We start from the raw sequence: 144179 nt of genomic DNA, 5'->3' as shown, positions 1-144179 counted from the left end.
TGTTTAAAGCAGCTCTTTCTGTTTTTAACCTGAGAGCATTGAGCAGCAAAGTAAAGCCTGAGGGTGTTAGTTTTCCATATCAGAGTTACATTAGCATTGAAACTACATCCTCCCCACATGAGCTTCACTGACAGCTACTTTGGTCTCCCACCAAGGTTGCATTGTCTAGCATGGTCTTTTGAATATTCTCAGGAAAGTAGCTCACAAGCCTAACTGTGAGATGTGACAGAATAGGAATATGTTATAGTCAGCAAGAGGAGCGAGACAGGGGAGGGCCTGCCCTGCACAGCAGCTGTCTAGGTGTTACCACAGTGGGTAGTTGTGGCTGGAAGGTGCTGCGTCTGTCTGTGATCATTCCCCCCTGTTTAATACAAGGTAGTTCCTCATCTACAAAAGATTTATAAACACAAACAAGAGGCCCAAGTAAGAACCAATTGTCAATGGATTAACATATGGGCAGTAAGCACAACTCAGCTTATACACAACATTGAAACTGTTACTTCATTCAGATATGAGTATTAGAAATTCCACTTGTTTTTCAAGAATACAGCAGTTAGTGCCATACCAATTGAGTGATTCTCGAAAAGGTGTACACTCTCTGTGTTCAGCTTTAGAACCCAGTTATCTGGTAACATTATTTCTTCATCATCCTCCATTTCTGTCGTCATATTTCTCACCTTTGGTTGGTCCACTGTGAGAAAAGTAGAAAGATGGACAGGCTGTGAAATGAATTCAAGCTGTGCATTTATGTGTCTTTGTTGAGACTTTGCCAGTTGTATGAGTTTGAATGTCCTCGAAGGCCTTTTTTGACTCTTCCGCTGAAAATGTCCATTTGGCTGCAATGTTTTCCAAAATGTTACGCATTAGCTCACCACACCGTTGACATAGCAACAGACGTTAACAGCTTATCGAATCATAATGTGACGCATGGGGGTACACGAATTGGCAGGCAGAGAGTATTTGGCATGACAGGCCCCATTTACAAGGACACCTACTGCGCAGGTCCCGTCATCAGCTTATTACCATTGCATGACCTTAAAATTAACAAATGTTAAAACAAGACAGATAAAGCCAGATAAGAAGAGTGGAATAGAACAAATCAAATGGTATTTGTTACATGCGCCGAATACAACAGGTGTAGGTAGACCTTACAGTGAAATGCTTGCTTACAAGCCCTTAACCAACAATGCAGTTTTAAGAAAAATACGTGTCAAGTAAAAAATAAAGAGCAGCAGTAAAATAACAATAGCGAGGCTATATACTGGGGGTACTGGTACAGAGTCAATGTGCGGGGGGGCACCGGTTAGTCAAGGTAATTGAGGTAGTATGTACATGTAGGTAGGGTTAAAGTGATATGCAAAGATAATAAACAGAGAATAGCAGCAGCGTAAAAGTGTGTGTGTGTGTGGGGGGGGGGGGGTGCAAATAGTCTGGGTAGCCATTTGATTAGCTGTTCAGAAGTCTTATGGCTTGGGGATAGAAGCTGTTGAGAAGCCTTTTGGACCCAGACTTGACGCTCCGGTAGCAGAGAGAACAGTCTATGACTAGGGTGGCTGGAGTGACAATTCTTAGGGCCTTCCTCTGACAAGGGTTACTTTGAATGTTAATATACTCAAACATTTTGTAAAAAGGTACATGTGTACTATACTGAAAAGTATATTAATGCATAGCAAAATTCTGTTGTTGCACTTTATAGTACTATAATGATTATGGAGTCTAAATGGACATCTTGTCACGCCCTGACCTTAGTATTCTATGTTTTCTGTATTATTTTGGTCAGGTCAGGGTGTGACGAGGGTGAATATGATTGTTTTGTATTGTCTAGGGTTTTTGTATGTCTAGGTGTGTGTGTGTAGTCTAGGCATATGTAGGTCTATGGTGGCCTAGATTGGTTCCCAATCAGAGGCAGCTGTTTATCGTTGTCTCTGATTGGGGATCCTATTTAGGTTGCCATTTTCCAGTTTGGTTTGTGGGTTATTGTCTATGTGATGTTGCATGTCTGCACTCGTGTCATTTAGCGTTCACGTGCGTTTTGTTATTTTGTATAGTTTGTTCAGTCTTCTTCGTTATTAAAAATATGTATTATCATCCCGCTGCGCCTTGGTCTCCTCACTACGACGAGCGTGACACATCATATTAGGCCTTTTCACCAAATAATCCCAAATTACTTCTGAGAGCTTTTAATCTACATAATATTGTATTTAGAATATTAGGAGTTAATTAAAAAAGGGAAAACATTGCACTGAGAATTAATCTAAATTGAAGGATCAGAGGGCATTAGCACCAACCATTGCCCAAATCTATTTCTCATTATGGAAGAGGACACAAGCTGCAATTTGAACACACATTTCCATTTTCGACTTGCGTTTATACTTTAATGAATGTGTCCCAAACTGACTGATTTCCTTTAAAGCAGGGATGCTCTACGACCTATACCCAGCGTCTCCTTTTCACAGCATTCACATTCTCGGCTTTTAACCCATCTCAGTTGATCATTACAACTGTATACAGAGAAAGCACATCATTAAAATGATAGGACTACATCCATATTGATGGATTCAATAGTCATTCATTTAAATAGTACTCCATGAAAGAACTATGCTAAATTAGCTTACAAAAGCTTAAAGGCTTTAGAAACAGTGAATAGAGTTTTATTAATATAAGATCCTGTCTTTGTGTTCAAAAAGGTGAATAAATGGCATTAAGATTCACCATACATAGAAAACCATTTTCAATGACACTAAAATGACCAATGTACTTCTCTTTCCTCCGTGTCTCTTTTTATCATCTTTGACAAAGGTTTCGCCACAGGCTCACAGCACAGATACTGATCTTCATTCAGTTAAAAATTACAGAAACAGGAAGGAGGGCTTTTCATACCACCCACCAAGTCTTGTGTCCATCTTATCATGATGATGCGTTGGACCTCAAAGAACTGAATGAAAGACCCCAATAAATCTGACTGTCATTTCCATGAAAGGAAAGAGATTGAAATCAGGCCTACTCAATAGATTTTCTGTCTGAGCTCACGAACATGCATTGATATCTACCTGTATGAACAAGGCAATGGGTGCACAATTTTGTCATCAGATTTCCTTAGTTGGGAAGGATTTATTTCTAAGCAAATACTGCGCTCTAGTGAGAAGATAAAGTATCACATCAATCAGACGTAGTGTGTGATTCTCACCTGCGTCTGTGCTTTGGGATTTCTCCAGGAGGAAAGTGCGAGTGTTAGTGCACAAATTGTCTGTGCTTCATGTAGCGAGTGATAATTAAATCCACTTACACAAACATGTAGAGCTCCTCAAGACTATTGAACAGGGCCATTTTATCAGGACCTCACAACCATGCTTCACTACAGGAGGAAGAACACAGAATACAATGATTCAGATGTTGGTCTTAATAACAAGCATGTTTTATTTTATGCATGTTTATCTGAGGTAGTGTAAGTGTACTGTAAAACCAACATAGACTTACTTTATCTGTTAGACAGGTGCTGCATTAGGGTAATCATGTGGGAGAATGATATAATTATGGAAATGGTACTTGAGTAATTATTGTCATACACTGCTCTGAAAACTGTTATACAACACTTTAATGAAACAATTTCCTTGTAAATATGCTTTCAGTTTTAGGTGGTCTACATCAGTAATTTTTTTATACAAAATATTATTGCTGCTTCATCAATAACACACTATTTGTTACCATACAGTCGTGGCCAAAGGTTGAGAATGACACAAATACTAATTTCCACAAAGTTTGCTTCTTCAGTGTCTTTGTCAGATGTTACTATGGAATACTGAAGTATAATTACAAGCATTTCATACGTGTCAAAGGCTTTTATTGACAATTACATGAAGTTAATGCAAAGAGTCAATATTTGCAGTGTTGACCCTTCTTTTTCAAGACCTCTGCAATCTGCCCTGGCATGCTGTCAATTAACTTCTGGGCCACATCCTGACTGATGGCAGCCCATTCTTGCATAATCAATGCTTGGAGTTTGACAGAATTTGTGGGGTTTTGTTTGTCCACCCGACTCGAGGATTGACCACAAGTTCTCAATGGGATTAAAGGTCTAGGGAGTTTCCTGGCCCTGGACCAAAAATATCGATGTTTTGTTCCCCGAGCCACTTAGTTATCACTTTTGCCTTATGGCAAGGTGCTCCATGCTGGAAAAGGCATTGTTCATCACCAAACTGTTCCTGGATGGTTGGGAGAAGTTGAGTTGGTACCATTCTTTATTCATGGCTGTGTTCTTAGGCAGCATTGTGAGAGTGAGCCCACTGCCTTGGCTGAGAAGCAACCCCACACATGACTGGTCTCAGGATGCTTTACTGTTGGCATGACACAGGACTGATGGTAGCGCTCACCTTGTCTTCTCCGGACAAGCTTTTTTCCGGATGTCCCAAACAATCGGAAAGGGGATTCATCAGAGAAAATGACTGCCCCAGTCCTCATCAGTCCAATCCCTGTACCTTTTGCAGAATATCAGTCTGTCCCTGATGTTTTTCCTGGAGAGAAGTGGCTTCTTTGCTGCCCTTCTTTACACCAGGCCATCTTCCAAAAGTCTTCGCCTCACTGTGCGTGCAGATGCACTCACACCTGCCTGCTGCCATTCCTGAGCAAGCTCTGTACTGGTGGTGCCCGGATCCCGCAGCTGAATCAACTTTAGGAGACGGTCCTGGCGCTTGCTGGACTTTCTTGGGCGCCCTGAAGCCTTCTTCACAACAATTGAACCGCTCTCCTTGAAGTTCTTGATGATGCGATAAATGGTTGATTTAGGTGCAATCTTACTGGCAGCAACATCCTTGCCTGTGAAGCCCTTTTTGTGCAAAGCAATGATGATGGCACGTGTTTCCTTGCAGGTAACCATGGTTGACAGAGGAAGAACAATGATTCCAAGCACCACCCTCCTTTTGAAGCTTCCAGTCTGTTATTCGAACTCAATCAGCATGACAGAGTGATCTCGAGCCTTGCCCTCGTCAACACTCACACCTGTGTTAACGAGAGAATCACTGACATGATGTCAGCTGGTCCTTTTGTGGCAGGGCTGAAATACAGTGGAAATGTTGTTTGGGGATTCAGTTAATTTGCATGGCAAAGAGGAACTTTGCAATTAATTGCAATTCATCTGATCACTCTTCATAACATTTTGGAGTATATACAAATTGCCATCAAACAAACTGAGGCAGCAGACTTTGTGAAAATTAATATGTGTGTCATTCTCGAAACATTTGGCCACAACTGTATATGGAGGAAAGTGCCTAGACCTTTGCAATTTGAAGAAAATAGTGTAATATTCTGTTATAGTAATAATAATGTATTAATCTACAGTAAAAGCAAATTATCTTTAAGCTTTCACTCACTTTTGATATTTGAGTCAAATATATAAAAGTATGAGTCACTCACTGGGGAGCCAGGCCCAGCCAATCAGAATGAGTTTTTCCTGAGAAAAAGGGCTTTATTACAGACAGAAATACTCCTGTTTCATCAGCTGCCCGGGTGGCTGTTCTCAGACAATCCCGAAGCCGGATGTGGAGATCCTGGGCTGGCATGGTTACACGTGGTCTGCGGTTGTGAGGCCGGTTGGACGTACTGCCCAATTCTCTAAAACGACGTTGGAGGTGGCTTATGGTAGAGAAATGAACATTACATTCTCTGGCAACAGCTCTGGTGGACATTCCTGCAGTCAACATGCCAAATTACACATTCCCCTCAAAACTTGAGATATCTGTGGTCTTTTAGAGTGGCATTTTATTGTCCCCAGCACAAGGTGCAACTCGGTAATAATCTTGCTGTTTAATCAGCTTCTTGATATGCCACACCTATCAATTGGAAGGATTATCTTGGAAAAGGAGAAATGCTCACTAACTGGGGTGTAAACAAATTTGTGCACAAAATTGTAGAGAAATAAACTTTGTGCATGGGACCAACACTTTACATGTTGCGTTTGTTCAGTATATTCGCTTCTTTAAAATGGTAAAAGTCACCCTCTCTGTGCCATGTTTTAGTGAGATAGATGTCAAAGTCATTGTCAGAGACAAACAGAAGAGGAGACTTATTCGTTAAGGATTGTAGAGTGCAAAACGTGTGGATGCATTGGTTGGAAACAGATTCATGGCATTTTGGTTGGTCCACTCCGCTTTGTATGGACTGTATTGGCTAGGAGTGGGTGACGTTATATGCCTGAGGATCAGCCTGCAGAACTGGCAAGTGATCTTTATTGTCCAACTCTAGGGTGCATGTTGTACTGCTCGCATTGCGCGTGCACAATAGACTTTCATTTGCTGATCAATTTCCTACTTTCATTCGCTGTCTGCATGTTTTCCGTTGGATACCATATTGCATTAGGCAGCTATTGAGCGCTTCTTCTACTTCTTTGAATTTTTATTGGCAGACTCTAAAAGGTGTATTGCTGCCACCTACTGGGTGGGGTGAAAACTGAGAAACTTTAACACAAAAAAAAAAAGGAAAGGGTGAAAAACATACTCAGTATGTATTCCTTCATTCAGTTTCAAATGTCAACTCAGATCCCTACACAGGCTCTGAAGCCTGAGAGGGGGAGTATCTTCCGACAGTATTCCCTGCAATGTTTCAGCCGTGAAGTCCTGAAGATCCAATAACCTTTTTGCTGCTTTCACGGTGATATCCAGTGTCTTAATTTATTTGTTTGTCCTGTACAATTAATCACCAGCACAATGAATGTATTTTAAAAAAAATTAAAAAATTAACCTTCACCCTTAGTATTTCGTCTGATGAACAACATCAACAGGCTGCTACTCATCCACTGCCATAGCATCATCTACTCTCTTAATTTTTACTGCCTCCGTATAGGAGACCTGCTCGGCAGCCCTGATCCTCACTACTTTGACCTCCTTCAACCTAACAGTGAACTCTGGAACATGATTCCCATCACAGTTGCAGCATCGTGCATCCTCAGACTCTTCAACACTGATATTCCATCTGCAAATACTTGACACTTGGCCAACGTTTTACATTTATGACAGTGTAGCGGTTTTTGTACATACGCTCAGACCACATATCGTTATATGGGTCGGGAGAGACTTTTTACCAAACATCAATAGTACAGAAATGTCTTTCCTCCTTTCCATTCACTGTATGGGTTAATCGACATGACCCAACTATTCCCGTCATGTTGTCTCAATAAAAAGAAGCCTCTATCCAGCGAGACGCCAGAGATGACACATTTCCTCGGTGCCCTACTCTGAAAATCATAACTCTACACTTCATAAGTTGAATGTTTATAGAGCTTTCTCTTTTTGCTCTTTCGATACACATGAAATCACTATCATACCGCTCTTGGTCACCCTGACCGACTCCACTTTTCCCAATTCGTCCTTCACCATCTTCATAACGGGTCTCCCAAATAAACATGCTTATTCATGGAGCGTACTCCAACCAGAAACTGCTGTTCATTTCCAACTTTAGTTTTAGCTCCATTCTTCTTTATTACCGTCGTCCAGTCATAATTACCAACTTCACTCACGTCAACAAAGTCAAACATTGCATCAGCTGCCGCCATTACAATACCTGCCACCATCGGACCAGATTCAAGTTTGTCCATCCACCTTCCATATTCCTACACTCCGGAACTCTTTATTCTTCTTGTCCTCTGGTTGTAGCTAGCTCGGGTCTCCATTCTGTACGACATTGTTCCCAATCGGCGCCGACTTTAATCCCAGTTGATAGGCCGGCTAAAGCAAACCCCTCTGTTCTTGAGTTTCTTGCACATTTAATTTGTTCTTTTTTTACGGCTAAACCCGCCCAGTTCTACACATTATTTTCTTAAAATCAGATTTTAAACCTGAACTCTAACCTTAAATTTACACTGCTAACCTTATGCCTAACCCTATTTTTTTGTAGCCAATTTTGACTTTGTGGCTGTGTTATACAGGGGATACCCTGTGGCCACGGATTGCGGTTTCAGCTAGATACCACAACGTCAGATTCCACAGCCAGAAATCAAATCAAATTTTATTTGTCACATGCTTACTTACAAGCCCTTATCAATGCAGTTAAGAAAAACAATTGTTGGTTAAGTAAAAAAATTGATTAGATACGGCCTTGTGAATGTTGATCTGTTTAAAGGTCTTACTCACATCGGCTACGGAGAGCGTGATCGCACAGTCATCCGGAACAGTTGATGCTCTCATGCATGCTTCAGTGTTGCTTGCCTCGAAGCGAGCTTAGAAGTAATTTAGCTCGTCTGGTAGGCTTGTGTCACTGGACAGCTCGCGGCTGTGCTTCTCTTTGTAGTCTAGAATACTTTGCAAGCCCTGCCACATCCGACGAGCGTCAGAGCTGGTATAGTATGATTCAATCTTAGTCCTGTATTGACTAAATAGATTTGTCGTAATTTAAGGTTAGGCATACGGTTAAGGTTAGGTTTAAAGCAGATTTTAATGAGATACATTTTAGAAATAGGCAGGGTTAAGCCATAATTATGACTTTGTGACTGGTTATAGTTTACCACAAAATAATATTGTGTATTATTTATTTGATGAAAGTACCGACACAACACCGGTGCATTAGTCATTCGCATCAGCTTGTCGTTGTGCATCCTGAGGGCAGTGAGGTTAGCTAATTGTCATGTCACATCCATATAAATCCTAGCTAGCTGTCATCAAAGATGACGAAACAAATTGTATGTTTAAAAATAATATTTTTTGTAATCGCGGAGGGACTCTAGCTAGCTTACTACTAAACTAACCTACCTCGAGGTAGCTATTGCCATAGCAACGAAAAACGGCAAGTTGCTGTCTAGCTTCAAAAACGTCCAAACACAGATAGTTATAAAAATCTTTGGTCCAAACTATCATGGTATTTCTATGGTAAATCTCATCTTTAGCAGCATTGAATCTAGTCACGACAGGGATGTAGCTGGGGAGAAAGTTAATTTACTAGGATCCCAGTTAGCTACGTGCAAAATAAGGTTTTAATTTGACGTGTAAAATAACAAAATTATATTTGAGAATGTTGTGTATGCTGAATTTCCAAGAGCAAGCCAAGCGCTACCACTAGGGTCAGTAGGGCTGTCAATTTTGTTTAAAAATAAAACACTGCAAACAAGCTGGTCATAATACACCATTATTTGTACGACCAATGGGAAAACATCTGAGTACTTGAAATAAGAGCAGGATCAAAAATGATAGCTAGGTAGGCTTGTCCAACATTCTCCCTGCCATGCAACCATCCCAGAGGCAGGGGAGAAAGGATGATGATCCTGCTGCCTTCTTGCCAGCCGGACATATCCCAAGTAGTTACACCTCATTCATCCTAGAGTCAAAATCAATTGGGATTTCTTGCATTGGAATTATGCTTATATCACACAATACCAAAAATAAACTAAGTTAAAATGCAGAGACTTCGAGAACATTGAATGCTTTTGAAGTGACAGGTTGGCACAAAATCTCCGCTGCACTGTGTCAGCATCCTACACAGTAAACCAAGGCTGTTTTGGTAATGAATATAGGCTACAAGATACACTGAACAAAAATATAAAATGCAACATGTAAAGTGTTGGACCCATGTTTCATGAGCTGAAATAAAAGATCCCAGAAATTGTCCATACTCACAAAAAGCTTATTTCTCTCCAATTTTGTGCACTAATTTGTTTACATCCCTGTTAGTGAGCATTCCTCCTTTGCCAAGATAATCCATCCATCTGACATGTGTGGCATATGTGCATCTCACCAATAATGCAAACAAAAAATTCTGAAAGTAGTAAGTAGCCTAGTTATTCATGCATGCAAACAAAAATACTGACTAGCAGTTTGGCTTACAATACTGACAACTGCGAATGCGACCAAAGGAATGCGAACAGAACACACAAGTAGTTGGCCTAGGAAACAAAATATCACCTCGATAAAGGCATTATACAACCTATATTTAGGCTAGTTACATTAAGCGTAAACAAACGCAGTAAACAAGAGGCGAATGGAGATCCAAATAGCCTAATACAGTAAGATGCAGCCATGAACAGCTGTCTTACCAAATAAATAGGCATATAGGCCCGCGTAAACAACATGTTGTGATGTGGCACAATACACAAATTTAACCCACGTAAATTTTTTTAGTAATGCCAGCCTACCATAAACATGTTTCTAAAACATACAGTTTCATTTAAAACCACGAAAACCAATAGGCTCACCGTCATTTGGATTGTTGCATTGGAATTATATTGAATTCTATTCATATAATGCTATACCACAATAAACAGAAGTTCAATTCGCACAAAATCTCTGCTGAGTTCTGTCAACATGGACAGTGCCCTACACACTAAAGCAAGATTTTGATAAAAACCAAACAGCTTTTCAGAAGGAGTTGGAGCATCCTTGATGCTCTGTAGAACTTGAGTAATTGACAATTCCATTCTCCCGAAATCTTCTTATAGATCCCCCTCAAATGCCAATTGGATTAGTTGAGCTTTCCTTGGGTGTAGCATACTTCTTCTGTGCAGACTAAACACATTTGTCACGTTCAATGTCCCCCTCAGTGGTTGCTGGTTTGAAACAAGGAACTCAATAATGTCCACAATTGCTGACACATACATGGGATTTCTTGCCAGCTGCCCATCATTAACAAGATCTCAGTATAGCACTTCAAACTTGTTTCTCTTTCCACAGTGCAGTGCATTTCAAATGCTCTGTGTGTCACGAACGTCAGAGAGGAGACCAAGGCGCAGCGTGATTATAATACATACTTCTTTAAATAAAGAAATATACTGAACAAACTAATACAAAACGAACATGACCGCTATAAACAATGAGTGCAGACATGCAACATCACATAGACAATAACCCACAAACCAAACTGGAAAATGGCAACCTAAATAGGATCCAATCTAGGCCACCATAGACCTACATATGCCTAGACCACACACACACACACACACACACACACACCTAGACATACAAAACCCCTAGACAATACAAACAATCATATCCACCCTCGTCACACCCTGACCTGACCAAAATAATACAGAAAACATAGAATACTAAGGTCAGGGCATGACAGTACCCCCCCCAAAGGTGCGGACTCCCGACCGCAAACCTGAACTTATAGGGGAGGGTCCGGGTGGGCATCTACCCTCGGTGTCCTCAATTGTAGCACTGACCCGTGGATCGTCGCCGGAGGCTCTGGACTGTGGATCCTCGCCACAGGCCCCGGGCTGGGGACCCTCACTGCGTGGATCATCGCCGGATGTTCTGGGCTGGGGACCGTCGCTGGAGGCCCCGGACTGGGGACCGTCGCTGGCGGCTGCCGGACAGGAGGGCGACTCTGGCGTCGCTGCCTGCCGGGCGACTCTGGCGTCGCTGCCTGCCGGGCAACTCTGGCGTCGCTGGCGGCTGCCGGACGTCGCTGGAGGCTCCGGACTGGAGGGCGTCGCTGGAGGCTCCGGACTGGAGAACGTCTCTGGAGGCTCCAGAGCAGGAACAGGGCGTACTGGACCCTGGAGGCGCACTGGAGGCCTGGTGCTGGAACTGGTGGTACCGGGCTGAGGACACACACTTCAGGGCGAGTGTGGGGAGGAGGAACAGGACACAATGGACCGTGGAGATGCATTGGAGATCCAGAACATAGAGCTGGCTCAATATGTCCTGGCTGGATGCCCATTCTATCCCGGTAAACACGAGGAGCTGGAATAGAGCGCACCGGGCTAAGAATGCGAACTGGAGACACCGTGCGCATCTCTGCATAACACGGTGCCTGACCAGTTACACGCTCCCCTCAAGGATGATCACTGGAAACAGGATGCACCTGGGCACAATTTCAAGTCTAATAGCAAAGTGTCAACACCTATGTAAATCAGTTATATTTTAATGCATTTGCAAAAATGTCCAAAAACTTTTCACTAAAGATTTTTTTTACATTTAATCCATTTTAGAATAAGGCTGTAACATAACAAAATGTGGAAAACGTCAAGGGTCTGAATACTTTCCACTGTATATTGCAATATATTACTTTTCTATATGGGTTGCTTTCCCCAGCCCCCTTACACATACCGTAGCACGCTCTGTCCATTGTGCTGACAGAGCAGTGGAGATACACATTTTGTGGCAACCTCTCACTCAATCATTACATTTTATTTTTTATTTTTTTTAAATATAGTGACAAAACTAATACTGCGGGGCACAAGTGAATAATAGGGCTAAGCCCCCTTGTGGAACCGGGCCGGTCAAAATACAGAATAATAATCAAGTATTTTGTCAACAGTGATAACAGCTTGTTAACTGGATGTAAAGCGGTCTACCTACTATGTTGACTTCAGTTTGCAGAATAACAAAGTCACTCACAAATAGCTTTGATTCCGATGTTTTAGCAACTTCTGGGGTGGCTAGCTAGTTACCTAGCTAGCGTCAATGGAACCAGCCTGAAAACAATGACCAGAAACTGCAATAATTTTATATTCTTAGCAATAAGCTTCCCAGCTACCTAGCCCTGTTGCCCCGAGATACACTTATAAGCATGGCTTGACCAGACCAGGTCTAACAATCTTCAATCAAATACAAAAACTGTCTTACAAAATTAGGGGTTCTTTAGATGATGACACCTAGCTAGACAGTTATGGTGCTTTCAAGACAACTGGGAACTCTGGAAATAAACGAGGTCAAATCATGACATCATTGATCTTAAGGTCAGAAAGTTCTAAACGCCCCACAGAGTTGCCAGTCGTCCCGAACAAACTGTAGTTTGAAGTCAGATTCCCGAGATCCCTGTTGTTTTTAACGCGGCATTTGCATTCACATGCTAGTCTGAACTAGGAAACGTTCTATTTGCTCATTCGTTCAACTCGGCACATGTACAACTACAACCAGTTAGCAAGTCGTACATTTTTGAGTTTCCTAGTTCTGACTAGCATGTGAACGTGGGGCATAACTATCGCTAATGCAACAGATGAGGTCATTTTGCTAGGAAGTGTGCATCTCCCTTGTGCGGCAATGGCAGTTGTGCAACAACTTTACCAGCACATTGCATCACTGACATGAAATATGAGTGCTAGTGTAATAAATGATAGGACTACATCCATATTGATGGATTCAATAGTCATTCATTTAAATAGTACTCCATGAAAGAACTATGCTAAATTAGCTTACAAAAGCTTAAAGGCTTTAGAAACAGTGAATAGAGTTTTATTAATATAAGATCCTGTCTTTGTGTTCAAAAAGGTGAATAAATGGCATTAAGATTCACCATACATAGAAAACCATTTTCAATGACACTAAAATGACCAATGTACTTCTCTTTCCTCCGTGTCTCTTTTTATCATCTTTGACAAAGGTTTCGCCACAGGCTCACAGCACAGATACTGATCTTCATTCAGTTAAAAATTACAGAAACAGGAAGGAGGGCTTTTCATACCACCCACCAAGTCTTGTGTCCATCTTATCATGATGATGCGTTGGACCTCAAAGAACTGAATGAAAGACCCCAATAAATCTGACTGTCATTTCCATGAAAGGAAAGAGATTGAAATCAGGCCTACTCAATAGATTTTCTGTCTGAGCTCACGAACATGCATTGATATCTACCTGTATGAACAAGGCAATGGGTGCACAATTTTGTCATCAGATTTCCTTAGTTGGGAAGGATTTATTTCTAAGCAAATACTGCGCTCTAGTGAGAAGATAAAGTATCACATCAATCAGACGTAGTGTGTGATTCTCACCTGCGTCTGTGCTTTGGGATTTCTCCAGGAGGAAAGTGCGAGTGTTAGTGCACAAATTGTCTGTGCTTCATGTAGCGAGTGATAATTAAATCCACTTACACAAACATGTAGAGCTCCTCAAGACTATTGAACAGGGCCATTTTATCAGGACCTCACAACCATGCTTCACTACAGGAGGAAGAACACAGAATACAATGATTCAGATGTTGGTCTTAATAACAAGCATGTTTTATTTTATGCATGTTTATCTGAGGTAGTGTAAGTGTACTGTAAAACCAACATAGACTTACTTTATCTGTTAGACAGGTGCTGCATTAGGGTAATCATGTGGGAGAATGATATAATTATGGAAATGGTACTTGAGTAATTATTGTCATACACTGCTCTGAAAACTGTTATACAACACTTTAATGAAACAATTTCCTTGTAAATATGCTTTCAGTTTTAGGTGGTCTACATCAGTAATTTTTTTATACAAAATATTATTGCTGCTTCATCAATAACACACTATTTGTTACCATACAGTCGTGGCCAAAGGTTGAGAATGACACAAATACTAATTTCCACAAAGTTTGCTTCTTCAGTGTCTTTGTCAGATGTTACTATCGAATACTGAAGTATAATTACAAGCATTTCATACGTGTCAAAGGCTTTTATTGACAATTACATGAAGTTAATGCAAAGAGTCAATATTTGCAGTGTTGACCCTTCTTTTTCAAGACCTCTGCAATCTGCCCTGGCATGCTGTCAATTAACTTCTGGGCCACATCCTGACTGATGGCAGCCCATTCTTGCATAATCAATGCTTGGAGTTTGACAGAATTTGTGGGGTTTTGTTTGTCCACCCGACTCGAGGATTGACCACAAGTTCTCAATGGGATTAAAGGTCTAGGGAGTTTCCTGGCCCTGGACCAAAAATATCGATGTTTTGTTCCCCGAGCCACTTAGTTATCACTTTTGCCTTATGGCAAGGTGCTCCATGCTGGAAAAGGCATTGTTCATCACCAAACTGTTCCTGGATGGTTGGGAGAAGTTGAGTTGGTACCATTCTTTATTCATGGCTGTGTTCTTAGGCAGCATTGTGAGAGTGAGCCCACTGCCTTGGCTGAGAAGCAACCCCACACATGACTGGTCTCAGGATGCTTTACTGTTGGCATGACACAGGACTGATGGTAGCGCTCACCTTGTCTTCTCCGGACAAGCTTTTTTCCGGATGTCCCAAACAATCGGAAAGGGGATTCATCAGAGAAAATGACTGCCCCAGTCCTCATCAGTCCAATCCCTGTACCTTTTGCAGAATATCAGTCTGTCCCTGATGTTTTTCCTGGAGAGAAGTGGCTTCTTTGCTGCCCTTCTTTACACCAGGCCATCTTCCAAAAGTCTTCGCCTCACTGTGCGTGCAGATGCACTCACACCTGCCTGCTGCCATTCCTGAGCAAGCTCTGTACTGGTGGTGCCCGGATCCCGCAGCTGAATCAACTTTAGGAGACGGTCCTGGCGCTTGCTGGACTTTCTTGGGCGCCCTGAAGCCTTCTTCACAACAATTGAACCGCTCTCCTTGAAGTTCTTGATGATGCGATAAATGGTTGATTTAGGTGCAATCTTACTGGCAGCAACATCCTTGCCTGTGAAGCCCTTTTTGTGCAAAGCAATGATGATGGCACGTGTTTCCTTGCAGGTAACCATGGTTGACAGAGGAAGAACAATGATTCCAAGCACCACCCTCCTTTTGAAGCTTCCAGTCTGTTATTCGAACTCAATCAGCATGACAGAGTGATCTCGAGCCTTGCCCTCGTCAACACTCACACCTGTGTTAACGAGAGAATCACTGACATGATGTCAGCTGGTCCTTTTGTGGCAGGGCTGAAATACAGTGGAAATGTTGTTTGGGGATTCAGTTAATTTGCATGGCAAAGAGGAACTTTGCAATTAATTGCAATTCATCTGATCACTCTTCATAACATTTTGGAGTATATACAAATTGCCATCAAACAAACTGAGGCAGCAGACTTTGTGAAAATTAATATGTGTGTCATTCTCGAAACATTTGGCCACAACTGTATATGGAGGAAAGTGCCTAGACCTTTGCAATTTGAAGAAAATAGTGTAATATTCTGTTATAGTAATAATAATGTATTAATCTACAGTAAAAGCAAATTATCTTTAAGCTTTCACTCACTTTTGATATTTGAGTCAAATATATAAAAGTATGAGTCACTCACTGGGGAGCCAGGCCCAGCCAATCAGAATGAGTTTTTCCTGAGAAAAAGGGCTTTATTACAGACAGAAATACTCCTGTTTCATCAGCTGCCCGGGTGGCTGTTCTCAGACAATCCCGAAGCCGGATGTGGAGATCCTGGGCTGGCATGGTTACACGTGGTCTGCGGTTGTGAGGCCGGTTGGACGTACTGCCCAATTCTCTAAAACGACGTTGGAGGTGGCTTATGGTAGAGAAATGAACATTACATTCTCTGGCAACAGCTCTGGTGGACATTCCTGCAGTCAACATGCCAAATTACACATTCCCCTCAAAACTTGAGATATCTGTGGTCTTTTAGAGTGGCATTTTATTGTCCCCAGCACAAGGTGCAACTCGGTAATAATCTTGCTGTTTAATCAGCTTCTTGATATGCCACACCTATCAATTGGAAGGATTATCTTGGAAAAGGAGAAATGCTCACTAACTGGGGTGTAAACAAATTTGTGCACAAAATTGTAGAGAAATAAACTTTGTGCATGGGACCAACACTTTACATGTTGCGTTTGTTCAGTATATTCGCTTCTTTAAAATGGTAAAAGTCACCCTCTCTGTGCCATGTTTTAGTGAGATAGATGTCAAAGTCATTGTCAGAGACAAACAGAAGAGGAGACTTATTCGTTAAGGATTGTAGAGTGCAAAACGTGTGGATGCATTGGTTGGAAACAGATTCATGGCATTTTGGTTGGTCCACTCCGCTTTGTATGGACTGTATTGGCTAGGAGTGGGTGACGTTATATGCCTGAGGATCAGCCTGCAGAACTGGCAAGTGATCTTTATTGTCCAACTCTAGGGTGCATGTTGTACTGCTCGCATTGCGCGTGCACAATAGACTTTCATTTGCTGATCAATTTCCTACTTTCATTCGCTGTCTGCATGTTTTCCGTTGGATACCATATTGCATTAGGCAGCTATTGAGCGCTTCTTCTACTTCTTTGAATTTTTATTGGCAGACTCTAAAAGGTGTATTGCTGCCACCTACTGGGTGGGGTGAAAACTGAGAAACTTTAACACAAAAAAAAAAAGGAAAGGGTGAAAAACATACTCAGTATGTATTCCTTCATTCAGTTTCAAATGTCAACTCAGATCCCTACACAGGCTCTGAAGCCTGAGAGGGGGAGTATCTTCCGACAGTATTCCCTGCAATGTTTCAGCCGTGAAGTCCTGAAGATCCAATAACCTTTTTGCTGCTTTCACGGTGATATCCAGTGTCTTAATTTATTTGTTTGTCCTGTACAATTAATCACCAGCACAATGAATGTATTTAAAAAAAAAAAAAAAAATTAACCTTCACCCTTAGTATTTCGTCTGATGAACAACATCAACAGGCTGCTACTCATCCACTGCCATAGCATCATCTACTCTCTTAATTTTTACTGCCTCCGTATAGGAGACCTGCTCGGCAGCCCTGATCCTCACTACTTTGACCTCCTTCAACCTAACAGTGAACTCTGGAACATGATTCCCATCACAGTTGCAGCATCGTGCATCCTCAGACTCTTCAACACTGATATTCCATCTGCAAATACTTGACACTTGGCCAACGTTTTACATTTATGACAGTGTAGCGGTTTTTGTACATACGCTCAGACCACATATCGTTACATGGGTCGGGAGAGACTTTTTACCAAACATCAATAGTACAGAAATGTCTTTCCTCCTTTCCATTCACTGTATGGGTTAATCGACATGACCCAACTATTCCCGTCATGTTGTCTCAATAAAAAGAAGCCTCTATCCAGCGAGACGCCAGAGATGACACATTTCCTCGGTGCCCTACTCTGAAAATCATAACTCTACACTTCATAAGTTGAATGTTTATAGAGCTTTCTCTTTTTGCTCTTTCGATACACATGAAATCACTATCATACCGCTCTTGGTCACCCTGACCGACTCCACTTTTCCCAATTCGTCCTTCACCATCTTCATAACGGGTCTCCCAAATAAACATGCTTATTCATGGAGCGTACTCCAACCAGAAACTGCTGTTCATTTCCAACTTTAGTTTTAGCTCCATTCTTCTTTATTACCGTCGTCCAGTCATAATTACCAACTTCACTCACGTCAACAAAGTCAAACATTGCATCAGCTGCCGCCATTACAATACCTGCCACCATCGGACCAGATTCAAGTTTGTCCATCCACCTTCCATATTCCTACACTCCGGAACTCTTTATTCTTCTTGTCCTCTGGTTGTAGCTAGCTCGGGTCTCCATTCTGTACGACATTGTTCCCAATCGGCGCCGACTTTAATCCCAGTTGATAGGCCGGCTAAAGCAAACCCCTCTGTTCTTGAGTTTCTTGCACATTTAATTTGTTCTTTTTTTACGGCTAAACCCGCCCAGTTCTACACATTATTTTCTTAAAATCAGATTTTAAACCTGAACTCTAACCTTAAATTTACACTGCTAACCTTATGCCTAACCCTATTTTTTTGTAGCCAATTTTGACTTTGTGGCTGTGTTATACAGGGGATACCCTGTGGCCACGGATTGCGGTTTCAGCTAGATACCACAACGTCAGATTCCACAGCCAGAAATCAAATCAAATTTTATTTGTCACATGCTTACTTACAAGCCCTTATCAATGCAGTTAAGAAAAACAATTGTTGGTTAAGTAAAAAAATTGATTAGATACGGCCTTGTGAATGTTGATCTGTTTAAAGGTCTTACTCACATCGGCTACGGAGAGCGTGATCGCACAGTCATCCGGAACAGTTGATGCTCTCATGCATGCTTCAGTGTTGCTTGCCTCGAAGCGAGCTTAGAAGTAATTTAGCTCGTCTGGTAGGCTTGTGTCACTGGACAGCTCGCGGCTGTGCTTCTCTTTGTAGTCTAGAATACTTTGCAAGCCCTGCCACATCCGACGAGCGTCAGAGCTGGTATAGTATGATTCAATCTTAGTCCTGTATTGACTAAATAGATTTGTCGTAATTTAAGGTTAGGCATACGGTTAAGGTTAGGTTTAAAGCAGATTTTAATGAGATACATTTTAGAAATAGGCAGGGTTAAGCCATAATTATGACTTTGTGACTGGTTATAGTTTACCACAAAATAATATTGTGTATTATTTATTTGATGAAAGTACCGACACAACACCGGTGCATTAGTCATTCGCATCAGCTTGTCGTTGTGCATCCTGAGGGCAGTGAGGTTAGCTAATTGTCATGTCACATCCATATAAATCCTAGCTAGCTGTCATCAAAGATGACGAAACAAATTGTATGTTTTAAAATAATATTTTTTGTAATCGCGGAGGGACTCTAGCTAGCTTACTACTAAACTAACCTACCTCGAGGTAGCTATTGCCATAGCAACGAAAAACGGCAAGTTGCTGTCTAGCTTCAAAAACGTCCAAACACAGATAGTTATAAAAATCTTTGGTCCAAACTATCATGGTATTTCTATGGTAAATCTCATCTTTAGCAGCATTGAATCTAGTCACGACAGGGATGTAGCTGGGGAGAAAGTTAATTTACTAGGATCCCAGTTAGCTACGTGCAAAATAAGGTTTTAATTTGACGTGTAAAATAACAAAATTATATTTGAGAATGTTGTGTATGCTGAATTTCCAAGAGCAAGCCAAGCGCTACCACTAGGGTCAGTAGGGCTGTCAATTTTGTTTAAAAATAAAACACTGCAAACAAGCTGGTCATAATACACCATTATTTGTACGACCAATGGGAAAACATCTGAGTACTTGAAATAAGAGCAGGATCAAAAATGATAGCTAGGTAGGCTTGTCCAACATTCTCCCTGCCATGCAACCATCCCAGAGGCAGGGGAGAAAGGATGATGATCCTGCTGCCTTCTTGCCAGCCGGACATATCCCAAGTAGTTACACCTCATTCATCCTAGAGTCAAAATCAATTGGGATTTCTTGCATTGGAATTATGCTTATATCACACAATACCAAAAATAAACTAAGTTAAAATGCAGAGACTTCGAGAACATTGAATGCTTTTGAAGTGACAGGTTGGCACAAAATCTCCGCTGCACTGTGTCAGCATCCTACACAGTAAACCAAGGCTGTTTTGGTAATGAATATAGGCTACAAGATACACTGAACAAAAATATAAAATGCAACATGTAAAGTGTTGGACCCATGTTTCATGAGCTGAAATAAAAGATCCCAGAAATTGTCCATACTCACAAAAAGCTTATTTCTCTCCAATTTTGTGCACTAATTTGTTTACATCCCTGTTAGTGAGCATTCCTCCTTTGCCAAGATAATCCATCCATCTGACATGTGTGGCATATGTGCATCTCACCAATAATGCAAACAAAAAATTCTGAAAGTAGTAAGTAGCCTAGTTATTCATGCATGCAAACAAAAATACTGACTAGCAGTTTGGCTTACAATACTGACAACTGCGAATGCGACCAAAGGAATGCGAACAGAACACACAAGTAGTTGGCCTAGGAAACAAAATATCACCTCGATAAAGGCATTATACAACCTATATTTAGGCTAGTTACATTAAGCGTAAACAAACGCAGTAAACAAGAGGCGAATGGAGATCCAAATAGCCTAATACAGTAAGATGCAGCCATGAACAGCTGTCTTACCAAATAAATAGGCATATAGGCCCGCGTAAACAACATGTTGTGATTTGGCACAATACACAAATTTAACCCACGTAAATTTTTTTAGTAATGCCAGCCTACCATAAACATGTTTCTAAAACATACAGTTTCATTTAAAACCACGAAAACCAATAGGCTCACCGTCATTTGGATTGTTGCATTGGAATTATATTGAATTCTATTCATATAATGCTATACCACAATAAACAGAAGTTCAATTCGCACAAAATCTCTGCTGAGTTCTGTCAACATGGACAGTGCCCTACACACTAAAGCAAGATTTTGATAAAAACCAAACAGCTTTTCAGAAGGAGTTGGAGCATCCTTGATGCTCTGTAGAACTTGAGTAATTGACAATTCCATTCTCCCGAAATCTTCTTATAGATCCCCCTCAAATGCCAATTGGATTAGTTGAGCTTTCCTTGGGTGTAGCATACTTCTTCTGTGCAGACTAAACACATTTGTCACGTTCAATGTCCCCCTCAGTGGTTGCTGGTTTGAAACAAGGAACTCAATAATGTCCACAATTGCTGACACATACATGGGATTTCTTGCCAGCTGCCCATCATTAACAAGATCTCAGTATAGCACTTCAAACTTGTTTCTCTTTCCACAGTGCAGTGCATTTCAAATGCTCTGTGTGTCACGAACGTCAGAGAGGAGACCAAGGCGCAGCGTGATTATAATACATACTTCTTTAAATAAAGAAATATACTGAACAAACTAATACAAAACGAACATGACCGCTATAAACAATGAGTGCAGACATGCAACATCACATAGACAATAACCCACAAACCAAACTGGAAAATGGCAACCTAAATAGGATCCAATCTAGGCCACCATAGACCTACATATGCCTAGACCACACACACACACACACACACCTAGACATACAAAACCCCTAGACAATACAAACAATCATATCCACCCTCGTCACACCCTGACCTGACCAAAATAATACAGAAAACATAGAATACTAAGGTCAGGGCATGACAGTACCCCCCCCAAAGGTGCGGACTCCCGACCGCAAACCTGAACTTATAGGGGAGGGTCCGGGTGGGCATCTACCCTCGGTGTCCTCAATTGTAGCACTGACCCGTGGATCGTCGCCGGAGGCTCTGGACTGTGGATCCTCGCCACAGGCCCCGGGCTGGGGACCCTCACTGCGTGGATCATCGCCGGATGTTCTGGGCTGGGGACCGTCGCTGGAGGCCCCGGACTGGGGACCGTCGCTGGCGGCTGCCGGACAGGAGGGCGACTCTGGCGTCGCTGCCTGCCGGGCGACTCTGGCGTCGCTGCCTGCCGGGCAACTCTGGCGTCGCTGGCGGCTGCCGGACGTCGCTGGAGGCTCCGGACTGGAGGGCGTCGCTGGAGGCTCCGGACTGGAGAACGTCTCTGGAGGCTCCAGAGCAGGAACAGGGCGTACTGGACCCTGGAGGCGCACTGGAGGCCTGGTGCTGGAACTGGTGGTACCGGGCTGAGGACACACACTTCAGGGCGAGTGTGGGGAGGAGGAACAGGACACAATGGACCGTGGAGATGCATTGGAGATCCAGAACATAGAGCTGGCTCAATATGTCCTGGCTGGATGCCCATTCTATCCCGGTAAACACGAGGAGCTGGAATAGAGCGCACCGGGCTAAGAATGCGAACTGGAGACACCGTGCGCATCTCTGCATAACACGGTGCCTGACCAGTTACACGCTCCCCTCAAGGATGATCACTGGAAACAGGATGCACCTGGGCACAATTTCAAGTCTAATAGCAAAGTGTCAACACCTATGTAAATCAGTTATATTTTAATGCATTTGCAAAAATGTCCAAAAACTTTTCACTAAAGATTTTTTTTACATTTAATCCATTTTAGAATAAGGCTGTAACATAACAAAATGTGGAAAACGTCAAGGGTCTGAATACTTTCCACTGTATATTGCAATATATTACTTTTCTATATGGGTTGCTTTCCCCAGCCCCCTTACACATACCGTAGCACGCTCTGTCCATTGTGCTGACAGAGCAGTGGAGATACACATTTTGTGGCAACCTCTCACTCAATCATTACATTTTTTTTTTTTTTTTTTTTTTATATAGTGACAAAACTAATACTGCGGGGCACAAGTGAATAATAGGGCTAAGCCCCCTTGTGGAACCGGGCCGGTCAAAATACAGAATAATAATCAAGTATTTTGTCAACAGTGATAACAGCTTGTTAACTGGATGTAAAGCGGTCTACCTACTATGTTGACTTCAGTTTGCAGAATAACAAAGTCACTCACAAATAGCTTTGATTCCGATGTTTTAGCAACTTCTGGGGTGGCTAGCTAGTTACCTAGCTAGCGTCAATGGAACCAGCCTGAAAACAATGACCAGAAACTGCAATAATTTTATATTCTTAGCAATAAGCTTCCCAGCTACCTAGCCCTGTTGCCCCGAGATACACTTATAAGCATGGCTTGACCAGACCTGGGGCCTGTTGCACAAAACTAGGATAAGGGATTAAGCCAGGATATCTTGGTGATCCTGGCTCAATTGATCCGTAATCCGGTTGCACTAAAGATGGATAGGGGGCAGGAGGATATGTTATGGTATAAATTACCATGGAGATTTATTCTGTGGAGCTAGCCTGCTCCAGACCAGGCTAAATTCCAGGATCTATTTAATCTCATCCCTAATGTCAGTCAGCAGTCACCACAAATGGAAACCAATAGTTATTTCACTGCTCACTATACATTGTTATCACATATAACTAGACCCACTGTTATTATTTAAACGTTTGTGATCATTAATTTCAATGATTTTGGATAAAAAATGATTTTTAGATGATGTTGCTATCATTAGATAATTTACAGTTTCCCATAGACTATAAGGCTATATATAAAATGATAGAATATTAGGGCCACAGAGGGGAAAAAAACACAAGTCATAATATTGTAACCAGTTGTTTTAAAGGAGGACAGTTGTTAAAATGACAGATGTGGGGCATTTCGTGAAATTGTACTTCAGTATGGTTTCATAAACAAAGACATGCTGATGTGCCAGAATATTAAGTATCACATTGTCATAAGTATCAAAACTGTAAAAACAATATGTAGCTTTTCTGCAGAAAGAACCAGCCTCATAAATTTATGACTTTATCCTTTTTCTTCAGTGTGGCCCTAGTACTCTGTCATATAAACAAATACACATTCCATATGAATATAAAAACACAATGTGTAACATTATGTTCCTTTATTGAATAAGGACAAAACAAAGCAGGTAAACCATCAGCTCCTTTCGAAACTGAAGTCACAGTGACTCTACAAGATGGAAAGCACAGAATCCAAGCATATTATACAAAATGATACATACACATTCAAAGGTCTGTATATAACACACCCTGCATGTCTGCACACTAAAATAAATGCAGGACAAATCCATACACATCAACTGAACAGACAAATGAATGGATGCAGTAGCCTCCCTGCAGCCTTGTATTACACACAGTATAACGCACAAACATCATAAGAGGCCAAATTCGTCAAAAAACGAACCCAAAAAAACCCAAATTCCTCTGCCACCGCAGGACATATTTAACCAAAATTGAAAGCACACATACTAACTAAAATAATTCAACACATATTGGTCCCTCAGCAGCCGACCACTGTCGTCATCAGGGAAGATTGCCGGATTGTCCCAGTCCATGGCTGGTGGCACTCTGGGGGCCCTCTCCTTCCTCAGGCAGGCCACATTGTGGAGGACAGCACAAGCCACAGTAATATCACATGCCCTAACAGGGCTGACCCTTAATTTGTGAAGGCAGTGAAAGCGTGCCTTCAGGAGGCCAAAGGTCATTTCAACTCTGGCCCTGGTCCTGGCATGGGCATGGTTGTAGGCCTGCTGTGCTTCCTGGGGGTCTGTGAAAGGTGTCAGGAGAAAAGGCTGGCAGCCATACCCCCTGTCTCCCAGCAACACACCAGAGAATTCACCTGTCAACACAAAATCTCATCATTACTACCTCATAAACACAGTGATATTCTTGACACAGCCATGATGGTTATAAATAGGGGTTGTGTGGCTTACCTTGTGATAGGCACTGATAGATTTCAGAGGCCCGAAAGATTCTGGAGTCATGGACTGAGCCAGGCCATTTTGCCACAACATTGCTGATCACACAGTCAGCATTGCAGACCATCTGAAATCATAAGATGAGGAATATTACACCAATCAATGCACATCACTGGCAATGCAGAGTGTTCGTCAATGGACAATATCAAAAAGTTATGTTCACCTGAACATTAATGCTGTGAAAGGATTTCCTATTCACAAAATCGGCCTCATGGGCACCTGAGGGGGCTTTTATCCTTATGTGTGTGCAGTCCACTGCACCAATGACATTGGGGAAACCTGTCACACAAAGTAATGAGTATCCTACTATGTGTTAACAGTTGTCCTGTAATTTGTAGATCCTCTTACCTGCAATCCTATAGAACTCCTCTTTGATGTCACAGAGTCTTCTGTGGCCAGGGAAGGAGATGAAGACATCTGCTAATGCTTTGATAGCCAGACACACACTCCTTATTGTGCGGCAAATTGTGGCCTTGTTCAGCTGTTCTGCATCCCCCACTGAGTACAGGAAGGCTCCACTAGCAAAAAAGTGCAAGGCCACACAAACCATTTGCTCCACACTCAGTGCATGGCTCCGTGCAGTGCGGTGCTTAATCCTGGGACCCAGTAGTCTGCATAGATACCTGATGCCATCTGCAGAAAACCTGTATCTTTCATATAGATGGTCATCAGGGAAGGCCAGTGGGTCCAACCGGTCCCTGAAGACCCTTTCTCGCCTGAAGGCTCTCCTCAGCACAAGTGCTTCTTCATCCACCACATCTCGCACGAATGGGCATGCCATTGTCAGAGCAGAAAGGAACACACAATTTTGGGTCTTCATATAGGCTAGTGGCCACACCTGGTGCTGGGGGGGTGGGCAAAAGAGGGCGATGCCTTATAACGATGACTTGGTTGTACTGATTGCTGGGAAAATAAAAAAAACCTTAGAAAGATGCCACCGTCCTGTGTGCTCACAATAAGAGCTCATATGTCATGGCTCACTTGACTTTACGAGAATATACCAAATTTTTATTTTGAGCTGTGTCATCTTCTTGGAGCTGGGGGAGGAAAGAAAAATAATGATTAATACATTTGTGTTACAGTTAGCATACAGTGTACATTGAAGGCATATCTCACCTCCCTCTCAAGTTTTTTTATTTCAAGGTCCAGTTTCCTAATTGTCCTCTTTTTTATTTCGGACTCCAGTGCAAGATTTTCCATCTTTTTCTTCTTGTACTGAATGTCTATGTCTGCCAGTTCTATTTGGCGCCGGAGGTGGTTGCCATACAACTTTCTGATAGCTTGTGAGCTCTGTGAACACAATACAATTAGCGCAGCTGGAATTTGGCAGGATGTGGTGTCCTTTTATTAATACGCACTATGTTGCCAGGCTGGTTTTCCCACTGTATAGCATCTGGGTCCTGTAAAAGAAATTAGATTTTTTGATTTTGATGAGGACTCCTCACCATTGTAGAGTAAATAGTACTTTCACAGTCTTAACATGATACCTCATGCCTTCTGGAATCCAGAGAGATGGTCTCCTCCTCATCATCGTCTCCATCATGTGCTGTTGCTGCTGCACTGGGGCCTTCACCCTATCACATTTAATCGGATTCATATTGAAGCTAGTAGACAAGACATGCCAGGCCTACAGTATGCCTTTGATGGAGTACTCACTGGATCAGCATCGTCTGGTGCTTGTGCTGGTGGCTCTAACAGGAACACAGTGCTGCCAGACACTGCAAGGCAATAGGTAAACCAAAGTCAGACAGTCCAAATTGATTCAATATGAATGTGGTTGTATCCCATGTAGAGATGGAAGGACATACCTTGAATGAAGCGGGTGGCATCTTGGGAGGAACCTATGCTCGTCTCTTTCCCCCCAGGGATCCCCTCTAAGACGGGCCTGCCTTTATTTAGCTCCAAGGCCATGTCCTCTGCTGGGGTAAGGTCAGCCTTTGGTGACCCACCACCCGTGCCTTGTCTGTGGGTATTCTTTTTCACTGCTAAAACAGTACAGACAATGTGTGAGCAGGCACCTTCTGGGTACAATATATGCTTGTGCTTTGTTAAATATTAGTCAGGGACCATACCATTCTGCAGAATGTTCTTGTATTTGATTTTGACCTGCTGCCATGTCCGTTTTGGCCCGTTCATGTTTAATCTACACACACACACACACACACACACACATTTAATGGAGTCACACTGCAAAAAATTACTTGGTATTTTTGTCTTGTTTTCAGTAAAAATATCAAAAAATGTATCATAGCTTTATACAGTGTGATGGAGTTACTTTACACAATTTCACTCATATCTGCAGTGCATTTCAATTAAAAATTTAACCGTTTCATAATTACAGTACAACTGCATTTTTGGAGATGTGAATTAAATATTTGAATTGTAATTGTGATGTTTCAGCGGAGCGGTGAGTGTGTAATTGTGCACTATTTACGCATTCAGGCGGTCTGCAATACTTTGCCACGCTTTTTCTCTTTGCTTTATCACTGTGGCGGTGTTGCCTTTCTTCTTAATTATATCTTTTACCTCCTCGTATGCCTCCATGAGGATTTGTGCTTCCGACGGGGAAAAGTACGCGGCTCTAGTTGCCATGGTAAATCAGTTAATCTGTGATCTGTGGCGGGGTCTATTTGAGTGAGCCGTGAGCGCGCACCTATCCAGGATTGGTTTCACCTGGCTTAATGAATCCGTGTCTGCTCATCCTGGCTTGGTCTTTGTGCAACCAATTAAGCCTGGACGCACATGTTTTGGCTTCATTGAGCTCAGCTGAGTCATTTATCCCGGATGTCTTAATTCTACTTTTGTGCAACAGGCCCCAGGTCTAACAATCTTCAATCAAATACAAAAACTGTCTTACAAAATTAGGGGTTCTTTAGATGATGACACCTAGCTAGACAGTTATGGTGCTTTCAAGACAACTGGGAACTCTGGAAATAAACGAGGTCAAATCATGACATCATTGATCTTAAGGTCAGAAAGTTCTAAACGCCCCACAGAGTTGCCAGTCGTCCCGAACAAACTGTAGTTTGAAGTCAGATTCCCGAGATCCCTGTTGTTTTTAACGCGGCATTTGCATTCACATGCTAGTCTGAACTAGGAAACGTTCTATTTGCTCATTCGTTCAACTCGGCACATGTACAACTACAACCAGTTAGCAAGTCGTACATTTTTGAGTTTCCTAGTTCTGACTAGCATGTGAACGTGGGGCATAACTATCGCTAATGCAACAGATGAGGTCATTTTGCTAGGAAGTGTGCATCTCCCTTGTGCGGCAATGGCAGTTGTGCAACAACTTTACCAGCACATTGCATCACTGACATGAAATATGAGTGCTAGTGTAATAAATGTGTAAAGACGATGTAAAAAAAGTATTGTGACGTGCAGTCATATACAGATCATGATTGGTCAACAAGCGTTTTGACATGTATCCTTTTTGACACGCAAAGATCTAAACCGCATTCCACACATGCAGCAGCTACTCTTCCTGGGGTCCACAAAGGATGTGGGACAGTAGACGCAAGACCATAGAGATAGACAGAGGACTTATCTTTGCATCTGTGCCATATTAGCGTTTGACAGCATGTGTGACCTGTTTCAAGAAGCTAGGTCTATGTTGCACATCACTACTTCACAGGAGAGGCATTTGAAATTTTCCCCCACGTTAATACAAATACAATTGTTAAGGTACAAGGCTATTTGATTTAGCCAGGGAAAAATACAGGAACCTTATCGCTAGCCATGATTTGATTAGCAAATGGATGGGCTGGACATGCCAAGAAAGGAGTGCGGGTTAGTATCAGTCTATAACATGAGCTGCTCAGTATGTGTGGATAATCCTTTCTACCACTGCTTTTTTTTTTTAAGATATGAGGAACTGAAAAAGTTTTGCTGTACTTTGAGGATGATCGTGCCATGCTGACTCCGATTCTGAAAATGAATCAGACAATGATTAAATCCCAGATTTAGGTAAAAATATTTTAATTGAACCAGAGATTGTAGTCTTCTGATAACAGTGGCGAAAAAGAAACAGTGTCGTTATGAATGAAGTTGACCGAGTTTTTAAATCAGTGGAATGCCCGGTGGAAGCAGAGAGATGATTGCCAAATGCGGAGAGATTTCAAAAGAGAACAAAAGGCTGTTGTATAAAAAAACCTGTCTCCGGATTACATCTTCAAACTAAGGGCAACCATGGCATCGATGACAGAGGGAGAAGTGTTCATCCATGTATACGGACGGGTAAACGTCTAGCAACATTTTCAGATATACGTTTCTAATTTTGTCAGAAAGTAATTTTCATTGCAAGTTAAAGCAAATTGTTGCCAACGCTGCAATACTACCATGCATGACTCTGCAGGTAGCTAAAGCTAAACAACTAGGTTCAACATTAGACAGCTAGCAACGCAAATGACTAGCTGGTTCGCAAGCTAACATTGTGTATGATCTGTCTAGTCTCAGAAAGCCATCTGCGTTGCTAGCTAAAATGTAACCTAGTTGTTTAGCTTTAGCTACTTGCAGATTCATGCATGGTAGTATTGCAGCATTGAAAACAACTGGGAACTTGGAAAAATGCAAAGTCAAATCATGACGTCATTGATCTTCAGATCAGAACGTCAGAGCTCTAGAACGTTTCCCCGAGTTGGAATTCTGAGTTGGATGACCATTCAAGTACATTTTTCCCCCCAGTCGGAGCCATTTTCCCCCCCGAGTTCCCAGTTGTTTTCAACACAGCGTTAGAGTTGGGATTATGGTTCATTGTTTGGCTAGCTAGCTACATGTCTAAACAAAAGACTTCACTATGAAAGTAAGAATTTAACTATACCGTTTACACTTTCTCGATCCTGTGCATATGACAAGTAAACCTTGATTCTATTTGATATAGCGTGTGTTTACCAGAGACTGTAATGTTAAGAACATAGCCTGCAACAAAGTCAGATTAGGATATAGGTCAAGGATTAGATAGTGTATTTTTACTACTATCACCACTTAGTCTTGAAATCTTTGGTTGTTGACTACACTGTGAATCCTTAAAGAGACTAGTGGGGCTAAGGCTTAAGAGGGTGTGAACGATGCTGAATGGGTGTAGACAAAGAGCTCGCCAGTAGGTGTACCAAAACATTCCCAGGCCAATTTCTCAAACTTTTAGCAACTTTCAAAGCAGAATTACTTTCCCATTAATATACAATTTTCTAGTTCTGAGTTTACTTTTATCCAATGTGAAAAACACCATTTCAAATGCTGCTATATAGGACCCAATAAAGGTGGTGGGTCACATTTTGAAGTACTAAATGTTCTTCACAATTGGCTGATCACTCCTGATGAACCGGTTGGATATGACTCCAACAGGGTCACCAGGAGTCCCACCCAGTGGACTACATATAAAAAACAATGGTGGAAGCCCTTAATGGCGCTGCCCATGCCAAAGCGGACTTTTGGCCACTAGAGGCCTCTATCATTCTCTATGGACGAGACAGACTTTGCAGCCGTCACATTAATAGGGACATAATTACTTCCACGTAATGGTAGAGATCATCTTTGATCACATAATCACACAGCCTGGATGTTTTGTGTAACGGACACAAGACCTGCCTGTAAAAGGAAATATTTATGGTTTGGGAAGGGTTTACGGGAATAGCGAACTAGCCACCTTGCTGGCTACTTTGTATGACATTTGGCAAGGATGCTACTACGGTGGATACGGCAACAGCTGGTAAGTAAAGTATCCTCGTTAACTAGCTAGAAATACTCGTTAACTAGCTAGAAATATCCGCTAGCAAGTAGACTTTGCTATTGAGAAAGACGTTGATGCACATGATTTTATTTTATTTAGTTACCTAGTTGCTTTGAAGAGTTAAGAATTGACCAACTGGCTGCCTGTGTAAATTCGCCGCTGAGCTAGCTGGCTTGTTTATTTACCAAAGATGAGCAGGGCTAGCAGCTAGCTACTGCATTAATCCAACCAGGGCTCACTTATACATTCTAACGTAACTCAAATTTATCTAGCAAGTTGGCTGTTCTGTTATGCACGATGAGCTAAGCTGTTGGCCAGTTAGTTATACTAAACTAGCTAACTATAATTAGCTACATTTGAGTCATTTAGCAGACGTTATCGAGAGTTAGTTAATGTTACTTACAATTAGTGTATTCATCTTAAAGTGGAACTGACAGCATTTTAGCAACATGAACTCTTATTAAATCTGTTCATAATACACCCCAAGCCCAGGAAGAATGACACGTTTTGTACATTCGACACGCAAGCACTTATGGGCATTCATAAATTCATAGAATGTTTGGGAATGACAAAGGCATTTGAAAATTCTATTGCAATACAGAGTGTGAACGCAGCCGTGCATTTGGACAATTAGACGCTAGTGGGATATTAACAAATTATGAGGATGTGAGACCCACGTATAGGTGCGGACCACACAGACGACAAAGCGTGTTTCACTTTTGTTACCTAAAGAATAACAAATATTTATATTACAATATTATGGGGAATGAGATGGCTACTTAGTGTTGGGACGGGATTACAACAGTGATTGAATGAGGGAATGAGGCATGAGTTGAGGTGTTCAGATTCTTGACTTTAGTTGAGGTGTTTATACTGTAGGCTTCAGTGCAGGACAGGCTCATCGTGGATGGTGTTGGAGAAGAGCTCAACTCTTCTACTGAGGGCAGGACAGGATTTGACTGGGAAGACAACAATAACACACATTTAGACCAGGGCTAATAATGAGTTAGTCCAAGCAAGAAGTAAAATAATTTGTAATGTGATTGACTCTACATACAGTAATGAGAGAATTGACAGGCCTACTCAGTGCTTGGAGAGGAAACAGTTAATGTGCCAGTGGATGAGAGAACACATGTGACCTTAAGTTCTTGTCAGGAGAGAATTGACAATGGTAGTGGATTGGAGGGGTAATCACCTCTTTAAAAAAAATAATCAGGGAACAGGAGGGGACTTAAATACAAATCGCAGACATTCCATTACAGCAGCGCCATGCTAGGTTTGGGCAGCAACTTTCCATGAAGTTAAACTCAGACATCTCAGAATTAATAAAGTTTAACAGGCTGCGCATCGCTACCCACTTGACACAAAGTAGCCCAAGAAACCTTCCTGGGTAAATCCCTGATCATCCACATAGTGCATTCGGAAAGTATTCAGACCCTTTTCCCTTGCTGCGTTGCTGCACAGCAAAAACCGTTGCTGCACAGCTTTTTTCAGGTCTCTCCAGAGATGTTCAATCGGGTTCAAGTCCGTGCTCTGGCTGGGCCTCTCAAAGACATTGATACTTGCCCCGAAGCCACTCCTGCGTTGTCTTGGCTGTGTGCTTAGGGTCGTTGTCTTGTTGGAAGGTGAACCTTGGCCCCAGTCTGAGGTCATGAGGGCTCTGGTTGGGTGGTATTAAGGATCTCTACTTTGCTCCAGTCATCGTTCCCTTGAGCCTGACCAGTCTCCCAGTCTCTGCCGCTGATAAACATCTCCACAGCATGATGCTGCCACCACCACCATGCTTCACCGTAGGGATGGTGCCAGGTTTCCTCCAGACGTGACGCTTGGCATTCAGGCCAAAGAGTTCAATCTTAGTTTCATCAGATCAGAGAATCTTGTTTCTCATGGTCTGAGAGTCTTTAGGTGCCTTTTGGCAAACTCCAAGCGGGCTGTCATGTGCCTTTTGAGTGGCTTCCGTCTGGCCGTTCTACCGTGAAGGCCTGATTGGTGGAGTGCTGCAGAGATGGTTGTCCTTCTGGAAGGTTCACCCATCTCCACAGAGGAACTCTGGAGCTCTGTCAGAGTGACCATCAGGTTCTTGGTCACCTCCCTGACCAAGGCCCATCTCTCCTGATTGCTCAGCTTTAGGAAGAGTCTTGGTGATTCTAATTGTCTTCCATTTAAGAATGATGGAGGCCACTGTGTTCTTGGGGACCTTCAATGCTGCAGAAATGTTTTGGTAACCTTCCACAGATCTGTGCCTCAACACAATCCTGTCTCTGAGCACTACATACAATTCCTTCAACCTCATGGCTTTGTTTTTGCTCAGACATGCACTGTCAACTGTGGGACGTTTATATAGACAGGTGTGTACCTTTCCAAATCATGTCCAATCAATTGAATTTACCACAAGTGGACTCCAATCAAGTTGTAGAAACGTCTCAAGTATGATCAATGGAAACAGCATGCACCTGAGCTCAATTTCAAGTCTCATAGCAAAGGGTCTGAGCATTAAAAACCTGTTTTCACTTTGTCATTATGGGGTATTGTGTGTCGGTTGATGAGGAAAACAATTAATTTAATCCATTTTAGAATAAGGCTGTAACATAACAAAATGTGGTAAAAGTCAAGGGGTCTGAATACTTTCCGAATGCGCTGTGCCTGACGATTACTGACAACTGCGAGCAGACTGGTGGCACCATAGGTCCCAGAGTGATGGGGCAATTCCCCCCCCCTGGGGCCCGGAGTTTTTCCCTATCTTGTAACCTAACCAGGAAAAGGAAAATGCCGGACCCTGTAGGGTATGACAATGATTAATCAGTTCTAATAAGGTTTTATACGGCTATGATGGGACCAGTTTTTCTAATTATGTCACATGGTTTAAAAAAAACTCCTGGTCCTGGGGAGGATAAACCCTGTCAAACTGCGGCAACCTTATACTTGTTCAAATTAATTATATTTATACTCAGAGGTGTGAACTCGAGTCACATGACTTGGACTCGAATCAGACTCGAGTCACAAATATGATGACTTGCAACTCGACTTTGACTTTAACACCAATGACTCGTAACATGACTTGGACTTGCCTTATGACTCGACCTGACTTGATACCCTCCCCAAGCCCAAATATAAAAAATTATGCTATTAAAAAAAAGTGTGCAGCGCATCAACTCTTCATTTAACGGATTACAGTTTGAATCGGACTGCAGCCAATCAAATTGTGCCAGCTGAGAAAAAGTTGTGCGTGGCAGTGCATAGGAAGGTCGGCGGGTGAATTCAGATGGAGCCCTTGGAAAGATGATACCCTAACTTATTATTTTCGGATATAAAGACGACGCTGTATAAACAAAAAACGGATTGCAAATTGCAAAAAATGCGGGAAGAAAATTACAGACAGAGGCGCAACAATTTCCAACTTTGTTCGACATTTGAAGCTGCACAAAAAACTAAGTCGTGGCTAATATAGCCGACAGCTATATATTTTATTACTTTACTAGTGTATCATGTAGGCTAATGTAACGTTTAATCAATGAGCCTCCACACGGTCAGTCAGTGCGGGAACGTTATCATTGCACCCAAGATTGAGCTACAACTGGCTAGGCAGTTGGTAGCTTAAATCTTGCCTGATGTTACTGCTGTTCCTAAAACCATTGACATACGTTAGCCTGCTGTAGCCACAGAGAGAGAGTGTGTGTAAGGCTGGGCGATTGTGTACAAGCCTACATCGCCCGATTGCGCCCCATAGCGATCCTCGATAGTCGATCACTATGGGGGGTGTGTGTATGCGTCTCTCTTTCTCATGGCTACCCATGTATTTCCATGTAAATATATAATGTTTATTTGGAAAGTAATAAATATATAGATATTTTTAAAAAGCATTCATGATTTGCGTAAATGTAATATGCTAACTATTACTCTTGTTCAAAATATGAAATGGTATTACATTTGGTGAAGAGCACATTATGACTTGTTTAGGACTCGAAACTCAAAGTTTTGGACTTGAGACTTGACTTGATACTTGACGGTCTTGACTTGAGACTTGACTCGGACTTGTCTGTCTTGACTTGTGACTTGACTTGGGACTTGAGTGCTAAGACTTGAGATTTACTCGTGACTTGTAAAACAATGACTTGGTCCCTCTGTTTTATACTAGACTAACAGGGTTTATTCCACACAGAGACCACAACTGATGGACAATAGAACTTACAGGGCTGAATTTGCTTTATGCATGTTTGCGTCATACAGGCCTATGTCACTGTAGGTCTAATTAAAAATTCATTCAGTTTGTCATCACTATGTTGATTGATTCATTCCAGTTAATAATTTTGGATTGAAAAGGTATAGGCAGCTTAGTCAGCCCAAGTTTGAATATAAACCAATTTTTTTCACATTCACATTTCCTCCTGACAAACAAATGGACTATAAATACATAACGTTACCAATTTGTTTACCCTAGCCAGATGGACATGGCGCATAGGCTGTATGCAGCTGTTATTATTAGTAGCCTACAGTTGATAAGACTGAAAAATCATCTTGATTTCATCCCATACAGCATGTCAGATCTCTAATGTTTAGGTGTAGTCTAGGCTGCTGCAACATTTATGTAAAGAGTGCAAAGAGAGTGGAGGAAAGTGGAAAGCCTACTTGAGCAAAAAAATGCGCTGCGTCAACCTTTTAAATCTCACTTTTAATGGAAGTGATCAAATCTTTCTGAATTGATTTCGAAAACCTAGAGAAGACTGTAGGGGCTTCCATATGCTCAGAAAGTAAAGCATCGTAATGTGCAATTACCTCTGCAAGCTCCTTGTAGTTCCCCTTGTTAGCTGAACTTTTCCTCTCCTCTTGCCGATAAGCTGCTTGTGACCCTGACATGCTGACCACACCGCGCGCTCGCACAAAATACACCTGAATGGATTTCTTCAAATATGTTACATTGGGAACTTTACAGTCCTATTGATCAAACAACCTTGAAAAGGTAGGCTCTCGCTCCCTCAGTTATGCACATCAACAACTAATGCTATCCAGAGCGAGATGAGCTAAAATCTAACAAGGGAACATTAGATAAACCCTCTCAAACTTTTTCAGCTAGTTGGCTGTCAAAATTGCACTTATAAACGATGGGGAATAGTAGCCTGCTCGTCTTTCTGCCGCTTGCCTGCCAATGCATGCTTGTCCCAACCCACGTTTTGACAACTGAATGGGAACTTGCCTGCCTGCCCATTTGATCGATGACAAGTACATTTGATTGACAACTAAGGATCCATTTGTAAATTGCCTCCTATGTGTTAGTGTGCCCTGCATTCGTGAGTTCAGAGTGTTGTCACATTGTCTGTTCATAAATTCAGAGTGTACACTGCAGTATTGACACTGGACGCTCTGGTTGAGGAGTATGGTTGAGCCAAGTGTTCCTAAAACAGAAATCAAGGACCAAGCTAACTGGCTAAAGTTGGCTAGATTGCTAGCTTATTCCAGACTCAAATGAGAGAGAACCTCACTGACCATTTTACTCGCCCTAGCAAAGCCAGTTTACATGTTATCTAGAGCTTTAGTGACTAACTGTGCTGCAGGCAACAACTTTTTGTATAACTTTTTTGCTGAAGTTCACTGACACCGGTCATATTCAGCGTGTGTTCGTAAATTCATCAGTTATTCTGCGCTCATGCACAATCAGATGAGAGTGCTCAGAAATCTGAGTAGATAGCTAGTGAATTTACGAGTGCAAGAGATGTGCTAACTGGATAACAGTCATTCAAGTTCAGCATAGCTAGCTAGCAAAGCGATTCACATTTCTTGCCAGCTAACCAAATAACACCTGCATCTCTAGCAGTAGCCACTAAAAAACGATATGAGGGGAAAATTTGGTCAGACACCCACTCCTCCAATGACATGACATCCTCCCAGCAGATAGCTAGCTGGCTAATGTTAGGCTCTGTGTTTTTAGCTTGCTACATAAATAGATATTCTAGCCTATTAGCCACGTTATGACTGACTTATTATGATCATTGCCCTTGCTAGTTTGATTGTATTGACATTCCCAGCCTTAGTTACATTTGTCTGTTTTTGTCAAAAATATTGAGTAATTGAAACGGTGCATCCCGAATGGGTGGAGGCAGCAAACAATGTACCAGGCCAGCTGTAATTTACAACCTGATAGCAATTTTTCTGGACTACCAAGAAATGTATTGGTGAATTATATTAATCATACATTGAACTGCATCCATTTATTCTGCAAATAATGCCTTACTGTACATCATGGAATTTTGTCAAATATTACCTTTTTTTGTGGGGGGGTTTTGATATTTTTGACGGGTTATGATTGTTTAATATCTTCAAAGTAGTTAAAATGCTGTCAATTCCACTTAAAGATCGATAGCTAGCTGGTAGTTATTAAATACATGCTATGGAACTTTGGCGACTACTAAGTATTTTTTTTAAATCCCCCGCTTTGGGCTGGATGTGTCAATGTGTAGTTCATAGATGCATAATCTATTAGCAGAATTACTGTTTTACCTCAATTAGCGAGTGTTTTTTCTGGAAGCTGTACAGCGCCACTTTTTAAAAAAATGTCCCCCACGTGGGCGCAGCCCCCCACCAATTCATGTTCAACTATTGAGCTTCAGCTCCTTGCTATTTGAGTGACAGCTAGCAAGAGGCACACCATGCACCCTTTAAAAAAATATATCATAATTATAAAATAAAAATATTAACAAATATCAACAAACAAGAGGAATAGTCACATGCAAACAAGCATACATACAAACTATTTACATTGCCAGGAATCCTAAACAAACAAATCATATTCATTAATAATACAAGTTTTAATTGCCTTTTTTGTTTTTCATTTTAGTTAAAGTAATGCAATATTGTTTAAATTCATTTATAAAATTTAAAAAAGTTAGGTTTTGAATTAGACCATTTGCTTTGTGAATATGAAATTTACCTAGTATTATTAGCAGTTGAATTAAATATACTACATTTTTATGTCAACATTTCTGAAATAAAGCATTATATCAAAACCATTAAATAGTACCGCCGGTCCTATTTTTTTCAGTCTAAACAATTCTACTATAAATACAGGCAAAAAAATATGCAAAATGGTCTCCTTCCACAGAAATCACATTTATAGTCAATATTCAACTTGAATCTTTCCAAAACATGTTTCACAAAATGTATCCTATGTAACATTTTAAATTACATTTCCTTTACCTTGTTACTGATACAATATTTGTTAGCATTTTTCCATGCTTTCCCCCATTGTGTATCACCATAGATATTTGACCAAAATAATCTTGCTGTGGGAATTGTATTATCTGAAACAATATTCCTAATCTGTTTATTACTACATTTATCTTTTTTTTTTTTTTTTTTTTTTTTTATCCCCTTTTCTCCCCAATTTTTCGTGGTATCCAATCGCTAGTAATTACTATCTTGTCTCATCGCTACAACTCCCGTACGGTCTCGGGAGAGACGAAGGTCGAAAGTCATGCGTCCTCCGAAGCACAACCCAACCTAGCCGCACTGCTTCTTAACACAGCGCGCCTCCAACCCGGAAGCCAGCCGCACCAATGTGTCGGAGGAAACACCGTGCACCCGCCCCCTCGGTTAGCGCGCACTGCGCCCGGCCCGCCACAGGAGTCGCTGGAGCGCGACGAGACAAGGATATCCCTACCGGCCAAACCCTCCCTAACCCGGACGACGCTAAGCCAATTGTGCGTCGCCCCACGGACCTCCCGGTCGCGGCCGGCTGCGACAGAGCCTGGGCGCGAACCCAGACTCTGGTGGCGCAGCATAGCACTGCGATGCAGTGCTCTAGACCACTGCGCCACCCGGGAGGACTACATTTATCTTTGATGTTAATATTGCCAATGAATATATTTTCATGTAAATCTATGTTACTTACATCAACCACAGAGGAATTTAAAAGAGATACAACCCCCCTTGGAATCGCATCAAAAACAATTGCATATTCTTTCGGGGTTATTGGAATAAAAAATTTATCAAGAAATTCCCCATATGAGAGTTGAAATCCATCCTCATTCAGTAACTGACCAACCAACATTTATTTTATTCTCAAACCAGTTATGAAAAAAAAGATAATTATTTTTAAATCGTATATCTTTGTTGTTCCATATAAAGTATCTGTGAGGGGGAAATCGTGTTTAAAATTGCCTGCTTATGGAATTTGGCCAACTTTACTGGGATTTTATCAAAATTACATCGAAGCAAAAATTCTAAACCACTAACAGAGTCAAATAAATACTTAGGGAAGACATTACAAATACTGTGCTGGTTCTTAACATACTTCAGAATCCAATTTATTTTAAAAGTATTATTTAGAGTATTGAAATCTAAAACCTCAAGACCTCCTTGTTCTTGGGTATTAGTGAGAATATCTTTTCATAGATAGTGAGGCTTGTTCCTCCAAATAAAATTATAAAGAATCTTATCTAAGTCTTTTACAATTTTAGGGGATAATTCAAGTGATAATGAGAGACAAACCGATCTGGATAACCCTTCAGCTTTGGACAATAAAACCCAACCGTATAACGAAATATCTTTCAGCAACCAGGGGTTCAATTTCTTCTTTGTTTTCTCAATAGTGGGGTTAAAGTTTAATTCACTCATTTGTTTTTCATCCTTGCATATAACAATTCCAAGATAAGTAACCTTATCTTTAGTTGGGATACCATATACTTCCTGTAAAACACAATCCTTGAGTGGAAATAAGACTGACTTATTGATATTAATTTTCAAACCCGAAACTAAGGAGGAGTCTTCAATACAGGAAACTGCTTTAGAAACCTCATTCCTGTTACTTAAAACTTCTTATGGCTGCAGGGCCGGTACTGAGTAGCTTGGATGAAAAGGTGCCCAGAGTAAACTGCCTGCTCCTCAGTCCCAGTTGCTAATATATGCATATTATTATTAGTATTGGATAGAAAACACTCTGAAGTTTCTAAAACTGTTTGAATGATGTCTGTGAGTATAACAGAACTCATATGGCAGGGAAAAAACCTGAGAAAAAAATCCAACCAGGAAGTGGGAAATCTGAGGTTTCAACTCATCGCCTATCGAATACACAGTGGGATATGGGTCAGTTTGCACTTCCTACGGCTTCCACTAGATGTCAACAGTCTGTAGAACCTTGTCTGATGCTTCTACTGTGAAGTGGGGCCGAAGAAGAGAGGAATGAGTCAGGTCTATCATGACCTGAACATGCTCTGACCATGTACGTTCACATGAGGGAGCTCTGTTCCATCGCACTTCTGAAGACAATGGAATTCTCCGGTTGGAACCTAAAGATTGATTCAATACATCGTTTGACATGTTTCTACTGAATGTTACGGAACTTTTTGACATTTTTTCTGCTTTTAGTGAACACGCTTCCTGACTTTGGATTTGTTTACCAAACACGCTAACAAAAATAGCTATTTGGACATAAATGATGGACATTACCGAACAAAACGAAAATTTCTTGTGGGAGTCCTGGGAGTACATTCCGACGAAGATCAGCAAAGGTAAGTGAAGATTTATAATGCTATTTATGACATTTGTTGACTCCACAATTTGGCGGGTAACTGTATGGCTTCCTTTTGTGGCTGAATGCTGTTCTCAGATTATTGAATATTGTGCTTTTGCCGTAAAGCTTTTTTGAAATCTGACACAGCAGTTAGATTAAGAACAAGTGTATCTTTAATTCTATGTAAAACATGTATCTTTCATCAAAGTTTATGATGAGTATTTCTGTTGTTTGATGTGGCTTTGCAATTTCTCTGGATATTTTGGAGGCATTTCTGAACATGGCGCCAATGTAAACTGAGGTTTTTGGATATAAATATGAACTTTATCGAACAAAACATATATGTATTGTATAACATGAAGTCCTATGAGTGTCATCTGATGAAGATCATCAAAGGTTAGTGATTAATTTTATCTCTATTCCTGCTTCTTGTGACTCCTGTCTTTGGCTGGAAAAATGGCTCTGTTTTTCTGTGATTTTGCGGTGACCTAACATAATCGTTTGTGGTGCTTTCGCTGTAAAGCCTTTTTGAAATCGGACACTGTGGTGGGATTAACAAGAATTGTATATTTTAAAATGGTGTGAAATACTTGTATGCTTGAGGAATTTTAATTATGAGATTTCTGTTGTTTGAATTTGGCGCCCTGCACTTTCACTGGCTGTTGTCATATCGATCCCGTTAACGGGATTGCAGCCATAAGAAGAATATGGTGGTATCATCAGCCAGTTGACATAGTTTAAATTCATTGCCAAGTGCTGAAACACCTTGAAAATTCCCTTTCTTGATATGAAGAGCCATAATTTGAGTAACCAATAAAAAAAATTGGGCAGCCCTGCCTAATGCCACGGCCAATATCAAATCTTTGGGATGTCCTATGAGCTAATTTACAGAGCTAGTACAACCACTGTATAAAGTTTGGACTGCTTTCAAAAAAAAGTTACCAAACGCAAAAAACTATTGCTTTGAACATAAAATCATGTTCAACAGTGTCAAAAGCTTTATAAAAATCAACAAACATAAGAAAACTATCATCAAGGATGAGGTCATTATAGTCAATCATATCTAAGATCAACCTGATGTTATTATTAACGTGTCGACCATGCATAAAACCAGATTGTTCTTCATCAATTATATGATGCATGCCTTGTTTCAACCTCTTAGCAAATACAAGGGCAAATAATTTCCCATCATTATTCAACAGGCTAATGGGTCTCCAGTTGTCTATATAAAGAGTATCCTTATTAGTTTTGGGAATCAAAGTAATTACACCTTGCTTTAAGGAAGCCGGTAACTCCCCTTTTTCTATTGATTCCTGAAACATAGCAAGAATGAAAGGAATCAATGTATCATTGAATGGTTTATAAAACTTGCTTAGAAACCATCATTTCGAAGGGGACCTATTGTCCTTAAGGCTTTTAATACAGTCTTTTATCTCAATTTCAGATAACTCCTCATCAAAAACATCCCCGAAATCATTATCTATCTTCTTGGCAATGTTTGCTACATTGTCTAAGAAAAGATCCATATTGGAAGTTGATGTATACAGATTCTGATAGAACTGGGCAACATGCTGAGAGATTTTCATTGGGAGTATTATTAATCATTAATTTACATCTGGATGTCTTTTTGCCAAATTAAAGAAATATTTTGTATTTTTCTCTCCCTCTTCCATCCATTTTTGTCTTGATCTTACCAACGCTCCCCGGGCCTTTTCCTCGTAGATACAGTAACTGCATTTGCATTGATGATAGCTCCAGTAATTCATGATTAGTTAGTTCAGTTTTTTAGTATAATCCATTATTCCCTTTATGATGTCATATTCTTTCTCTTTCTTGGCACGAGCAATTTCTTTCCCTATTGAAATAGCCAAAAGCCTTATATAAAATTTCATTAGCTCCCAGTAACTTCCAAACGCATTCATAACACAGGCACAATTCCAGTATTTATCAATAATTCCAGTATTTATCAATAATTCCTGCTACTTCCTTCTTAAATACTTCATTCTCTAGTAAAGTCTTGCTCATTTTCCAGTAACCTTTACTAACTTTTTTGTTGACAAACCATGCATATTTATCTTTATTGAGATCCCTTTGCGGTCTGTTAAAATCGATGGTTCAATCGAGACCGTATGAACCTTGTCAGCCATATCGTCAGATATCAGCCAGAAATCAATACGGGATTGTATAGATACATCTTTGGTGTAAATCAGACTGAAGCAGGTTTTCCTCTAGGATTTTGCCTGTGGTTAGCTATGTTCTGTTTCTTTTTATCCTGAAAAACTCCAGTATTTGCTGATGTCAAGCATATCCATACTGTACCATGATGCAGCCACCAGAATTGAAAATATGGAGCCAGTTACTCAGTGATGTGTTGGATTTGCCCCAAACAAGGCTTTGCATTTAGGCTAAAAAGGGTATTCCTTTGCTGTGTTTTTTTTCTTCAGTGCCTTGTATGTTTAAAAAAAAAAATCAGTAGATTTGTATTTCTTTTCACTCTGTCATTTAGGTCAATATTGTGGAGTCACTATAATGTTGTTGATCCATCCTTAGTTTTCTCCAGTCACAGCCATTGAACTCTATAGTTTTTTTAACCCCCAAGAGTCGATTGATGCACCAAATCTAAGTAACATAATCAAACAATCCCCAGCAAAATCCGTCAGTTTAAGCTAGAGATGTTTTTTTGCATCCACCGATGTCGCACTTCTGCATCTGTGGTGAAAAGGTGGCAGAGCTAGAGTGGTGTTTGTTAGACTGGTCTTCTCACGAAAATGTCTAACATCCGAATGGTTTGACCTACAAACTATTATGACCACTATGGAAAGGGGACACTCCGTTTTGCTCTATGACCCCCACAAGTGTCACAGGACTCGTCTGAAGGTAACCGGTTTTTAAAAAATTTATGAAGGTAGTTTTGTGCCTACTCCAAAAGGGGTTAAATGTGTTTATAAAAAAAAATATATATATATATACACACACACACACACACACACACACACACAGAGCTCTGGAAAAAACAGTTTTACTGTTTATAGGTATGTGTTTGGGTAAAACATTTTTTTTGTTTTATTCTATAAACTACTGACAATATTTCTCACAAATTCCAAATAAAAATATTGTAATTTAGAGCATTTATTTGCAGAAAATAACAACTGGTCAAAATAGCAAAAAAGATGCAGTGTTGTCAGACCTCGGTTAATGCACAGAAAATAAGTTCATATTAATTTTTAAACAACATAATACTAATGTTTTAACTTTGGAAGAGTTGAAATCAATATTTGGTGATTTTCAATCACAGCTTTCATGCGTCTTGGCATGCTCTCCACCAGTCTTACACATTTATGTTGGGTGACTTTATTCCACTCCTGGCGCACAAATTCAAGCAGCTCGTTTGATGGCAGCTTTGTTTGATGGCTTGTGAGCATCCATCTTCCTCTTGATCACATTCCAGAGGTTTTCAATGTGGTTCAGGTCTGGAGATTTTGGCTGGCCATGACAGGGTCTTTATCTGGTGGTCCTCCATCCACACCTTGATTGACCTGGCAGTGTGGCATGGAGCATTGTCCTGCTGGAAAAACCAATCCTCAGAGTTGGGGAACATTGTCAGAACAGAAGGAAACACGTTTTCTTCCAGGACAACCTTGTACGTGGCTTGATTCATGCGTCCTTCACAAAGACAAATCTGCCTGATTCCAGCCTTGCTGAAGCACCCCCAAATCATCACCGATCCTCCACCAAATTTCACAGTGGATGCGAGACACTGTGGCTTGTAGGCCTCTCCAGGTCTCGCACCCACTGTGAAATCTGGTGTAGGATCGATGATGATCTGGGGGTGCTTCGACAAGGCTGGAATCGAGCAGATTTGTCTTTGTGAAGGACGCATGAATCAAGCCACGTACAAGGTTGTCCTGGAAGAAACTGATCATTTTGCAGTGGTCTCTTAATTTTTTTCCAGAGCTGTATTTCCTGAGCTTTAAAAAAAAATGTATAGGACAAACACTTCAAAACCTTGTTTCCTATGATTTATTTTTTTACATTATTGTTTTTGCCATTTTATGAATGTTATTCAATGGGTCTCTCTGGGCTATAGTAGTAGAGGCCAAATGTATTTATTTTTATACCTAAATGGGTCCTAAAATACTAAATCAAATAGCTAAATGATCCATAGTTTGATCATCTTAACAATTCCATATGTCCCTTCACTGGAACTAAGGGGCCTAGCCTGAACCATGAAAACCAGCCCCAGGCCATTATTCCTCCTCTACCAAACTTTACATTTGGCACTATGCATTCGGGCAAGTAGCGTTCTCCTGGAATCCACCAAACCCAGATTAGTCCGTTGGACTGCTAGATGGTGAGGTGTGATTCATCACTCCAAAGAACTTGTTTCCACTGCTCCGGAGTCCAATGGCGGTTAGCTTTACACCACTCGGGCTGACGCTTGGCATTGCTCATGGTGACCTTAGGCTTGTGTGCAGCTGCTCGGCCATGGAAACCCATTTCTTGAAGCTCCCAACGAACAGGTATTGTGCTGACGTTGCTTCCAGAGGCAGTTTGGAATTCGGTAGTGAGTGTTGCAACCGAGGGCAGACGATTCTTACGCGCTTCATTTCTCAGCAGTCCCGTTCTGTGAGCTTGTGTGGCCTACCACTTCGCGGCAGAGCCGTTGTTGCTCCTCTACGTTTCCACTTCACAATAACAGCACTTACAGTTGAGCGGAGCAACTCTAGCAAGGCATAAATGTGACAAACTGACTTGTTGGAAAGGTGGCATCTTATGACGGAAGACACTGAGCTCTTCTGTAAAGCCATTCTACTGCCGATGTTTCTTTGTCTATGGATATTGCATGACTGTGTGCTTAAATTTAAGCAACCGGGGTGTCTGAAATAGCCAAATCCACTCATTTTAAGGGGTGTCCACATACTTTTGTATACAGTGCATTCTGAAAGTATTCAGACCCCTTCCCGTTTTCCACATTTTGTTACGTTACAGCCTTATTCTAAAATGGATTAAATACAATTTCAAATCCTCAATCTACACACAATACCCCATAATGACTCAGCGAAAACAGGTTTTTAGATTCGTTTTTGCCTATATATAAAAAATGAACAGAACTACCTTAACATAAGTATTCATACCCTTTGCTATGAGACTTGAAATTGATGTTTCTACATCTTGATTTGGAGTTCACCTGTGGTAAATTTAATTGATTGGACATAATTTGGAAAGGCGCACACCTGTCTTTATAAGGTTCCACAGTTGACAGTGGAAGTCAGAGCAAAAGCCAAGTCAGAGCAAAAGCCAAGCCATGAGGTCGAAGGAATTCTCCGTAGAGTGCTGAGACAGGATTGTGTCGAGGCACAGATCTGGGAAGGATACCAAAACATTTCTGCAGCATTGAAGGTCCCCAAGAACACAGTGGCCTCCATCATTCTTAAATGGAATAAGTTTGGAACCACTAAGACTCTTCCTAGAGCTGGCTGCCCGGCCAAACTGAGCAATTGGGGGAGAAGGGCCTTGGCCAGGGACCCGATGGTCACTCTGACAGAGCTCCAGAGTTCCTCTGTGGAGATGGTTATTCTTCTGGAAGGTTCTACCATCTCTGCAGCACTCCACCAATCAGGACTTTTTGGTAGTGGCCAGACGAAAGCCGCTCCTCAGAAGGCAGATGAAAGCTTGCTTGGAGTTTGCCAAAAGGCACTTAAAGGACTCTCAGACCATGAGAAACAAGATTTTCTGGTCTGATGAAACCAAGATTGAACTCTATGGCCTGATTGCCAAGCGTCACGTCTGGGAGGAAACTTGGCACCATTCCTACGGTAGAGCATGTTGGTGCATCGTGCTGCGGGGATGTTTTTCAGCTGCTGGGACTGGGAGGCTAGTCAGGGTCAAAGGAAAGATGAACGAAGAAACGTACAGACATAACCTTGATGAAAACCTGCTCCAGAGCACTCAGGATCTCAGACTGGGGCGACGGTTCACCTTCCAACAGGACAAAACCCCTAAGCGCACAGCCAAGACAATGCAGGAGTGGCTTCAGGACAAGTCTCAATGTCCTTGAATGGCCTAGCCAGAGCACGGACTTGAACCCGATCTAACATCTCTGGCGAGACCTGAAAATAGCTGTGCAGCAACGCTCCCCATCCAACCTGATAGAGCCTGAGAGGATCTGCAGAGAAGGGAAGAAACTCTCCAAATACAGGTGTGCTAAGCTTTTATCATACCCAAGAAGACTCAAGCCTGTAATCGCTGCCAAAGGTGCATTAACAAAGTACTGAGTAAAGGGTTTGAATACTTATGTAAATGTGATATTTCCGTTTTTTTCCCTTATACATTTGCAAAAATTATGGGGTATTGTGTGTAGATTGAGGGAGGGGGAAAAACAATGTAATCCATTATAGAATGAGGCTGTTACGTAACAAAATGTGGAAAAGTCAAGGGGTCTGCATACTTTCTGAATGCACTTAATATACAGAATATTATATCAAATCCTGACCTAAATCATACCTTCAATAAGATTGACAGACTTAGTATTAAAACAGGCACATTTAGAGAGCGTCCAAAGAGGCTGAAAATGTCATCTCTACAAATAATTTACAGGACACCTGGATTACTATTCCCAACTACAAAATACTATGCTTTTTTTCTCAAAGTAAGAAAAGCTATTCAAGAATTAACTATATATTTTTTTCCTAAAATGGATGTAACAATTTTTGGGATTAAAAATGCATGCTTTATTACTGTATCATTCTTAATTACAGCAATAGAAAATATACTTAGTGACAGAATTTGGAGAAGGTACAGAACCAAAATGTCTTTTGGACCGAGAAAAGCCGACCCCTGGTGAATATCTTGCAGCTCTCGCAAAACAAATCCACACTAAGCCAGTTATAATTTTAAAAGATACAAATGCGGTAATTAGAACCAACGCAATTAATAACAATTGTAAAAGATTAATGAAAAATGTATGTAAATCAGAATTAAACAGAAGGACGGATCCTATAGCCTTCTTAGACTCAACAACCCTGAAGCAATTATCAGTAGACAAAGACTCACTAAAAACCAAGATCACCCCCCCCCCCCCAAAAGAAAAATATATTATATACTGTTAAAACATTCACACGGAGAAAAGCACCAGGAATGGATGACTTTTCGATTAGAATTCTATTCAACATTTTGGAACAAAGCCCCTATTTACACATAACATCAAGCAGTTTATTTCAGTTATATTAAAACCAGTCCCCTGCTGATTATAGACCTACATTTTAATACATTGTGACAAAATAATGAAAAAACTTATAAGCAATAAGATGGCTGAAGTCTTACCAGACTTGATACATATCAAACAAGCTTTATTAAAACTAGACACTTACAAACAAATACAATAACATGTTTCAGTTTAATACAATACGCAAAGAAACTGGATATAGATCAATGTCTGATGCCGAAAATAATTTTGACCGTCTTGAATTACCTTTGTTTTATTCAAAACTTTGGACAGCTTTCAACTTTCCAGTGGAAATAATAGATTTTATAAAAATTATTATAAATGTCCTTAAGCAAAAACATACACAAATAATGTATTCTGATGAAATTGCTTTAGAAAGGGGCACAAGACAGGGGTGTGCCCTCTCCCCCTTCCTGTTTGCACTGGCCATTGAACCGGTTGCAGAAATAATTAGACAGGACAAACAAGTAACAGGTATCAGTATTGGTAAACATGAAAATAAACTAAACTTATTTGCAGATGATCTCTGGATTTATACCTGACCAATATTTTCTGAATACTCTCTAAAATCTCATTTAATTTTTTTTTAACCTTTTTATTTAACTAGGCAAGTCATTTAAGAACAAATTCTTATTTACAATGACGACCTAGGAAAGGTGGGTTAACTGCCTTGTTCAGGGGTAGAACAACAGATTTTTACCTTGTCAGCTCAGGAATTCAATTTAGCTAACTTTTGGTTACTGGCCCAACACTCTAACCACTAGGCTATCTGCCTCCCCTCTCAATTTTATTTTATTTTATTTTAAATATAAAATATATGTGGGGGAGAAAAAACTAATGGCAATAGGGAAAAAACCTCACAATCTACAGCAATCCTTAAAGTGGTGATACGTTCCCCAGCAAGAAAGGAAGGGGGAACTAACAAAGTCACTGACAACAACCAAAACGAAACAGGTGGGGTTTTAGGACGGGTTCTGAAAGACACTCATGGGGGGTGTCCACTGAACGTTGACGAGCAACAAGTGGGACTGAAGACACCATGAGCGCCCACAAACCTTTCCCAAGAACAGGCAAACAAAAAAAACACACCAAACTTAAAGACAGGAAGCAAAGCAAAAACTCGAGCACAAAAATACCAGTGAAGACATTTAAAAAAAAAAAAGTATGATTGGTCATAACAGATTTTATGGGCATATAGAATAAAAAATAAAGTTTCACATCTACCTAATCTGAGGGTGGTTTTAACCTTCCAGACTTGAAATTGTATCAACTTGCTTCCCAAGGCTTTTACATGGGACATATAGTTAAATGCACTAAAGAGGAACAATGGGTACATATTGAAGAATGAATGCTCATCCCCAGAATATTTGTACGTGTCCATTTTCAAAGGGTAAAGCTAAGAACATTAACAACTTCATAGTTAAGCGCTAACAATATGGAAGAAAATTTAACATATTCTACAATAATCAATATCACTCCCTAAAAACACAACCCTATGGAACAATCCTTGGATATCTTTTCAGAATTCACAGATAAATTGGTCCACATGGAAAACTAAAGGCATAGAAACCGTAAATTACTTGGTAACAGGAAATAAATGTATTTCCATGACACAATTAAAAAGCAATTTTGGATTGACAAATGTAGATACAAAATACATATACAAATACATGCAACTTAAGCTACATATCACAAGCATCCTTAACCTGTCTAGGATTGGGGTGCCGCTAGCGGCACGTTTCAGAAAAAAAAAAAAAAAAATGGCGAAATGTCATAATTATAAATATTTAGCTTCAATTAAATCAGAAGTGTTATTCGCCATATCAAAGCTATACCTCTTGTTAATCTAGCCAATATGTCCGATTTCGAAAAGCTTTACTGCAAAAGCGATTATCGATCAGTAAACAACACATTAGGTACAGTTACAACAAAGTACATTAGTCACGAAAGTCTGAAATAGCAATAAAAGTCATCAATTACCTTAGGAAATTTTCTTCTTTTGGCAATCCTAAAGGTCACGATGAAACAATGAAGTGGCGTTTTGTTCGATATAATCCATTTTTATAGCCTAACACGAAACATTTTGTAAACGGCTTGTGTGGAAAATTCAGCTCCTTCAGCTTTGGACGTAACATTCATTGTAATTACTCACTCTAAACGGGCGTTTATCAAGTCATGTTCAGTCTCATTGCAATCCTCGGCTTGTTAGTAAAACAACCAAACATCGTGGTTCTTTTCCCGGGACATATTGACCGAAGAAATTTGATTTGAACACACCTAACAACGACGTCATTACGCGCCAATCGATTGACCTGTTCTTCGTTGATTGACTGTATTTCGGACCAATGACCACTGATCTTCTTGAAATCTAGCTGGATAGATAGCCAATGAGCAGAGGTACATGGGGACATCAAATGGTTCTACCCGGAAATAATAGGCTTCGTTGTAAAGCCATGCGTACACGCAGCTATTCCCCATTGAAAATCAGACAAGAAGGAGCTCGCCGTTTTACGCGCCGCAAAAGTTTTTTTTTGAGCATTTTCAAGGCACAATTATGGCAAATAAATCAGCCAAATCAAAGACCAAGACCAAGTACACAGATGTGCACGATATAATTGGTGAAATAGACCGTGAAAGTGAAAATGAACATCTAATTGATTCCAGTGAGATTGAATCCGTTGATTCAGAATTTGAAGACATGTTTCTACACGGTGAAGACCCAGTTTTGGATCGGTGAGTAACGTTGTTTGGAATTAGTAATATCAAATATAATTCATTTGAGTTGTTTGAGATATTTGTATTTTATTTGCCTTATATAAAAATATGACTAGGACATGAAATATAAAGTCACAAATTGTGCTTCTATAATAGGTAATAATTATACAGACACATAATGCAATGGACAAAACCTCACCATGGTCACAAATTGTGCTTCTATAATAGGTAATAATTATACAGACACATAATGCAATGGACAAAACCTCACCATGGTCACAAATTGTGCTTCTATAATAGGTAATAATTATACAGACACATAATGCAATGGACAAAACCTCACCATGGTCACAAATTGTGCTTCTATAATAGGTAATAATTATACAGACACATAATGCAATGGACAAAACCTCACCATGGTCACAAATTGTGCTTCTATAATAGGTAATAATTATACAGACACATAATGCAATGGACAAAACCTCACCATGGTCACAAATTGTGCTTCTATAATAGGTAATAATTATACAGACACATAATGCAATGGACAAAACCTCACCATGGTCACAAATTGTGTATATATAATATGTGTCTGTCTTTATTTCACAGTCCCAGCGATTCTGATTGGGAGCCAAGGTGCAAATCCCCCACTGAAGCTGGTCCATCCAGCTGGACCCCTGCTGTATCCGGCACCACACCTACCCCCGCCCGGCCATCAAGGGGTGGTAAGCCGGCGGCAAGGAAGCGGAGGAAGGGCAGCGTGGAACCGTCCAGCGTGGAACCTGCCAGAGCGGAGGAGGACCGTTGGCACTCTGTTCTTGAGGAGGATGTGGCCCCACCACCTCCACTTTTCCGCCCAAAACGCCCAGTAGGCCCTCAATTGGACCCAACTTCTAAATACAGCCCCATGCAACTTTTCCAGTTGTTCTTCACCTCGGCAGTTGTTGATACCCTGGTGATGAACACTAATAAATATGGGGCTAAGAAGCAGGAAGGCAAGACAGAGGCATGGAAGGACATTTCCATTTCAGATCTGTTTTGCTACCTGTCTATGGTCATTTACATGGGGCTGGTGAAGTTGAAAACCCTGAAAGACTACTGGAAAACTGCACCCCTCTATCAACTGCCTTTCCCCTCAACGGTCATGTCTTGTACTAGGTTTCTGACAATTTCACGGGCACTTCACATTAGTGACCCAGAGGTTGATAAGGACAACGAGGCGAAACGAGGCACAGCAGGGTTTGATAAGCTCTGCAAGATCAAACCTCTCTACCACGATATCGTTGAGGCATGCAAGACCTATTTTCAGCCCGCCCAGAACCTTTCCATAGATGAGAGAATGGTAGCCTCAAAGGCCAGAATTGGCCTAAAACAGTACATGCGCAACAAACCGACAAAATGGGGATACAAGCTGTTTGTTTTGGCCGATTCTGCGTGTGCATACACATGCAATTTTTTTGTCTATGAGGGGAAGAACACTTGTGCGAGCGGTAAGGGACTCAGTTATGATTCTGTGATGCAGTTATTAGATTTCCAGCTGCTGGGGAAGGGCTACAAACTATTTGTAGACAACTTCTACACAAGCCCTACCCTGTTCACAGACCTGAGGAAGCTGGAGATGTGGGCCTGTGGCACCATTCGGACCAACCGAGTGGGTTTTCCAAAAACCAGGGTAAACGACATGCCTAAGCGGGCTGAGCGGGGTACCATGAGATGGATCCGTGAAGATGGTTTGCTGTTTGTGAAGTGGATGGACACTCGAGAGGTAGTCATGTGTTCCACTATTCACAAGTCGTTCGGTGGGGATCACGTTGTTCGACGTTTGAAAGGTCCTACAGGCGCTTGGACTGCCAGAAATGTCCCCATTCCAGATGCTGTGAGGGATTACAACAAGAGCATGGGGGGTGTAGACCTATCGGATGCGCTGATAGGATATTATAATGTCCTTCACAAGACCATGAAATGGTACAAAACGCTGTTCTATCATTTTATTGACATTGCTGTGGTGAATTCCTTCATCCTCCAGAAGGAAATGGCCAAGAACTGTGGACAGCCCCCCATCTCACAGCTACCCTTTAGGGAGCAGCTCATCCAGGAGCTTGCTAACTACAGCAAGAACACTGTAGCACCTTCTGTCCCCTCTACCTCTGTCCCTTCTGCTCCAACCAGCGGTACGCACATGCTGAAGTTCATCATTGCAGGCAGGGATGTGCCTCGGGGAAAAAGGGGCACAGTAGGGCGGCTTCGTTGTGCCCTGTGCCACAAGAAGTCCCCTGTCACCTGCACCACCTGTGCTGTGACCCTCTGTTTCACACCAGAGAGAGACTGCTATGGGATATGGCATCAGGAGCGCAACATTGTTTAGAGGACAGAGAGTCTTCACATGATTGAACATTTGAAGTGTAAATAGTTCCCCTTGTTATTTTTTTTTTTTTTTGAAATATTCATTTTTTTTTCTTGAATTTTTCAAATATATATTTTTTGGGGTATGTTAGAATAATTGTTTTGTATTTTGTATATAGGTTTTGTATCATTGTATCATTGTACCAATTCGGCCACTTGGGTACATTTGGGAAACTTGTGAGGGACACCTGGTTGACCTCATGCTCAATGGCATGTACCTCACTCATTCCTGAATGTATCCATCTGAAACTTTGGTAAAATACTGTTGCCTACCTATGTTCTCATTTGAAATGATCCCCAGTATCATAACTGAATGTTTGGCCTTTCTTGTTGATTTTTAAAGATGCAACAACAGTAAAAGAACAAAAAACGTCTGTTGATTTCCTTGTATTTTCTTCTACCAGATCTATTGTGTTATATTCTCCTACATTCAATTCACATTTACACAAACTTCAGAATGTTTCCTTTCAAATGATACCAAGAATATGCATATCCTTCCTTCTAGGCCTGAGCTACAAGCAGTTAGATTAGGGTATGTTTTCAGGCGGAAATTGAGAAAAAGGGGGGCAATCCCAAAGAGGTTTTAAGGGAGTGTTATTTAAGTCAGAAAATGCTTTTCATATGATGGGTAAGAATGTGTAAATCTGCAATTTAACACAATGGAAAAATCTAATGATTTATTATGCACATATTGAAATAGCATGGGCAACCAAAGAAAAACAAATTAGGACAATTTAAGTTCATGTGGTAAAATATATTGCAGGCACTAGGGATGGGGGTGTGAGCATGCAGTTCTGGGCAGATGAGACGTAGTCGCTGTTTGTGTTAATCTGTAAATTGATGTTCTTGTTTGTATCTTGGGTAAAAAAAATGAAACGTGTATAAAACATTTATAAATTAAATGTTCACCTTTTAATTACTACAACAAATATGGCTGCTGGTCCACCCACGTTGAATGTCAACTTTATATGGTCATGTCTATTCTATTATTTATATGATTTCAATAGGTTTCCTATGGAGGATTGACAGTATATTTTAAAAAACAACAGGTATTCCCATTCAAGTCATCATTCTCTGATGTGTAGACCTCCATCTTTTTGGTACTATTTTTTAAATTCGATATTTGTATTTTGCTTCAATTTTAGTACATTTATTAGCCAAAACATGACACCCACCCTCTATTCAAGAACATGTTGTGTCTCAACCGATGGCGGGCACAACCCAAAAACCTTAGATGTAAAATGGGCAAATATGTATGGAAGGTTTCATTCTGTACAGCACTTTGAGATATCAGCTGATGTACGAAGGGCTATATAAATAAATTTGATTTGATTCAAATCGAAAGGGGTGCTGTCAAAAAGTGATTGAATTCAAATGGATTTACCCTGTTTGATTTATTACAGCTCCTCATTCATTATCCCCTCTATGTAGCTGGGCTCTGGGGGTTCCCTCAAGATATCATGGGAGTTGTAGGCTTTGTTAGAGCATGAAATAACTTGACAGTTATTTGGCGAATGAGGGGCACAACAGACCAGGTGACAAGCAATTTTGTTCAAGTAAGTAGTAGTTTGTCAAAGGTAGTAGGCCAAACCTAACAATAGAACATAATTATCTCAGAACAAGGAGTTACCGTATGCAGATGTCTATCAATGAATTAACCGTGTTGATGAGTCACTCATTCCCTGGCCCAGACAGCCATATTGACACTGATACTGGTTACACAAGAACTTCCAGAAACTCTGTCAACATGCCTGCCTGGTGAAAATATAACTGTACTCTTTGTAACATTGTCGGCTCCTCCCCTCTGACATTCCCCACTGCAGCACATTCTGTACACATAGCCTATGATTCAAACTAGTGACCACAGATGATGATGTTTGATCACCTAGGAGGACTAAGACTGTGCTTGGGGCTTAGCAGCACAGGCAGATCATAAGATGAGAGATTTTGCCTGGGTGCAGTGAACATGGCCAAGATGGGGAGTGCGATGTGTGAGAGTGTTGTGCAAACACAAAAGCTCATTGAGGAGGGCGGGCTGGGACAGTAATTGAATGCATGTGTTGATGTCTGGCATCGGTGACGTGGCCCACTCATTCTCAATACTCATGAGCAATGGACACACACAGTCTGTCTTCATTATTGTTCCCCATCATGTGACCGGGATTCATTTACTCTTTTGAAAATTGCGTACAGAAATGTAATTTTAAGATACGGCTAGCCTATAGCATTCTAGGATTAGACTTCTGGGATTTTTTTTCAGTTCCCTGCAATAAGGAAGTTATTGACCAGCCCACGAGAGAAGTGTCATTGACTTGAATAGGCTCATTTCAAATCAATTCATATTGTATTTGTCACATGCTTCGTAAGCAACAGGTGTAGACAAACAGTGAAATCCTTTTCCAACAGTATGCGTGTGTGTCAGTATGCGTGTGTGTGTGTGGTTGTAAGTCGTGTGTGTGTGTGTGTGTATGTGTGTTGGGATGTAAGTGTAAGTGCATGGTGCATGGGTAGAGTCCAGTGTGTGTGCAAGATAGTTAGTGCAAAAAAGGGTGAAAGCAGGGAGTCCAGGTGGCCATTTGATTGCTAAATAGCGAGTCTTCTTTAGGTGTCTTAGAAGCTGTTCAGGGTCCTGTTGGTTCCCGACTTGGTGCACAGGTACCGCTTGCTGTGCGGTAGCAGAGCGGTAGCATGGCTGGGGTGGCTGGAGTCTTTGACAATTTTTGGGCCTTCCTCTGACACCGCCTGGTGTAGAGGTCTTGGATGGCAGCTCGGCCCGAGTGATGTACTGGTCCGTACTCACCACCCTCTGTAGCACCTTGTGGTTGGGTGCCTTGCAGTTGATGCAGCCAGTCAAGACGCTCTCGATGGTGCAGCTGTAGAATTATGCTAATTCTGAGATATTTTGTTCAGTACAATGCTTGATCACTGGCTACAGACTATAATCAGGATATAATCTAGCCTGTGTGTTTCTGACAGATAATCAGAGTGCAAAGTAGTGTTTGCATTCAACATGTCTTAAATATAGACTTAGACACAGTGCTCTTCAAAAATGGGCTGTAATTTTTCTGACCAGGCAGTCTCTAGGTAAAAGTTGTCCATATTGGTTCTGAGTAAGTTGTATAAGTTTGACCTGTTGCTTAACCTCTCTTCTCTCTCTCTCTCCTCCAGGGCTTTGACCCTCCCCATCAAAGTGATACCAGAACGGTTTACATCGCAAACCGCTTCCCTCAACATGGCCATTATGTCCCTCAGCGGTTTGCAGACAACAGAATCATATCATCCAAGGTAAGGCAGAGGTGTTGAATCCCTAGCTTTTGTGTCAAAAGTGTCAACAAATGTTCAAGTTACTCAACCACTTAATTTCAGTGTCAAACAACTCACACTCTGACGTTTCTGTTCTCCCCTCCCCCCTCTTTAGTACACCGTTTGGAATTTTGTTCCCAAGAATCTGTTTGAACAGTTCAGAAGAATAGCCAATTTTTATTTTCTCATCATATTCCTGGTCCAGGTAAGGGCTTTCCTGAGCACCCAGTCGACCATGTTTCAAATTGTTGCTGGCCTGTGTGACGTGACTCAGTTCTATTCAGTGGGCATTAACCAACAATTGCTGTGTGCTGTTGAGCATACTGTGCCTGGAGGTCCCAAGCAGCTAACCTTCAGTATGTATCAGGCTACAGAGAGACCACACGGTTTCTTCAGATATTCTGAAGCTTTCTATGGCCACTACTGTGTCCAATTCTACATGTGTTAATTCGTTATACTTATTCATGATGCATTTTCTGCGATAGATGGCCAGAGTGTTTTCAGGTTATATGAGGAAACCACATTATTGCCAGCTGTTGTTTCCTTTGACATAATCTCTTTATTTTCCAGCTAATGATAGATACCCCCACTTCCCCTGTCACCAGCGGACTTCCTCTGTTCTTTGTCATCACAGTAACTGCCATCAAACAGGTGAGAGTATTAACATGTTTAATTCCTCTTTTTTTCTAAAACAACAACCGTATATTCAGCAAATTAAATATGGCTGCTTATCATATATACTTTGTCTAGATGTCAGAATGTCTAGATCAGGGCTGCCCAACCCTCTTCCTGGAGATCTACTGTCCTGTAGGTTTTCAGCCCAACCCTCATTTAGCATATCAGATTCAGCTAGTTAAGGTCTTGTTGAGCAGCTAATATATGTAGAATCAGGTGTGTTAAATTAGGGTTGGACTGAAAACCCACAGGACGGTAGATCTCCAGGAAGAGGGTTGGGCAGCCCTAGTCTAATCTCATCCCTTCTTTCCTTCCCTCCCCCCACCACTCAGGGCTATGAGGACTGGCTGAGGCACAAGGCGGACAACGAGGTGAACGGGGCGCCTGTGTTTGTGGTTCGCAGTGGCAGCCTTGTGCAGACTCGCTCAAAGAACATACGAGTGAGTCACCTCACTGTCATAATGAGTCCTGTCTTGTACAGCACACCATCCTAACACTTATCAAACCTTACAGCCACATACGGATGTCGCACAAATGGTTATATTTCATATAACTCCCACCTTTGGCTGGTGCTTTGTACCACTGTGTTAACAATTTGTCAGTAAACCAATTGGCCAGGCCAGGAATGTGAAAACAAGGTACCCCCCCACAGACAAGTCTCAGTTGCTACATTATTTGCCTAAATGTTGGTTATCTACTCACCAGATAGTTATTGAATAAGAGGATTTGTTCCCAATTAATGTTAGCCAGATGTAGCTAGCCAACTATACGCATAGTTCCCCGATTTCAAATGTTTAAGATGCAAGTGCATCGGTCCGCGGATTCCAAAATTAGTCAGAAAATAGATTCAAACTGTACGAAATTGCTGGGTTACACTTTTTCTTCTCATTACATTTTCTACCTCATCTTTTGTGACAACTGATGCGTCCACTCCTCTTCATTGTCGAATTGCATGTAACTGTGTTGACAGTAATTGATCTACAAGTCATTTTACGTGACGAACAACCCCAGGCAATATCAGCAGCCTAGTCAAACTGCTCACTGTGCCCAGCTTTGCGCGCTTACCAATGCAAGGTACACATGATATCAGGCTTTATTGATTGAGTGACAACCTTTCTAATTTTCTAGGTTATTGTTATCTGTGCGCTGTTGAAAATGGTGTTTTACCGGAATAAAAGTAAGCTACCGGAGACATAACTCATCTGGCTATACTGTACCTGCTGAACGGGGCTTAAAATAGATTTTATTTTGATTGTCCAGGTTCACAATCAGCAAATAGTTTTGGTAGTTTTGCTTTAAACAATCAATGTATATGGTCATTTTTAGATATACAGGGTGAAGTTGATCATTTCATAACTAGGACACCAATCTCTTTTGCGAGGCACACTGCATGGCCGACGCGAGAGGAGAAAATCACTCCATTAAAGACTTCCAAACTTCAAGACCATTCGATTTTGAGAGAGGGGGTGTAATCCAAAGTTGTGCTATATATTCATTGGCAGTACCATAGCTATTTTGTAAACAATATATATTGATACATTACTAGCTAAAACACTTAATGTGCAAAAATGACAAGTTAATTAGTGGGTGACGGTGATTTCAGAACCAAACTGTGGGTACAAAGGCTACATTGCCCCCTGTAATCTGATAGTGGTAGTGGGGTGGTAGATGCCTAGTCTCCCTTCAGCTTCGGTGCCTACATAGTGCATGCACCATAGACATACATAATTTACACACGCGCACACACACACACACACACACACACACACACACACACACACACACACACACAGTTAGAGAAGTCGGCTCAGACAGATCCAGTTCATGAGTTTCAACAGCAACAGATTTTAATTTAGAATGGAAAATGAATGTGTTTTGCAACAAATGTTAGTGTATCGCATCGATTCATTCTCTAATCAAACCAAATTGAATTGTTTCAAACTAAAACGCATTGTTCCTGTATCGTATCAGAGCGCATGTATCTAGATGCATATCGAATCATCTTGAAAGGGAAAGATTAGCACTAATCTTTTGTTTATTTTGATAATCCATTTTGAAGGTAAAATAAATCGTACATTAAACTGCCAGAAGATTCCAGAAGTGTATTCAAGGGCTGTTTTAGTTTATTGTTTTAACAGTTCTGCAGCTGGAATGTATCAGTTTTCACATGGGAAAAACTGTACTATTTTTTTTTTAAACAGTGTATGGTGGCATTCACTATTGAACTACACTGTCCTTGTCTTCAGAAAAGATTGGATTCTGAGGTCGTGGATTTCATGGGGGAGTTTTGCTTATCATTCATCTGTTGTGACGTGTCTTTCTGTGCTGTCTGCTCAGGTGGGGGATATAGTCCGTGTGGCCAAAGATGAGACATTCCCAGTGGACTTGGTCCTCTTATCATCGGACCGAGCCGAGGGGACGTGTCACATCACCACAACCAGCCTGGACGGAGAGACTAATCTGAAGGTTGGGCTTTTAATCTTCTTTCCCCGCTCTCGCTTTCGTTCTCTCTGAGCCCTAAAAGGATGAGCCCTAAAAGGATTAGCTTTCCCCTCTCATAGAGGGAGGACAAACTGTTCTTTTCATGGCCCGTCTCCTTCCTTTCATTTCCCTGAACTAGTACTTATGCATTCTATCGATATCGTGTTTTTGCCTGAGGCAATATCTAATTATCTGCTTCTAATCAAAATGCTTCTGCCATATAACTTATTTATCTATTTTTTTTATTTTAATAAATTGGTCATATTATTAAAAGTATCAGGGAGCCCACTCTGGAAATTTGACATTTGAAGAGTATATTGCCACAAACAGAAGATTTTTTGGACAACTGCAATGTATTCTTTCTTGTGCAATCTCAGGAGTGCAGCCTATGTCATCTTTCTGTGCCAGCTACTTGTCTTTTATGGCTGTTTGTGTTGCAGTAATGACATTAGAATCCAATGGGGGATGGACTAGCTTTCTCACTGAGGGGGTTAGAGCAACGAAAGGTTGCACATGGGTAAAGGCGTCAGCATGCTTCTGTTCGCCTGGCGCCTAGTCGACCTCTGCTAAGCGAACGAGTGTGCTCGCATACTCCCTTAAAAGACCTTCGCTTAAAAACAAAAAAGCGTAAATAATACTGTTTGTCAATCTTGAGACGCCGTAGCCAGTCCCTGCCACAAAATAGTCTATATTAATCTTAGACATTTTAAGAAATCTGTCATTGATGTTGATATTTTTGCAGATTACATCATAGTCACGCAATTTTACATCTAACACAATATGCTTTGGTGCAGTATTTCTCAAGTGCAAAAATTTGCATGAGAATGATTCAATAAAACACTTAATTGAAGAATCCCTACTGTTGACCAATCACCAACGAAGGGCCATAGACCTCGGCTACCGAATTCGGCTTGCCTCCATTAAAATGTTTGTGTGCACCAACAACTGAAAATGTCACAAAATGTCATCATAATATATGCACAAACTGTTTCAGCTGGAAAGCAGACTCCTTTAGCCACCAGATTGGATTTTGCCCCTCAAGCAGTCATAGAGTGGTTCAGTTCAATTATAAATGGAAACCTAACAAGCCTCGTGGCCTTCAACCTGTCAAACAGTAGACAGAGGCTGGAGCTGTGGAACGGTTGCAATTTGTACGGCACTATTAAGCTACATTCATTGGTAAATCATTACAATGTACTTGGCTATTTCTTTGTCGTCTAGGCTCACTGCGTCATTGTAAATGTTTTTATTTATATTCTATAAAAGTGCCATCTTTGTCCCTTTCCATGAAGATATCTCTACTCTCTCTTTGGTCTTGTAGACTCATTACTCTGTGCCAGAGACATTGGTGTCTCAGTCGGTGTCCAGGCTAGAGGCCCTACATGCTGTGGTGGAGTGTCAGCAGCCAGATGCAGATCTTTATAGGTACGGTATAGTCACAGCTACAGCCCAGAACAGAAGACCTTGCTCTTACTGGCCAGTCAGAACTCTGAGCTCTCCTTTCACTGTCCTCATAACTCAGTGTTACTCACTATTTTTTGTAACACTTTGAGTTGAGACAATCATTCAGAGGGCTGCACAGATCTTTAATTTGTTGTACTTTTTCTTCCAATATTATCAATTATAAATTGAGAGCAAATTCAGAGCAATAAAGCACATGCAATTGATTTGATGCCCAGCGCATCACAAATGTATACATACACACATCAAATAGGCTACATCACATGTATAAGACCCATATCAAGGGTTACCTCAGTAGTTGGATGAGCGAAAATGTCCCTTCTGCTCCTTGAATGAATTCATTATAAATGTATAGTCTGTTGTTGCTATCCTTGTGAGGTGATCCAGGTGTGCATTGGTCAGTCTGTTTCTCTGTTTTTGTTTCAACATGTTCATTGTTGAAATGTTGCTTCACGTGAATAAGTGCTGACAAAAAATGTTACTCTTTGCACACACTGCTTCAGAAGTGGATACTCTGTGTCTGACACAAGGCTCCAGAAATGGGTAACACCTGATCTTAATTCACCTTGCAATGTGTCATTTGCCTGCAGCTCCACTATCTCACTCTATTCCTGCACGGTCAGGACAGAGGACTGTGATGACTGGGGCCAGAGATGACACTGGCACATGAAATGGGTTCTCAATGAAGTTGAAAAACTTCATGATATCCTTGAATCTTGACTTAAACTCCCAACTTCAACTCTTCCAACACACGCACAAATGCATCATAGATAAAATGTTGCAGTATGTCTGGGTTGGATGTGGTGACTGCTCTGAGTTTTGGGAAATTAACAAACTGTCAAGTATGAAGAGTGTGGTGATTTTATTTTGAAACGCTGTGACCACACGCAGCATTTTGCCCGGAGTTTTAGCTTTACCTTGGAGCTGGAGATTCACAGTGTTCAGGTGATGTCAGTCAAAAAAGCCAGCTTTAATATCCACTGTGGATCATCCAGCTCTGGCTTCTCTCTTCCCTTGCTTGCAACAAATTCACAGATTTGAGGGAGGAGGGATGTTTCCAAAAGCCACGAGACAGCCATCTTACCTCATTGTGAAATATCAAGTCGCCGTATTCTGTCAGGTATTCCTCCTGCAACTCATGGAATTGCAGGTGATTCCGTGACCTCGCAATAATAATGTTCACCATGCGCACGACTTTCTGCATCACATTCTGTAAGTCACAGTCTTTGAGTTTAGCCACAAGTGCTTCCTGATGAATGATACAATGAAAATTAACAAATTCGGGAATATCCTCTCTCTTTCATCAGGCCTATGAGTCCCTTCTCCTTCCCTCGCATGTTTGGGGCACCGTCAGTGCACACAGATAACAGATTTGACCAGTCAATATCATTGTAACGACCCTGGGTTTATAAGCGCGGAAATCGACTCTGCCGCACGAGCATGCTTTTGCGGCCCAGTCGATAGCGCGCTGGACTTCGGGCTAGAAGGTCGAGGGTTCGAGACCTGCTCCCTGCTGTTTCATTACAATGGTGTCAGAAGTGATCGGACCTTGCATCCACAACAGTGCGTGTGCTTGGTTGGTGAGCACGTTCCTGTAAGACGTAGAGTCGCAAGCTAGCGCGAGGACGCACTCTTTGAAAGGAGGGAGTAGTGTAACGAACCTGGGTTTATAAGCGCGGAAATCGACTCTGCCGCTTGAGCATGCTTTTGCTCCCTGCCTGTTTTATTACATTATTATCGGCAAAAAATGTAACAAGGGCTTTCAGAATATCCTCTCCTCGTGTTTGTTCCTGAAGGGGAAGGAAACTTAAAAGTTCCTCTCTGAACGACTTGTTTTTAAGGGAAGCGGACCCAAACACATAATTGGGCAATGTCACTTAAATCAGTGATTTCGTCAACCGCAATACTAAAACACGGCGCCACGGATATGTCAGTAATCAGTTGCTTACCGATGTCCTCGCCAATGTCTCCTGTGCGTCTTGTTATGGTCGAGTCTGAGAGTTGCAGTCCCTTAATTTGCTTTAAAATAGCTTCCTTGTTTGTGAAATCAGCATACAATATTTTGTCTAAGGCCAAAAAACATCTTTGACAATCTCCGCGTCTGTGAAGACCTTCTTGTTTCTCGCGAGTATCTAAGCAATCTCATATGTTGCCTCTGCTGTTTTCTCTGCAACAGTGCTAGATCTGTTCATCGTTTGTTGCTGTCCTTTGAGTTGCGCTATTTTGTTATTTCTGAGGTTGCTTTGTGGCGGATATGTTTTGTCAAAGTGGGCATGGTGTGACTGGAAATGTTGCTCTAAATTTGCTTGTTTAAAACAATTGACTGCCTTCTGGCAAATAAGACAAAACTAGTCCCAGCATGCAGTACACAAAAATACTTGTCTGTCCATTTCTCTTGGAACTTTCTGTGTTCTTGAATCGACCGTATCTTTTTCTTAGGCACCGGAGCTACGTTAGCTAGCTGCATTACCCCGCCGCCATCGTCCTGATTTTCCTGGTTCTCCGGTGGTTGTTCGTTCATTGCTGTCATGTTGTTCTCCAGCTCTTCCCCCTCATTTTCATTGTCAATAGATTTACGTTTCTTTTTTGCAATAAATCGATCCATATCAACAGACTGCAAAATTAGCTAGTAGCAAACTGATATGTGTCGGTCGCTGTAGCTGAGCAGTTGCGTTCTATTTTGGCAAACGTTCTATTTCAGCCTTTCTGTTCAACAGCTGCGCTATACTGCCATCTATCTGCCATCCAGGGAGCAATAGATATATTCATTTAAGTGATTCAGGACTGCATTAAACACATTGAATTGAAATTGTATGTATCATTGTTATGTATTATGAATGGAACAAAGGAAAATCACCGCGATGGGGCTGCGCAAAGAGGCCCACTGCCATAACTGAAAAGAACCACTTATTATTTTTCACATTTCTACTGGCCGGAATGGAGGTATTTTTAGGGATCGTGGGTGTTGCAGTTTCTCTGCTACTCTGTAACTCTTCCCACTCAGAAGAAATGCCTCTACTTTCAGGTTTGTTGGGCGAATAACAGTAACACAACAAGAAGAAGAGATTGTAAGGTGAGATTGCAAAATTCGCCAATTCTAGTTGATTGGATTTTTATCTGGGTTGCATGGATTGAATAGCACATTGTTTCCATTTGCTGGTGAAAGAAAAGTTATTATGTTGCACCTGCTTCATTAGACCCCTTGGACCTGAAAACCTGCTGCTTCGAGGAGCAAGATTGAAAAATACCAAAGAAATATTTGGTAAGTGTCTTCTTGCTCTCACTGTTGTCGTCATATTGCTTTCTGTCCTCAGTTATCCTCTTTTGTCCCTAGTTGACCAGTTGGTTGTTGTCTATGCAGGGTTCACTAAAGTTCCACTCTTGATTTGCAGGTGTAGCAGTTTACACTGGGATGGAGTCTAAGATGGCCCTGAACTACAAGTGCAAATCCCAGAAGCGCTCTGCAGTGGAGAAGTGAGCATTAGGATATTCTGCACCTCTACAGCAACACTGAACACTTCTGAGTTTTTTCTTCTCAGATTTCAGGTTCAGCTTTACAGTAAGTATATCAGAGAGTGTGAATCTTTGGTGTTTTTTTCTCAGGTCCATGAATACCTTTCTGCTCATCTACCTGGGCATCCTGCTGTTTGAGGCCATCCTCAGCACCATCCTGAAGTACGCCTGGCAGGCTGAGAACAAGTGGGACGAGCCCTTCTACAACCAGCAGACAGAGCAGGAGAGGAACAGCAGCCAGGTCAGTCACTGTCTGAGACACTTTATTCACACTGGTAAATCACTCTCTTAAACTGATGATCTTTGATATCATAGTATTCTTGGATACGTATTCTATATTTACAAATAGTTTGTTGTTTTTGTGGATAATGCAGTGAAGGTGGGAAGATGTTTTCACTGGGGCGGTAACGGTCATGGGTCTTTGTATGATGGTAATTGGCCAGCCAAATGACTATGGTCACTGTCATAACCATTTGAATAACTAAAATAATAATTTCAGACACACATATTCTCCTCCGCTCCTGACTGCATGTGCTGCTGTAGAAATAAAATGAATAGAACGGGTGTCCCCATTCAAGTCATTGATGGCATAATGGGGGGACCGGCGGCCATTGCGAGGAGCAATGCAGGTAGAGGTAATTTGCTTATAAACCAACTTCTGTTAGGCTAAATCGGAGGACTGCGGTATCAGGTTACATATCCTTACCTTGATGAAATGAGGCTGTTCTGAGGGCGAAAGGGGAGATTTGAGCAGTGCACCAGAAAATGAGTTGGAGTTTCCGTGAACACTTGTTGTATGCATGTGTGTATGTATGTGTGTGTGTGTATATATATGTACAGTTGAAGTCGGAAGTTTACATACACCTTAGCCAAATACATTTAAACTCTGTTTTCACATTTCCTGACATTTAATCCTAGCAAAAATTCACTGTCTTAGGTCAGTTAGGATCACCACTTTATTTTAAGAATGTGAAATGTCAGAATAATAGTAGAGAGAATGATTTCTTTCAGCTTTTATTTCTTTCATCACATTCCCGTTGGGTCAGAAGTTTACAATACACTCAATTAGTATTTGGTAGCACAAAGTATATGTGCACAAAGTATGCACAAAGTATATGTCCGAACCGACTTGCCAAAACTATAGTTTGTTAACAAGAAATTTGTGGAGTGGTTGAAAAATTTGTTTTAATGACTCCAACCTAAGTGTATGTAATCTCACGACTTCAACTGTGTGTGTTTGTGTGTATGCATGCACTACCGTTCCAAAGATTGGGGTCACTTAGAAATGTCCTTGTTTTTGAAAGAAAAGCAAATTTTTTTGGCCATTAAAATAACATCAAATTGATCAGACATACAGTGGTTAACATGGTTAATGTTGTAAATGACTATTGTAGCTGGAAACGGCTGATTTAAAATAAAATAAAATAAAAAAAGATTATCTACATAGGCGTGCAGAGGCCCATTATCAGCAACCATCAGTCCTGTGTTCCAATGGCACGTTGTGTTAGCTAATCCAAGTTTATACATTTAAAAGGCTAATTGATCATTAGAAAACCCTTTTGCAATTATGTTAGCACAGCTGTAAACTGTTATGATTAAAGAAGCAATAAAACTAACCTTCTTTAGACTAGTTGAGTATCTGGATCATCAGCATTTGTGGGTTCGATTACAGGCTCAAAACGGTTAGAAACAAAGACCTTTCTTCTGAAACTCGTCAGTCTTTTCTTGTTCTGAGAAATGAAGGCACTCACTTTTCTATTCAAACTTTCCTAATCACACAAAACACACAGGCACCCCATCTTCCAACACACCCGTACTGCCCCCACGTATACACCCATACATACCCACATACTGTGCCTTCTATGTCCTCTCTTTGAAGTGTTTTTATTTCTGCCCTGTTGATTCCTGCCTAATTTCGGGCTTTGAGTACTTTTGTTTTCCAGTTCCTTGTATTTGGGGATTTTTTTATTTTATGAATTGTCTTTTATCTATTTATAAATACTATAAATAAATAATAGAATAGAAATTATTTAACATCAGTCTTAACTCCAATAAAATACACTATACTATTATTTCCCCGTTTTTATTATTTTCCACCCACTTCCTTGTTGACAGATCCTGAAGTTCATCTCTGATTTCCTGGCGTTTCTGGTCCTGTACAACTTTATCATCCCCATCTCGCTCTACGTCACTGTGGAGATGCAGAAATTCCTGGGCTCGTTTTTCATTGGCTGGGACTTGGACCTCTATCATGAGGAGAGCGACCAGATGGCTCAGGTCAACACTTCTGACCTCAACGAGGAGCTGGGACAGGTCTGGACATAAAGCACTTCATTACTGTATGGCGCCCCATGCTCAACGTCATCGCAGAGTTTGTGTGTTATGATCAGCCTCTGTCTGTGTGTGTGTGTGTGTGTGTGTGTGTGTGTGTGTGTGTGTGTGTGTGTGTGTGTTCTAGGTGGAATACGTGTTTACGGATAAAACCGGCACCCTGACGGAGAATGAGATGCTGTTCCGTGAATGTTCAATCAATGGTATCAAATACCAGGAAATCAATGGAAAGCTTATACACGAGGGGATGATGGATGACTCGCCTGACGGACCTGTGCCTCCTCTGGTAAACACCATTAAAACCTCTCATATCGCCCAAGTGACTTGCAATACATTATTTATCCATGTGTTGTCTGTGCATTCATTAAATATACATGGTTAGGTCTGCATTTCCAATCATGTGTTAAACAATTATTAATTGACTGTCCTCATGGATTTGGACCCTCGCATTGGTTTGATGACTCTAAGTACTTTTCTCATGTCTGTCTCTCTCGCTCTCCGTCTGTCTGCCACCTCTCAGAGTCGGGAGGAGTTGCTGTTCCTGAAGGCAGTATCGCTGTGTCACACAGTGCAGATCAGCTACGAGCAGCCAGGCGACGGCCCGGGGAACCCCTTCTCCCACGCTAATGGCTTCTCCTCCCAGATGGAATACTATGCCTCCTCGCCGGATGAGAAAGCACTGGTGGAAGCCACTAAAAGGTACCCAGGAGGATAGCTGTCATGTTTCGCTGTTCAACCCATTTGTACTGTTGTTGGTAAATCAGATTCATATATATGTAGCTATATGACCAATGCTGGTCACACAGGTCTTTATGGACATACAAGCACTCAGACAAATGAACATTTATTGAGACAAATAGTTTGAGGTTCACCACATTCCAGACCACAGTCTGCATATTACAGTTATGGTCATGGGTTATGTATGGGCGACAGTCTGCATGTTACAGTATTTATGGTCAGCAATGTCACATGAAACAATTTAATTGCAGGATGGGGGTAACCTTTATTGGTAGCCATGGAGAAGTTATGGAAATAAAAACATTTGGAAAGTCAGAAAAGTAAGTCTAATTTTCTATGGTTAAAAATACGGACATTTAATGTTGATGATGAACCTCTACTGTGCATAGAAAGTGATGTAAAACCTATTATTCCCGTGTCCCACAGGTATAAACTACTCCATGTACTAGAGTTTGATGCAACCCGAAGGAGAATGAGTGTCATATTACAGACACCCTCAGGTACAGTGATTTCTCTCCATATTAGACAAATTGCTCATTCATAAACATTGTATTAGGATTTCATTACATTATGTAACCCACCTTTGATTTGGTTCTGCAACATTGTTCAGTTCATTTCCCTAACTGTTGCTGCTACCCTGTATTTCATATCTGGCCCATACTCACTATGACAATGCAATATATTTTATCTATTGCTGTAGGGGGGAAAGTACTATTTACAAAGGGAGCTGAGTCCGCCATTCTTCCCTTTACTAAAAGTGGAGAAATTGACAAAACAAGAGTACATGTAGATGAATTTGCCTTGGTGAGTATACCACATCACATCATATTAGACAAGGCACTATTTCCAGCCCTTAAGTACAGCAGAGTTTTGCTATGCTGAATGCCATCTTTTATTGTCTGTGCTGAAGAGCACCAGTGCAGCTGGGTTGCCTCCCGTCCTTTTTTCCATGCGAGGGCTCTCGTGGCCGATTTTTGACTCTTGTATTTATTTATTTTTTACAACAATGTAAATATTACTTGTGGTCCTTTCCCCCAGAAAATCAATAAATCCTACAACTTAACAGACAATTTATCCAGACATCAGGATCTACAGAGATTTGTTTTTGATTTGTGATTGGCAGGCGAGTGTTTATTTGATATAAAGCCAGTCCCTGTCAGCTCCTCGTTTCTCTTTCTTCCCCTTCTTCAGAAGGGCTTGCGGACGTTGGTGGTGGCCTGCAGACACTTCAATGTGGAGGAGTATGAGGAGGTGGACCGGCGGCTCCACGAGGCCCGCGCGGCCCTGCAGCAGAGAGAGGAGAGGCTGGCCGAGGTCTTCAGCTTCATAGAAAAGGACCTGGAGCTGTTGGGAGCGACCGGGGTGGAGGACAAGTACGTCAACAACACTGTTTGGTGTCTGTCTGGTCAAGGGTTAGCTCATTATGAGCACCAAGCAATGATATCAGAAAGGTGTCTGAATACTTTCCGAATGCACTGTATACACTGTACTTCATGTTTTTGATTTAACCGACCTGGAAGACCAATCAATTTCAACTTTTATTCTGAAGTAACTTCATATTTCCGAGCTAGTCAGATATTAGTTTAGAAAGACTTGAAATTGGCATGGGCGTTAACTAGGTGGCAATCTAACAGCTAGCTGCTTTTCAAAAGTCGATAACTGGTTAATTTGACCCCCCTCCAAAAATGTTTTGGGGACCTAAGCATTTCTCAATGTTTATCAACATTACTGTAGCTTGCAAATTAATTTGATCATGCTTTGCGATACACCTGATTTTTATGCTGTTTTAGTCCAGACAACGTCGCCTTGTCACCTACAGTAGAACCTGATGAACAACAAAGTTGGTCATGCTTTTTTGTCCTACCAGATCCACGATAAGGTTCTAGCTAGTGTATCCCTCCGGTTTATCAGGTCCCAGGCTCCTGTGACTGTTATGATAATTTATTTACAAGTCAATTACAATTAGCTTTTTGGTTTAGCCCCATCTGTACCTGATAGAGCAGATCTAGTCTCACGTGTGGAAGTAAGCTGTCTGGCAAGTAAGCCGTCATGCAAGAGACTCAATGTGATGGAGACTAGAGCACATCCAGAAGTTCTGACGGAATGGACACACATTTGAGTGCCCCAGGATTGGTCCATTTACTTTGCCGTTAGAATTTATGCTATGCAATCCTCCGAATTCATTGGGGTAGTTCCATCCCATAGCAAATAGCTGGAAAAACAATTGAAGCATTGTTCACACGGCCTGTGCGCCCACGGAGGAGGAGCTGCTTCTGCTGGTAGTCACTGAGGGGCAGAATAGTAAGTAACTAAACTGCTTGTTTTGAACAATATATTTTTGAAACAGGAAAATGTACACATTTGCGCCCCACTTTTATGAGCAGTGGAAATAGAATCCATGAATTACAAATATACTGTATGTATGTATGTATGTACAGTATCAGTCAAAAGTTTGAACACACCTACTCATTCAAGTGTTTTTCTTTTCTTTTTACTATTTTCTACATTGTAGAATAATACTGAAGACATCAATACATTCCTTGATTAATGTCCTTGAGGGGCTGGGCCCCTCAAGGACATTCAGAAACTTGTCCCAAAGCCACTCCTGCATTGTCTTGGCTGTGTGCTTAGGGTCGTTGTCCTGTTGGAAGGTGAACCTTCGCCCCAGTCTGTGGTCCTGAGCGCTCTGGAGCAGGTTTTCATCAAGGATCTCTCTGCACTTTGCTCCGTTGATCTTTTCCTCGATCCTGACTACTCTCCCAGTCCCTGTTGCTGAAAAACATCCCTACAACATGATGCTGCCACCACCATGCTTCACCGTAGGGATGGTGCCAGGTTTCCTCCAGATGTGACACTTGGCATTCAGGCCAAAGAGTTCAATCTTGGTTTCATCAGAATCTTGTTTCTAATGGTCTGAGAGTCTTTAGGTGCCTTTTGGAAAACTTCAAGTGGGCTGTCATGTGCCTTTTACTGAGGAGTGACTTTCGTCTGGCAACTCTACTGTAAAGGCCCGATTTGGTAGAGTGCTGCAGAGATGGTTGTCCTTCTGGAAGGTTTTACCATCTCCACAGAGAACCTCTGGAGCTCTGTCAGGGTGACCATCGGGTTCTTGGTCACCTCCCTGACCGAGGCCCTTCTCCCCCAATTGCTCAGTTTGGCTGGGTGGCCAGCTCTAGAAAGAGTCTTGGTGGTTCCAAACTTCTTCCATTTAAGAATGATGGAGGCCACTGTGTTCTTGGGGACCTTCAATGCTGCAGAAATGTTTTGGTACCCTTCCCCAGATCTGTGCCTCAACACAATCCTGTCTAGGAGCTCTACGGACAATTACTTCGACCTGGCTTGGTTTTTGCTCTGATATACACTGTCAACTGTGGGACCTTATATAGACAGGCGTGCCTTTCCAAATAATGTCCAACCAATTGAATTTACCACAGGTGGACTCCAATGAAGTTGTAGAAACATCTCAAGGATGATCAATGGAAACAGGATGCATATGAGCTCAATTTCGAGTATCATAGCAAAGGGTCTGAATATTTATGTAAATAAGGTATTTCTGTTTTTATATTTAATACATTTGCAAACATAAAAAAAAAAAAAAATTCCGCTTTGTCATTATGAGGTATTGTGTGAAGATTGCTGATCATTTTTTTCTATTTAATCCATTTTAGAATGTCTGTAACCTAACAAAATGTGGAAAAGGTCAAAGGGTCTGAATACTTTCTGAATGCAATGTATAAAAAAATATGTGCACACCCCTTCAAATGAGCAACGGATGTAGCTATTTCAGCCACACCCGTTGCTGACACTTCGAGCACACAGCCATAGACAAACACTGGCAGTAGAATGGCCTTACTGAAGAGCTCAGTGACTTTCAACGTGGCACTGTAATAGGATGACACCTTTCCAACAAGTCAGTTCGTCAAATTTCTGCCCTGCTAGAGCTGCCCTGGTCAACTGTAAGTGCTGTTATTGTGAAGTTGAAACGTCTAGGAACAACAACTGCTCAGCCGCGAAGTGGTAGGCCACACAAGCTCACAGAACGAGACCGCCGACTGCTGAAGTGCATAGCGCATAAAAATCGTATTTCCTCGGTTGCAACACTCAGCAGCTTCATGAAATGTGTTTTAAAGTTGGGACCAACTCCATGTTAATGCCCATGATTTTGGAATGAGGTGTTCGAGGAGCAGGTGTCCACATACTTTTGGTCATGTAATGTACCTGCAGCACTCCAGGACCAGGATTGCCTACCTCTGTGGTAGGCCTATCGACACCCCAAAAAATGCTGGTGGGAATGGGCTTCCATAGTTTTATGTGGCTCAGTGCAACCAGCAGGCGGCAGCTACTGTTACAATTTTAGTATTTAACAGGCTGTTACTGCAATTTCAGCTGTATCAAAAACTTTGCTCTTGTATTACCAATTATAGTGTAGGACTGTTGAGCTCAATGATACAATTCTGTTTGGAGCCCGAACGATATATCGGTTCACCAATATTATCTGCTGATAGTGGCTTTTCACTGCTATATCGGTATCGGCCAATAATTCCACCGATATTCAATAAATAGTATGGAGAGAAAAAGCAATCTCATGCTTATCTGAATGAACACTTCTCATGATATCATTCATTTCACAATTTAAGAAATCAACATTTGAAGCATATTTCTTGGACTATTGCTGATTTTAATGACAATTACTCTTTTATTTCACTGGCATCAAACAGTACATCGTTACATACAGTGAGATCGAAAGGTATTGGATCAGTGACACAAACAGCAAATACATCCAACAAATGTGTAGAGTCACAAGCTTGATGTAGTCATTGCGTACAATGAATATGGGACCAAATACTTAACTTTTTACTACTTTAATACACAAGTGAATTTGTCCCAATACTTTTGATCCCTTGACGGGGACACACACACACACACTATGTACAAAAAATGCTGTAATTTCTAAACTGTTCACCTGATATGGATGAAAATACCTTACAATTAAAGCTGACATTCTGCACTTTAACATCCATAGTCATTGTAGAATTTCAAATCCAAAGTGCTGGATTACAGAGGCTAAAACAAAATTCACTGTCCCAATACTTTTGGAGCTCACTGTATATCGGTTTCGGTACATTTTGTCCCCCCAAGAATCTGTATCGGACCCCAAAAACCATTGTTCTGGCTCTTTCTGTTTGCACTGCTCTGCTCAGAAGGGAGCAACTGTCAGGTGAGTGTGATGCCCGACCTCTGGACGTGCTAATTTAGCAGCTTTACACAGCAGTATTGTCTCTCAAGAATTAATCTCTCTAAATGTCCCTTTGCTATTGTCAATGTGAAAACAGTCTTGAGGCTCAGCCATTGTTAAGATGGGCACTAGTGGCAGATCGCATCCTCCTCTGTTCCTTGTCAACAGATTATTTTTTATTTGTTTTTACCTTGACAGCACATTGTGACTCACCAGCACTGTGCAGCAGCCTCCCTGTGTAAGGGTCAGGGGCTGGGCTCAGCCCTCCTGGGTCTAATGCACTTAGCCACTTAAAACATGACTCATGCCTTTCTACATGCAGCCATGCCTAGTGTGCTGCTGCTGAGCAAAATTGTGTTAGAGGGGCTTCAAGGCAAGCCTTTACAAAGGCTCAGGATCCAACATTGTAGCTCGTTTTTTGCGATTGTGTTGAGGGGGCCGTTGCAATGAAATGTAATGGGACGTATCCATGCTCCATTAGAACAATTATGTCACAAGGGCTCACTTGCCATTAGCTGCCTCTGGGTTAGATTTGCATGCATCTTAAAATGACGATCCACATCTACGCTGATTACTACATGTATTATATAGAATGCCTCAGACTTGTCTGGTGTACCTCCATGTCATTCACACATACTGAACAGAGTGGCCGTGGAGACACTAAAGCAGAGGCAGTCTGGATTTGATCATTGGTCAGTGAGTGGCAGTCCGGGAGAGACTTTCTGTTGGCATTTGTGTGTGTGTGTGTGTGTGTGTGTGTGTGTGCGCTTGCTCTGCAGTGAGACGCAGACACCATCATATTCTTTCTCCCTCCGTCCAGTAGTAATGGTACTTAGAGGATGCTGCTCTGTTCACCCCCAAAAATCTTCAAAGGAACAAGCTTCTATATGATTAATCTTAAGCACCCACTCTTTAGACTCTTAATCAATCTGGCTTTTACCACTTAACTTTAACATTTATATCTCTGTATTCAAATTACAGTGTTTCTAGTGTACATCAAGCTTAGGGTGAAGGATATTGACTGTAAGATTAAGTCTTGTTAGTTAGTTGATTGACTAATGGCCTGGTCTGACTATGACATCTCATTGATGCCCTCGTTACCTCTGTTGATTCTGATATCATATCAACATCCATAGCAAATTAAATGGTAAATGAAACTGAATTAAGTGATTGGTTTGAGTCATGATGAACCACACCCTACATGTTTACTTCAGGAGGATGATCTCAACACACTCCTATGGAATATGGATGTGTGCCAATTAGCTGCAGCAGCATAAAAGGGTCAATCTGCAGTTGCTACTGTACATCCATTTTTGGACTTATAAATTACTGAAATAAAAACGACAAGTATCAAATAGCCGCCTGTCCATTTTTTAATAACTGGGCATCAGCATACATTTCAGCAAATAACCACCTGTTTCATATAAACGTATGGTCTAAATTAATTGGTTAGGAGTGAACTTCATCGAGACGCTGCAAAAGAAGAGCAATGGATTTTTTTATTATAATGTTTATACTGGTCACAATTAAGTTTGGTAGCAAAAGCTGTGTGGATTAAGGAATTAGACACCTGGCTCAATAGAAGCCTCTAAGCGCAGGTTGTGATTGAAGCAAATAAACGCCCAGGCTATTAATTGAAGTTTTACGGTATACCCATTGTAGTGCTGAGCGATTAGTGCTTTTTGAGGTCGTTTCGGTTCGATTATAAAAAATTATCACGGATTTCGGTTTTGATAAAAAAAAAAAAAAAAGTCTACATAAAATGCATTATGAAATAATTACAAAATTATTCCAAAGCCCAAAATAGGAAACCTTCAATTGCCAAAACATTGAAAATATTTCATTGTCTCAGGTCCACATTGGGTAGATATCAATAGAAAAATAGGAAATTGCAATGAAATAATAAAATATTTCAGTTGTGTGTGTATATTACTTGGTTTTTATTTGATGGCTTTATTCTTTTTTATTCCTTAAAGTCATCATCTCTTCTCAGGCAGTAGCAGCCAGCCAGCCAGACGTTATTTCTGTGCTCCCAATATTGTACTGTCTTTAGTCGTCCTATTTAGCTAGGCTAACCTGCCTAAAGTATGCTGCCGAGCTGTCTGATGAAATCCTTTTACTAGTTCTTCAAAGTAGATAAGTCGTACTTTCACAAACTGTCTCTATCTCTCTCATTGTTGTGTACATTCTTCTCTCATGCAGTATGTGTATCTAACCTAACATAGCAGGCTTAAGTGTATCCATCTCTGAGGCGGAAAGAGCAGGCACAATGGATGATGGTCATTGTCATTAATTACCATGTTTCTGCGCTGAACTAAGTTGAATATTTGCTTAATGAAAACTACAACTCCCTTCACCCCATCATCCCACATAGTACTTGACTTGATTTCTCTCGTGAATAATTTGATTTCGCTCTAGAGAAACGGCACATTGGGCTCACCCCCCCAAAAAATTGGGGTTAATCGCTCAACTCATAAATGCTTTGTGAACTTAGTTCAACTGTCGAACCCAAAATATAAGCTTGTTTTTCTGCAATGTTTGTCAACATTTGTAAATGTAAACAAACTGTATAGCCTCAACATGCTTAACTATAATGTTTATATATTGGACAGAGCTATGGATGCTAGGACTGACAAGGCATTTGAGTGGTTTCATTTCTCCAGCCTCATCCCTCAGATTCTTAGCAAAACAGAGGCGGGGAGCCTGCTTTCCTATTGTTTCAACTGTGGTTTGGCCCTTTTAAAGCTAATCAGATAGGTTAAAGGTGAAATCAATCATTTGTTTGCATTATGTGGTAGCGGGATAATACATTTGAAGCTGAAAGAAAGACACACATATATAACTAACATTATTCCTTTTTCTGCAATCATTGTGCAGTGCACTCGTACAGAGCCTCCCCTTAGTCATACCGGGGCGATTCTGTTTACTGTAAATTAACCCACCTCTGGGGCTACCTTTTTCGTTCTTCATATGGCATGGAGGCTAACGTGCTGTGACTGGTGTGTGTCTGTGTCCCCAGGCTGCAGGAGAAGGTCCAGGAGACCATTGAGGCGCTGCGCCTGGCTGGGATCAAGGTGTGGGTGCTGACCGGGGACAAGCACGAGACGGCGGTCAGTGTCAGCCTGTCCTGCGGCCACTTCCACCGCACCATGAACATCCTGGAGCTGGTGCAGCAGAAGTCTGACAACGAGTGTGCCGAGCAGCTCCGACAACTGGCCAGGAGGTAGGACACTGTCACTAACATCTACCACCATGTCTCCCCATGCCATTCACGTCAGTCACTCACCATGTCTGTAGTCCATGTTGTGTCCTTCTGGGTTAACTAGTCTACAAGCCCTCATCAGCATGTTAATGTATTCAGGGTAATATACAGGTCTGGGTGCAATAAAGAACTATAGGAGGCAGAGTTTAACTTCATATTTATCATAATCAGTTATGAGTGTTAAGGACAGTGCTCCAATTAAGAGAATCACTGTGTAGCCTAGCCAAGAATTCTGAACTCCACGATCCCCGATGGAGTTGAGTGGCGAGGAGTGTAGTCTACGTCCGACTACATCGAGTCGGCATCAGTCGATACTTAAAAAAAAAAAAGGAATTCTTTCATGCGTAACTTGTACCTACGTTTGTCCTGTTTAGTTGCATTATTTACTTTGGGTGCTGCAATCCATAGTTTATTTATAAAGCTCATAGCCTCGGCACTCCACTCCATCGGGGATTGTGGAGTTGAGAATTCTGGGCTATGTATAGCTTAAACATGTCAGGATGTTGTCAGAGCAGCTCTGGGAACCTTCTGTTGTTTATCACCACTGATATATAGAGATGTCTTCTTGCCCACGGATGCAGTCCCTTTTCCAATGGTCCTTGGCTTATTAATGGTGAAGGAGTCTTGTTTATGGTCCCCTGGGGGGGATAGTGTCATTAGGCACGATGCATTGCAGATGACTCAGTCTGGAAACCAGGGAAACCACATTTTTTTGGTAGTCACGACGCATCCTATATACCACCCGCGTCGTGTGACAAAGTTTCGAAATGGTTATGAGAAATCAAGACAATTAAGGTTTTTATTATACTCCATTTAAAATAAGTGGATTTATGTTGGGAGATGATGCATAATCATTCTAGTGTGAGATACACAAGTCTACAGTGCGTGTGGTTTTACTATCCTGGTGGTGACTAGAAGGATAATAAAACAAGGAAAATTCTGACAAGTGGGGACATGTCGCTGATCCCCACAAGGAAAAAAGCTTTTTTATAGTCAGGGAAAATAGGATTTTGAATGAGAATCAATCAATTTTATTTTGTCCCCACAAGGATAGTAAAACAAAGGTGTGTGTGTGTGTGTGTGTGTGTGTGTGTCGAGGACCTCCACGTTAGTGCTGTATAGTTATACCTGCTCTTCTATGTGTCCCTTTCTCTGTCTGCTTGTGTGTGTCTGCCTGTGTGTAGGATAAGAGAGGACCATGTGGTCCAGCATGGCCTGGTGGTGGACGGGGCCAGCCTGTCTCTGGCACTGCGGGGGCACGAGAAGCTCTTCATGGAGGTGTGCAAGAACTGCTCTGCCGTGCTGTGCTGCCGCATGGCGCCTCTGCAGAAGGCCAAGGCAAGTCCCCTCACTGTCACTCCCAGCCTTTAGGGCTTTCCTTTATGAATGAATCAGTCAACAGCGCCAATCTCATATCTCTCATGCCCTCAAGTATTTAAAACAAATATATTGTTCATGTAAAGATAATTGCCTAAATAAATTAGCAATAATAGTATATTAGTATAAATCATTTTGTAGTTATACATAACACCTGCTAGTAGAATTAACGTGATTGAAGTAGATGATTTATGATTACAACAGTGGTCATTTACCGTATGTGTGCGCCTGGGTGAATCAGGTTTTTTGGAGCAACCTTTTGATGACATGATGCCGGTCCATCTTTCCTAGACTCCCATTCACAAGGGGGCGATAGCAGAGTTTATTTAAAAAAAAAAAAATGGTCTTCTCATTTGTGGTGAATAAAACTAAGAGTGGTCTTCCCTTGCTAGTAGTAGCTAGTGGGCATTAGCCTAGCTAAAAACACAGCAAAACAACTACCCTTTTTAGATTCAATGTGAAAAAATGAGATTTATAATTAAATAATGTGCCCTGGCAAATATTGTTATACTTGCCAGTGTAACCTACAACATTATCGGAATTTGATATGTTCCCATCAGCTAAAAATAGAATGTCATATATTACGGAGAAAAGGTACATGGCTACCAGCTGTTTTTATTGTTTCACTTCTCAACAAAATACCTTTTTGTTGGGGGGATACTAATATTTGGTTCATGGTTTAAAGTCCCAGGGCAGTCCAAAATGTGATTTGTCGACGTAGCAACATAGGCAGAACTATGTTCTTCAAGGAACCGCCCATTTTGTGACACAAAACGACATTCAAGTACGTTGCGCTGTGTTTCCGTAGTTTGCATAAGGTCTATAGACTCCTTTACAACTCACGTACAACAGTGCACTTACGTGACACTTACTGAAATTGTTTAGAAAAACTTCCTTAAGATGGCTAGCAATTTCAGTTTTGTCTTTTGGTTTCTCAGACTTTTAAAGTTGTGGTCATGGCTGGGGAGAGTAGAGTATCTGGCCAGTGTTGTGGTTTTATCTGAAGTAGCAGGTGTTACAGTAAAGGCTAATTGCCATGGACATGCTCCTGGTCTCATTTGGGCTGCTTAATGAGAATTCTGTGCTTGGCAGGTGGTGAGATTGCTGAAAACGTCTCCAGAGAAACCCATCACTTTAGCCATTGGGGATGGAGCCAATGATGTCAGCATGATTCAAGAGGCCCATGTTGGCATAGGTAAGTCCTCTACCCTAGAGGAAAAAGAAACGCACACCTATTTAGGCGAGGTGCTGGCTAGCGGAGTGGAAAACTTGAAAATAAAGGAGAGCCGCACACTCTCAGATGCAAAAATGTAATGTCCAACATTTCGACAGGCAAGCTGTCTTCATCAGGGTATAATCACAAACACTGCAGGGTGACTTGTTTATATAGTGTCAAAAGACACACAGGTGTCGGTAATCATGGCCTAATATCATTGGTTAATTCTCAAATATTAAAATGACATACAAAGAACATACAAAAAACCAAATGGATAGCATACGATCATAGATTCAATTTAGACTACATAAGCCTACAAACAATTACAATGGCAAAGCCACAATAATCACAAGAATGGCTTCAGATCATTCAAAAATAGTTTGCCCTATAGCCAATTCTGTCGAATCAAAAGAATTTGCAAAAAACAATCAGATTTCGACAGAAATATGGCTGAGACGCAAAGAAAATTCAAGGAGAGGAGGTACAAATATGATCAGATTAATATTTCCATTGAGAAAATTCAAAACAAAACGAGACATGACCTTTTTCAAGGTCAGTCTCGCAAAAAGAAGCATTCTTGCGTTCTAACTACCCGCTATTCAAAGTGCTCTGAACAAATTAAGGGAATCGTTCACAAACATTGGCACATTCTAAGATCCGATGATAGTCTCGGTAATGTGTTTTCGGACCTTCCCTTGGTCGTATTCTCGCGGGGCAGAAATCTCAGAGACCTATTTGTACACTCTGATTTACCACCCCAAGATATCCCTGAACAACGTCTATTTGCGCCCCTACTGGATGGAAATTACAAGTGTAATGGCTGTGCTCAATGCAATGGCACTTATAAATGTAGATCCTTCAAACACCCACAAACAGGGAAACAGATCCCAATAAAAGGTGTCATTACGTGCTCCACTAAGGCAGTTATTTATCTTACAACTTGTCCTTGTGGTAAAAATGATGTGGGTAAAACAAAGCGTGAATTAAAAGTACGTATCTCAGAGCATCGTAGCACCGTAGGTGCAAAAACTCGACTTGCCCAGTTGCGGCCCACTTTTTGGAAGCAAACCACTCGATTTCGTCTCTGCGTTATATTGGCATCGAACATGTCACCCTCCCAAGGAGAGGGGGTGACCTCGATCATTTATTGTTAAAACAAGAGGCTGCCTGGATCTTTAATTTAAAGACCCTTGCTCCCTTCGGTCTCAACGTAGACTTTGATCTGAAGCCATTCTTGTGATTATTGTGACTTTGTAATTGTTTGTAGGCTTATGTAGTCTACATTGAATCTAAATTGTATGCTATCCATTTGTTTTTTTTGTATGTTCTTTGTCATTTTAGTATTTGAGAATTAACCAATAATATTAGGCCATACTTGGCCATGATTACCGACACCTGTGTGTCTTTTGACACTATATAAACGAGTCACCCTGCAGTGTTTGTGATTATACCCTGATGAAGACAGCTTGCCTGTCGAAACGTCGGACATTACATTTTTGCATCTGAGCTCTTAGAGTGTGCGGCTCTCCTTTATTTTCAAGTCCTCCACCCTATCAAATTACAATAACCCATTACTCAATAGTGTATTTTGCTTGTAGTTTCAGAACAAAGTGACTAGTAACAGACTTTAAAAACATTTCAGGTATCATGGGCAAGGAGGGAAGACAAGCAGTACGAAACAGTGACTATGCAATAGCAAGGTTTAGATTCCTTTCCAAGTTACTGCTCGTCCATGGCCACTTCTACTACATTAGAATTGCAACCCTTGTACAGTACTTTTTTTACAAGGTGAGTTCTATGTTCAAGGATGCGTTGCGGTGTCTTACACAATGATAATCAATACAGGAGCTAGATGTTATTGTCTCGGGTCTAAATCCCTTTTTGTCTTCTTTTAGAATGTGTGCTTTATTACGCCCCAGTTTTTATACCAGTTCTTCTGTCTGTTTTCACAACAAGTAAGTGTCTTTCAGTGTCTCATTTGTTCTATCTGTTCATTTTTTGTGGTCCCTTATTACTGTTGCTTTGTGAGTGTTGTTTCAGTGTACCTTGTTCTGTGTGATATACATGCCTGTTGTTCTGAATGTACCACGTGTAGCTATATCTCCCCCTGAGGGATCATCAACTCGAACTGTCCATCTCTGAATCATCAACATACAGAAGAAGTTAGCCAAATCTAGGCCCTTGTTGACAGTGGGGGGAAAAAAGATTTTGGCAGGTGTGAGTGTGTGCTGTGTTGTACATGGCCCAGGGTGATGTGCCAATCTTGTCCTACCTCGTTGTTGCCTCCCTGTTTCCCCAGACTCTGTATGACAGCGTTTACCTGACACTCTACAACATCTGTTTCACCTCCCTGCCCATACTGGTGTACAGCCTGTTTGAGCAACAGGTCCATCCACACATGCTGCAGAGTAAGCCAGTGCTCTACAGGTAGGACATGGTGTTCTATTTTGCATATTTTTTCCATACAGAATGAGGCTGTACCTCCGTTGGATGCAATTACATGAAAACACAACAAGCATTTGCTACGGACAGAACCATGTTGCTTTGTATCCTTTCACACCAACAGAGACATCAGCAAGAATTCCCTCCTCTCCTTCAAGACCTTTTTGTACTGGACACTGCTGGGCTTCTGCCATGCCTTTGTCTTCTTCTTTGGTTCCTACATCCTGATGGGGGAGGACACGTCTCTCATGGGGAATGGGCAGGTGAGGTGGGCTGGGCTGCATGTACTGTACTATCTGTTCTACCTCTGGTAGTGGTTCTGCCGGGGAAGGAAAGGGTAAGGAGATCCACACCCCCCACCTGGCTTGGCTCCAAGGGGAACTTGACTTTGAACCTGATTTTGAATGTTCTGTGCGGATCTCTGGGAATATTGATTGGGTATTTTACCAAGGTGCACAGTAATATGAAATATTTCCTTTTCAGTTTAAGTTAGGCAGTGTGGCAGTAAATTCCAGACTGTTCTAGGAGGCTGTGCTGTTTTCTATTTGTGCTGCAGCCCTCTCTCTCTCTCCTGTCTCTTCTGTTTGTGTCAGTCTTTCTACTAGATTGATGATGTTGAAAAAGCACTCGCCATGTTGCTCTTTTTTGTTCATTTCTCTTCTTCACCTCCTCCCTCTTTTCATGCTCTGCATGTCATCAGATTTTGAGAGCTAACAGACAACTGGTAAGAGTTGACTGAATCAGTTGATGCATAGCCCTGTCATAGTTACCCCCCTAACATCTGTTGCTGTCATTGGTCCATTCTGTATGAACACCCTGCTTGGTTATGCTTTTGATGTGCCATGTTTCTCAAGGGGTGAGTGATGACGAGTCAGTAACTTCCAGTGTCTCCACAAGTTTGTCAGCAATTTAGCTTAGAAGGCTTAGGCCTAGTCTTCTAGAAATATGTGACTACTAACACGTGACTCGATCTACATTACTATTAAAGCAGTTTTCCTATGATGGATGTTAAGCCATTGTATTGTCTCTTTGAAAATTCTTAAATGTTTTATTTAATTTTTCTTGTAGATGTTTGGAAACTGGACCTTTGGCACTTTGGTATTCACAGTAATGGTTATCACTGTTACATTGAAGGTAAATAATGTCAGTGGAGTTTTTGCAATTCTTCAATTCATAAATAATTCTTAAAGCAATCCCACATGAAATCTGTCACTTTTTGATATTGTTGTCAGTCACCTCACTCTCCTATGACCTTTCACATGCTTTTCTGACCAAACTATGTTTCTTTTTTTCACTCTGTCGACAGCTGGCCTTGGAGACCCACTTCTGGACGTGGATGAATCACTTTGTTACCTGGGGCTCCATCGCTTTCTACTTCATCTTCTCCCTGTTTTATGGGGGAATCATCTGGTGAGCTGAACTGCCATCTCTTTCCCACACAACCTGTGTATCTCTAATACACATGACATTTCATTATATAGTATGTGATAAGACCAACAAGTGTAATTGTACTGCATGTGGCATACAGTCTACTTAGAATTTCACCTCAGGGACTGTCTATCCCAGACAGTCAAACCTTGAAGTTCTATTCCAGGCTGTACTCAAAGGGTGTTCTACACACAGGGTTAGTTAAGCCTGAACAGATGTTGGCTGGCTAACAGTGTGATTCTCTGACCTTTGCCCCCCTCCAGGCCTTTCCTCCACACCCAGGACATGTACTTTGTCTTTGTCCAGCTGCTCTCCAGCGGCTCTGCCTGGTTCGCCATCATCATCATCCTCATCGCCTGCCTTTTCCCCGACATCATCAAGAAGGTGATCTATAGGCACCTCCAGCCCACCAGCACCCAGAAGTCTCAGGTAGGACACCCAGGGACAGGGGAGATGAGGGGGAAGGGGTGGGTTGCGGTAATAAACTATACACTGACAGGAAACGCATGACACCAAAGCATGGCTTCTCACCTCACAGACAACACAAGAACAATTCACTGTGCAACTGACAAAGGCATGCTCCAAACAAAGCGGGTGCATCTCTGTTCCTGATCTTAATCTACTGTAGCGTGGGAGATATTGCTGAACAAACTATTTTTTGAAATAGTTTGAACAGTTCCATTTTTGTGGTCACAACTTCCTCTTTGCTTAAAAGGTTGATATTGACACGCCCTCTTTTTGTTTGTTTACTTACACGTATTAAGCCTTTTTTTGCATCAAATAGTTGGCGAGTCAGCAATTCTAGCATCTGTGATGGAGAAAGTTAAGTATTAAAGTGCTGCTCAGTGGGTCTTAGAAGATAAAAGCTCTTTCTCAGGGTTGAGTCTCATTTCCTGTCTCTGTGATAGATGATTTTCTTCCTTTCTCAGGCTGGTGTGTGTCCGTGTGTGTCTGTATGAGTGTGTTATGATCAGCCTCTGTTTGTGTCTACTTTGTATGTCATCTTCCCTCCTAACTGACCTTCTCTGTGTTGCGCCCTTGCCTCCTTCCCTCTGCTCTGTAGATGTACTCCAATCGAGTCGTCATAGGTGATGACTTCATCGCACTGCAGCCTCTTTCCAGAGCCAAGAATCAGCTGGGCAAAATTAGGTAGAGTAGGAGGGGCCCTGCTACATTTTTATTATAAGAATTTATTTATTTATTTAACTAGGCAAGTCAGTTAAGAACAAATTCTTATTTACAATGATGGCCTACCCATGCAGACGACAAACTAACTAACCAAGCTTTCTAGGAAAAAGGGATAGGGGTAAAAAAGGGAAAGATAAGGCATTTTGTTATGCACCCCTGCATGTTGGCTCTAGGAAATCATCCATCAACTGCATGCCACTTTAGTTTAGCCTAGTGCACTATGCATTGGGCAGAGCAGCCTCTCACTGCAGCAGCCCTGATATAATGTTCCAGTCATAACGGCATGTGGAGCACAGCTTGAGACTGTTTAATGTATGCTGCTAATACAGTAATTCTGAGGCCCAACATTATAGTGAGCAAAAGCTGGTGAATGCTATTTTCATAGTAGTTTATTCACTGTATCTCCGGATCATATTCTGGATAGCATGCTTTTAAACAATAGCATTATTTTCTTAAGATATGCACAATGAGGAGAGAAAATGACAACCACTCCATCCAAAAGCAAGTGATCAATTTCCTAATTGGATTGACATGTTTACAGAATAATTGCTAAGCCAAATTCTAAATTAATTCCTCAATCATCCAGTTAAAATTGATACATTTACATAATTGAGAGTACACTGAAATTACTAAACTGGCTCATTGGTTCTTTGGAACATCTTTGTGCCCAGTCTCCTAATTAAAATGTTAGTGTACACTAATTGTTTTGGACACAAATTGATTGGTGTGGCTATCCTCTACCTCCTATGGATGTGGGAGTGGTTTTTGTGCTCATTTGTCTTGTTTTCTTCCGTGCATGAGACTTAATGGGTTGTTTTGTGCTTCCAGATGGAAGAGGATAAGAGTTCAGTCAGCTCAGAATATGACTCTGCTGAAGGCAGGAGCCGAGGGGAGGACAATTGGCAACTGCTAGTTGCTTCTCCTCCCCCCGTCCAAGGCCCAGCCCTATGCTCCCCTAGGTAGTATTTGTATTTATTATGGATCCCCATTAGCTGCTGCCAAGGTAGTAAACCTACTGCTTCCCTGGCCCAGCCAGGCCAGGCCTCTGTGTGTGGATCCTCCCCTGTCTACCCATCCCCATATTGCTCTGTTTTCATTTTTTTGTATTTTACCCCCTTTTTCTTCCCAATTTCGATCTTGTCTCATCGCTGCAACTCCCTAACGGACTCGGGAGGCAAAGGTTGATCATGCATCCTCTGAAACATGACCCGCCAAACCGCACTTCTTAACACCCGCCCCCTGAAGCCAGCCGCACCAATGTGTCGGAGGAAACACTGTTCAACATATGACCGAGGTCAGCCTGCAGGTGCCCGGCCTGCCACAGTCGCTATAGCGCGATGAGACAAGTAAAGTCCCCTGGCCAAACCCTTCCGTAACCCAGACGACGCTGGGCCAATTGTGTTCCGCCCTATGGGACTCCCGTTCACGGTCGGTTGTGATACAGCCCAGGATCAAACCCGGGTCTGTGGTAATGCAGTATGCAGCCCATTGCGCTGTTTTTTTTATCTGACATTGTACTGCTTGCATAAGTTACTTGATGTGGAATAGATTTCCATGTGGTCATGGCTCTATGTAATACTGCCCCCCTCCCCCAATGGGTGTCTGAGCTGTGTGCAAGTAGTTTAAACAGACAGCGTGCTGCATTCAACATACCTCTCACACATACAAGTAGTGATGAAGTCAATCTCTCCTCTACTTTGAGCCAGGAGATATTGACATGCATATTATTAATGTTAGCTCTCCGTTTACATTAAAGGGACACCGTGCTGCCCTGTTCTGGGCCACTGTAATTTTCCTAAGTCCTTCTTTGTGGCTCCTGACCACACGACTGGACAGTAGTCCAGGTACGACAAAACTAGGGCCTGTAGGACCTGCCTTGTTAAGAAAGCAGAGCAACACTTTATTATGGACAGACTTCTACCCATCATAGCTGCTTAGTCTCCTCAACTTGCTCCATTTCCACAGTATTCATTACCAGATTTAGTTGAGGTTTAGTGAATGATTTGTCCCAAATACAATGCTTTTAGTTTTTGAAAACAAAACCCAACCTTACTTAATCATGACTCGTGTCATTTTTCACCTGTCTGTCTATGTATGCCTTTAAACCAGCAAAAGTCATTATATCAAACAATGTTTTTTCTACAAATCTGGAAAAACTGGACGGTTACTTGTCAATCATCATCACCACCTCCAACCATGTTAGTGGTCCCCTAACTACAGGTCAAGGTGGAAACATGAAGGATGTTTGTGTAACCCTGTCTCCCGCGTGGCGCAGTGGTCTAGGGCACTGCATCGCAGTGCTAGCTGCGCCACCAGAGTCTCTGGGTTCGCGCCCAGGCTCTGTCGCAGCCGGCCGCAACCGGGAGGTCCGTGGGGCGACGCACAATTGGCATAGCGTCGTCCGGGTTAGGGAGGGTTTGGCCGGTAGGGATATCCTTGTCTCAGTATGTAAAATGTAAAAAAAATTATGCACTCTACTGTAAGTCGCTCTGGATAAGAGCGTCTGCTAAATGACTAAAATGTAAATGTAAATGTAATCAGTCCTGTTGAGAAGAATATACATATCTCCTGAAAACCGGCTTGCCTTTGCACATCAGATTCTCATACAGTAGCATTTGGAGGACAGTGTTTAATGTAGGATACTGTAGAATGATACATCCATGGCAGTGTAGCCTAATACCTATTTTGTTCTCACTCTTCTTACCACTGTTTCTGCTGCTGTTGCAAATATGCAGTAGTTTCTGAGTGGTAGGGAGAGGAGGGAATTGAGCGTTGTAACCCCAAACCAGTGTCGATAGTCTTGGGATGTGTTCAGGACTGCCTTTTTAGCAGTGCTCAAGCACTCACTGCGCCAGTGCTTACTCGGGGAAAATCAAGAATTGCCTAGGAATCGACTTTCCTCCACTTAATGCTATGCATTTTATATTCACAAAATTCTCTGCCTTCGCCATTCATTTGCAGCCGTAGATTGTCTTTGATTGCGAGTGAATCACCGTTATTTATCATTTTTATGTGGAGCTGAGCTGACAGATTAATGTGAGAATAGGATTTTAAGCACACGTCAGACTGGCATGGCAACTGCCTGTAACTCCTGTGTGATTTGATTAGTGCCTTCAAGGCTTGGCCAGGCCAGGGACAAGGACAGCCTGGCCTTGGAAAATACTGCATTGTTTAACTTTTTTAAATGTATAGATTTGAGTTTTTTTCATTTGATTGATTTTCACCTCCAGCTTGGCCATGTACATTTGTGTCCGACACCTTGTGCATCATCACCCACCTCTTATTGTTTTGAAGAGCTCCAAATCCCCTCCCGGCTCCCTGGACAGTCATTGGGCTGTTTTATGGATATTGGCGTGACCTGTGTTCTGATTCTAATATTCTTTTGTGCTCTGCCCACCCCTCTGTCTCCCCTTCCTCGCCATTCCTGTTTCTCTCTCTCTCTGCAGCTTATTGAGACTAACTACCAGGGCATCGGCTGCGTGGACTCCATGTGTTGCTACTCAGAGGGGGAGAACGGGTGCGCCCGGCTGGGCCGGATGGTGGCGCAAGTGATGGGCTGCTGCAACCCTGCCTACGCCAACAGGTGTGAACCCACCCTCTGTAGCCTCTGTTGCTGCAGGCGCATCTCCTACAAGCTGGAGCAGGATGAGCCCACTGCTCCCCAGGAGTAGTGAAGGCCTAGCCTAGTAGAGAGAGAGGTAGACTAGACTAAGGTCTTACTGGTAGGACAGGCACCCCAGTGACAGAGAAAGGTTTGTAGGGAGGGAGACTAGTATCTGGATCCTGGATCTTAAATGTTCTTTAATACATGTTTATCTCGTATACTATGATCGACTTCATGGAGTCCTTCTAGTCTATTTGTCTTCTATATTCAGTGGGACAACATGTTCACCAATGTAGCCATGTGTCTATGTAATCTCTCCTTCTAAGTCTGTACTCGTATGCAAGTCTTCTTTCACTCGGGGCTTTCTGTCACCTGTCTGAAGTTTTGTGCTTTTAACTTTTCCAAAGCCTGCCGAGTCAGTGTGTTTGTCCTTCACAGTGTGGGCAAAGCCCAGGTTCAGAGTCTAAGTCTCTATTGATCTATGACAATGTGTTTATGCTGCTAAATCTATTCAAGAGAATGCTAACGGAGGTAACGCTAGATTTATTTGACCATTGTTAGATGTAGCATTCTCGTTCTGCTTTTTACTTGTACAGTCATGACCAAAAGTTTTGAGAATGACACAAATATTAATTTCCACGTTTGCTGCTTCAGTGTCTTTAGATATTTTTGTCAGATGTTACTATGGAATACTGAAGTATAATTACAAGCATTTCATAAGTGTCAAAGGCTTTTATTGACAATTACATGAAGTTGATGCAAAGAGTCAATATTTGCAGTGTTGACCCTTCTTTTTCAAGACCTCTGCAATCCACCCTGGCATGCTGTCAATTAACTTCTGGGCCACATCCTGACTGATGGCAGCCCATTCTTGCATAATCAATGCTTGGAGTTTGTCAGAATTTGTGTGTTTTTGTTTGTCCACCCGCCTCGAGGATTGACCACAAGTTCTCAATGGGATTAAAGGTCTGGGGAGTTTCCTGGCCATGGACCCAAAATAGATGTTTTGTTCCCCGAGCCACTTAGTTATCACTTTTGCTTCATGGCAAGGTGCTCTATCATGCTGGAAAAGGCATTGTTTGTCACCAAACTGTTCCTGGATGGTTGGGAGAAGTTGCTCTCGGAGGATGTGTTGGTACCATTCTTTATTCATGGCTGTGTTCTTAGGCAAAATTGTGAGGGGCCCACTCCTTTGGCTGAGAAGCAACCCCACACATGAACGGTCTTAGGATGCTTTACTGTTGGCATGACACAGGACTGATGGTAGCGCTCACCTTGTCTTCTCCGGACAATGTTTTTTCCGGCTGCCCCAAACAATCGGAAAGGGGATTCATCAGAGAAAACGACTTTACCTCAGTCCTCAGCAGTCCAATCCCTGTACCTTTTGCAGAATATCAGTCTGTCTCTGATGTTTTTCCTGGAGAGAAGTGGCTTCTTTGCTGCCCTTCTTGACACCAGGCCATCCTCCAAAAGTCTTCGCCTCACTGTGCGTGCAGATGCACTGTACTGGTGGTGCCCCGATCCCGCAGCTGAATCAACTTTAGGAGACGGTCCTGGCGCTTGCTGGACTTTCTTGGGCGCCCTGAAGCCTTCTTCACAACAATTGAACCGCTCTCCTTGAAGTTCTTGATGATCTGATAAATGCAATCTTACTTGCAGCAATATCCTTGCAATATCCAGCAATATCCTTGCCTGTGAAGCCCTTTTTTGTCCAAAGCAATGATGACGGCACGTGTTTCCTTGCAGGTAAACATGGATGACCGAGGAAGAACAATGATTCCAAGCACCACCCTCCTTTTGAAGCTTCCAGTCTGTTATTCGAACTCAATCAGCATGACCGAGTGATCTCCAGCCTTGTCCTCATCAACACTCACACCTTTTTTTTTTCTCCCCAATTTTGTGGTTTCCAATTGGTAGTAGTTAGTCGTCTCATCGCTGCAACTCCCGTACGGACTCAGGAGAGGCGAAGGTCGAGAGCCATGCGTCCTCTGAAACACAACCCAAACTAGCCGCACTGCTTCTTGACACAATGCACATCCAACCTGGAAGCCAGCCGCACCAATGTGTCAGAGGAAACACTGTACACCTGGCGACCTGGTCAGCGTGCATTGCGCCCAGCCCACCACAGGAGTCGCTAGTGCGCGATGAGACCAGGATATCCCTGCCGGCCAAACCCTCCCTAACCCAGACGACGCTGGGCCAATTGTGCATCACCCCATGGGCCTCCCGGTCACTCACACCTGTGTTAATGAGAGAATCACTGACATGATGTCAGCTGATCCTTTTGTGGCAGGGCTGAAATGCAATGGAAATGTTTTTGGGGGATTCAGTTCATTTGCATGGCAAAGAGGGACTTTGCAATTAATTGCATTTCATCTGATCACTCTTCATAACATTCTGGAGTATATGCAAATTGCCATCATACAAACTGAGGCAGCAGACTTTGAAAATGAATGTCATTCTCAACTTTTGGCCACGACTGTACTCTTGGTCTCTGACTTGTTTGTTATACTGTATTTTTGTATCTATGGACAATGACAGCATGATGCCAGTGTAATGCTTTCTCAGCCCACACATCTACTTCACACCCTCACTCTCAACACTGAGGTGAGATGAGCACTCAAAGAAAATAGTCAGTGAGACTTGTTCCGGCCTTAATGCTAGGATACTGCCAGTACACAGGGGGAGAGAGAGACCCCACCATCGCTGACTGGCAGCATGGCAGTACATATGCCCTACTTTACCGTACCCTGTACTGTTACTGAATGATGCTTGTGTTTTGACATGCTGCAGTGTTTGGTGTCGGTGTGTCTCAGCTGAAACATGGGGACCACACTCCCTGACAGATGTACTAGAAAACCGTAGTCTCAACATGAGAATAGGAGTCTTTTTGCTATTTATTTGATAAAGTAAAGTATTTGAAGCCTTAGGTGCTTTTGAGAAGAGAACTGTCTTGTTGCATGGGGCTGCCTTTGGTATTATGTATGCGGAGTAACCAGACGTTATGTGTTCATGTGTGTCCTGATCTTTTCTATAACGTTACTCCTCCTGCTTAGCTGCACTTTGTCTTAACCTCTCTGTCTAAAATCTAGATCATATTCAACTTCCCCCATCTACGTTATTCATAAGCAGCTGTTATATCACCTTGACGTCACTATTCAATCTAATATTCTGCTACTTGCCTGGTTTTCTGTTCTGATAGATCGCCATAGACAATGGACTAATAGCTTGATATCAAGTGGGAGTACCACTAGACTAGACAATTCACACCAACATACACATTTATCGAGAAATACAGCACCATGTACATACAAGATCTTAAAACGGTTGTCTTTGTCTTATAATCCATATAGCACGTATAGGGTATTGCTACTTGTGATGCAAAGATGATAAAATGGGTATAGTGATGAACAAGATGATTTATATTATATTCTACAGGAGTCTGAATATGGTTGAGATGTAGCAAGTCCCTACTATGCCCCCTGGTGGCAATGTTAATTTATACAGGCTATAGATAGGGAGGGGCCTTGTGCCTTTCCTGAAGGAGAGTTGAGAGCCTTCTTTAAGGGCTCTTTGATATTAGATATGTATTTTACTATAAATATGCACATATTTAAGATGTCTTTGATATATTGATTATATGATATTTTCCTATTAGCAGTAGGTAGTCAGTGTAAATTGTTCACATATATACTTGTATAGCCAAGGTCTGAGCATCATATCATTCAAAGAAACAGTATTTAGTATACCTGGTTATGCATATAGTGACATTACTGAGAGAAGGAAGTTGACTGTGTGTGTCATCCATGTTAAATCATCCTGTACTAACCCTCACTGTACTCACCCTATTCTCTCTCCTCCTTTTGAGTTTAACTCTGTTTGCTTGTGCTGCTACCCCTGTAGGTTGAAGTGTAGGGCAGGAAACGAGTCTGGTGACAGGGCAGGAAGCCAGTAGAAGATGAGCAGAATGACAGGGTTTCAATTCCAAGGCAGGGCCTCCTCATATCAATACAGATAAGGTCTTCAACTACTCCTGTACCATCACCCTACTGTACCATGCCATGGCAAGATGGATGTCACATCCAACAGTAAATAAAAGGGTATTTTAGGCAGGTCCGAGATGGATTGAAGCACTCGAGACAGGTTTTCAGCCTAGTTCTCCTCCCACACCCCTCACTCCTGTCGTTGATGCTTTTAGATCATGGAGCGACTCGGACCCCTTCTATTCCAACGATCGGAGCATCTTGACGCTCGCACCCATGGAGGCCGCTCATTGCTAAGGTAGCAGAGAGCAGTAGTGCCACCCTGTCACACGGAGAGGAACTACTCACCACAGCCCAGGGCTGACCAGCAATGACATGAGGCTTTGCACCACCACTTTGAGAGAGATGCTACATGGGCCTCTGTTCTCTTCCTGTAAATAATAAAAGGGAATAAGATGCTACCAAAGATAAAATAATTGTCAGACTTGAGTGAAAAAAAAGAACATGGTCTACTTTACGCCTGTAGGTTAGTGTTGCTGCTGCTTCACCTGACTGTGGAAGGTCTGCCATCTTTCCTGAGGAAATTAGGTGGGCCTCGTGATAGCCATATCCTCCATTTTTACAACCTGATTTTTCAAGGTTTGAACATGTGAAAGCAGTTGGATCAGGTCTCGAGTCTGCTTTTTTTGGAAACTGTCCCTAAAATATGCCTTTTCTGCACAGATTGTTAGTAGTACGTTTGTTCAGAAATGTCAAGAGAATGTCCATATAATAGCTCCCAATGAGATATTAAATAGCTGTCAATGTATAATATGGCTTGCACATATTAGTTTGTTTAAAATCCCAAATATTGTTTTTATTTTCCATTCATTGCTAATTACCATTGAAATCATGTTTGTGTGTGTCTTTCCCCCTATGCTATTAACCACTTAATGTTTGTTTGCGTATTTATTTCCATCACCTGACTCAACTATCTTTTGGGGCCTTTGGCCCACAATAACGGAAATGCCAGAGTCGAGTCTAGAGGGTCATTGAGACAACCGTTTTAAACTTGCTATCAATGACCATGACTTATGCACACAGATTTATTCGATTATGGCCAAGTTCATATAAAATCGTGGGAATTATTTGGTTGCCTCATCAGCTTGAAGTGGGAGACACTGAAATGCCCATCAAGTAGTCAGTGGAGCTTTTTTTCTTTGCACAGCACGATTTATCAAGGTCAGCATTGGTCACTCTGGCGAAGTATACTTATTGTACTAGTATGCTACGGTTGTCATTTGTCAGTTTTATATATGCAGCTTTAAGTTCAGATTGTCAAATTTGGCCTCGAGCCAGTATTCACCAAGAGGTGTTTGAATATGGAAGTCTCCATTTTCATTGGCAATAAGGATGCATCTGCACTGGACAATGAAGTCAGGAACATGAACAGCATCTCTTGATCATGTTCATTTAAAAAAGTTATGTTACTCACCTGTCAGTGAAACGGTTTCATTGCTGATGTTTAAAGCAAATTCTGTTTACGGAATAAATGTTTTTAAAAAGCATGTAACCTTTGTCCTTTCCAGCAGACCGTGTATGCAACTAATATACACACACACTGTGACCAACATAGTAGTATACCTCTATAAAACCACAAAATGAGACATTTAGAGAGAATTTATCTGAAATTATCTTTTAGAAAAACAATGACAACCCTCAGCTAAATACAAATCAACGTGAATAATAGATGCACTACTGAATGGATGACTGCACAGGTTAGTAGACATTCATAACTCACCACAGGAGTGTGTGCTTGCGGGGATTCAACACTAACTGACATTACAACACCTATAAAAACATGTGCTCTGGTTATTTGATGGTCAATCTATTTTGTATGTCACACGATAAGAGAGCTGGCAGGCCATCTTTGCCCTGGTATTAGCTATTGGACTGTAAAGTAACCAGATTCTGGTCATTAAACACAACATGGTAGGCCTGTGAGGCGAGGCTGTTAGCAGCAAATGGCCCTTAATTGGAGATGTAGCCTGGGTGCTATGCCAACTCCTTATCATTAAAACATGTTTGACTTGACAAGAGCATATGGGACCAGGCTATAGTGAAGCTAGAAAAAAAAGAAGTTTGAAGGAGAGGAAGAACACCCACCAAAAAGCTAGTGGTTACAGTAGTACCATGAGCCAAGCTGCATAGACAAACAGACTACAAGAGAACTTTGCAGAGGACAGTACAAAAGCCAGATGTCTACTTTTATACAGCCATTTGAAAATTAAGATAAAATAACCCAAAGCAAATATACCAGTATTGTTAAATCTACATTTGCCACAACTCGAAGGGAATTTTCTGGCATCTCATACTGTGTACAGTGTGATCCACATGGACCTGTAGGATGGTACAGCAGTTTGCGACTCCTATAGTAAATTCCTCTTCCCTATGATTTCTACAGTAACTCTTACAGCTTCTGAAAATTCACAAGACATTATTCCTCTTCAGCGGCTTCCTCAAACTCCACCAGGGCTGCGTGTCGGTTGGCCTGGGAGCCCTCTTTGAAAAACACCTTCTTGATAACTCCAGCTTTAGGTGCTCGGATGGTGTGCTGCAGAGAGCGAGAGGACACAGTCTGAGGACCAGTTCATTTACAGCACAATGTAAGTGGCTACAGGGTTCGAAAAGTCAACGTGGTGAGCGAGTGTGTGTGTGTGTGTAGGAAATGACAAGCTCACCTCCATTTTCATGGCATTCATCACCATCAAGGCGTCTCCCATTTGCACAGTGTCTCCTGCCTTCACAAGCACCTAGAGGAAGAGGAGATATTAAGGACCTTACCTATAGATTATAAATGGCCCTGTTAATGTTAGGACAGGAGTCTCAATGTCTGTTTTTCCACAACTGACATTTATCAAGTGGCACATCTGAACGATGCACACCATGTCATCAATAGGAGGTACAGCTTAAATAATGTGCCGACATTAGCTGCTGAGTGAGCTAATATCCCATGAATCAGCATGCCTGAGTGCTAACTGACCATCTGGCAGGAAATCATATCCCAGAGCAACATATTAAAGATCATCTGTCAGAATGGCTGGGTCAGCTTTTATAGACAGAAATAATGGTGGTGAGAGAAAAAAGGGATGATCCATAATGTATTACCTTCTCAATGGTTCCGGTCATGGGTGCCACAGCTCCTCCCTGTGCTCCTGTGCTCACACCAGCCAGGAACTTGGGCACTGGAATGCTCACCTCTGCGCTGCCCTCCTGATGGGGAGAAGAGGATGGGTTAGAAGACCTGAGAAGGAAAGTGACAGTGTTCTAGAGCAGGGTCCTGGGGCCCTACCTGGGTGCACGTTTTGGTTTTTGCCCTAGCACTACACAGCTGATTCAAATAACCAAGTCATCAAGTTTTGATTATTTGAATCAGCTGTGTAGTGCTAGGGCAAAAACCAAAACGTGCTTCCAGGGGGCCCCAGGACCGAGTTTGAGAAACCCTGCTGTAGTGGAGCGAGACTCACCATAGAGAAGAGGTGTACTGTGTTATCAAGGATGACCAGTTTGGGCCGGGACTTCACCCCGTTGACAGAGCAGTGCAGGAATGATGCCTGTCCCTCTGTCTCCACCTCCCCTGACACCTGGAACATTTCCCCTCCAATCTGATGAAGGGGACAGAACCCATCAGTTGTAAATCATGTGCCACAGAGAACTTAGACATATGTATGGCAATTTTTACAACACACACACAGAACATGTACCTCCATAGAGTAAGTCCCATCTGAATTGTATGTAACCGTTACTTCCACTTCTGCAGAGAAAATAAAAAAACAAGTTCTGTGTGAAGTCTTTCCTCTGCCACTTGATTAATGGACTCATGCATTTTCTATAAAAGGCAAATCTATGTGTCCTATTCTAAAGATTGTTTTGTATGACAAAATATGAATAACTTTTATCCTCAGTGGAAACTACTTATACATTTCATGTGACAAGTAAACAAAAAGCAGATTTAAAGCTCTTAAAGTACTTTTCTCTGTATTCAAATAAATATTTTCAGCAAAAGTGAAACATGAGGATGAGAGTGACTAATGATGTCATATGGACTGCTGAAAGTTCAATTATAGATGATGGGCTTGCTGATAGACTGGGAGGAATCAGACGCACTAATTAATCAATGTCATTACCACATGAATTATTTAAAAACAGTCATTAGAATAAGGTCTAGGAAGACAGACTTGGGCTCCTCATCAACATGAAGATTGACTTAGCATTTCAATCAAACCAGGTTCTACTGGCTGCTTTCTCTATGACAGTGGTCACCAACTAGTCGATCGTGATCGACCTCCTAGGCATTCCTAGTTGATCTGCAAACATTTCTGTAAAAAACCCAACGATAAAGCCTTGCGTTACAATTTTTTTTTTGTCTCGCATTGTTGGCAGTAAGTTCACCCGATTCAGCTGCCCTGTGCATCGGGTAGGCAAAGTATTCACATTTATAACCATTTTCATGTCTGAAGGGATCAACTCTGCCTTCCGGCGGTCCCAGAGAGCAAATCAAGTGCACTATAGGCCTTCCGCTGGCCAATTGGTTGGATGACTCAGAATACCGTGTCTGCAGTAACGTAGCAGGCGTAAAAGAAAGCTACAGCACAGTTGATAGCCTACTGTGAGATTTAGAAACGTTTAAAACCATGACTAGAGAGAGACTGTCAACGAATACAGGAAAGAGCTGCTGGTTTTGAGTGACTGCATGGTTTAGGTTTTTACTCGGCCCCGGCAACACTTTTTATTCAACACTTATATAAGGAATCAAATGCGCATTCTTCCTGCTACAACCAGCACTGCAGCTGTAATGAATGAGTAGGAACATGTATCGATAGGCTTGTTTTATTATTAGTGGCTTGGGTCTTTTTTAATAGAGAAACCTTCTCTGTTCATAGGAGTAACATGAATTTGTGTAATAATGCCAACTCGAATTGCGCCATCAGCTGGAAGACAAGTGTCCCTTTTTGGTCAGTGTCAGCAGAGAAAATGGAGAGCGGAGGGACATTGAGAGGCGGACCCTCAGTCTGCTGCGCTTTCCCTTCGCTGAGACTGATGATGACACCATCAGCCCAGTAAAATAAAAATGTATGCTCACTCAGCTGTGCCTAACAAGTAATACAACAACTGATCTATTACCGGTGTGATCATACTGTCTACATCAAATTTTGAAATATATATTTTTTAAATGGTCTGAACAACAATGCACTGGCAGGGCAATTCAAGCACAGCCAATATGTGGTGAGAATGTATTGGGCCTATAGCCTACTGCAGGGTTCCCCAAATTTGGACCGCAAGTGGTTTTATTTGTCCCCCCAAGTTCTGAGAATGTACTTATTTTGCATGAGACTAAAAACACCAGGAAATCAGCTCTAAGTGATAATAATTTTGTAAATAGGTTCCCAAGTAGTCACACATAATAAAAGAGACACATGATCGTATACAAATGTAAGCAAGGTTTGAGAAATGATCATGTTTTAGTCAAATATTATATTTGTTTGGGCGTCTTGCGTTCAATTTGCAGTCTACAAATGATTTGTAATTCTGATCCAGCCCCCAGACCCTCAGCTGAAGAATTTATTAAAAAATTGTCCCGCGGCTGAATTTACAGTAGTTGATGATGAACCCTGGCCTACTGCAAACCTCAATGCTACAATACTGTTTTCAATAGGATAACGTTGCATAGGCTTACGCTTTTTATGTCATGAACAAAAAAATCTGAGCTGTAGATCTGGGCATTCATTTTAACTCAGAAAGTGAACTTGACTCAGAAAAGGCTGGTGACCACTGGTCTATGACCTAGTGAAGGAGGTTCGGACTCACTAGTTTCACCCAGCTGGAGGGTCATATTCCTACTGTATAGGATGTTCACCCTCCGGCCGTTACTGGAGGCAAAAGGAGAGAAGGGATCTGCGATGGGAGAAGAGAAGAGACAGTTTAGGATCTCCTCCAACAGTTGAAGAAATCAAATCAGAGTTTATTAGTCACATGCACAGGGTCGCAGATGTACTGTAATTGCAGGGTTCAGTGAAATTCTTAAGCACCAACAATACAGGTCAGAGATGTGAGTGAAACAATAATACCAAGTAAAATAGAATTGTGTGTGTGTGTATATACACTGCTCAAAAAAATAAAGGGAACACTTAAACAACACAATGTAACTCCAAATCAATCACACTTCTGTGAAATCAAACTGTCCACTTAGGAAGCAACACTGATTGACAATAAATTTCACATGCTGTTGTGCAAATGGAATAGACAACAGGTGGAAATTATAGGCAATTAGCAAGACACCCCCAATAAAGGAGTGGTTCTGCAGGTGGTGACCACAGACCACTTCTCAGTTCCTATGCTTCCTGGCTGATGTTTTGGTCACTTTTGAATGCTGGCGGTGCTGTCACTCTAGTGGTAGCATGAGACGGAGTCTACAACCCACACAAGTGGCTCAGGTAGTGCAGCTCATCCAGGATGGCACATCAATGCGAGCTGTGGCAAGAAGGTTTGCTGTGTCTGTCAGCGTAGTGTCCAGAGCATGGAGGCGCTACCAGGAGACAGGCCAGTACATCAGGAGATGTGGAGGAGGCCGTAGGAGGGCAACAACGTGGTCCCGTGTGGCTCAATTGGTAGAGCATGGCGCTTGCAACGCCAGGGTTGTGGGTTCATTCCCCACGGGGGGACCAGGATGAATATGTATGAACTTTCCAATTTGTAAGTCGCTCTGGATAAGAGCGTCTGCTAAATGACTTAAATGTAAATGTAAACAACCCAGCAGCAGGAACGCTACCTCCGCCTTTGTGCAAGGAGGAGCACTGCCAGAGCCCTGCAAAATGACCTCCAGCAGGCCACAAATGTGCATGTGTCTGCTCAAACGGTCAGAAACAGACTCCATGAGGGTGGTATGAGGGCCCGACGTCCACAGGTGGGGGTTGTGCTTACAGCCCAACACCGTGCAGGACGTTTGGCATTTGCCAGAGAACACCAAGATTGGCAAATTCGCCACTGGCGCCCTGTGCTCTTCACAGATGAAAGCAGGTTCACACTGAGCACACGAGACAGACGTGACAGTCTGGAGACGCCGTGGAGAACGTTCTGCTGCCTGCAACATCCTCCAGCATGACCGGTTTGGCGGTGGGTCAGTCATGGTGTGGGGTGGCATTTCTTTGGGGGGCCGCACAGCCCTCCATGTGCTCGCCAGAGGTAGCCTGACTGCCATTAGGTACCGAGATGAGATCCTCAGACCCCTTGTGAGACCATATGCTGGTGCGGTTGGCCCTGGGTTCCTCCTAATGCAAGACCTCATGTGGCTGGAGTGTGTCAGCAGTTCCTGCAAGAGGAAGGCATTGATGCTATGGACTGGCCCGCCCGTTCCCCAGACCTGAATCCAATTGAGCACATCTGGGACAACGCCACGTTGCACCACAGACTGTCCAGGAGTTGGCGGATGCTTTAGTCTAGGTCTGGGAGGAGATCCCTCAGGAGATCGGCGGATGGCGGCTGCACCTCATCAGGAGCATGCCCAGGCGTTGTAGGGAGGTCATACAGGCACGTGGAGGCCACACACACTACTGAGCCTCATTTTGACTTGTTTTAAGGACATTACATCAAAGTTGGATCAGCCTGTAGTGTGGTTTTCCACTTTAATTTTGAGTGTGACTCCAAATCCAGTCCTCCATGGGTTGATACATTTGATTTCCATTGATCATTTTTGTGTGATTTTGTTGTCAGCACATTCAACTATGTAAAGAAAAAAGTATTTAATAAGAATATTTCATTCATTCAGATCTAGGATGTGTTATTTTAGTGTTCCCTTCATTTTTTTTAGCAGTATATATATATATATATATATATATATATATATATATACACACACACAAGTTTGGACACCTACTCATTCAAGGGTTTTTCTGTATTTTTACTACTTTCTACATTGCAGAATAATAGTGAAGACATCAAAACTATGAAATCATGTAGTAAGCAAAGAAAAGTATTAAACAAATCCAAATATATTTTATATTTGAGATTCTTCAAAGTAGCCACCCTTTTCCTCGATGACAGCTTTGTACACTCTTGGCATTCTCTCAACCAGCTTCATGAGTAATGCTTTTCCAACAGTCTTGAAGGAGTTCCCACATATGCTGAGCACTTGTTGGATGCTTTTCCTTCACTCTGAGGTCCAACACATCCCAAACCATCTCAATTGGGTTGAGATCAAGTGATTGTGGAGGCCAGGTCATCTGATGCAGCACTCCATCACTCTCCTTCTAGGTCAAAATGTAGCCCTTACACAGCCTGGAGGTGTGTTGGGTCAATGTCCTGTTGAAAAACAAATGATAGTTCCACTAAGCGCAAACCAGATAGGATGGCGGATCGCTGCAGAAGGCTGTGGTAGCCATGCTGGTTGAATTCTAAAAAAATGCCAGACAGTGTCACCAGCAAAGCACCCCCACACAATCACACCATTTACTCCATGCTTCATGGTGGGAACCACACATCAAATCAAATTTTATTTGTCACATGCGCCAAATAAAACAGGTGTAGACCTTAGTGAAATGCTTACTTACAAGCCCTTAACCAACAATGCAGTTAAGAAAATACCACAAAAAAAGTAAGAATAACAAATAATTAAAGAGCAGTAGTAAATAACAATAGCGGGGCTATACACAGGGGGTACCAGTACAGAGTCAATGTGCGGGGGCACCAGTTGGTTGAGGTAACATGTAGGTAGATTTAAAGTGACTATGCACAGATAATAACAGAGAGTAGCATCAGCTTAGAAGAGGGTGGGGGCAATGCAAATAGTCTGGGTAGCCATTTGATTAGCTGTTCAGGAGTCTTATGGCTTGGTGGTAGAATATGTTTAGAAGCCTCTTGGACATAGACTTGGCACTCCAGTACCGCTTTCCGTGCGGTAGCAGAGAGAACAGTCTATGACTAGGGTGGCTTGAGTCTTTGACAATTTTTAGGGCCTTCATCTGACACCGCCTGGTATAGAGGTCCTGGATGGCAGGAAGCTTGGCCCCGGTGATGTACTGGGCCGTACACACTACCCTCTTTAGTGCCTTGCAGTTGGAGGCCGAGCATTTGCCATACCAGGCAGTGATGCAACCCGTCAGGATGCTCTCGATGGTGCAGCTGTAAAATCTTTTGAGGATCTGAGGACCCATGCCAAATCTTTTCAGTCTCCTGAGGGGGAATAGGTTTTGTCGTGCCCTCTTCATGACTGTCTTGGTGTGCTTGGACCATGTTAGTTTGTTGATGATGTGAACGCCAAAGAACTTGAAGCTCTCAACCGGTTCCACTACAGCCCCGCCGATGAGAATGGGGGCGTGCTCAGTCCTCCTTTCCCTGTAGTTCACGATCACCTCCTTTGTCTTGATCACATTGAGGGAGAGGTTGTTGTCCTTGCACCACATGGTCAGGTCTCGGACCTCCTCCCTATTGACCGTCTCATCGATGTTGGTGATCAGGCCTAGCACTGTTGGGTCATCAGCAAACTTAATGATGGTGCTGGAGTCGTGCAGTCATGAGTGAACAGGGAGTACAAGAGGGAACTGAGCACGCAACCCTGAGGGGCCCCCATGTTGAGGATCAGCGTGGCGGATGTGTTGATACCTACCCTTACCACCTGGGGGCGGCCCGTCAGGAAGTCCAGGATCCAGTTGCAGAGGGAGGTGTTTAGTCCCAGGGCCCTTAGCTTAGTGATGAGCTTTGAGGGCACTATGGTGTTGAACACTGAGTTATAGTCAATGAATAGCATTCGCACATAGGTGTTCCTTTTGTCCAGGTGTGAAAGGGCAGTGTGGAGTGCAATAGAGATTGCATCATCTGTGGATCTGTTGGTGTGGTATGCAAATTGTTGGTGCGGCATGCAAAACGTTAGCTAGCAGGACGGAAGGCAAAGGCAGATTAGCCACTCATCACCTGATCTTCACAAGGCACCCTGATCTTTTTCCAAAATCTCAGTTTCCTTCCCCAACGAATGAAGGCGATCTGGGCTGGTCAGGTGTCTGTAGTATATCCCTCCCATCCGACTCATTGAAGAAAAACGCTGTGTAATCTGAGGGGAGTAATCCCAGTTCTGATGTCCAGAAGCTCTTTTCAGTGATAAGGAGACAGTAGCAGCAACATGTACAAAACAAGTTACAAAAGCAAAAAATAAAATATATATATAGCATGGTTGGTTAAGAGCCGATAAGACGGCAGCCATCCCCTCATGAACATGCGGAGATCATCTGTTCACCTACTCTGTCTCACAAAGACATGGCGGTTGGAACCAAAAATCTCAAAGTTGGACTCAGACAGATTTCTACCAGTCGAATGTCCATTGCTCATGTTTCTTGGCCAAAGAAAGTCTCCTCTTAATATTATTTGTGTCCTTTAGAAGTGGTTTCTTTGCAGCAATTCGACCATGAAGGCCTGATTGACACAATCTCCTCTGAACAGTTGATGATGTGTCTGTTACTTGAACTCTGAAGCATTTATTTGAGCTGATATTTCTGAGGCTGGTAACTCTAAACTTATCCTCTGCAGCAGAGGTAACTATGGGTCTTCCTTTCCATTGGCGGTCCTCATGAGAGCCAGTTTCATCATAGCGCTTAATGGTATGGTTTTTGCGACTGCACTTGAAGAAACGTTAAACGTTCTTGAAATTTTCCAGATTGACTGACCTTCTTGTTTAAAGTAATGATGGACTGTCGTTTCTCTTTGCTTATTTGAGCTGTTCTTGCCATAATATGGACTTGGTCTTTTACCAAATAGGGCCATCTTCTATATAGCACTCAAACTTTGTCACAAGATAACTGATTGCCTCAAACACATTAAGGAAAGAAATTCAATAAGGCACACCTGTTCATTGAAATGCAATCCAGGTGACTACCTCATGAAGCTGGTTGAGAGAATGCCAAGCATGTGCAAAGCTGTCATCAAGGCAAAGGGTGGCAACTTTGAAGAATCTCAAATATATTTTGATTTGTTTAACACTTTTTTTGTTACTACATGATTCCATGTGTGTCATTTAATAGTTTTGAAGCCTTCACTATTCTTCAATGTAGAAAATAGTTTTTAAAAATAAAGAAAAACCCTTGAATGAGTAGATGCGTCTAAACTTTTGACTGGTACTTACTGTATGACGTACAGTTGAAGTCGGAAGTTTACATATACTTAGGTTGGAGTCATTAAAACTTGTTTTTCAACCACTCCACAAATTTCTTGTTAACAAACTATAGTTTTGGCAAGTCGGTTAGGACATCTACTTTGTGCATGACAAGTAATTTTTCCAACAATTGTTTACAGACAGATTATTTCAATTATAATTCCCTGTATCACAATTCCAGTGGGTCAGAAGTTTACATACACTAAGTTGACTGTGCCTTTAAACAGCTTGGAAAATTCCAGAAAATGATGTCATGCATTTAAAAGCTTCTGATAGGCTAATTGACATCATTTGAGTCAATTGGAGGTGTACCTGTGGATGTATTTCAAGGCATACCTTCCAACTCAGTGCCTCTTTGCTTGACATCATGAGAAAATCAAAAGAAATCAGCCAAGACCTCAGAAAAAAAATTGTAGACCTCCACAAGTCTGGTTCATCCTTGGGAGCAATGAAGGTACCATGTTCATCTGTACAAACAATAGTACGCAAGTATAAACACCATGGGACCACGCAGCCGTCATACCACTCAGGAAGGAGACGCATTCTGTCTCCTAGAGATGAACATACTTTGGTGTGAAAAGTGCCAATCAATCCCAGAACAACAGCAAAGGACCTTGTGAAGATGCTGGAGGAAACAGGTACAAAAGTATCTATATCCACAGTAAGACGAGTCCTATATCGACATAACCTGAAAGGCTGCTCAGCAAGGAAGAAGCCACTGCTCCAAAACTGCCATTAAAAAAGCCAGGCTATGGCTTGCAACTGCACATGGGGACCAAGATTGTACTTTTTGGAGAAATGTCCTCTGGTCTGATGAAACAAAATAGAACTGTTTGGCCATAATGACCATCGTTATGTTTAGAGGAAAAAGGGGCAGGCTTGCAAGCCGAAGAACACCATCCCAACCGTGAAGCACGGGGTTGGCAGCATCATGTTGCTAACCTGCAGGAGGGACTGGTGCACTTCACAAAATAGATGGCATCATGAGGTAAGAAAATTATGTGGATAAATTGAAGCAACATCTCAAGACATCAGTCAGGAAGTTAAAGCTTGGTCGCAAATGGGTCTTCCAAATGGACAATGACCCCAAGCATACTTCCAAAGTTGTGGCAAAATGGCTTAAGGACAACAAAGTCAAGGTATTGGAGTGGCCATCACAAAGCCCTGACCTCAATCCTATAGAACATTTGTGGGCAAAACTGAAAAAGCGTGTGCGAGCAAGGAGGCCTACGATCCTGACTCAGTTACACCAGCTGTCAGGAGGAATGGGCCAAAATTCACCCAACTTATTGTGGAAGGCTACCCAAAATGTTTGACCCAAGTTAAACAATTTAAAGGCAATGCTACCAAATACTAATTGAGTGTATTGTAAACTTCTGACCGACTGGGAATGTGATGAAAGAAATAAAAGCTGAAATAAATCATTCTCTACTATTATTCTGACATTTCACATTCTTAAAATAAAGTGGTGATCCTAACTGACCTAAGACAGGGAATTTTTACTAGGATTAAATGTCAGGAATTGTGAAAAACTGAGTTTAAATGTATTTGGCTGTGTATGTAAATTTCCGACTTTAACTGTATGGATATGTATGTACACACACACTATACAAAAGTATGTGGACACCCCTTCAAATTAGTGGATTCAGCTATTTCAGCCACACCTGTTGCTGACAGGTGTATAACATCTCCATAGATAAACATTGGCAGTAGAATGGCCTTACTGAAGAGCTCAGTGACATTCAACGTGGCACCGTCATAGGATGCAACCTTTCCAAGTCAGTTTGTCAAACTGTATAACCCCGGTCAACTGCAAGTGCTGTTATTGTGAAGTGTAAACGTCTAGGAGTAACAACGGCGCAGCCGCAAAGTGGTAGGCCACACAAGCTACAAAATGGGACCGCCGAGTGCTGAAGCACGTAAAAATTGTCTGTCCTCGGTTGCAACACTCACTACCGAGTTCCAAACTGACTCTGGAAGCAACGTCAGCACAATAACTGTTCGTCAGGAGCTTCATGAAATGGGTTTCCATGGCCGAGCAGCTGCACACAAGCCTAAGATCACCATACGCAATGCCAAGCGTCGGCTGGAGTGGTGTAAAGCTTGCCGCTATTGGACTCCAGAGCAGTGGAAACGCGTTCTCTGAATCAAGCTTCACCATCTGGCATTCTGACGGACAAATCTGGGTTTGGCGGATGCCAGGAGGATGCTACCTGCCCCAATACATAGTGCCAACTGTAAAGTTTGGAGGAGGAATAATGGTCTGGGGCTGTTTTTCATGGCTCGGGCTAGGCCCCTTAGTTCCAATTAAGGGAAATCTTAACGCTACAGTATACAATGACATTCTAGACAATTTTGTGCTTCCAACTTTGTTTCTTGTTTCAGCAAATGCCCCTGTGCACAAAGTGAAGACCATACAGAAATGATTTATCAAGATCGTTGTGGAAGAACTTGACTGGCCTGCACAGAGCCCTGACCTCAACCCCATCAAAAACCTTTGTGATGAATTGGAACGCCGACTGTGAGCCAGGCCTAATTTCCCAACATCAGTGCCTGACCTCACAAATGCTTGTGACAGAAAAGCAGAAAGTCCCCCGCAGCAATGTTCCAACATCTAATGGGAAGCCTTCCCAGAAGAGCGGATGCTGTTATAGCAGCAAAAGGGATCAACTCCATATTAAATGGCCATAATTTTGGAATGAGGTGTTCGACGAGCAGGTGTCCACATACTTTTGGTCATGTAGTGTAGTTCTCAGTGACCTGTAGAGACAGGCCTGTTGTTGTTCCTCACCGTTGGACTGGTCTCTGAAGGTCTGGGTGCTGGCCCTCTCTCTGAGCAGCAGGCCCAGGGCAGCCTGACACAGTGTGGCCCTGGAGGGAGCGATGGGTTTAGGGAACAGCTGCTCATAGTGCTGGGGGATGAAGCTGGTGGTCACATTCCCCGCCTCAAACTCTGGATGCCCAGACAGACTCAGCAGGAAGTCAATGTTGGTGTTGAGGCCTACGATCTGCCGAGATCAGTGGTCAAAGGTCAATCAAAAGTCTCTGACAGAAACGGGATGTGTCCAGTGTGTGTATAATGCTCTTACGTTGTACTGGCGTAGACCGTATCTGAGCTTCTTCAGAGCAGCAGATCGGTCTTCTCCCCACACCACCAGTTTAGCGATCATGGGGTCATAGTGGGCTGACACTTCATCTCCTGAGAACACAGACCGGTACATCATCACTATGTGGTTAAGAGTTCTGTCTGACAGTCTAGTGCAAAATAGGTGTAAGTAGTTACAGGTAAGCTGGGTGTACTGTACCTTCCCTGACGCCCGTCTCGATGCGTGTGTATTCGTCTGCCAGGGGTGTAGACAGATGAAGGAGGGGTCCTGCCCCAGGGAGGAAGTCATTGTTGGGGTCCTCAGCGTATATCCTGGCCTCAAACGAATGGCCCATCAGTTTGATCTCCTCCTGCAGGAGGGGCAGCCTCTCGCCTGCAGCCACCTGAGAGCCAAGTAGTTTATAGTTGACTCGGTTTGTTGTCTCTCTCCTGTTGCGGCTGCTTCCCACACACACACAAAGCCTCGCCCTGTCACTCAAGCAACACAGTTCCTCCTCCTCACTGTTAGATTCACTATAAATGTGCATGCTGTCAACAGATTGATCCAAAGAAGAACGATGCTGCTTTCCACTTTGCTTTTTAATATACACTGAGTGTACAAAACATTTAGAACACCTGCTCTTTCCATGACAGACTGACCAGGTGAAAGCAATACTCCCTTATTGATGTCACTCGTAAAATCCACTTCAGGGGAGGAGACAGGTTAAAGAAGGATTTTTGAAGACTTATGCCAGTATCCCTGTGGAATGCTTTCGACACATTGTAGAGTCCATGCCCCAGCGAATTGAGGCTGTTCTGAGGACAAAATATTAGTTTGCATTGTATGAACATTTGGTAATGGCTGGGGTGAATCATCTCATTGATGGTTAGCTTATCTTTAGGACTGCTGTGTGATAGCATTACTGCTCTGTAATCTAACGTGGTAATCTTGTGGCTAGCTATCATTACCGCTGTGCTGCGTAACCTCAGAGAGAAAGCCCATGTTATTAATTATCTACTGTACCTCACTGCTTACAGTGGTGGACAGGCTACGTCACACTCCCTCAGTGTGTTGTTAATGTTTTGTACATTCAGTGTAAATAATTATATTACTATGATTCCAACAATTCACCCAAGTGTTTTGATCTATATCACACATTGAAAATAAAAAAGATTGCTATAAGATTTTCTGTCCATATCGTGGAGCCCTACATCAGGGTGGTGCTTTAACAAATTGTTCATTTAATCTTTATACAATCTTTAATCTCTGGGATTATGAGGCCTTCTAGAGGAGCTCATAAATACACTCAACACACCGAGTCTACAAAAAACTGGGAAGGTGTTCCTAATATTGAGTTGCACCCCCTTTTGCCCTCAGAACAGCTTCAATTCATCAGGACATGGGCTCTACAAGGTGTCGAAAGCGTTCCACAGGGATGCTGGCCCATGTTGACTCCAATGCTTCCCACAGTTGTGTCAAGTTGGCTGGATGTCCTTTGGGTGGTGGACCCATTCTTGATACACATGAGAAACTTTTGAGCGTGAAAAACCCACCAGCTTTGCAGTTCTTGACAAACTCACACCGGTGCGCCTGGCCACTACTACCATACCTCGTTCAAAGGCACTTCAGTCTTTTGTCTTGCCCATTCACTCTCTGAATGGCACACACAATCCATATCTTAACTGTCTCAAGGCTTAAAAATCCTTCTTTAACCGGTCTCCTCCCCTTCATCGACACTGATTGAAGTGGATTTAACAAGTAACATCAATAAGGGATCATGGCTTTCACCTGGATTCACCTGGTCAGTCTATGTCATTGAAAGAGCAGGTGTTCTTCATGTTTTGTACACCCAGTGTATTACAACACATTGATGTCCCCAACCCCCTCTTTCTGAAGGCATCCCTCTTTCCATCTTACCCTGAGCTGCCACTCCACCAGGTCAGTTCCAGTGATCATCTCAGACACAGGGTGCTCCACCTGCAGACGTGTGTTCATCTCCATGAAGTAGAAGTTGTGCTGTGCATCCATGATGAACTCCACAGTGCCTGCATAGAATCAGGGACGTACTGTAAATGTGGTTGTCACACCGCTACACAGGGTAGTGCAAAGGATGGGAAAGCATCTATTTAAAACATTACAACAACAGATCATGTTTTCATAACCCTCTAGTGAGTGAGTGTTCAAAGCAACAATGTTTGAGGTCCATTCTCTGCTCACCTGCTCCCACATAGTTGACGGCTTTGGCTGCTCTCACCGCTGCCTCACCCAGTTTCCACCTCACCTCCTCGCTTATACCAGGCTACAAAGCACAGGTGCAAACACAAACAAAAAATTATTAAACACACTCGAATGGCCTAGGTTGTGCAAACCACAGTGCAGTCAAGTCTCCTATTCAGCATTTACACAGGAAACCAAGACATGTTACTTTAGCGCTGAGAGCAAAAATCTAATGTTATTGGTTGCATGTACATATTTTGCTGATGTTATCACGGGTCTAGTGAAATGCAGCTAGCCTAGTGGTTAGAGCGTTGGGCCAGTAACCGAAAGGTTGCTAGATTGAATCCCGAGCTGACACGGTAAAAATCTGTCGTTCTGACACTGGACAAGGCAGTTAACCCACTGTTCCTTGGTAGGCCGTCATTGTAAATAAGAATTTGTTCTTAACTGACTTGCCTAGTTAAATAAATAAAATGCTTATGATTCTAGCTCCAACAGTGCAGTAATACCTAACAATACACACAAATCCCAAAAAGGAATGAATAAATATGAGAATGAGTAGTGTCAGTGTCCGGAATATAAATATACACTGAGTGCTCTCTCCATGGCAGACTGGCCAGGTGAATCCAGGTGAAAGCTATGATCCTCACCTGTTAAATCCACTTCAATCAGTGTAGATGAAGGGGAAGAGACAGGTTAAAGATGGATTTTTAAGTCTTGAGACATGGATTGTGTATACGTGCATTCAGAGGGTGAATATATTTAAGTGCCTTTGAAAAGGGTATGGTAGTACTGTAGGTGCACCAGTTTGACAGTTTGAGTGTGTTTTTCATGATCATCAATTTCCAGTGTGTATCAAGAATGGTCCACCACCCAAAGAACATCCAGCCAACTTGACAACTGTGGGAAGCATTGCAGTCAACATGGGCCAGCATCCCTGTGGAACGCTTTCAACACCTTGTAGAGTCCATGCCCCAACAAATTGGGGCTGTCCCGAAGGCAATATTAGCAAGGTGTTCCTAATATTTTGTACACTCAGTGTATATGTATATATGATGGTGTGTATAGACATTGTGGACAGTATATGAATAGAAAAGGTGTGTACTGCAGTAGTTATATAGGATTAACTTTGACTATAATACAGTATGAAATGGGTAAAACAGTATGTAACATTATAAAAAATACCAGTGTCGAAGCAGTCTAAGGTGCAAGGTAGAGTACCGGGTGGTAGCCGGCTAGTAACAGTGACTAAAGTTCAGGGCAGGGTACTGGGCGGAGTCCGGTACCCTGCACTTACCCCTGGTGCTTCCTCAATGATCTTCTGGTGCCTTCTCTGCACGCTGCAGTCCCTCTCAAACAGGTAGACAGCATTTCCATGCTGGTCCCCAAAGACCTGGACCTCCACGTGTCTGGTCAGGGAAGGAATCTGGTCACACGACATCTAAACAAGGGTACTGTCTGAATCTCCAAAACAAATAGATATACAGCGTCTTCTACATACCTGGGGTCCTCTACAAATTTCTCCACTAGCATGACGTCATCGTTGAAGGACTTGCGAGCCTCTCGTCTCGCAGACTCTAGCTGTTCATGGAAATCTTCAGCGGTGTGTGAAATGCGCATTCCCTAGATAAACCAATCAGAACCATAGGAGCCTTGAAACACAAACCACACTATCATTCCATGAAACAACCATTTTGGTTTGTACATTGAGAGGTTCAAAACCGAATTTACAATATCTTACTTACTTTACCACCCCCGCCACGCACAGCCTTTATCATCACTGGGTAGCCAATCCTGACAGCCTCAGCTTGGAGCTTCTCATCTGATTGGTCCTCTCCGTGGTAACCCTCGATGATAGGAACACCCGCAGCTGACATAATGTATTTTGATGTACTAGGAAAAAGAAAAGGAGTAGATTTAAGATTTAACTTTTGAATAACCCTAATTCAGATCAGACTTACAACATACAAAACTGAAAAGTGACTTGAAAAGAGAGGATTCATTTAACTATACCTTTTGATACCCATGTCTCTGATGGCAGATGATGGAGGACCAATGAAAATGATACCCTCCTGTTTGCACGCCTCAGCAAACTCTGTGTTCTCAGACAGGAAGCCATATCCCGGATGGACAGCCTATAACAAAAACACAATTACAAACACCAACTTATTCTTCAGTGATAGCCGGTATGGCGACTTTGAGAAACAGTGGATTGTCATAATAAATGAGAACGAAAAATACTATAAATACAATACTGCACTTGACATACATGTGATCCAGATCTCTTGGCAACCTCCAAGACTTTCTCCATTGACAAGTAACTCTGCTGGGATGCAGCTGGCCCAATGTTATAGGCCTCATCCGCCTAAGGAACATGAGAAAAACCTCATCAATACAGTTGCATCTACAAACATAACACTGAGGGGTCAAAGTTGACAGCCTTGACATACCATGGCCACATGCATGGAATGACGGTCTGCATCACTGTATACTGCCACAGAGCGCACACCCATCTTCTTTGCTGTTCGCATCACGCGGCAGGCAATCTCTCCTCTGTTGGCAATGAGTACTTTCTCTATCCTGCCTTGCCCTAAAGGAAAAGAGACCTGATCTATAAGTGATGTAACACGTACCAATTTAGTAAATTAAACTCAGCAAAAAAAAGAAACGTCCCTTTTTCAGGACCCTGTCTTTCAAAGATAATTCGTAAAAATCCAAATAACTTCACAGATCTTCATTGTAAAAGGTTTAAACACTGTTTCCCATGCTTGTTCAATGAACCATAACAATTAATGAACATGCACATGTGAACAGTCAGTAAGACACTAACAGCTTACAGACGGTAGGCAATTAAGGTCACAGTTATGAAAACTTAGGACACTAAAGAGGCCTTTCTACTGACAAAACACCAAAAGAAATATGCCCAGGGTCCCTGCTCATCTGCGTGAACGTGCCTTAGGCATGCTGCAAGGAGGCATGAGGACTGCAGATGTGGCCAGGGCAATAAATTGCAATGTCCATACTGTGAGACGCCTAAGAGAGTGCTACAGGGAGACAGGACGGACAGCTGATCGTCCTCACAGTGGCAGACCACGTGTAACAACACCTGCACAGGATCGGTACATCCGAATGTCACACCTGCGGGACAGTTACAGGATGGCAACAACAACTTCCCGAGTTACACCAGGAACGCACAATGAGAGGCTGGACGGACACAGAGAGACAGAGAGAGCGAGAGAGACAGAGAGAGCGAGAGAGAGAGCGAGAGAGAGAGAGAGGCTGGACTGAGAGAGAGGCTGGACTGAGAGAGAGGCTGGACTGAGAGAGAGGCTGGACTGAGAGAGAGGCTGGACTGAGAGAGAGGCTGGACTGAGAGCTCGTGGGCCTGTTGTAAGGGAGGTCCTCACCAGACATCACTGGCAACAATGTGAAGAGCCCGGATCTCAATCCCATTGAGCACTTCTGGGACCTGTTGGATCAGAGGGTGAGGGCTAGGGCCATTCCCCCCAGAAATGTCCGGAAACTTGCAGGTGCCTTGGAAGAGTGGGGTAACATCTCACAGCAAGAACTGGCAAATCTGGTGCAGTCCATGAGGAGGAGATGCACTGCAGTACTTAATGCAGCTGGTAGCCACACCAGATACTGACTGTTACTTTTGACCCCCCCTTTGTTCAGGGACATATTATTCAATTTCTGTTTGGCACATGTCTGTGGAACTTGTTCAGTTTATGTCTCAGTTGTTGAATCTTGTTATGTCCATGCAAATATTTACACTTTAAGTTTGCTGAAAATAAACACAGTTGACAGTGGGAGGACGTTTTCTTTTTTTTGCTAAGTTTACAATGCTTCCTCTGCAGTTCAATCTAGATGGAGAGTAATAACTTGAAAGACAGACCACATTAAAGTCAGCACTTCTGTGAATATTATTGTCCCATGTTACTTACCAACTGAGGCAAACCGTACTGATCCTTTGGTCCATATACATTTCCTAAGATGAGACAATCACAGGTCATTGCAGGATACAGACCTTGGTTGGACAGGTCATGTCAAGAGAGCACCTACAGTAGTTACAGCCGTTTACATAAATGAATGGCTTTCAAGGGCATACATGCTAATTGCACCATGTACCACAGTGCAGGTGGCTACCTTCATCACAGCTGGATAATACTACAATGCATAATGACCATTGCTCAAAGATAATGACTATTATCTAACTAGCTAGCTAGCTGATATATATGCATTAACTGAACTGCCCATTGTTTTGGAAACAAAACATTTCACCATTCAAATTGTTTAGCTAGCTGGTTTGTTAGCTGTTATGCTAAGTTAGTTACCTTTATTTAACCTTGCACAAAATCGGTGCATATTAAAAAGTAATTAGGCTAACTACGTTAGTTATGTTGAAATACACGACACAAGATAGTGACTTAGTCGTTGTGGCTATTTTGGCTTACTTGTTTAACACTAGATGATAACTACAATATTCTGATGCACGTTCGACTTGCTGTCCAGTGGCGCTAGCTAGTTAGCTAGCTAGCCAACTGTCTAGACAAAAAGCTATAAACATTTTTATTTTCTTCTTAGCAGTTCATTTATTGTGAATAGATAACAGTAATAGTAAACATAACATATGACAAGCATTATCGACTTACTGTTGAAATATTCTTAGACCCTGTAGGGTTTGAACTTTCAGGACAGCAAACATGTCTGCTGTCGAACAAACTGTCTAGTAGCAGCCGAATGAGGAAATTATAAGCGTTTGCCTTTATGAAATCGATTATTTTGATTTACCAATTAAGCCTTAGCTAGTTACGATACTGCATTTTATAATAAGTATTATCAACTAGAGTTGATCGGTGGAACTGGTATTCTATGAAATTATAAAACTAAAACATGCTCTAGTTTGGTGAAAATAACAACAAATACAGAGTGATGTCAAAAATGAAGTTCCATTTGCTAAGACTGTCTCTCTTTAGTACCCGTAAGATGATCAACCAATAGAAAAAGTCGAGACGGAGGTGGGGTTTCCGCTAGTTACCACAGCCACAAAGTAAAATCGGTCTATATGGTAAAAATGTACGAAAACCTAAATTTACTTTTTGGTCTTAATTTAATTTAAGGTAAGGGCTAGGAATAATGTTAGCAGTGTGGTTAGGGTTAGGTTTAAAATCAAGAAGATAAATTGTAGAAATAGACGAGGTTTATGACTTTGTGGAGTGTTTTATCTAGTGTCAACCGGGTCTCTGGACTGGCCGTGCTTTGCGGGATCCTTGAGTGTCCCTACACTATTGAAGTTGAAATGTAAAATGGTTATGGTTAGTGGTTATGGTTAGTGTTTAAGGTCGGGAAATACTAAGGATCACGAATAGCACTAACCCTCAGGAGAGGTCACAGAGAGGTTCAAGACCGAATTAACAATGTCTTACAGAATTATATGTTTTTGGGCAGTGTGTTTTTATAAAAAGGCATTCAAGACATCTATACTTATACGTGCATTTGAAGATAATGGATTTCCAACTGGATAAAGCCACACGGGAATGTATGCACTCTTCAAACCAGAATATAATTTCCAAACATTAGGAAGCATCAAAATTCTATTTGCTAAAATAAAGCCACATTATTCAGACCATATTTGCTGATTATGATTGAAAACTTACAGAGCTTTCCTATAAGTGTTAACCACATTCACATATTTTTTACTGTAATAATGTTATTTATATTTTCTTTGCAGAAATATTTCATATTTAAAAACAACAATAAATAGTGTATAATTGAGCAATGGATAAAAAAAACATTTAGGAAATACAAAACATGGCTATAAAAAGTGTTCATGTTTTTTGCATGAAGCGTTCTCAGATCCTGTCATAGCCAGCTTGTCTGTGGTGGTCCCGGATTATCAGGAAGGTCAGGACAGCAATCAGCAAGAGTCCCACAACCGTGGCACCAAAAATAATGGGAATGATCTTCTTGATGAAATCAGCCCTGCACTCAACCTCTGAAATGCCATAAGGGAGACATTAGAAAACAACATCTGGATCTTAGCACTTTGAATAATTGTTTTTGATGGGCTGAAAGGGCAAAACATTACCTTTACAATGTTACATTTCAAAGAGCATTAAACCATATATAACCCTACAGTAAAATCATAAGTATAATGGTTTTGTAAATCGTGAACAGAAAGGCCCCAGTTAAAGTGACCTACCCTCTCCAAACTTCCCATTGGTGAGTTTGAAAGCTTGGAACTGAAGAGACACAATCTTCACTCGAAGGTTTTCAGACAGATGAAACTCAGTCTGAGAGTAGCACTTGAGGCTGCGGCCAGCGGCAGTTGGGAACAGCTTCTCATGTTCTATTACCCCAGCATAGTTCTTAATTCCTAATTGTGGAAGAATAAGATCAGCCTTGTTTTTCTGACAATGACATCTGTAGAAAAATCTATATGCATTTGTTTCACATCATGTGTCTATTTTGTGAGATCATGATGGTTTACTTACCTTTGCCTGGTGCCAAATTAGCTGTGATCTTTGACACATAGGTCAGGTTCCCTTCCTGTGGGTGGACAAATACTTAAGTGTTTATTCAAAGCCAAACATGCAAATCATCATGCGAATGTATTTGAATGAGTATGCTTCTACTCAGAGCCATGTATAATCTATGGCTCTGCTTCTGCTCGTTATGGAAAAGTACTGTGGTCAACCTGTGAATTCACAGTCATTATCTCAGTATGAGTCAGAAAGATATGGGGCTAAAAAGGTTTTCCAGTTATAAAATGTGGTCATGTGTGTCAGACATGAGATAATGGAAGTCTCTGAATTTGTACCTTTTCAAAGGTGAGATTCAGATAGCCTCCCTTTCCTAGAAAAGCCAGGGAGAGAACTGACTCTTTTTCAGCACATCTACCAGTAGTCTTGGTGGTGGTAGGGTCTAAGTTGAAATAGGAAGGTTTCTGAAAAAAAATAAGAATCAACGTAGCATTGGATTGGAAAAGGACAAAAGCAATAGCAAACAAGTGATGTTGTAGGATTTACAGCTACTTATAATATAATATTAATCTGTAGCCTTTTTTTGTGTGACTGTTGTCTATTTTTCACAGCTTAGGTAGCAACCCACATGAGATCTCACCCCTGACAAAGAAGTGCTGAAATGTACTAAACAAAAAGTGCTGAGAAAGTGACTTCCCCTACCTTCTTCTCAATAACTATGTACTCAACTCCCATGGAGAGTTTGATGCACGACGTGCCTGCAGGGTCTTTCAGCACATAGTTTCCGGTGACAGGAACAGTCTCTTTGGGCTGAAGGACAGGCCTCTGTGGTAGGTTGGCCTGTTCAGTGGGCTTAGGATCCAATGCTGCAGTCATGAGGCTGTTTCCTGTAAAGGGGTATGCAGTGAAGTGTAAAGTGAAACAGTTTAAAGAAACCACAAGGCACCATTCACAAGCACCCTTTGGTTTCAGCTGCTTCTTTTTTTACAATAAACCTAAATAAGCTATTCTAACAACTTGTTTGGTATTACTACATGTGTTGAAGTGGTCATGATTATGATTGTAAAATGTCATGAAGTTTACGAGCAATGTTTTACACTCTTAGAAAAAAGGGTTCCAAAAAGGTTATTCGGCTGTCCCAATAGGAGAACCCTTTTTTTCCCAGGTAGAACCCTTCTGGGTTCCATGTAGAACCCTCTGTGGAAAGTTTTTTTTACATGGAAACCAAAAGGGTTCCACCTGGAACCTATAAGGACAGCTGAAGAACCCTTTTAGGTTCTATATAGCACCTTTTTTTATAAGAGGTCCCGTGTGGCTCAGTTGGTAGAGCATGGCGCTTGCAACGCCAGGGTTGTGGGTTCATTCCCCACGGGGGGACCAGGATGAATATGTATGAACTTTCCAATTTGTAAGTCGCTCTGGATAAGAGCGTCTGCTAAATGACTTAAATGTAAGAGTGCACTCAACAGACCACTGTTATAGAGTACCACTGTTATCATATCAAAATCAGATTCAAATGGCCTGTATTATTCTGTTTGCAGATTAACGATTCCATACTTCGTGGTTAACTGCATTGCAGCATTGTCCAGTTTCAATTTATTTCAGACTACCACTAACACTGAATAGATTAAACATTATTAGACATTATTAGATAAAGGTGCATGTAACTCACCCATTATGATCACAACCAGTAGAAAAAGTATTGTTTCACGATGCATGTTGTTGCTGAGTTTGTCTGTCTTCTTGTGTGTTCAGTTAGGTGTTTGTCACCAAATGTGGGTTGTGAGATGTGATGTGGTTAATTCCTCTCCAGAAGACCAAAACGTCTTGTTCAAGTGATGAGCACATTCAAGGGGAGGGGCAAAGAGTGTTTCATTGTTTTATTATTTAAATGGCTGATGGACAGTATATGATGTAACTAACTGCACCTTGTGCTGTTGCAGGTCAGATATGTTCTGTTTTGTGTCTACTCAACTCTTTAGCCTGAAGCTAACTTTGCTAGGCCCATCTCCCGGCTATCCAAAGAGGTCCATCAGCCACTACTTGGGCTACAATACCTCTTTTTGCCAACTGGCTTTACCGACTCATCACGACTGGACCACCGACGTGATTCGCCCGATGGGGTTTTTCTCAACTGGCTCCGCCGTCGCTTCGTCCCCCTGAAATCCCATCCGCTAGCATGCTAGCCACGGCCTGCTAGCTGTCCAGAGCACATCAGACTGTTAGCTTAAGAGGCCCCCCGGACAAATTCTTTGGCCACTATACCTATTCTGCCAATTGGCCTGGTTTACCACACAGAGCCCTGCTGATCCATCTGCCGATGTAATAGCACGAGGGGGCCACAACAGACTTTCTTCCGTCGCGACGTCCCTCCAAGGCCCTCTGTTAGCTTGCTAGCCCCGGCCCGCAAGCTGCCTGAAGCCACTCACTGGACTCATATGATCACTCGGCTATGCATGCCTCTCGCTAACGTCAATATGCCTTGTCCATTGCTGTTTTGGTTAGTATTTATTGCCTTATTTCACTGTAGAGCCTCTAGTCCTGCTCAATACACCTTATTTAACACTTTAGTTCCACCTACCACACATGCGGTGACATCACCTGGTTTAAATTATATTTCTAGGGAGAATATCTCTTTCATCGTCACTCTATGCACAGGTTTACCCTCACTGTATCCACATCCTACCATATCTTTGTCTGTACATTATGCCTTGAATCTATTCTACCGTGCCCAGAAATCTGCTCCTTTTACTCTCTGTTCTGAATGTACTAGACGACCAGTTATTTTAGCCTTTAGCCGTACCCTTATCCTACTCCTCCTCTGTTCCTCTGGTGATGTGGAGGTTAATCCAGGCCATGCAGTTCATAGCTCGAATCCCATTCCCCAGGCACTATCATTTGCTTACTTCTGTAACCATAAAAGCCTTGGTTTCATACATGTTAACATTAGAAGCCTCCCCCCATCTATCTTCAGAGCTAGTGCTGCTAGGTGACCTGAACTGGGACATGCTTAACAACCCGGCCACCCTACAATTGTCACGTTCGTCGTAGTGAGGAGACCAAGGCGCAGCGTGATATGAATACATACTGTTTAATTAAAACGAAGAAACACTAAACAAACTAACAACACGAACGTGACGCTATAAACAACGAGTGCTTAAACAGGCAACTACACATAGACAATAACCTACAAACCAAACTGGAAAATGGCAACCTAAATAGGATCCCCAATCAGAGACAACAATAAACAGCTGCCTCTGATTGGGAACCAATTCAGGCCACCATAGACCTACATATGCCTAGACTACACACACACACCCCTAGACATACAAAAACCCTAGACAATACAAAACAATCCTACCCACCCTCGTCACACCCTGACCTGACCAAAATAATACAGAAAACATAGAATAGTAAGGTCAGGGCGTGACAACAATCTAAGCTTGATGCCCTCAATCTCTCCCAAATTTTTAATGAACCCATCAGGTACAACCCCAAATCTGTAAACACGGGCACCCTCATAGATATCATCCTAACCAACCTGCCCTCCAAATACACCTCTGCTGTTTTCAACCAAGATCTCAGCGATCACTGCCTAATTGCCTGCATCCGTAACGGGTCTGCGGTCAAACGACCACCCCTCATCACTATCAAATACTCCCTAAAACACTTCAGCGAGCAGGCCTTCCTAATCGACCTGGCCTGGGTATCCTGGAAGGATATTGACCTCATCCCGTCAGTAGAAGATGCCTGGTCATTCATTAAAAGTGCCTTCCTCACCATCTTAAATAAGCATGCCTCTTTCAATTTTTTTTTAACCAAGAACAGATATAGCCCTTGGTTCTCTCCAGACCTGACTGCCCTTGACCAGCACAAAAACATCCTGTGGCGTTCTGCATTAGCATCGATAACCCCCGTGATATGCAACTTTTCAGGGAAGTCAGGAACAAATATACACAGGCAGTTAGGAAAGCTAAGGCTAGCGTTTTCAAGCAGAAATTTGCATCCTGTAGCACAAACTCAAAAAGGTTCTGGGACACTGTAAAGTCCATGGAGAATAAGAGCACCTCCTCCCAGCTGCCCACTGCACTGAGGCTAGGAAATACTGTCACCACCGATAAATCCACTATAATTGAGAATTTCAATAAGAATTTTTCTACGGCTGGCCATGCTTTCCACCTGGCTACCCCTACCCCGGTCAACAGCCCTGCACTCCCCACAGCAACTCGCCCAAGCCTCCCCCATTACTCCTTCACCCAAATCCAGATAGCTGATGTTCTTAAAGAACTGCAAAACCTGGACCCCTACAAATCAGCCGGGCTAGACAATCTGGACCCTCACTTTTAAAAATTATCTGCCAAAATTGTTGCAACCCCTATTACTAGCCTGTTCAATCTCTCTTTTGTATCGTCTGAGATTCCCAAAGATTGGAAAGCTGCCGCGGTCATCCCCCTCTTCAAAGGGGGAGTCACTCTAGACCCAAATTGCTACAGACCTACAGTATATCTATCCTACCCTGCCTTTCTAAGGTCTTCGAAAGCCAAGTCAACAAACAGATTACCGACCATTTCGAATCCCATGGTACCTTCTCCGCTATGCAATCTGGTTTCAGAGCTGGTCATGGGTGCACATCAGCCACACTCAACGTTCTAAATGATATCATAACCGCCATCGATAAAAGACATTACTGTGCAACCGTATTCATCGACCTGGCCAAGGCTTTCGACTCTGTCAATCACCACATTCTTATTGGCAGACTCAACAGCCTTGGTTTCTCAAATGATTGCCTCGCCTGGTTCACCAACTACTTCTCTGATAGAGTTCAGTGTGTCAAATCGGAGGGCTTGTTGTCCGGACCTCTTGCAGTCTCTATGGGGGTGCCACAGGGTTCAATTCTCGGGCCGACTCTCTTCTCTGTATACATTAATGATGTCGCTCTCGCTGTTGGTGAGTCTCTGATCCACCTCTACGCAGACGACACCATTCTGTATACTTCTGGCCCTTCTTTGGACACTGTGTTAACTAACCTCCAGACGAGCTTCAATGCCATACAACTCTCCTTCCGTGGCCTCCAACTGCTCTTTAATGCAATGAAAACTAAGTGCATGCTCTTCAACCGATCACTGTCTGCACCTGCCCACCCGTCCACTATCACCACTCTGGACGGTTCTGACTTAGGATATGTGGACAACTACAAATACCTAGGTGTCTGGCTAGACTGTAAACTCTCCTTACAGACTCACTTTAACGGGATAATTTTCGTAAACAACTACTGAATTGCAGAGCGCCAAATAAAAAAAAATACTACAAATATTTATTTTCATGAAATCACAAGTTAAATATACCAAAACACAGCTTAGCTTGTTGTTAATCCAGCTATTGTGTCAGATTTTGAAAATATGCTTTACAGCGAAAGCAATCCAAGCGTTTGTGAGTTTATCAATCACTAGACAAAACATTACGAACAGCTAGCAGCAATGTAGATTGGTCACGAAAGTCAGAAAAGCAATTAAATTAATCGCTTACCTTTGATGATCTTCGGATGTTTGCACTCACGTAACTACCAGTTACACAATAAATGTTCCTTTTGTTCAATAAATATTATTTTTATATCCAAAAACCTCCATTTGGTTGGTGCGTTATGTTCAGAAATCAACAGGCTCGAGCAGTCATGAAGGGCAGACGAAAATTCCAAATAGTATCCGTAAAGTTCGTAGAAACATGTCAAACGTTTTTTATAATCAATCCTCAGGTTGTTTTTAACATAAATAATAATAATTATTTATTATATTTCGATAATATTTCAACCGAACGGTAAACTATTCAATAAAAGAGATAAAGAAAATGTCTAGCTACAACTTTCGCGCGCATGAACTAATCGAAGGACATTCAGCTATCCACTGACGCGTTTTGATAAATCTCGCTAATTTTTCAGAATAAAAGCTTGAAACTATGTCTAAAGACTGTTCACACCCTGAGGAAGCAATTGGAAAAGGAATCTGGTTGATATCCCTTTAAATGGAGGAAAGGCAGGCAATGGAACAGGGATTTTTCAAAATAAGAGACACTTCCAGGTTGGATTTCCTCAGGTTTTCGCCTGCAAAATCAGTTCTGTTATACTCACAGACAATATTTTGACAGTTTTGGAAACTTTAGAGTGTTTTCTATCCTAATCTGTCAATTATATGCATATTCTAGCATCTGGGCCTGAGAAATAGGCAGCTTACATTGGGAACGTTATTTTTTCCAAACATAAAAATTCTGCCCCCTAGCTTCAAGAGGTTTTAAGCATCTCCAATCCAAAATTAAATCTAGAATCGGCTTCCTATTTCGCAACAAAGCATCCTTCACTCATGCTGCCAAACATACCCTCGTAAAACTGACTATCCTACCGATCCTCGAATTTGGCGATGTCATCTATAAAATAGCCTCCAACACTCTACTCAACAAATTGGATGTAGTTTATCGCAGTGCTATCCGTTTTGTCACCAAAGCCCCATATATTACCTACCACTGCGACCTGTACTCTCTCGTTGGCTGGCCATCGCTTCATACTCGTCGCCAAACCCACTGGCTCCAGGTCATCTACAAGTCTCTGCCAGGTAAAGCCCCTCCTTATCTCAGCTCACTGGTCACCATAGCAGCACCCACCCGTAGCACGCGCTCCAGCAGGTATATCTCACTGGTCACCCCCAAAGCCAATTCCTCCTTGGCCGCCTTTCCTTCCAGTTCTCTGCTGCCAATGACTGGAACGAACTGCAAAAATCACTGAAGCTGGAGACCCGTATCTCCCTCACTAGCTTTAAGCACCAGCTGTCAGAGCAGCTCACAGATTAATGCACCTGTATATAGCCCATCTGTAAACAGCCCATCCAACTACCTCATCCCCATACTGTATATATTTATTTATTCTGCTCTTTTGCACCCCAGTATCTATACTTGCACATTCATCTTCTGCACATCTACCATTCTAGTGTCTAATTGCTATATTGTAATTACTTCGCCACCATGGCCTATTTATTGCCTTACCTCCCTTATCTTACCTCATTTGCACTAACTGTATAAAGATTTTTCTTTTTCTACTGTATTATTGACTGTATGTTTGTTTATTCCATGTGTAACTCTGTGTTGTTGTATGTGTCGAACTGCTGTGCTTTATCTTGGCCAGGTCGCAGTTGTAAATGAGAACTTGTTCTCAACTAGCCTACCTGGTTAAATAAAGGTGAAATATTCGTTTTTTTTTTATTACCTAAAAACATAGCCTAAAAGTAGGTTGGTTCATTTAAAGGTAATATGTTGAAACAGAGCGGACTGGTACCAGAAATCGTCTCTGGTATTTCTGAGGAAAAAAAACGGTAAATTTCTTTCCTTGAGGCCCACATTATTAGCCAGATAATGATAATATTGTGCAACCCCCCCCCCAAATTAGACAGGCCCACTTGGTCAAAAGGGACCAGACCATCTGGTCTGTTGAATTCACATTTTTTATGACAATTACTTGTTTGCATTAGCCAGGAGTTAAAGATGTTATCCTCTAAATTGAAAATATGTTTTCCATTGGTTAATCAAAGATTGCATTTGTATTATTATTTGTATTATTATTGCACCAGAGTTGTAGTTGGTTTCTGGGAATGGCTAAGCTGGGGAAATCAAACTGTGCGTAGGCAGGCATTGGAGGCAATCAGGGTCAAAGGTAGAGAGGGACAAAGTTTCTCCTAAAATACACAGTACTGCAGCAGTGTCAACGCAGGTCAGGCTTAACTCTGCATTGACAAACTGACAATCATTTTTGGAAAGTGTCTGGTTAGGCGTGATATTTACCCATCCAAAGTCTTTATTGTTGTAGAGAGGTTGTCTTATTCCCTCCCCATTTACATCTAAATAGCAGAGACCTTTATTATTGTATTACCGTATGACACCCACTTAAAACTAAACTAATATTTATGTTTACTTTAGGGATAGACAATTAGTTTTCATTAGACCAAAAGGTTTTGATATAGTCATTGCATAATATGAAGTGGCTCCTACAGGTCATTCATTTGGGATAATGTGTCATTTGACCAGCACATTCACAGCACAGTAAGATAGGTTTAATTCCTTACATTATAGAGGAGACAGGAAAATAAACCCTCCTCAGGCACGTGAATCTAACATAGTTGACTCGTACACTTGACTCTTACATAGTTCGTTATCAGTCATGTATGGATCTTTTTAGATGTGTCAAACAAACTGGTATCACAACAAGTGACTGTAGGAGGATAATATCTACTTAAACATGTCCATTATTTTTCTTGCATGCCATAAACTCTCTACAACTCAGAAAAGGGTATTGCTTTTTAAAGAGTGCAGGCATGGTGGTGACAGCTGATAAGTAAACATTTACTCTGCTGTCACTGGGACTGCCTGGGTGGCTTTCTTTTTTTTGTGCACAGTCTCATTTTATTTGAACAGGTTTGTGTAGGCGAATAGACTACAGTCAATCATTTCAGAGGTAGGAGTCCAGTAGGGAACGAAATCTGGTCTCACATTTTATTCTCTCTGGACCTGGGACATTCATTATGAAACTTGGAGTGAGACTGTGTGTGCTGGTGGTGTTCTCTCTCCAGCTTTGGGCTCCAGGACAGGGGCAGGAGCTGGAGCCAGAGCAGGTCCTGGCGTTCTGTGATGACAAAGATGTGGAGGCAGCTGTGGACATGGCCCTAGTCAAGTATAATGAGAAGCTTCCTTCTGGAAATCAACTAGCACTCTACCAGATTCTGGAGTCCTCAAAGGTAGGTGGCTTAGTGATTGAGAATATTGTAATTTTATATTTAGTTATTTATCCTGTCCTATTTGCATACATCTTGAGTTCATTCTGTTGTTGAAGAGGGAATACGAACATTCCTACACCGAGTCACAGTCCAGTATTGCGTTCCTCTCTTGTAGGCTCAGAATGACTCTGGCACTCAGTACTTTGTGGAATTCAATAGCAGGGTCACTGACTGTCCAGCCGGGGGAGACAAAGTCTGGAGAGACTGTGACTACCTCCCCACCGGGAACAAGGTAACTGTACATTTTAATAATTTCACTAGGTGAAGAATGCATTGTTATTAGATTACATCTCTTGGCAATTAACGTTTTTTTCCACTTTTTCTTTGTTTATCAGGTGCCAAGGCCTTGTAAGGCAACAGTCCACATGTCAGAGACAGATAAAAAGGTCCTGGCAGTTTTCTGTGACCCAGGTGGTTAGTTTTTCACTTCACACCAAGTAGACCAAGCCATACAACACTGACAAGTCTATTTCTAGATAACCCAATAAATATTGACCATAGAATGACTCATGCTGCAGAATATGTATTTACAGTGACTAGAATCACCCAGAATATGTGGCTAAAATAATTTTCTATTGAGCAGCTGAGACAAACTGTGATACTGACAACTCTCTCTGACTTCCAGTGGAGGCCCCTGTTGTTGCTGGACGGTCCACATGTCTGGGGTGTCCTAGGGAGATTGATGTGGAGAGTGAGGACCTGAAGGATCCCTTGACATACTCCATCACCAGGTTCAATGCTGATTCTGACTCGAGTCACCACTTCGTCCTGAACAGTGTTGGTTTCGCTACTAGACAGGTACATGTAAATCAATTGCAAATCTCACTGGGAGTTATTGAACATTATAAAGACTAGCTAACTACACCCCCTGGTGGAAGGTTAAGCACCATGACTCTAAACACCTAATTCAATTCAAGCCTGATTCACACTATAGGGCCCAACCAAGTCAAATCATGCTGAGCTGAACTATTCCAGGGCTGGCCTGGTTACACATCCACCATAGCTTCTGAACCCATGCTGGAAAGAAACTTGTGAAAAGAAAATATCAGAGCCAGCATTGTACTGTTGGCGCCCTATAGTGTGAATCAGGTAACAGCGTAACTAGTTGGGATCGGGGGTAATGGGCCTTACAACAATGACAAACAACACAAAGAAACAGAGATTTAGAAAAAATATCATATTTTGTAAGAAGATAAGTATCTTTGCTCATCCCTTCCAATGGAAATACACCAAATCATCACCTTGGTTCTGGCATTGGGAGGTGTGGTGCGTGTGGCGGAATGTATCTTTATGGTTGTGACCGTTGGACTACAATGCACTTGTTCGCATTAGGAGTGTCATTCCAGAGTTCATTGAGTGGGAGGGGGGGCTCAAACTATTGTATTTGAATAACTTCTACATTCTTTCACATGCTCTTCTCAGGTGGTTGCTGGATTCAGGTATAGACTGATGTTCGATATGAGGAAAAGCAATTGCTCCAAAGCGGACCACAAAGAGCTGAACGACGAATGTCATCCAGATGCTGATGTGGTAAACTACATTAGAGCTCATAGTATTTTTTAAATAACCTACTGTATTTGATCTAATATATGATTCTGGTGTTGTAATACTTCTGTACGTAAATGAAATACATTTCATAATTCACTGTCATGTGTTGTATCATGAATGCTTGTCCCTGGCATCGCTATCATCTTGTATGCTATCTCACTAGGAACTCGCTCACTGCAATTCCACTGTAGATGTGGCACCTTGGAGGCATGAGACTGCAGAAGCAAATGTGGAATGTGCACCGGGTCCCCTTGACAATTTTGTGAGACATTGTGCAAACAGTACTACTATAGCATATTAATGATGTTCAGAAAATCTGATAAATGAATAGGGTAGTGATGTGTAGCTATACATTTTGGGGATTTGTACTAAATGATGGAGGATTTTGACAAGAAAAATCTTTCCATTCATAGGAAGTCTTTAGAAGAAGACCTCCTGGATGGTCTCCCTTGAGGAACTTCAACAGTTTTGCTGAAGTTAAAACAACCCAAGCTTCTACTGCTTCAGCCAAAGAAGAGTCATCAGAGGAGTCTCAGGAGCGCAGCCCGACTGCTGTGACCATGGCTAACACAGACCCAGAGCCAGCCCTGCCCTCTGTGGCCCCCACCACTGCTGCTGAGAGCCCCTTCCACTGCCCCTCCAAGCCCTGGAAGCAGTTTGTCCCCCCAACAACCCCGAGGCCTGCACAGGACAAAAGCACAACACCTTTGCCAGTGGTAGAGGAGGGCTTAAGTGATTTAGACGTGCTGTGGAAAAAATAAGTGCACGCTGTATAGTGCATTTGTATCATAAGCACACCTGCTGATTTGAAATAAAAAATTACCATGCTTTTATTATCTCTTTCTGACAATGCAGTTCAATCTTGCTTTAGTATTCCTTCAAATTTGTCAAAGTGCATCTTGACTGTTTAGCCATTTGATACGAAAAACAAATAACTAAATGAATTAAATTGTGCTGGGTGCTGTTGTTCTGTAAAGCAACACACTATCCACAAATGCAAGTACTTAACTGAGAAGTTTATTTGTACACTGTCACATAATACTCAAATAATTCTAGTCAGTCTGGATACAATGCAAGTATTTAACTGAGGAACAAACTGAAACACAAAGTATACTGTATTTAATAATGCAGATGTCACTGGTTAGAAGTATTATTAGTTGTTCCTATAGCGTCAAACTTTGTTTACAGCTGTTTAGCAGAATGACTAAAATAATATTATTTTAACCAACTCTCATGCAAGCTGACTGCGTAATAAATACAATCATTGTAGCATTATTGATAGCAATGACAAAATACAGTATATTAAAAATATAATTCAATATGTCTATAAACCTGTCAGAATAAAAGTACTGTATTAAATAAAGAGGAGTAACAAAGATGGCCCTTGAACCTTGTTCTTAAATAACAATTCCACCATTTACACATCAACATGATTATTTCCTTTTACACCAATGTATAGCCCAATAAGTTGACACATATCTTAGAATTTCCTTCTGTAAAGAGACTTGTTTGATGACCAAATTATTTTAACATTCACAATCGGTATGGATTTGCCTGTGCTAACACTCCGTGCTATATATCAAATGGCCATGACAACTTTGTTTTCAACATACAAACGTGGTTTAGAACAATTACATTTCAAGTCACTTTTGAAGCTGAATATGAACGTTTTTTTATTTCTTACAAATGATGTTTCAAGTACAGCATCACAATGCCTTCCCTGGTGCTGTTCAGCAAGTGGGAAATATTTACAACCCGTTTACCACACTCACTGTATTATATTTACATTTCTGACAAGGTGGTGCAGACATAGGACTAAGGGAAGGGGGGAGATCTCTGAAGCCCTCTGGAAGTTGGAGCATTTTGCATTTTTGAAAACCCTGTAACTGCAATTTCCTGAAACCTCGAGTCTTAAATTATATAAATCAATGTAGCAAACAGTTGTCCAATTAAGTGTTGGATCCTGAATTAATTTTGAGGTGGTCTCAATGACCCCCTCAGTGACTACACATTCTTCTAGGTTATATTAAGTGGTAATGATTATTCTGATATGCGTCTTTACGTGGACAGTCTAGTGAAAATGTAAACTGCTTTCTTTTCCGGAACAGCTCTCCCTGCCATGAGTCTCTTTCCGTCCACGAACGCAGGTTTCTTTGCTAGTCAATGTGCTTGCGCCTAACACCGTTGCGGAGATCAGAGCATGTTCCGCCCGCTAAATATGCTACACAGTTTCTGTTCCTGAACGAGTGTATGGTGCAGCTATTTTACGAGTGAAAAGCAGTGCAGCAGGCTTATTTAAAAAAAAAAATGGTATAGTATAAGCTTGGTATCGTACCAGTGTACTTTGACCTCGAATTGTGTGCACACGATACTCAAAATGGATACAGGTTGGCAGGTCTGCTATAAGCTTGAAATGAATGCATCTGACAAAATTTAGATGGAAAGGGATACAATTGCTTATAAGACAGTCTGTGGAAAAAGTACCCAATTGTCATACTTGAGTAAAAGTAAAGATACCTTTATAAAAAATGACTCAAGTAAAAGTCACCTAGTAAAATTCTACTTGAGTAAATGTCTAAAAGTATTTGGTTTTAAATATACTGAAGTATCAAAAGTAAATGTAATTGCTAAAATATACTTAAGTATCAAAAGTAAAAAATAATTTCAAATTCTTTATATTAAGCAAACTAGATGGCGCCATTTTCTTGTTTTTTATTTAATTACGGAAACCCAGCGGCACATTCCAATGCTCAGACATCATTTACAAATGAAGCATGTGTGTTTAGTGAGTCTGCCCGATCAGAGGCAGTCGGGATGACCAGGGATGTTCTCTTGATAAGAGCGTGGATTGGACCATTTTCCTGTCTTGCTAAGCATTCAAAATGTAACGAGTACTTTTGGGTGTCAGGGAAAATATATGGAGTAAAAAGTACAATATTTTCTTTAGGAATGTAGTGAAGTAAAGGTAAAAGTTGTCCAAAATATAAATAGTAAAGTAAAGTACAGATACCCTTCACTGGAACTTCACTAGAACTAAGGTGCCTAGCCCGAACCATGAAAAACAGCCCCAGACCATTATTCCTCCTACACCAAACTTTACAGTTGGCACTATGCATTCGGGCAGCTAGCGTTCTTCCGCCAAACCCAGATTAGTCCGTCGGACTGCCAGATGGTGAAGTGTGATTCAACACTCCAGAGAACGCATTTCCACTGCTCCAGGGTCCAATGGCGGCAAGCTTTACACCACTCCAGCTGACACTTGGCATTGCGCATGGTGATCTTAGGCTTCTGTGCAGCTGTTTGGCCCTGGAAACCCATTTCATGAAGCTCCCGACGAACAGCTATTGTGCTGACGTTTCTTCCAGAAGCATTTTGGAACTCGGTAGTGAGTGTTGCAACTGAGGACAAACGCACTTCAGCGGTCCCGTTCTGTGAGCTTGTGTGGCCTACCACTTTGCGGCTGAGCCGTTGTTGCTCCTAGACATTTCCACTTCACAATAATAGCACTTACATTTGACCGGGGCAGCTCTATGGCAGAAACTTGACAAACTGACTTGTTGGAAAGGTAGCATCCTATGACAGTGCCACATTGAAAGTCACTGAGCTCTTCAGTAAGGCCATTCTGCTGCCAATGTTTGTCTAGGGAGATTGCATGGCTGTGTGTTCGATTTTATACACCTCTCAGCAATGGGTGTGGCTGAAATAGCAGAATCCACTAATTTGAAGGGGTGTCCACATACACAATATATACAAAAGTATGTGTTAGGCTTTCTATGGTAATGCAGATACAACCATTGAGCGATTCACATAACTTAAAAATAGACACAAAACTGGCTTTCATAGAATCAACAAAAACTGTTACAAAAGGCAAAGTGTGGTTTTTTTCTTGATCACTTTCTGAGAAATTTGTTGTCGTTGGGGAAAAATCTTCCATAAACAGCCACTAGTTATGCTTGAGAACATTATTGAGAATTCAGAGTTTTCACTTGAAAATGAATGTCCTTCATATGAAAGAGGCTTGGACTTTAAGATGCCATTATGGAATGAAAACCGTATCCCACAGCTTCTATTCAGAGTTGCCTAAGTCAAACTATTATCGAAAGGTTTACACTAAGAACACAATAGCAAACAGGGGGCGGAAGATTCTAGTTCACACACACACAAACAGTGCTGACTAGCTGCCTCAGAACAGCCATTAAATATCTCACATTCACTGATCAGACTTCATCCACCTCCCAACATTTACAAATAAAGTATTATGTTCACAATGTACTGCCCGAGTCTCCCCATTCTAACCTATAGCACTGTGACAGGAACCAATACACGCAGTCAGTCAGGAAAGCAAAGGCCAGCTTTTTCAAGCAGAAATTTGCATCCTGTAGCTCTAACTCCAAAAAGTTCTGGGATACTGTAAAGTCCATGGAGAACAAGAGCACCTCCTCCCAGCTGCCCACTGCACTGAGGCTAGGTAACACGGTCACCACCGATAAATCCGTGATAATCGAAAACTTCAACAAGCATTTCTCAATGGCTGGCCATGCCTTCCTCCTGGCGACTCCAACCTTGGCCAACAGCCCCGCCCCCCCCGCTGCTACTCGCCCAAGCCTCCCCAGCATCTCCTTTACCCAAATCCAGATAGCAGATGTTCTGAAAGAGCTGGAAAACCTGGACCCATACAAATCAGCTGGGCTTGACAATCTGGACCCCCTATTTCTGAAACTGTCCGCCGCCATTGTCGCACCCCCTATTACCAGCCTGTTCAACCTCTCCTTCGTATCATCTGAGATCCCCAAGGATTGGAAAGCCCCTCTTCAAAGGGGGAGACACCCTGGACCCAAACTGTTACAGACCTATATCCATCCTGCCGTGCCTATCTAAGGTCTTCGAAAGCCAAGTCAACAAACAGATCACTGACCATCTCGAATCCCACCGTACCTTCTCCGCTGTGCAATCCGGTTTCCGAGCCGGTCACGGGTGCACCTCAGCCACGCTCAAGGTACTAAACGATATCATAACCGGCATCGATAAAAGACAATACTGTGCAGCCGTCTTCATCGACCTGGCCAAGGCTTTCGACTCTGTCAATCACCATATTCTTATCGGCAGACTCAGTAGCCTCGGTTTTTCTAATGACTGCCTTGCCTGGTTCACCAACTACTTTGCAGACAGAGTTCAGTGTGTCAAATCTGAGGGCATGTTGTCCGGTCCTCTGGCAGTCTCTATTGGGGTACCACAGGGTTCAATTCTCGGGCCGACTCTTTTCTCTGTATATATCAATGATGTTGCTCTTGCTGCGGGCGATTCCCTGATCCACCTCTACGCAGACAACACCATTCTGTATACTTCTGGCCCTTCCTTGGACACTGTGCTATCTAACCTCCAAACGAGCTTCAATTGCCATACAACACTCCTTCCGTGGCCTCCAACTGCTCTTAAACGCTAGTAAAACCAAATGCATGCTTTTCAACCGTTCGCTGCCTGCACCCGCACGCCCGACTAGCATCACCACCCTGGACGGTTCCGACCTAGAATATGTGGACATCTATAAGTACCTAGGTGTCTGGCTAGACTGCAAACTCTCCTTCCAGACTCATATCAAACATCTCCAATCCAAAATCAAATCTAGAGTCGGCTTTCTATTTCGCAACAAAGCCTCCTTCACTCACGCCGCCAAACTTACCCTAGTAAAACTGACTATCCTACCGATCCTCGACTTCGGCGATGTCATCTACAAAATAGCTTCCAATACTCTACTCAGCAAACTGGATGCAGTTTATCACAGTGCCATCCGTTTTGTTACTAAAGCACCTTATACGACCCACCACTGCGACCTGTATGCCCTAGTCGGCTGGCCCTCGCTACATGTTCGTCGTCAGACCCACTGGCTCCAGGTCATCTACAAGGCTATGCTAGGTAAAGTGCCGCCTTATCTCAGTTCACTGGTCACGATGGCTACACCCACCCGTAGCACGAGCTCCAGCAGGTGTATCTCACTGATCATCCCTAAAGCCAAAACCTCATTTGGACGCCTTTCCTTCCAGTTCTCTGCTGCCTGCGACTGGAACGAATTGCAAAAATCTCTGAAGTTGGAGACTTTTATCTCCCTCAACAACTTTAAACATCTGCTATCCGAGCAGCTAACCGATCGCTGCAGCTGTACATAGTCCATCGGTATATAGCCCACCCAATTTACCTACCTCACCCCCCCATACTGCTTTTATTTATTTTTCTGCTCTTTTGCACACCAGTATCTCTACTTGCACATGATCATCTGATGATTTATCACTCCAGTGTTAATCTGCTAAATTGTAATTATTCGATTTATTGCCTACCTCCTCATGCCTTTTGCACACATTGTATATAGATTCTCTTTTTTTCTACCATGTTATTGACTTGTTTATTGTTTACTCCATGTGTAACTCTGTGTTGTTGTCTGTTCACACTGCTATGCTTTATCTTGGCCAGGTCGCAGTTGCAAATGAGAACTTGTTCTCAACTAGCCTACCTGGTTAAATAAAGGTGAAAAAAAAAAAAAAAGACATTCATATAGTTCATAATCCAACTGCATCATTGACATGATCAAAACATCAGTTACAAGATGTGACTATGACTGTCTAGCTTAATGCACTTCTCAACATTCATTATGATCGAGCTCAACTGAAGGCGTCTCACTGAGCAACAGAGGTGTGTTACCATTGACCTCAAAGACACAAGAAGCAGAAATCCAGCCCTTGCTCATTGTATGTCAACTACATTAAGGTTTCCTTTCTACACGGCAAGGATTTCTTGACAGCACATTCATTACTTCCAGCACTGCTGTAGTATCACACACAGCGTGTGTGTCCCAAAAATAAACATCTGCACAATCTGCTAAATATGATGGCAAGAGGAGTATGACAATGGATTCAAAAACTGTGGCGCTAGAAATGACCACCAAATAGAGCCATTGGGCCTCAATGTAACACTTTTACTTCCAGAGGTGACTGAATTCATACCTTGTTTTTTGGGGGGAGTTCCTATGTACCGTGCATATTCAACAGGCATTTACGTTACAGGAAGACACCTATACCCCGTGACCCTGTAAAGGTGACAGGCAAATTCTTCTCTTTTACAAAAATGAAAGGAACAAGAAAAATAAATACAGAGGGAGGTGTCTCTTAGAAGAGAAAAGTGTACACAAAAGGTTCAAAGAAAATGTATGGACAAAACACTAGTGACGCAGCGGTCTAAGGCACTGCATCTCAGTGCTAGAGGCGTCACTACAGACCCTGGTTCGATTCCAGGCTGTATCACAACCAGACGTGATTGGGAGTAACATAGCACAATTGGCCCAGCCTCGTCCGGGTTTGGCCGGGGTAGGCCGTCATTGTAAATAAGAATGACTTCTTAACTCACTTCCCTAGTTAAATAAATAGTAAAAAAAACAACGGTTTTTGAGAAGGCGAGTTAGTTAAGCTGCTGCAGGAAACAAATACAGTAAAAAAAAAAAAGATATCGCTCTGGATTGTTAAGTGCTCGGTAAGACATCACCCATCAGTTCATGAGGTTTGGATGTGCTGCTCACAGTTGGCAGGTGTGTCCGGCAGGTCTGGGCTGGGTGAAGGTATCCCTGCCTGGGCTCAGTTGAGTGCGTGCTGGCAGATGGTGTGGAAGATCCAGTCCATCTTGGGGGTCCAGCCGCCGTGGTGGGCGTCGTTCATCCGCTTCATGATGTAGTCCAGGGCCTCCTGTTCAGTCTTGTCCAGTGCCAGGGTCTTACAGATGTAGGCAATGTAGGAAACTGCCGCTCAGGCATCCCAGAGCCCAACATCATGGAGAACAGGTTGATGAAGAGGTTGGCATGTTGCCTGATGGCCAAGTAGGCCTTATAGCACATCTCCTAGAACCTGAGAAACAGAATAGGAGGGAAAATGCAGAAGAATCAGTATATACCATTCCCCTTGTTGCCTCTCAATTCTCTAGCCTCAAAAAATCCATCCCAAGCATAAATTTGGCCATTGAAATATATAGTCTATGTTGAAAATGGTTGATTTAGCAGTAGATACTGATATCAATCCATTTGTTAAAGCAGTAGTATGGAAGAGAGTCTGTAAAAAATCATGACAATAGCTTGTTGAGAACTCAGATCCTACCTGCCCATCGTCCTTCACCATTATGTTACTGTTGTGTCTGTCACCGATGCCTAGGATGAATACCCAGCACAGGATCGTGAAAACAAGCCAATGGCCAGGTCATACCTACATACAGAGTTACAATGTCAAATCTGAGCCATGACACACTATGATTTACGATTTTCAAACCAACACAATTGTGAAGTAAAGTGCCCATACGACATATAGTTTCTTCACATCTCTCCCTTGTTCTTGTCTTTGAGCCACTTGTGTAGTTCTGAGCTGTTGTACTGTAGTGCCCCCTTCAGGCCACCTTTACACTGGATCTGAATGATGTTGTGAGAGCTCCGCACCACGTTGATCAGCCCCACACGGTCACCTAGAGACATGCAGTTGTACGGCAATATCCTCAGGTCTAGACCCTGGTTCTGTCAAATGTTCTCCATGATTCTGATGATCTGAAGTGTTAGCATGTTCTGTCGCAGGTCTGAAACAAACAAAGTCATATTCAGTGTGCCATGGTAGAATTTAAATACATTCCATTCATTTAACCAAACTGATCCAGTACAACATTACAAGGTAAAGCTCTTCTTTAGAACGCAGAATGAATATGAAACCTGACTCGGACTCAACATCTCAATTTTTTAATATGATCTCATTGTTCTGGAAGAGGAGCTCAGACATGATGTCAGGGTTTTCCCAGTTGAGCCACAGTGGCCTTTTGGCAGATTACATGATTCTGCACTTCTCAAGCCTGGGGGTGTCAGAGCATTTTACAAGGTGCAAGCAACACATGCAGCTGCATTAATTTCATTGATAAATTGGATGAACAGTGTTAGAGTGCAAGTCGTCCGCACTGAGGGGCCCAGCGGCTGAGCACTTCGGTTGACAATCGGTGACATTTCCCATTTTCATGCATGAGAAGAATGTTATGATGGGGAACTAGAATGGTTACCTTGTCTCTCTTAGATCAAATTAATGTAATATTCCCACTAGGGCCATTTAAGAGAGATTTCTGACCATTTTAGCCATTGAAACAGAATGCCCCATCTACAGTTTCAATAGTGTCTATATTCAGAATGTGGGTAAGGCACAGGAGTGCCAGTGTGGCATGCCCACCGTATGTTTCCCAGCTGGTGTGCAGGGTTGAGGGGGAAGGTGAAGTTCTGCAAGGCAGCTATGTAGTCTGGCGTCCTCATCTGCTCCACCAGGAACTTCGTCTGCACCTGCAAGGGCCACACAGAGCAAGCTGTGAAGATAGATGTCCTATTTGAAATGTGAAGCCTAGTTTTCACAACATTAGGTAAACAGAGCCACTGATGTCAGTTTCAGAAGTGAAACAGAAACGTGGAACAGTAAGCTGAAACCACAGAGATTCTCTAACAGATCATCATGTTGCACAATAAGCCTGAGTGTATTAGAGAGAGAGGGAGTGCTGGGTTACTTTCTGAGTCTCGTCCTTCTTCTCCTGCTTGAGGATGTCAGTGAGGTTTCTCCATGGCCTCCACCTGTCTGCATAGGTGCTTGAGGTACATGCCACAGGCGTGGAAGTAGGACTCCAAGAGCAGGCCGAACCGCTGGCTCACCGTCTTATTGTGCATCTCAGACCTAGGGCACATAATGGACAGTGAATGTGGATGAGTTATAGGGCATTAGCAATTAGTCAACTCTGTGAAAGTAATGGAATTGACTCAGTAAAGTAACTATTAGTAACTCACTTTAAGTGCCAGAAAAATAAGTCCTATTGTGTGGTTAGTCAAGGCCTTTTTCAGCAGAAATCGTACCAGTGGGTTATCAAGGTACTGCTCATATTTCAGAACCTGACAAGAGAGTATGGAGATTATAGTCATTATGACATTTTATATTTGACAACTGTCCAAACAATCAAAGAAACGTGAGAGGAAAGTCACTCTGGAAGCAAAAGCTAAATAAATCCTACCTGGACCAAGTAAATGAGGTACTGAGAGAGTTTGTCATCGGTCAAGTACTTCTCAAGGTACCGAACTGCAAAGTCACGGGTTATTGGGTCTGAATAGTTACAATCCAGCAGCTCCATGGCTTGCTCTGATTTTATTGCTGGCCAATCCTTCAGAAGGCAATACATCTAAGAGCAAGAAAAACAACAGTAACTTCCCACTATTACATTGGTAGAAGTGCTGCAGTAGAAGAGGATTCAATTCCAACAAGAGCTCACAGAAAGGTGACTGAAGACTTTCAGAATACATTTTCTTTCATTGTCCATTTTTGAGAGAAGTGTCTTTAAAAACTGTTGGCTCCGTAATGTTAAAAACAAACATGTCACCTGTGCTACTTCATCTCTTGAGTTCCACTTGACAGCCAGTAGGATCTTGGGAAGGATTTCAGGTATATTTACACACTATTGCCTGGTGAGTAAGCGACAGTAGACATGCTAGTCAAGGCCTCACTAGGAGGTTCTGTCCAGGTAAAGTGTGGTGGTGACTACTGATTCTAGTTCTGTGGTGGTGACAGTACTGCTTCTGACAGTACCTGTGCTTCCAGAGGAAGTCCTTCTCCTGCTCGGTGATCTCGGTTGCACACCTGTCTCAGCTGCTCGCTATCACTGTCTGTTAAGGTGTGGTCTCGCGCCACTCTTTTACTCTGCAAAGGATCAGACATAACATCAGACCAGCTACCATGCACATTGAGTGTACAAAACATTAGGTACACCTTCCTAATATTGAGTTGCACTCCTTCTTGCTCTCAGAACAGCCTCAATTCCTCAGGTGAATGGACTCTACAAGGTGTCAAAAGCGTTCCACAGGGTGCTGGCCCATGTTGACTCCATTGCTTCCCAAAGTTGTGTCAAGTTGGCTGGATGTCCTTTGGGTGGTGTACCATTCTTGATAAACACGGGAAATTGTTGAGCTTGAAAAACCCAGCAGCTTTGCAGTTCTTGACCCCCTAAAACCAGTGCACCTGGCACCTACTACCGTACCCCGTTCAAAGGCACTTAAATATTGTCTTGCCCATTCACCCTCTGAATGGCACACACACACAATCCATGTATCAATTGTCTCTGTCAGGACCCGGTGAGAGAAACAGTCACTAATAGTCGGCAGAACCCAGAAGATGAGGCAGACTCAGCAGTACTAGAGATGGTGGTTTAATAAAAGGACAAGATCTTCAGGCAAAGAATATAAATCCACCACGTCCAAAAATAAAGCCAAGAGGCACAAAATGGATATCCTCTAAAATACAAAGAAACTCCACAAAGTGGTAAAAACAGCAGGGAAAAACAAACCTCAAAAGACTACTCAAAATACACAAGCACTAAACCAGAGAATCTCTGGAAAATCCAATAAGAGAAATATATGTTCACAACAAGGCTGGGGCTGGGTGCTAACATACAAACACTGAGCAAAGAACTGAGGAACACACAGGGTTTAAATACTAACAAGGGAACGACACACAGGTGCAAACAATAATTAGAGCAAGGAAATTAGAGCAAGGAAAAAACAAAAGGTACAAAAAAGGTGCAATGGGGACATCTAGTGACCAAAACCAGAACAGTCCTGGCCAAAACCTGACAGTCTCAAGGCTTAAAAATCATTCTTTAACCTGTCTCCTATCCTTCATCTACACTGATTGAAGTGGATTTAACAAGTGACATCAATAAGGGATCATAGCTTTCACCTGGTCAGTCTATGTCATGGAAAGAGCAGGTGTTCCTAATGTTTTATACACTCAGTGTATATCTATGTATGCTATTACCTGGCCTGACTGGTAGTAGTTGAAGTCCAGCTCCTTCACAGTGGTCATGTCTGGGAACTTGACAGGATAGTTGAAGTAGTCAAACTCCAGCTCTAGACAGGGCGTTTCCTGTGTGTGCGGAATATAGGCATTATACTGTAATAGGAACTGAAGATCACAGAAATATAGAGTGGTCATATTAACATGCTAACTAACATGATTACCTTGTTGGGGTTGGAGCCTGTGACTTTGATGCGGTTGAGTAGGTCCTCCAGGCCGTGGGGTACAGGCCACAGGTTCAGAGCCATCTTCCCAGACACCATGGTGTGAGTACAGTCATAGAGGTTGACGTTCCCCCATGCCAGTGGACAATGCTCCTGAGGAGGATCATGGTCAAAGGGTGGCTTCGGTTACTAACACACATATTGTGAATGGCCATCCTTCCACAAAGAATAGTGAATGCATTCCTACAGGCTTGAGTTAATGTTATATGGGATACTTGTAACTAACAACACAAACATCCTAATTGCTCCCTTGTGAAATAAAAGTCGTACTAAATTGAATTGAAAAGAATAGGAGGCAAACAAACAGACTATGTTTTAGTTCAAGTTAATTGGCTTCGAGGTGTAAAGTAGGTTGCTCGCAAAGGATGGCCTTTAGAGACATTTATCTCTAATTCATCATAGGCACGAAAACCCATCTCTCCGACCTTCAGGTGATATCACTCAGGCCAGGTGTTGGTTACAGTTTTCATGCCTAGGTTACACAGCCATGATCGCTCCACGCCACAAGTCGATAAGTAATTCAACATGCACATAGAGGACACCTCGGGTCATTCAAGTAAGACCATTCAACACTGTTCTAGCCAGTGGGTATCATTTATACTCTTAAAGGTCTGGGGTGTCGGATTAAACTGAGTGCTTGCCTCCTTCTTCCGATTCCTTCCTTTCACAGAGCAGATGGAGAGACAGAGGCGAGCGCCCGGGGCATGTCTGGAATGTACATGTCGTAGGTCAGCCACTCGTTCCACCTAGGAGACAAGCACAGCCACGGTAAATCACCCTGAACCAATTAGAAGTGTAAAAATCACAGATCAACACATTACCATTGGATAAATAGCAACAATATATATATTGATGAGTGAGTCACTGTCTGTGACACCACGTGTTTTGTGTGTGTGTAAAACTTGGAATTAGAGCATGGCACACGTTGCGTGTTCACATTGTCACAAATCTGCTCCCCTCCATGGTAGATGCCGATTCGCACATAAATCTTCATGGACAACAGGAAGAATAGACAAAAAAAAATAGGGAGTCGCCTCTTCACGTCAACAGTGAAGAGGCGACTCCGGGATGCTGGCCTTCTAGGCAGAGTTGCAAAGAAAAATCCATATCTCAGACTGGCCAATAAAAATAAAAGATTATGATTGTCAAAAGAACACTGACACTGGACAGAGGAACTCTGCCTAGAAGGCCAGCATCCTAGAGTCGCCTCTTCACTGTTGACGTTGAGACTGGTGTTTTGATGGTACTATTTAATGAAGCTGCCAGTTGAGGACTTGTGAGGCGTCTGTTTCTCAAACTAGACACTAATGTACTTGTCCTCTTGCTCAGTTGTGCACCGGGGCCTCCCACTCCTCTTTCTATTCTGGTTAAATCCAGTTTGCGCTGTTCTGTGAAGGGAGTAGTACACAGCGTTGTACGAGACTGACGAGTTTCAGAAGAAAGTTCTTTGTTTCTGGCCATTTTGAGCCTGTAATCGAACCCACAAATGTTGATGCTCCAAATACTCAACTAGTCTAAAGAAGGCCAGTTTTATTGCTTCTTTAATCAGAAACAACAGTTTTCAGCTGTGCAAACATAATTGCAAAAGTGTTTTTATAATGATCATTTAGCTTTTTAAAATGATAAACTTGGATTAGCTAACACAACGTGCCATTGGTTGCTGATAATGGGCCTCTGTATGCCTATGTAGATATTCTATTAAAAATCTGCCATTTCCAACTACAATAGTAATTTACATTAACAATAGTCATTTACATAACATTAACAATGTCTACACTGTATTTCTGATCAATTTTATGTTATTTTAATGGACAACAAATTAACTTTTCTTTCAATAACAAGGACATTTCTAAGTGACCTCAAACTTTTGAACGGTAGTGTATATATTTATTTTTTCTTCTCCACACTATGAGGTTGGAATACTGTGAAATTGTGAAATTTCAGCCTGTTGTGTTGGGATGGAGCTGTGGCCTACCTGGTGAAATCACCAGGTGATAAATTAGTTAATAGACCAATAAGAACGAGAGTTCCAAACCTCTGTCACGCCCTGACCTTAGAGATCCTTTTTATGTCTCTATTTTGGTTGGTCAGGGCGTGAGTTGGGGTGGGCATTCTATGTTTTTGTTCTATGTTGTCTATTTCTATGTGTTTGGCCGGGTGTGGTTCTCAATCAGAGGCAGCTGTCTATCGTTGTCTCTGATTGAGAACCATACTTAGTTGATTTGTGTCTGCACCAGACAGGACTGTTCCGTTTGTTCCGTTTTGTTATTTTTTGTTCTAGTGTTCAGTGTTATTAAAAGTCATGAACACGTACCACGCTGCACCTTGATCCTCTCCTTATTCCTCAGACGAACGTCGTTACAACCTCTCTACCAATAACAGCTAGTTTTCAGTTTTCCCCTCCCCACTCAGACCCCTACCAGACAATCCTAGCCAAATTCTTGCTTAAGAAATTGCTCTGTGCTAAGAAACAGTTTTTAATTGTTTTTTTACCATTTTAATTGAAGACAGTCACAGTAAGGTACTTAATTGCTACTCAAAAATGATTTGATATTGAGATAAAAATGGCTGCATTGGACCTTTAAGATATAGACCTGAGTCAGAACTAATGTTAGGCTTCAATGTATATGCATTGGTTACATGCAGTGCTCACTAGGGCCCAACAAACCTTATATTGACTCAGGGAGAATTTCTCCAGGAGGTACTCGTCACAGCCGCACACTTTGAGCATGTACTTGCCTTGGTACTCCTGTACACACATCTTGAGTTGTTCGGGGGACAACAGCATGCTCCTGTTGTTCTTCCTAATGGCCTCGGCTATCACCTGTTCTGGCACACAATCATGGTTGATCTTCAAGGTGTATTTCTGCTTGTCGTTGTTGGGAGAGACGATCACCCAAATCACTACAATGATTTGACCTATAAAATATGGAACAGAAGAGAATAATCATTACCACACACAGGCTGAAAACAACATCGAAAGAGATTATCATGAAAAGGAATAAGGATAATTTTGTTTGTTGCTTATTAATGTGTTAGCATATGTGTTGACAAAGTAAAAACAGGTTGTTGTTTGACACCCACTAGATATGCCTTAGGCATCTGTCACGTTCTGACCTTAGTTTCGTTGTTATGTCTTTGTTTTAGTATGGTCAGGGCGTGAGTTGGGTGGGTAGTCTATGTTCCTTTTTCTATGTTATTCTGTTTCTATGTGTTTGGCCTAATATGGTTCTCAATCAGAGGCAGGTGTCAGTCGTTGTCTCTGATTGGGAGCCATATTTAGGTAGCCTGTTTGTCATTGTGTGTTGTGGGTGATTGTTCCTGTGTCTGTGTTTTACCATACGGGACTGTTTCGTTTTCGTTCGTTCACTTTGTTGTTTTTGTTTCAGTGTTCTATTTCTTTATTAAAATATGGACACTTACCACGCTGCGCATTGGTCCTCCGATCCTTCCTACTACTCCTCCTCAATAGAGGAGGAGGACGAGCGTTACAGCATCTTGCAGCATCATGACATTACAATCACATTGCTTGATTTTAATTGATACAACAATGCCTACCTTTGTCCAGTTTGCCATGGATGTGCTTTGGAAGTTCTTGTGTCGATTCCACATTGGGAGGGTAAACATATTGCGAATCCTGAAACAAAAGAAACTCACTTACTGATATGATGTTTTAGAAGATATCTAATATAAACTTAAGCCTGTTTAAAAAAAATGTTTACTCTCTACAAAGAGGAGGCAGGGTAGTAAGTAGCCTAAGTCTTACCAAATTCTCTGTTAAGAATTGCCAACGGGTTCCATGACCTTCAGAAAAGGCTGAAAGAGCCTGAGATCACAGTCTCCTAGTTTCATCGTAGAACTCCTCTCGCTCTGCATCCTGTGTAACACTGATAAAGATGTAAGAGGTCTCTTCCTGTAGTAGGAGATGCAGGGGGTACTTCCTGGCCTCCTTGAACAGTTAATGTTTGATGGCGATGAGCGTTGGCTCACGAAGGCACTCGAGGGTCAGGATCATCCCGTTTGGTAACAAGCAGTCCACAAAGATCCTGGGGGGGCATCAAATATAATTCACCAAAAGATGGCCCAGGAGGCATTTCTACAGTCCACACTCAAAGTTCATAGAGAATAGTTCCTTATCTCCTGAAGAAGAAAAAAGAGAGCACATTCGATTTATGAAAACAAACATCATACAGTATCTTATATCCAACCCCGCCTCTTGCTGTAGTGTGACTGTGTAGAGTTCCACACCCTTTCTGGGCAGCAGAATAACTAGCCACGACTCACCAGACCCTAATGCATGAAAACACTACACCTAATGACAAACTAACCTATGTTTTGATAACAGCTATGCTAAATCATGTTTATTTCCATCAATGTCCATGATGATCTAGCCTACTCACTCTGTGAGTCACATGACAAACAGAAATGCATCGGTCTCCGGGAGTGAAGTTATTTCTTCTCCACATACAGCGAGAGCCTACAACATTTGTCACCAAATACCAGAGTTTTCCCTTTCCCTGAGAGTGCAACAACAAGTAGCCCTATGCTATACAAGGTAAGCTCTACAAGACCTTTAACTTTTTTTGCTATCACTGTCTAAAACCATTAATGGCAGTAAACATGCAGCTAACAATGACCACTACTGTATGGCAAGGAAAACAGTTGTGCTCTGGTCAATGTGAAAGGTCAGTCTTGTCATCAGGGTGTAAGCCAAATGAGGGAGCTTCCTCAAACACAGGATGTGGAGAAAGGAAACACTAAACCTAGTTTATTTGAATACAGAAATGGCTGAGGATATAGACAAAAAAAAGAGATTAAGACTTTGGTAATTGACAAATCAAGCAGATTTGGCTTCTTACCTTAAAAAGAACTGGGGCCTCAATTATTAAAGGTGCACACACACGAAATTAGACTAAACCTTGCGTGTGCCATTTTTCCCACAAACTGTTGGTATTTATCAAATTTGAACTTAAAAGGAAAGTGTGCCTATCTCTACTCAAATCTCAGACCATGAGTACTCACAACTTAAAATGGTTTAAGAATTGTATTACAAGCAAATATTGTTATTTTGGTGGAAATGGAGGTGTTTGACACACAATAATAAAAATTATGTTTTAAAAACAATAAAAAATTGCCTAATGATAAAACGGATGCATTTGCCGTTGGTAAGAAGATTGCATAGCAACATGTAGCCGAATATGTTTGATTGACTTATTGTATGGTGCTAAAATCAATCATATTTTCTGACATACTGGTTTATTCCCGCTACACAACAAATATTAGGCTACCATTTATGCATCGCTCATTTAATAGCCAAGCATCCTCGAAAGTAAATATACCTGCCTGGACAGTATGGGTAAGCCTAGGCTGTAGTATTGCTGTGAGATAAGAGCACAACATCATATAACCTACTATTTCAAGGACGAAAGTAACACTTGTTTTTTCCCCTAATTACATAGAGATCGAGAGAGCTAGAGACACCATATTTTATGACAAACAACGTAAACAACGTTTAAATTAAATAGACCAAGAATAGAACTACCGCAATGTTACTTTTGTACCTCCCGGCGGGGCGGGAGTTGAAACAGCCTTGAGACAGAAATAACAGCTGGCGAGAAGGGCACAAAATCTTTCTTATCTTCATGTTTCTGGTTTGTAATGCTCTTAACTTTCAACAAATGTATTATTAGCCATAATTTAATGTTCGTATCAATTTAGTAATTAATGCTATAGTTTCGAAATTTATAAAAAATAAACCATGCGTCAACATCGCAATGTGGCGCAGCAATTTTTTTTGCCTATTTTGACTAAAATGGATCACATAATAGCTATATTAACAATAGTTTTCTCAACTCACTTTAATGGGAATGTAATCGATGTTTTTCACCATTTTCAATGACTATTCATGCCTAGCCATACCAGTCAGGTGCGCTCCAGCTGTCCTTGTCAAATCAAATCAAATGTATTGGTCACATACGCATATTTAGCAGATATTATTGCGGATGTAGTGAAATGCTTGTGTTCCTAGCTCCAACAGTACAGTAGTATCTAACAATTCACAACAATACACAAATCTAAAAGAAAAATAATGGAAATAAGAAATATATAAATATTAGGACGATCAATGTCGGGCTGGCATTGACTAACTACAGTAGAATAGAATACAGTATATACATATGAGATAAGTAAAGCACTATGTAAACATTATTAAAGTGACTAGTGTTCCATTATTAAAGTGGCCAGTGATTCCAGATCCACTATGTTACGTCTAGTCTGTGATACCAGACTGTGTGAAGACAGAGGGAGGAAGCAGAATCGTAATCATCACAATAAATAGCCCACATCAAACTCTGTGATACAACCCCTCAACAAATGTAGGTAACTAGCTCGAGCAAGAAAATCATGCAGCAAGGAGTGGGTGTGTGTAGCTGGCTTACCAAGGCATGAGGGAGATAAATAACAGTCCAATCATAATCATGTAGCAAATTTCACTAACGACTCTGCTGGTAGTTCCATGATAAGAAAGCCGACTGTTATTCTAACAACACCAAGTTATAGCATAAGGTTACAGCTGTGTTTAATAATGTTAGTTAGTTGGATAGCTAGCTAACTTTAGATGGATTGCAATAGCCATACAATATTATCACAACTGTCAAGTTATCTAGTAAATATAGCTGTGGCTTAACTATAGTTAGCTAGATAATATAATTGACAGTCAGAAGTTAAGAAAACAAAATCCCGTTAAGTACTATAGTTGGCATTCACAAGATATTTGCAAGCTGACCTTTCCTACTCATGATCTGTTTTGATATTAACTAACGGAACGTTAGCAGCCAGCTAACGGTAGCCAACAACGTTACATGTTAGTTAGCTAAGGCTCCTGTTCTGGTTATGGTCAGTGAGTTATCATTGAAATCTAAAGATATCTATCTAGCTAGTTATTTTAATAAGATTTTACTAACCAGCTATTAGCGTTAAATGGTACCATTTACCAAGGCATGCTGCCTGTTACTGGCACTGCGATTAGACCTCATTTGCTAACAGCTTGCGCTAGCTAGCTTCACCACCTTCTCTTGCTGGGTTCCAGTGGGTGTTCAGGGGTTTCCACTACATAGCAGAGCCACAAAGTCAGATTCCTCAGCCACAAGGTCTAAATTGGCTACAGAAATTAGCTTTTTGGTGTTAATTTATGGTTAGGATTATGCATACGGTTAGGTTTAAAATCAAATTTTAGGAAGAGAAAGTGTTTCCAGATGGCCTTACTTCTTCATTGCACAAAGGAATAACCTCAACCTATTTCCAAAGACTGGTGACATCCAGTGGAAGCGGTAGGAACTGAAAACAGGGTGATTAGAAATCCAGTATCCCAATGAAAACTCATTGAACAGACAGTGACCTAAAAAATTAAAATAAATGAATGGTTAGTCCTCGGGGTTTTGCCTGCTACATAAGTTCTGTTATACTTACAGACATGATTCAACCAGTTTTAGAAACTTCAGAGTGTTTTCTATCCAAAGCTACTAATAATATGCAAATCTTATATTCTGGGGATAAGTAGAAGGAAGTTGAAATTGGGCACGCTATTTATCCAAAAGTGAAAATGCTGCCCCCTATCCTAGAGAAGTTAATGCATTTGAGTCAATCAGTTGTGTAGTGACAAGGTAAGGGTGGTATCCAGAAGATAGCTCTATTTGGTAAAAGACCAAGTCCATATTATGGCAAGAACCGGTTAAACAATCAAAGAGAAACGACAGTCCATCATACTTTAAGACATGAAGGTCAGTAAATTCAGAAAATGTCAAGAACTTTTAAAGTTTCTTCAATGTTTCTTCAAGTGCAGTCACAAAATCCATTAAGTGCTATGATGAAACTGGCTCTCATGAGGACCGCCACAGGAAAGGAAGACCCAGAGTTACCTCTGCTGCAGAGGATAAGTTCATTAGAGTTAACTGCACCTCAGATTGCAACCCAAATAAATGCTTCACAGCGTTCAAGTAACAGACACATCTCAACATCAACTTTTCAGAGGAGACTGCGTGAATCAGGCCTTAATGGTGTAATTGCTGCAAAGAAACCACTACCAAAGGACACCAATAAGAAGAAGAGACTTGCTTGGGCCAAGAAACACGAGCAATGGACATCAGACCGGTAGAAAATCTGTCCTTTGGTCTGATGAGTCCAAATGTACAATTTTTGGTTCAAACCGCTGTGTCTTTGTGAGACGCAGAGTAGGTAAACGGATGATCTCCACATGTGTGGTTCCCACCGTGAAGCATGGAGGAGGAGGTGTAATGGTGTGGGGG

The 144179-nt window shown here is 41.9% G+C and overlaps 5 protein-coding genes and 1 pseudogene across 9 annotated transcripts; 2 read left to right on the top strand and 4 right to left on the bottom strand.

Annotated features, from left to right (window-relative positions):
• Window positions 1–23749: 23749 nt before the first annotated feature.
• Window positions 23750–27459, bottom strand: LOC139578486 (putative nuclease HARBI1). Of its 2 annotated transcripts, XM_071406148.1 has the most exons (10): window positions 27075–27459; window positions 26713–26783; window positions 26449–26625; window positions 26297–26358; window positions 26128–26214; window positions 25999–26040; window positions 25757–25930; window positions 24989–25677; window positions 24596–24707; window positions 23750–24501 (listed from the first exon to the last, which is right to left on the bottom strand). In XM_071406148.1, the coding sequence occupies exons 1-8, from the start codon at window positions 27230–27232 to the stop codon at window positions 25618–25620; spliced, it is 831 nt and encodes a 276-aa protein (XP_071262249.1). In that variant the 5' UTR covers window positions 27233–27459; the 3' UTR covers window positions 23750–24501; window positions 24596–24707; window positions 24989–25617. The 2 variants fall into 2 exon arrangements, with proteins under 2 accessions (XP_071262249.1, XP_071262248.1); XM_071406147.1 differs by lacking the exons at window positions 25757–25930; window positions 25999–26040; window positions 26128–26214; ... (2 more) ...; window positions 26713–26783; window positions 27075–27459 and adding an exon at window positions 24804–24919 and having other exon boundaries at window positions 24989–25750.
• A 2584-nt stretch (window positions 27460–30043) lies between these two features.
• LOC139578508 (phospholipid-transporting ATPase IF-like) lies at window positions 30044–91998 on the top strand. Of its 4 annotated transcripts, none has more exons than XM_071406204.1 (31): window positions 30044–30347; window positions 55382–55498; window positions 55632–55721; window positions 56087–56167; window positions 56524–56631; window positions 58529–58657; window positions 59994–60097; window positions 63159–63206; window positions 63331–63395; window positions 63526–63607; window positions 63737–63887; window positions 65762–65959; window positions 66105–66263; window positions 66498–66676; window positions 66967–67035; window positions 67142–67215; window positions 67416–67519; window positions 67907–68088; window positions 74971–75174; window positions 76398–76551; window positions 77683–77785; window positions 79449–79594; window positions 79702–79761; window positions 80106–80233; window positions 80373–80511; window positions 81317–81382; window positions 81555–81658; window positions 81940–82105; window positions 83693–83823; window positions 86311–86447; window positions 90667–91998. In XM_071406204.1, exons 1-30 carry the CDS (start codon window positions 30318–30320, stop codon window positions 86414–86416), a joined length of 3477 nt encoding a protein of 1158 aa, XP_071262305.1. In that variant the 5' UTR covers window positions 30044–30317; the 3' UTR covers window positions 86417–86447; window positions 90667–91998. The 4 variants fall into 4 exon arrangements, with proteins under 4 accessions (XP_071262305.1, XP_071262307.1, XP_071262308.1 ...); XM_071406206.1 differs by lacking the exon at window positions 83693–83823 and adding an exon at window positions 82740–82825; XM_071406207.1 differs by lacking the exon at window positions 90667–91998 and adding an exon at window positions 82740–82825.
• A 97-nt stretch (window positions 91999–92095) lies between these two features.
• Window positions 92096–112143, bottom strand: mccc1 (methylcrotonyl-CoA carboxylase subunit). Its single transcript, XM_071406209.1, has 19 exons — window positions 111583–112143; window positions 110875–110918; window positions 109381–109520; window positions 109200–109295; window positions 108944–109065; window positions 108676–108823; window positions 108432–108553; window positions 108228–108339; window positions 106931–107012; window positions 106631–106758; window positions 104933–105116; window positions 104717–104826; window positions 104419–104635; window positions 96299–96385; window positions 94195–94244; window positions 93958–94095; window positions 93599–93703; window positions 93172–93243; window positions 92096–93044 (listed from the first exon to the last, which is right to left on the bottom strand). Exons 1-19 carry the CDS (start codon window positions 111633–111635, stop codon window positions 92928–92930), a joined length of 2127 nt encoding a protein of 708 aa, XP_071262310.1. The 5' UTR covers window positions 111636–112143; the 3' UTR covers window positions 92096–92927.
• A 220-nt stretch (window positions 112144–112363) lies between these two features.
• On the bottom strand, window positions 112364–115230 carry lamp3 (lysosomal associated membrane protein 3). Its single transcript, XM_071406210.1, has 6 exons — window positions 115085–115230; window positions 114115–114299; window positions 113751–113876; window positions 113425–113479; window positions 113133–113306; window positions 112364–112925 (listed from the first exon to the last, which is right to left on the bottom strand). The coding sequence occupies exons 1-6, from the start codon at window positions 115128–115130 to the stop codon at window positions 112783–112785; spliced, it is 729 nt and encodes a 242-aa protein (XP_071262311.1). The 5' UTR covers window positions 115131–115230; the 3' UTR covers window positions 112364–112782.
• Window positions 115231–121812: 6582 nt separating this feature from the next.
• Window positions 121813–125150, top strand: LOC139578485 (kininogen). The gene is made up of 7 exons (XM_071406146.1): window positions 121813–122183; window positions 122338–122454; window positions 122558–122633; window positions 122848–123020; window positions 123645–123752; window positions 123934–124032; window positions 124184–125150. Exons 1-7 carry the CDS (start codon window positions 121971–121973, stop codon window positions 124529–124531), a joined length of 1134 nt encoding a protein of 377 aa, XP_071262247.1. The 5' UTR covers window positions 121813–121970; the 3' UTR covers window positions 124532–125150.
• Window positions 125151–131389: 6239 nt separating this feature from the next.
• Window positions 131390–139970, bottom strand: LOC139579671 (phosphatidylinositol 4,5-bisphosphate 3-kinase catalytic subunit alpha isoform-like; annotated as a pseudogene).
• Window positions 139971–144179: the final 4209 nt, after the last annotated feature.

Source organism: Salvelinus alpinus, chromosome 6, assembly GCF_045679555.1.
Source record: "Salvelinus alpinus chromosome 6, SLU_Salpinus.1, whole genome shotgun sequence".
Lineage (NCBI taxonomy): Eukaryota > Metazoa > Chordata > Actinopteri > Salmoniformes > Salmonidae > Salvelinus > Salvelinus alpinus.
The sequence above is the reverse complement of the archived record's forward strand: the minus strand, read 5'-3'. Positions and strand labels throughout refer to the sequence as shown.

Excerpts from the sequence above, each read along its gene's own strand:
- LOC139578485 (XM_071406146.1), top strand. The coding sequence starts at position 121,971 with ATGAAACTTGGAGTGAGACTGTGTGTGCTGGTGGTGTTCTCTCTCCAG. Across the intron at positions 123,753-123,933 it reads GTCATCCAGATGCTGATGTG|GAACTCGCTCACTGCAATTC; the intron begins GTAAACTACATT and ends CTATCTCACTAG. Across the intron at positions 124,033-124,183 it reads CGGGTCCCCTTGACAATTTT|GAAGTCTTTAGAAGAAGACC; the intron begins GTGAGACATTGT and ends TTCCATTCATAG.
- LOC139578508 (XM_071406204.1), top strand. The coding sequence starts at position 30,318 with ATGCTACTACGGTGGATACGGCAACAGCTG. Across the intron at positions 30,348-55,381 it reads GGTGGATACGGCAACAGCTG|GGCTTTGACCCTCCCCATCA; the intron begins GTAAGTAAAGTA and ends TCTCTCCTCCAG. Across the intron at positions 63,207-63,330 it reads CAAGAAGAAGAGATTGTAAG|ACCCCTTGGACCTGAAAACC; the intron begins GTGAGATTGCAA and ends CTGCTTCATTAG.
- lamp3 (XM_071406210.1), bottom strand. The coding sequence starts at position 115,130 with ATGCATCGTGAAACAATACTTTTTCTACTGGTTGTGATCATAATGG. Across the intron at positions 114,300-115,084 it reads ACTGGTTGTGATCATAATGG|GAAACAGCCTCATGACTGCA; the intron begins GTGAGTTACATG and ends ACCCCTTTACAG. Across the intron at positions 113,877-114,114 it reads ACATAGTTATTGAGAAGAAG|AAACCTTCCTATTTCAACTT; the intron begins GTAGGGGAAGTC and ends ATTTTTTTTCAG.
- mccc1 (XM_071406209.1), bottom strand. The coding sequence starts at position 111,635 with ATGTTTGCTGTCCTGAAAGTTCAAACCCTACAGGGTCTAAGAATATTT. Across the intron at positions 110,919-111,582 it reads GGTCTAAGAATATTTCAACA|GAAATGTATATGGACCAAAG; the intron begins GTAAGTCGATAA and ends GTCTCATCTTAG. Across the intron at positions 108,824-108,943 it reads AGAGACATGGGTATCAAAAG|TACATCAAAATACATTATGT; the intron begins GTATAGTTAAAT and ends TCTTTTTCCTAG.
- LOC139578486 (XM_071406147.1), bottom strand. The coding sequence starts at position 25,460 with ATGAAGACCCAAAATTGTGTGTTCCTTTCTGCTCTGACAATGGCATGC. Across the intron at positions 24,920-24,988 it reads GGAGTTCTATAGGATTGCAG|GTTTCCCCAATGTCATTGGT; the intron begins GTAAGAGGATCT and ends TTTGTGTGACAG. Across the intron at positions 24,502-24,595 it reads CTATCAGTGCCTATCACAAG|GTGAATTCTCTGGTGTGTTG; the intron begins GTAAGCCACACA and ends TTGTGTTGACAG.